We start from the raw sequence: 142,246 nt of genomic DNA on the forward strand, positions 1-142,246 counted from the left end.
TTTTAAAAATAAAAATAGGAATGAGTGAATGAGCAGAAGAAGGGATGAAGGAAAGAAAGAAGGAGGAAAAGAGGGAAGGGGGAAGGGAAGGAAAAGAAGGAAAGAAGGGAGGGAAGAAAACAGGAGGAAAAAAGAAATGAAAGGGGAAACAGGCAGGCGGGGAGGATGGGTTTCGGCTCACGTCCTGCGGGGACCCCTTCTTCCCCACCCCGCAGTGCTGACACGTCTCCCCAACCCGCTCCTGCCTGTGTGGCATCAGCAGAGATCTTCAGTCGCCTCTGGCTCCCACAAAATATTCACTGTTCTCTTGCCTGCTCTGCTCCATCTCTCCCTGCCTCGTAGGTGCCAAAAAGCAGTGGAATTATCAGAGGTAAAACACGTCTGTCACCAGGCATGGTGGGTGGGGTGTTGCTCCCGGCTGGTTCATCGGAAGATGCTTATCTGCCCCGGGCCGGGGTGTAGAGGCGGACTCAGGCCCGACTGCGTCTTCCCCAGAGGCCCCGGAGAAAGGGGCAAAGGCTATGAGAAGAGTCTCTAGGGCTGGAGAATTTCTTTAGAGCAGCTTGATCAGAGAATCCTAGGCCAGGCGGCAGACCCCAGCCCACCAGGCTGGAGAGGGCTGGGGAGTGGTCCGGCCGGCAGCAGGGGGCTGGGGGAGTGTCGGACTCAGCTGGGCATCCTGGGGAAACCCTTAGAGCAGCTCTTTGAGCAGGATCTGGGGTGGCTGGCATATTGGAATGGGCTTGAGCCGGGGGGCAGGGGACAGACTCTCCAAATGGGGCAGAGATGGAGCCAGGAGAGCATGAGTGAATCCAGACCGCAGCCTGAGCGGCAGAGGCCGAGACTCAGAAAGGCCGCGAGGCCTCCGCCAGCCTGGGTCTGAGGGACGGCCACACAGCCTGCAGCCAGTTTCCTGTGCACCCACTACGTGTCCAGTCCCGCGCTAGGTGCCCTAGGGGGTGCTGTCTCATCCCAGCTTCACGTTGGGTGTCATCCCCGTGCATAGCGGTCAAGGAAGTCACAGCTGGAGGGTGTCGGAGTTGGGGTGTGAGCCAAGAGCTGTCAAACCCTGTTGTCTCTCTGTCAAGGCCCATTTAAAAATGACTTATGAATCGTTCTAGAACATACTAATGCATGCTAGCTGTAGAGATTTGGAAAGTAGAGTTCAAGAAATAAAATTTACCCTAAACCAATTTTTTTTTCTATGCCCTTAAAAAAAAATCATACAGCACACTCCACTGGCATCTTAGTTTTTCTGCTTAACATTAGAGAGAAAGCAATTTCCTGTGAGTGAAGACTCGCAGTGAGGGTAATTGCTAATGATGGTCACAATATTCCGGCTGGGGACATGTACCCTAATTTTCTTCACCATCCCCTTGCGCTGTTGTGCGCTAGCTGCTCAGTCATGTCTGACTCTTTGCAACCCCGTGGACTGTAGCCTGCCAGGCTCCTCTGTCCACTGAATTCTCCAGGCAAGAATACGGGAGTAGGTTGCCATGCCCTCCTCCAGGGGATCTTCCCGACTCAGAGACTGAACCCATGTCTCCTGCATTGCAGGCAGATTCTCTACCATCTAAGCCTCCAGGGAAGCCATTCTCTTACATTTGGACATTTGAATAGACTCTGAGTTTTCTCTGTAGCAAGCATCAGAGTGATGCATTTATTTGTGTTCAAGCTTTTCTCCTGTACTTTAAGTGATTTTCTGAGCATAGATTTCTGGAACAGGGGTTACTGACTCAAAGGAAGGACTGCTTTTAGGGCTGGGTTGATGGGAAGAGGACCAAAGCTTCCTAGCAACAGGAGGGAGGTAGCTGTTTTCTAAGAGAGACCAACTCGTGAGGGACGTTGCCTTCCTTTGGACTAATACTATCCCGATCTCCGGTTGAGGGAATTCGAATAGAAACAGAGCTTTAAAATTATTATTATTTTTTGGCCACACTTTGGGGCAGTTGGGACCATAGTTCACCCACCACGGATGAAAGCTGTGGCCCCTGCATTGAAAAGCAGAATATTAACCTCTGGGTCACCTGGGGATCCCCAAATCAGAGCTTTTGAGAATATACTTTGGACTGTTTTTTCACCCTCTCCTGGGAACTGGCCGTGCAGTCACCTAGCTATAGAAGGCAGCCACCAATTTTATCCAGCTTGGGGACCATCTCACACAACCCTCCCCACATTCACACAGACAGGCATCTGACAGGTGGGGCATCCGAGTCCCAGCCAGGACAGGGAACTTGTCAGAGCCACTTTGCTTGATGCTGACTTTGCTCCTGCTGGAAGTGGCTTCCTGACTCCCAGTGCGTGGCTTTTCCGCAATGTCAGCTGCTTCCCATCTGAAACCCCAGGTCATATAATCCTATCAGCTGAGCATCATGGGTTACCACGGCAACATTGGCCCTGAATTTCCTCCCCGAGGCGCCCCGGGCTGTGAGAGGCCTAAGACTGGGGTGGGGGTTGACCTGGATGGGGCTGGAGTCCACCCGTGTCTCAGGCCATGGAGATGACACCACCCGCATGCCCTCAAGGAGGCTCCAGGGCTGGGCCCTGAGCAGGGACTGTCACCAATAATGCTCCAATTTGGTGCTGATGCTCCGGGTAAGAAGAGAAACAGGATCCGTGTTTTTTTTTTTTTTTTTTTTTTTTTAAAGATCGGAAAATGAGCAGCACAGCTGAGTCCTGGAGCCAGCTGAGCCACCTCAGCAAGGAAGAGCTGCCGGAGAGGAAGGGTGTTGGGCCCTTTTGAATTTCCAGGGAGACAGCAAGGGAGCTGCGGTTCCTGGTGGTGGCGGGTGACAGGCAGGATGGTTTGCTCTGGGGAAACTGTGCAGAAAGTGCCTGGAGAGAGGACTGGGCCCAGAATGGGGCTGTGGGAGTGTGGGGGTTCCCAAGACACAGTGTTGAGGTCCACAGGCTGGGCTAGCCCCAGATCCTGCTTCCCAGGTGTCCTCAGAGCACCGCTTGGAAAGGGGGGGTCACCTGGGCTGTGGAGAAGGGAGGTGCTCCCACGGTGAGCATAGGGGAGAGTGACGGCCTTGGAGGGGGTGGTGGGGGGACCCCAGCACTGCAGCCGAGGGGAGGGGGTCTTTTCCCGCTCCCCTCTTTCGCCCTTCCGTCTGCCTCTAGTCCTCCCCCTCGGCCTGCTTTCTTTTCTTCCTTCTCGCTCACCCCCATCCTGTCTCTTCTGCCCCCTCTTTCCTTCTCCTTCACCTCCTCTCTTTCTTTTCCCTCCAGCCACTCTGCCCGTCTCTCCTTTCCCCTGCCACTGTTTGCTCAGGCAATCAAAACGTCAGCCCAAAGCCAGCAAAACTGAAAAGGAAACTCTATGGCTAAAACTTTCCAAAGCTAACAGACATGTGTTTCCCAAACTGTGGCCTGTGAACTCCGGGTCCTCAAGATGGGCGATGCCGTTGAGAGATGTGGTTAAAGCACCGGCACTGGGGCCTGTCTGCCTCGGTGCCAACCCCTGCTCGGCAGCACACGAGCCATGACCTTGGATAAGTATCTGATCCCTTTGTGCCTGGGTTTGCCTTTCTGGAAAATGGTAACAACAATAACGCCTGCTCAATAAGTTGTTGTGAAGAATAAATGCCTTAGAATGGAAAGATCTTAGAGCAGTGCTTAGCACGTAGTAAGTGCTGAATGACTCTTAGCTATTCCTATAGGCGTTCCATGAGAGAAAGTCTGAGAAACACTGAGCTCTTCTGTAATAACCCATCATCTTGGAAGTCATCAACGCACAATGGCACAGGAGAGGCTCCAGGAGCCCTACAGCGAAAAGGTCTGTAGGCCTTTGCTTACCTTTGGACTTCTCAGAGCACTCCCTCTTCCTTTTTGTAAGCACAGAACACCTGTCTCTTAGAACACACCCACTTTTGAAGGTCATAGTCTGAGACTTACTAATTGGAGATTAGTCACTGTTTTGAGACCATGGTGACTGAGGTAGAGGGAGAAAGCACTCTCTGAGTCATCTGAGAGATCCGAAGTCACCCCCAGCTTTACCCTACCAGCCACAGGGCTCAATAAATGTCACAATGAGGCTCAGAGAGGACAAGTGGGCTGCCCAAGGCCGTACAGTTGGCTGGAGGGAGACCCGAGGCTCATACGAAGGGCTCCCAGCCCAGGACTCCTCCACTTCTGCCCTCCCTTCTTTCCCACTGTCAAGGAGAAGCGTGAGATCCTCTCTAGGGGGAAGAGTGAGTGTCCCTCATCTCTGAGACTGATGTGGTCCCCTCTGCCCCACTTCCATTCGCTTTGCATGCTCTGCAAGTGGCTATAAAGAATAATGCTTTCCTCCCCCCGCCAAGAGAGAGGGAGGAGGTGAGAAATTCCCACTCTTCTCTCTGCTACCAAAGAAGGCAAAAGAGCTAAACTTACCCCCACCCCGCCCACCCCCAACAGGCAGAGTGACCAGGAACTTCTGAGAGAGCCGACGCGTGTGTCACTGTCCCTGGTGCTGAAATACAGCTGGGACCTGGGCGGGGGTCCTCAACTCCAGACCTGGCTGGAGAATGGCTGCTGCAAAATCTCCCGGGGAGAATCCATCATTATTGTGGTTCCCAGGCCTTGCCTCTCGCTCACTGAATCAGAATCTCCCAGGGTCAGTGCTCAGCTTCTGCACATTTGAGAATCTTCCATGAGAGTGGTTTCATACCGCACTTCTTTGGGGAATGTTTGCATATCCCAACCCTAGCCCACCTCTCCCGTGGATCATTGCTTTTCAGTTATATTATTTTCTGATTTTTCTTAATAAATTTGTAATTTTAGTGCTCTCAGAGAAAAGCAAATCGTTTTTATATGTTTCATATTAATAGAGCAGATTTTATGGGTGGTTGGCCGTTCAATTACTTTTATAGCAGTGGCAACCATTTTTCTACTCTGGGAGTTTGAGGGTGCACACTGCTTCCAGATCCAATACTTGCGGTCCTCTGAACTCCACTCCACTCTTTCCCTCTGCCTCCAGGCCTGGAGATTCAGGGAGCTGGAGTGGTTTTAATTATGTTCATGTGCTCTCCATCCCCACACTGAACTGCTCCAGGCAGAGATGAGATGCCTTTATTGTGGTATTTACTCTTCTAGATACTTCTCTTTCCCTATGAGACCCCAAAGAGAAAATTGTCAGTGGAAGAATAGTCACAACGGACATTCTACCAAAACAGATGCCAGCAGGATGGGGCCAGAGAGCTTCACTAGCCTCTGACAGCCCCCTTGGGGAGGAGGGTGAGTTGGACCCTTGTAAGTTGCATTACCCTCTTATTTGATTTCCAGATTCCAGAGCGGCTGGCTTTGAGGTTGTCAGGAGGTACAGAATAGTGATCGCAAGCACAAGCTTTGGTGTCATGTCCGGATTCAAAGATTGGTTCTGCTTTTTGCTAGCTGTGCCATCTTGGACAAACTGCTCCTACTTCCTGACCCTCAGTTGCCTGGTGTGTGAAATATGGACAGCACTATCCATGCCTCGACAGGGCTGATGGAGAGATCGCATGAGAAAATGGACATCAAAGTGTCATCCTGTAAGTCACCATTGGAAAGTCAGAGTTTCAGTCACTCAGTCATGTCCAGCTTTTTGCGACCCTATGGACTATAGCCCGCCAGGCTCCTCTTTCCATGAATTTCTCCAGGCAAGAATAGTGGAGTGAGTTGCCATTCCCTTCTTCAGGGGGTCTTCCTGACCCAAGAATCGAACCTGTATCTCCTGCATTGCAGGCAGATTCTTTACCATCTGAGCCCCCAAGGGAAGCCCCTCCCATAAGTTATTATAATCATATGGAGGAATCTGAACCCAGATGATGGCTGCAAACTTAAGGGGGGCATTTATTTGCATTTTATTATGATATTCTTCATGTCTTGCTAGCTTCCATTTCTCTCCCTTTTCTCTGGAGACCAAAGTCTAAAAATGAAGTTGAAGGTAGATGTTTGGGGTAATGGAAGGGCACGGTTGTGTGTCCAGAGCTGTGTTGGCCATTGTCCCTTCTCAGGCATCTTCTTGAGGTGCCTCCACAGGGTAATTCAACCCAGAGGAAGAAAGGGAACCGTCCCAGGTGTTGGAAGAAGTCGCTGAGTCTTCCCAGGCCCCTGGTGTGGAAGCCTGGTGCCAGTGGGGGCCTGGAGCTGCTCAGGTCTTAGGGCTAACCTGGAGGAGAAGAATCAAATCAGCAGTGGGGGGCCCCTCCCCACTTTGTGCAGGTGGCAAAATGACCTGACCCATACGCCAGCTGACCTGTCCCAAGCCTCGCTTAGCTGGCAGCAGAACCAATGGAAAGGATCAAGTTTCCTCTCATTGTGCTACACGGCCTCCTGGGCACAGTGCCATGAGCCCAGCCGCTGCTTCAGTGCAGAGTGAAAAAAGGAAAGACTTGAAGGGCTGTGGGTTAGCTTCTGGGAAGATGGGTTGGTTCTGTGTTTTTCCCAGGGGAAGCAGTAAAACTTAGGTGTTAGGAACATAGATTTTGGCATCAGACAGGCTGAAATATGAGTTCTGACTCTGCTATTCACCGTTGCTAAGAGCTTGGCCTCCAAGAGGCTGGATTTCTTCACCTGTGCAGTGGGGCTAATAGGGAATGTTGCCTCAGTGATGTCGTGAGTCAATAAGATAGCTAGGAGCAATATGGACTTCTCTCCTTTTACAATTAATTTTTCTGTTCTTTGTCTCTGCACATGCTAAGATGTGAATGAGAAAGTGAAGAGACAGGAATAGCCAAAACTATGCAAAATGGAAGGTGCAGGCATCCAGTGATGAAACTGCCTGTGTGATAGTGAGCTCCCCATCACCAGAGGGGAGCAAGCTCCTGGGGTGGGTGCCCCCAGGAGGGTTCAGGCATCTGCTGGAGAAATGGACCAGTGCCTCTGTGGTTCCACGATGCCCGCTCTCCCCCTTCTCACGTCTCTGGCTCCAGCTCACCGGGGGCCTCTGTTTTCCAAAGCAGCAAGCAGGCTGCATGGTAATTACTTTTGGACTTATTAAGCGTAATTATCCCCTAATCGCATACAACCAGTAATTACTGTGGCTGTTACCAGGGGCCTACCCATGCAGTACCGCCCGAAACCCTGGGGTCCAACACCCAGCTGGGGCCTGAGGTGAGGCTGGTGCTCCCTGCCAGGGGGCTGGGGGCTCAGCAGAGATGGGGCCGCCGCATCCCCCACTGGTGCTTCTCCAGCCGAGGATCAGGCTGGTGAGGAAGCCACTCAGACATAGCAGCCCCAGGGCTTTCCGTCCAAGTGTTTCCCCAGGCTGCTGTGCCTGCCCAGGCCACCCTGCCTTCACCAGCACTGCTCCCTCCTCCCGGGACTGTCTCTCCTCTTTTATTCCCCTTCCTTCCCTCCCACCAGCTCCACACCGTTCTTGCTTTCCTTCAAATATTTTTGAGTCTCTTTTTGCCAAGGTACCTGGCCCTTTGCAAGATACTGGAGGCACAGCCACGGGGGAGGGGAAAGGACCGAATCCATGCTTTCGTGGAGCTGGGAGAGAGTGAGGCCAAGAACAAGATAGTTCAATTACATAGCACATTAGAAGGGGCTGAGTGCTCTGGAGGGATCCAGCAAAGTGTTGAGGACGGGGGAGCTGTTCTTTGTGGTGGGGGAGAGAGAAATTCACAGTTTTAATGGAACAGTTGGCCTCATGGAGAATGGGAGATTTGAACAAAGACTTGAAGGCTAAAGCCTTGAAGACTGGCAGGTGATGGCTAACCTCTGATGGTGTGTGGGGAAAGAATTTTCCAGGAGGAGGGAAGAGGTAGTGCACAGATCCTAAGGTAGGAACAAGTTTGGCGTTTCCCAGACACAGAGAGGAGGCTGGGCTGGCTGGCACAGAGGGAGTGAGTGGGGAGAAATCAGGGAGGAGGTCAGGGCCAGGATGGGGAGTTGGAAGGTTCTAGATGCTTAGGGCCTGTTATGCCATTTTAGGGATGTTGACTTTTCTTCCGAAAGAAACATTCCAGCAGAGGAGTGGCTTAATTTGACACACACACTCATATACATATTTTTAAATTTTTATTTATTTTTTGATAGCAGCCCTTCTGACTGGCGTGAGATGGTACCTCATTGTGGTTTTGATTTGCATTTCTCTGATAATGAGTGATGTTGAGCATCTTTTCATGTGTTTGTTAGCCATCTGTATGTCTTCTTTGGAGAAATGTCTATTTAGTTCTTTGGAGGGTGAGATGATTTGAGAGAATAGCATTGAAACATGTATATTACCATATGTGAAACAGATCACCAGTCCAAGTTCGATGCATGAAACAGGGCACTCAAAGCCGGTCCCTTGGGATGACCCTGAGGGGTGGGATGGGAAGGGAGGTGGGAGGGGGGTTCAGGATGGGGGGCACATGTACACCCATGGCTGATTTATGTCAATGTATGGCAAAAACCACCACAATATTATAAAGTAGTTAGCCTCCAATTAAAATAAGTTAATAAAAAATTTATTGATTTGCCTGTGCTGGGTCTTCGCTGTGGCACGTGAGATCTTTAATTGTGGCGTGTGAACTCTCAGTTGCAGCTTGTGGAATCTAGCTCCCTGACCAGAGATCCAACCTGGACCCCTGCACCGGGAACACGGAATCTTAGCCATCGGACCACTAAGTAAATCCTGTATGTTTATTTTAAAATCTCCATTCTGTCTGCAGAGAGGCTGTTGGGGTTGAGGGAGCCCCTAAGGAGAGGCCGTTGCAACAACTGGGTGAGAAACAATGGGAGTTTGTGCTCACAGGGCACCGGGAGCTGGGGGAAGCGGAAAGACTTCAGAACCCTTTTCAAGGCAGAGAGGACAGGATTCCCTGACGGGCTAGATCAGATGGAGGTGGTAGGCAGAGGCAGCCAGAATGACTGCAAGGTTTTTGCCTCAACAACATGGAAAGAAGGAGCTGCCCCCAACCCACCTGGGGAGAATTTGAGGGCAAAGGGGAGGGAGGGCGGTTTGCGGTCTGGCCATGTGAAGGTCTGGACATCCAAGAGGCAGGTGAGCCAGCAGCTCGGAGGAGACAGGTCTGACCCTCGATGGCAGTTAGAGCCCCCAGATCAGATGTGCTCAACTAGTGAGCAAGTGAGGAAGGGTAAGAGGCCCTGGGCTTGAGCGCTGGGGGACCCCAAGGTTGAGCCATCTGAGGCCAGCAGAGGACTGAGGAGGAGCCATCAGAGGGAGCCGAAGAATCCAAAGGGAGAAGGCGCTCACCTCTCTCCCGGGGCGCTCGATCCTGGCTGTGACTTCTGTCCTCACTGCCCTTTGCCTGGTTTATGTCCTTTCCCTCTCCGCGCCCTGCTCAGCCCCTGGGGCGCGGGGGTCCCCGCAGCCGCCAGCACGTGCCAATCTGCCCGCGTCTCGTCTGGGAACCGCTCGTGGGCCCCTGCGCCGCGCCTCCTGCCCGCGTAATGCGCTCTAATATTTATTTACATGCCTTTCAGACTATTATTTATTAAGGTATCGCTGCCAACTGTGCGCGGGCTAATTGCTCTTAATGTGCCCCCTCCCGGTTCCCACGGCGACGCCTTTGTGGCGGCGGCGGAGTCAGCGCCGCAGGCGGGGAAACCGAGGACCCGCGCGCGGAGGGGGCGGCGGGTGGGGGTGCCCGCGCGGGCGAGGCGCCGAGGTGCTTAGGGTGCGCGTTTGAAGGGCTGGGGACCTGGGAAGCGCAGGGTGGGGGTCCCTGAGCCAGAGCGTGCGAGGCCTGCCTGAGCGCAGTTTGGAGTCTTGGGAGTGGGGTGGGGGGTGCGGGGGCCCAGCTGGGGGTTCTCGGAGCAGGTGGCGGATCATGGGATGGAGGCGCGGTGCAGAGGGCCCCAGCTGGGGGGTCTTGGAGCAGGTGGGTACTCTGAGCACGAGGCTGGATGGGACTAAGGTTCGGACGGGCTGCGCTTGGACCTTGGAGGTTCACCTGGCTGTGGGCGGACTGACAGACCGCGGGGGCCGCGGGGGCGGACATCGCCTCTCCGCACCCCACCCGCGTAGGCGGCCGCCTCGCCTCGCCTGGTTCTCCCGACGTCAGCAGCAGCCGCCGAAGCCGGAGGGAGCGGTTTAATTGGCAGGATTTTGGGTTAAGGACAGGTGTGGCTTCGCTGGGTCTGGAGGCTGGGCGCGCGGGGGCGGGGGCGGGCGCTGGTCGGAGTGGGGAAGGGGAGCGGGCATAACGGACCGGGAGAGACCCCGGCTGGGCGCCCCTGGAGAGAGGAGATAAGACAAGGGAAGGCGACGACTGGGAGACAGAGGCAGAGGAAGGGGACAGGAGATACAGCTGGGCCCAAACTGGCGAGTTGGAGGCTGCAGAGGCGGCCAGGAGGGGGGACTGCCAGGCCGGCTTCTGCCCGGGACCACCCCCTCCCTGATCAGCCCAGCCCCATCCCAGGCAGCAGACTTAATGCGGAGGCCAGCTACTTTGAGGACCTTTATTCATTTAATTTTATTACCGGTACTGTGGGTACTGTGCTTAATCGGGCTTCCCTGGTAGCTCAGCTGGTAAAGAATCTACCTGCAATCTGGAGACCTGGGTTCGATCTCTGGGTTGGGAAGATCCCCTGAAGGAGGGATAGGCTACCCACTCCAGTATTCATGGGCTTCCCTGGTGGCTCAGACGGTGAAGAATCCAGTCGCAGTGCCAGAGACCTGGGTTCCATCTCTGGGTTGGGAAGATCCCCTGAAGGAGGGCATGGCAACCCATTCCAGTATGCGTTCCTGGAGAACTCCATGGACAGAGGAGGCTGGCAGGCTCAGTCCAAGGGGGTCGCAAGATGGTGTTTGCCAACTCTCAGGCCTGGTTGGTGTCACCCTGAAACTGTGTCTGCTGGAAGGGAGCTGCAGTTTAGTAAAGCCCGGGGTAATGTGCCCCACCCCCCCCCCCCCCCCCCCCCACCCCACCCCACCCCAAAGACGAATTTAAAGGGGCGGTGCAGGGATCTCAGGTCCCTCTTCTGAGCTGCAGTGAGCCAAGTTCATTTCCCTCTGTGAACACTGCCCAGATGGGCGTGATGGTTTTCCAGAAAAACACACAGCGTCTCTGAGGGGTGATGTGACTCCTACAACTAGTGACAGGCAGAGGCTGGATGGAGTGGCCAGCCCAGAAGCTCACGTTTTTTTCCACTACCCAGGGCCAAACCTCTGATTGATGGTGGCTGTAATTTCATCAGGCTTCTGGCCCTGAGGGATGTTGGGGTGGCCGCAGAGCCTTCTGGATCTGAAGCTGGTCGATCTGCCTGGTTGGTGGTTGCGGGAGGCTCCGGGCGTGCTGTGTACACTGGACATCCCCCGGGTCCCCAGAGCGCGTTTCTCCATGCCTGGTCCGGACGCGGCCATGCCCGGTGCTGGCGCCTGAATGCTGGGGGCCTTGTGGTCCATGGGGAGGAATCCTCATGCCCAGGAGAGCTGACCCTGAGAGTCCAGGGCAGGGGGCGGGGGGAATATCCCTACCACCCTTTCATCCTGGAAAGTTCTGGAGTCTGGGATCAGGACGTTGAACTCACAGGCCTCAGAGGTGAAGGGAACCTGGGAGCGTATCCAGTCCTCTGGCACTGCTGTCCTGAGTGATTGCTGGGAGGTGCAGATGGCCCTGGGGCTTCCCCGGTGACTCAGCGGTTAAAGAATCCGCCTGCAGTGCAGGAGACCTAAGAGATGGGGGTTCGGTCCCTGGGTTGGGAAGATCCCCTGGAGGAGGGCGTGGCAAACTACTCTGGTATTCTTGCCTGTGGAGCCTGGTGGGCTATAGTCCATGGGGTCACAGAGAGTCGGACAAGACTGAGCTCACACGTGGATGGCCCCTCCCCCATCTTATTTCAGCCTCGGGGATCTGGGTTTTACTACAGAGTGGGGCGGGCCGCAAGATTTCTTTCCTGTGTTTCCCAGTCTCCTTTCCAGCCCTTTCTCCTCTTCACCCAGTCCTCTCGGTGGCCTAGGACCCATCTTCACTGGCCTAGCCTTCTAGCTTGCGTGTATTGCCCCTCTGAAATCACCTGTCTCTAGCTCTGACCTACACATACATGTTTTCCCACACCCAACAGGGGCAGATTTTGCAGGACCTGAGTGATTTTGGTCCAGGCTCTGTCCTTCTCTGGGCCTCAGTGTGTCTATCTGTAAAGTGGGGGTGCTGTGGACATTTGGAGGTCCGTAGGCACCCTTTGCAGCTCTTCCTTCTCAGGACTGACTGTGGGAGGAGCAGCTGGGATCTGGGTCCCAGGCCCGGGCCCACCTGCTGCTTCCCGTCCTGGGGTGTAAACAGTGGAGAAAAGACAAGGGCCTCTGAGCCCCAGGAAGCAGCGTGAAGAGCAGGGAGCTGTTACCCATTCTGCTCCTGTGTCTTGAGCTTCCTGGCTCCTGGCTGCCTCCTGGTAACAGACAGCAAGAGCTGGGCTATGGTGGCCTTCTAGGGATGGTGTGGGCAAGAGAGGACTCAGTGGGCAAAGGGGTAGTGAGCCTGTAATCTTGGGACCTGAACTCGGAAGGGTAGTTCTTCATCTAATGCGGAAGAAGTGAAGCGCTCTCAAACAAATACTTCCCTCTCCTACTTTGCCGGGTTAGCCTAGCCTTGGGGTACCCAGCACTCAGTAGACATGGCAGAGTGAATGAAGATGAATGTCTTAGAGAGACCTCGCCCTAGAGTTGGGCACACTTGGGTTTGGGTCCTGCCCCACCAGTTTCCTGTGGGTGACCTTGAGCAGATTCCTTCGTGTCTCTGAGCCTCGGTTTCCTCATCTATAACATGGAAATGGTACTTCCTAGGGTTGTGAGGTGGAGAAGGCAATGGCAACCCACTCCAGTAGTCTTGCCTGGAAGGCCCCATGGACGGAGGAGCCTGGTAGGCTGCAGTCCATGGGGTTGCGAAGAGTCGGACACGACTGAGCGACTTCACTTTCACTTTTCACTTTCATGCATTGGAGAAGGAAATGGCAACCCACTCCAGTGTTCTTGCCTGGAGAATCCCAGGGGTGCGGGAGTTTGGTGGGCTACACAGAGTCAGACACGACTGAAGTGACTTAGCAGCAGCAGCAGCAGCAGCAGGGTTGTGAGGAGCGAACAAGATGAATCAATGGGAAGGTCTTAGAATCAGGTCTCAGAATCCTTCTGACATTTAGGATTCCCCAAATCAGAGCTTCTATTTATTTTCACTAAAGAAAAGACTGGGTCACCCTCTAACCTTGCACTTCAATTTGCAGTTACTGAGCCTGTATGATGTTCCAGGCACTGCAGAGGATCTAGGTGTGGCTGAGGCCCGGTGTTTGCTCTCAGATTGCTTATAGTCTCAGAAGGGAGACATCTGAACACACAGTCTTGAAATATCCCCTGAGAAGTGCAGATAAACAGCTGTTACCTGGAGCCCAGAGGGCTGTGCAGGAGGCTGAGTCTGCTCTGGGGTAGGGGAGTACAGGTCAGGGAAGGCTTCCTGGAGGAGGTGTGCTCTGCACTGAGCTCAGAAGGACTTTGCTTTTGGCAAACTCCATCATAGGCAGAGAAAACGTGGCAAACATGAATGGCTTGCTTGGGGAACACTCAGAATCCAGTCTTCACTCTAATGTCACTTTCCCAGGAAGTCTTCCCTAATTTCGCTTGAATACACAGCATCCTCCCTTCCCTGTTATTCCCTTCCCCTGTATGCTTCATTTTTCTGCCTTACCTTTTGCTCCAGTCTAAATTCATTTGATTTTGTGTTTCTCGTGTCTCTTGGCGCTAGGACATCAACCCCATGAGCACAGTGCTATGGATTTAATTGAGTCTCCTCCCACCAAAAACATTTTCGGATGTTGAATTCCTAACCCCCACTACCTAAAAATGTGACCATATTTGGAGATGGGCTCTTTACAGAGGTAATCAAATTAACATGAGGTCATCATGGTGGGCCCTGATCCGGTACGATGGGTGTCCTTATTCAGAGGGGAAATTTGGAGGCAGGCACGTACAGAGGGAGGATGCCGTTTGAGGATGAGGGTCATTCTGCCCCAAGCCGAGGAACTGCCAGACGCTGGGAGAGGGGCCTGGAACAGATCCTTCCCTCGGCCCTGAGAAGGAGTCAGCACTGCAGACACCTTGATGTTGGGCTTAGAGCCTGCGGAGCTGTGGGACAACACTTTTCTGTTATTGAAGCTCCTGCCCTGTGCTGCTTCCCCGACTGTACCCCCAGTCTGGAGCGCTGCTGTTCAGGCGCTCAGTCGTGTCCGACTCTGCGACCCCATGGACCGCAGCACGCCAGGCCTCCCTGTTCATCACCATCTCCCGAGTTCACCCAAACCCATGTCCATTGAGTCTTTGATGCCATCCAGCCATCTCATGCTCGGTCATCCCCTTCTCCTCCTGCCCCCAGTCCCTCCCAGCATCAGGGTCTTTTCCAAGGAGTCAGCGCTTCACACTGGGGGCTTCCCTAGTGGCTCAGATGGTAGAGAGTCTGCCTGAAGTGTGGGAGACCTGGGTTCAATCCCTGGGTTGGAAAGATCCCCTGGAGAAGGAAATGGCAACTCATTCCAGTATTCTTGCCTGGAAAATCCTGTGGATGGTAGAGCCTGGCTGCCTACAGTCCATGGGGTTGCAGAGTCTGACGCTACTGAGCGACTTCACTTTCTTCACATCAGGTGGCCAAAGTATTGGTTCTTCAGCTTCAGCCTCAGTCCTTTCAGTGAAATTGGGATTGATTTCCTTTAGGATGGACTGTTTGGATCTCCTTGCAGTCCAAGTGACTCTCAAGAGTCTTCTCCAGCACCACAGTTCAGAAGCATCAATTCTAGTCTAGAATGGGCTCAGCATTTAGTGACGCATATTTGCTCATGGTTCTCAAATGAATGAACCTTGCTTGTGACAGGCAGTGAGGAAGACCAGGTCCCGGATGACCATGTAGCTGGAGGAGAGGACCTGCGGGACAGGACAGAGGTGCAGGGCAGACCAAGGGCTGGCAGCTCCATCCCTTACAAAGCCCGTCTGCCTGCCTTCTGTTCTGCTTTCCAAAGAGGCGAGCTCTTACTGATCAGATTCCATCTGTCTCTTGCCCAGTGTGCCAGGCTCATGGGACTTGGGGGCAGCTCAGATGCCCCCACCTTGGGGGTGTGGGGGAAGAGAACTGGCCCCGGTCTGCTCACCGTCTGTGAACAGAGTCCCGAAACAGGGGCCATGGGCTACACAGGAGTTGCCTCAGAGAGTGCAGCATCCGAGGGTGGAGACAGAGCCCTGTTTGGGAAACGCCCTGGTCTGATGGAGGAGATGAGATCTGTGCCCTTGGAGAGCCTCACAGCCCCTGCCCCGGAGGAAGAGATTCTCAAGGACGATGGGGGAGACGTGCATGCATAATAAGCATGCACTAATAGGAAGCTGCTCCCGAGGCCTGGGAGGGCGTCCTGAAGGAAACGGGTTTGCACAGAGTTGGGATGGGCAGGAGGGGGTTCTCCGTGGTGGGGAGGGGGAGGCGTGGGCAGGGCAGGGAGGGACCTGGTTGTCGCCTCTCCTTTGCAGTCCCAGGTGAGCTGGTCTGGTGTCTGGACACATGGGTGAATACACGGCCGGCACAGCCTTTCAGTGGGCTTCTTGGCCATCACGAATCACCCATTTTTAGGAGAGAAAAAAAGACTGTTGGCAGGGGACAGGAATAGCTTCTAAAGCCTCCCTTCATCCCTGCTGCTCCTCTTTTCCCAGATGTCTCCACAGGCCCGGGATCTGGAAGGCAGTGCATGCCCACAGCACCCTCTGCTGGACAGCCAGCCCCCTGGTTTCTGGCTCTGGGGGAGAAATTCTGAAGTCAGGTAGGAAGGACAGACAAGCCCTGGGTCCACGTCTGGGAGGATCTTGGGGCCTTGAGAGTAGTGAAAGGAGAGGCTAGTTTGGCTTGGGATGGCTGCGGGAGCCATCGGGGTACCTTGTCCCCCAGATCTCAGGGCAGGGGTTCAGGAGCTGGGGTGGCCACCACCCTGGGTATCCACGACTCCTTCTCCACCCCAGATCACAAGAGAGGATCCCCTCCCAGCAGATCCCCTATGTCTCATTACATCCTGGGGGACGTGTGTCCCTTTCTTCCTCCAACCTGGCATCTGGGGTGGCTGGACTTTGGGTGGGTGGTTGGGATGCTCCCAGGAGGGACTGACGGTAGGGAGACTCAGATGGGAATGACAGCAAGTGTGCTGGTTGGAAGAACAAGAGAGCTTGGCAGAGCCAGGCTGGAACTCGGTGTTTTCACTCCGTTTCAGGAGAACGGAGCCTAAAGGAGCTCAGGTGGCATCTTGCGGTTTCCCAGGTGGCACTAGTGGTAAAGACCCCTCCTGCCGATGCAGGAGACATCAGAGACATGGATTCGGTGCTGGGGGTGGGAAGGTCCCCTGGAGGAGGGCATGGCAACCCACTGCCGCATTCTTGCCTGGAGAATCCCATGGACAGCAGAGGCTGGCGTGCTACGGTCCATGGGGGCGCAGAGTCGGACATGACTGAAGTGACTTAGCACACAGCACAAGGGAGCTCGGTGCCTTGGAGTGGGACAGAGGACTTCAGAGGCTCAGAGACCACAGGGTTCACTTCATTCTCTCCTTCAGAGCTCCTGGGGAGACCCTGAGTCCCTGCTTCCCTGTGCATGTTTTTCCCTGTACGAGGGACCAGGAGACCCATACAGCCATCCCAGCAGGATGCGCGTGTTCACACACACACCTGGCTTTTGCAGGATGAAGAGGACCCAGCAGGCAACTGCAAGTTTCCTACAAAGGTGGCTGGTGCCTGGCTCATGTTAAGGCAGTGAGGTCTGAAAGGACTCTGTCCTCCAGCAGCGTGGAGCTGTGGTGGTGATCAGAGAAGAGGGCTGGCCTGTCTTAGTGAAAACCATTAACCTCGTTGAGAAATCACCCATGGGGGCTGCCCGTGAACAGTGTTTCGGCTGACCATTTAATCTCAGCCTCTTGGCTCCTGGAATTGTTTCCACGAGGGGCTGTTGGCATGCTGCTTCTGGCCCATTGGGAGTTCCTGTTTTAATCAACTGTTCTCCCCGGACTCTGCCAAGTGATGACTGATTTTGAAGAAACGAGGCCAGCTGCTAGAGGACTTCCGAAGGAGCCTTAGTGTCCTGACTTGGGGGTCAGTGTGGGTGGCTTCCCAGGCAGCACGGTGGCTCTCTAAGGGACATATTTTGTGGGATCACTGGTGGCCACTGCGAAAAAGCAGAGATGAAAGCAACGCTGCAGAGAGGCCTCAGCAAGTGCTGCCAGCGCCTCTCAGGGTCAGCTCCCTCCCAGCTCCGTTCAGCTCGGCGCACCGCGGCTGAAGACCTGCCAGCACCTGCCCTTTGCCAGGTGGCTTTCTCCAGCTGCAGAAGTCAGCTCGGCCAGTGCACCTGTGGCTGGCCACGGATGCCAAGGGGTGAAGGCCCCTAAGAGGGACCCTCAAGCAGTGGCTGAGTGGAGCTGGTGCGCCGGCCCCCATTCCTTCCCTGTGAGCGCTGAGATGGGCATCCTCTCTCCTTCCTAGAGAGTTTGAAACTCAAAGTCCCACATCCTGGGAGGACCCCCAACCCACACCCAAGTTCCAGGCAACCTGGGGGACAGTTGGTCATCCTAGAGAGAACCCAGGTCAAGACAAATATAATCATCCTAAGTGAGGCAGAAAGGTCACTGAACCTAGTTTGAAAGCCAAGCATGAGCTCTGAGAACAAAAGAGGGTCCACACCCCGAGTCATAAGCTGGTTGGTAACGATCCCTCTATGGGTGTCCTCTCCGCTATTCTTTTAATTCTTCACATGCCTAGGGTGTTTCCTGGAAGCACACGGATACACTATCTGCACTGAATCCTCATCTCAGGCTCTGCATCTGGGGGAACTACAGTGACAAACTTGTCCTGATTTTCCTGGGATTGTCCCAGTTTTGAAACTCAAAGTCCCACATCCTGGGAGCTCCTCCACCAACTCTTAAGTTGCAGGCAACCTGAGGGGACAGTTGGTCACCCAAGAGAGAACCCACATCAAGAGTGAAGCAACCGCACTAAGTGAGGCAGAAAGATCGCTTGAACCCAGTTTGAAAGCCAAGCGTGAGCTTCGAGAACAAAAGAGCAGACTCGAGTATAATTTTTGTCACATCGTCAACAGTTTTTATGAGCTAAAAGCCTTTAAGAGAACAGTAGCCACCGTGTAATATACCAGGAAGCCATTCTGCTGGGAACAGGGACAGGCGTACAGCTCCAGGGTGGGATGCACAGGGTTGGTGGATGCTAGACGCTGGTGTCCAGGATTCCACAATGTCTACAGAACTGGCTGCCGGGCAGAAAGGTGAGACGCGGTCCGAGAACGAGAAGTGTGGGGATGTTACAGATGAGCAGGCAGCGGGTGGGGTGGCGCGTTGTAGGCACTTGAGGCTCTGGGGTGGGGGGACAAGCCCCGGCCATGCCACTTGAGCTGAAGCCGTCTGGGCGATGAGTGAGACTGTACTGCAGGTGCGCCCGCGTTCGGCCACAGTGAGACGAGGCGCTTTGCCTTGGGAAGCGGCTGTAGGCTCAAGACAGCTGGCTCCTAGCCAAGGAGATGTGCAGCATGAACAGGAGAAATCCCGCTTTGTCCAGTCACCTGGAAGGCAGTGCTGTGGAGAGGCTGGGGGCTGGGTGAACACGTGGGTCAGGGAGCTCCATCGTGGGGGCTGGAGGCCCGGCCGGGAGATGCTGCCAAGTTCCTGACCTTGGGATGGATCTCTGTGGATCAGACTATCCAGCTGCAAAGTGCCGCACCCGCCCCTGCCCTGGTTATTTTTACACTGGCTCCGCAGAGCGTGCCACAGCTGAGCCATGTGCCCATTTTCGTTGTTTTCTCTAGTCCCTGCTAGATTGGTGGGGGGTGGGGGGTGGGGGTAAAAAAAGATCTTCCAAATGCCATGGCAGTGAACACACAACCTACTTCTGGGGTAGCAGCTCCCTTCTCTTTCCCTCCCCAGGGCACCTTAAGGATGCAGAATGCTTTTGTGTCTGGGGACCACCTACATTCCAATATGCAAACAGCTTGAGGCAGTATTTGGACCCCACAGTGGAAGTTGCCAGAGTGTCACAAAGGTTCTAGCTAGGCAAATGAGCTGGGTGGCAGGTCCCCTGGGGTAGGCTGCACTCAGATCTCAGGAGACCCCTCCAAATAAGGGTAGGGACAAAACCCGGGGCAAGTCGGGATTTAGAGGAAACTTCTAGAGGCCTTTCCGAAAGCAGGAAGAGAGGAGGAGGAACCTGGCTTTCTCAAACATCTGAGAAGCGGAAGAAAACCCACCAGCAGCTAGTTTGGGAATCAACTACTCTTTCCATCAGTCACAGCAGTGGAGGACAGTCGGTGACACTGGTTTGGTTCACAGGCAAGGGACAGGTTGGGAAACCATGAGTGCTGGCTGGAAACGGATGCTACTTACTTCCAAGCCCAGTGTAAGTCTGCCTACATGAGGGGCCCAGTCTTCCTGGGATCTGGAGTTGGTCTCCTCTGATGAGGGGCTCTCAGAGAGAGGGCTCTGCCTCTGTGTGTAGCAGCAGGTTGGGCCTTTGAGGCAGGGACAAGGAGGCCCCCAGCTGTTACAGTCAGCTTTACTCACACACACACCAATGAGAAAGCAAGCTTAGGGCCTGAGGCCACACCCACAGGTGGCAGGACCACAGGGAGGGGGCGTGGCCTGTCAAAACACACCCACCTGGATTGCCAGGAAGTGAGGAAATGTTCACAGAGGAGACAGGCTTCAAGGGCTTCTCCCCAACCTCCAAAAAGAACAGGAACACCACACTGCCCCAGTGTGTCTGGCAAACAGTAGGCTCTCAATAAAGGCTTTTTATGGCGACTGCGGCCATGAAATTAAAAGATGCTTGCTCCGTGGAAAAAAAGTTATGACCAACTTAGACAGAATATTAAAAAGCAGAGACATTACTTTGCCAACAAAGGTCCATCTAGTCAAAGCTATGGTTTTTCCAGTAGTCATGTATGGATGTGAGAGTTGGACTATAAAGAAAGCTGAGCGCTGAAGAATTGAGGCTTTTGAACTGTGGTGTTGGGGAAGACTCTCGAGAGTCCCGTGGACTGCAAGGAGATCCAACCAGTCCATCCTAAAGGAAATCAGTCCTGAATATTCATTGGAAGGACTGATGCTGAAGCTGAAACTCCAATGCTCTGGCCACCTGATGCGAAGAACTGACTTATTTGAAAAGACCCTGATGCTGGGAAAAATTGGAGGCTGGAGAAGGGGACGACAGAGGGTGAGATGGTTGGATGGCATCACCGACTTGATGGACATGAGTTTCAGTAAGCTCTGGGAGTTGGTGGTGGACAGGGAGGCCTGGCGTGCTGCAGTCCATGGGGTCACAAAGAGTCAGACAAGACTGAGCGACTGAACTGAACTGAAAGGCTTTTTGAATGTCAATGCCTGAAGAACCTGAAGGGAGATCTAGCAGCATGTTCCCAACTGAATAACGGGGGGAGAGAGACCCGAATCACCTCCTGGAGACTGACAATGCATATTTATATATTCATGGGACTGAGTTGTCCTGACTTCAAGAAATCTGTTTCCTTAGTGTTTCCCTAACATATTTGCCTGCTGGACAGTTTCTCATGAACGGCTAACTCACCTGTCCACCAAGAAATAGTGCTGGAAATGCTGAGCTAGCGTCACCTCCTCCTCCTGCAAAAGATGAAATGGGGCCCAGAGGAGGTGGGCGCCTTGCCAGAAGTCACACAGCACGCTACCGGCAGAGTTTAGAACGGCACTTAAATTCCCCAGCTTTCAGCTCTGCATTCTTTTGAGTGGTGCCATTAAGCATTTGTATCCTCCTGATTCTTGAGGCAGGCAGGACATAAACGACCTTCTGCATGACCTAGAAAGCAGAAGCCAGGTTAACAAAGAATCCAGATTAATCCACATCAATCCTGATTAGGGGGCAATGGTTCGTCTACACAAGAACTTTTGTACTATTTACCTAAGGTCCTCTCCTCTTCCTTAGAACCAGTCCCTTTGGTCCTTTGCTTCGCAATCCTGGGGGCAGATTTCTGAGACCTGTGTCCTGTCAATACCACTGGAGTTCTTTAAACAAAGTCTCTTATCCAGATGTCCCCCAAAGCCCTTGGGTTATCTGAAGTCAAGGAGGATCTGTTCCTCTGCACCTTTGGGTGCTGGGTAGGGGAAGTGGGAAGTGCAGAGGTCGGCGAGTTGCTCGTGGATCAGAGCTGTCCAGGGCTCCAGCAGCTGCTACTGGGGCAGGGTCTGTGGTGGCTCCCTGGAGAAGGGGGTGGGTGTGCCCACCATCCTGCTGGGCTTCTCAGTTCCTCCTTCTAGGGGTCTTACAGCACTGGTTTTATACTGGGCAGGCACTGGACCACCTGAGCCCAGGTCATTGTCCGCACTGAGCTTAGAGACCCAGAAGCGGGTGAACACAGGAAATTGGACAGCCCAGTCCCAAGCTGGTCATGGTAGAGGGGGAAAGAGGCCCAGAAACCACGTGGGACTTGTTCAGGCTCGCACTGACAAGCCCGCCACGGTCACCATCTCAGAGGTGGAGAACCTGGGGCTGTCGGAGCAGGAAAAAGCCCCCGCTTCCTGGCTCCGGGGCACCCGGAGAGGGGAAGCCACTTGCCCAAACTAGTGCCAGGCGTTTCAGCTCTCAGCCTGACAGTAGTTCCATTTGCGGGGGATGGCACACCCCGTCCTCCTTCGCCTGAAGCTGGGGCTGCTGGCTGCACTGGGGACGAGGTCCAGAGCTAGCTCCCAGCCCTCATCCCTCTTCGGGTGGGTGACTGCCTGGCTGGCTTCCTCCCCCGCTGGTGGGTCTGAAGCACAATGGCCAGCTAAGCAGCAGATGGACCTGATATGAAACCTCCAGCCCCTTCCCTGCCCTGGGACATGCGTCACCAGGTTACTAGGGGAGAGCCTCGAGGGGCGGGTGAGGTGAGAGTCCTCGAGGGAGGTGTGGCAGCTCCACAGGAGGACAGGGCGGGCTCTGCAATGGGATGGGGGCAGGCGGGGTGGGGAGCCACGTCCTGAGGGGACTGCCTTTTCTCCATGTGTGATGGGCGTCCTGCTAACCCCGCCTTCTCTCTCACCCCTTGAAGACCGGGCACTGAGTCTTCTTGGGGCTTCATGAAGGTGTTTGATCCATGGGGTCCCCCTGAAGGGGACATCTGGCAGGGGCAAGGCTTCACGCCAGGGACCTGGGCCAGAAGGGACCACTTGGTAAGGAGAGATTAAGACTTTGGAGAGGAGGGTGGGCAAAGGTGTGGACTCAGCCTGGGATCCCAAGCTGGTGGGCTTCCCAGGTGAGGTTCAGACCCACCCCCAAGGGAGTCTGCAGGGCAGAGGTGACCAGGCACTGGCTCTGAGGGAATCCTAGGCTGGGACACACCTGTCCCCCACACGGCGGGCCTGAGAGAGGGAGGTCCCCAGGGGCTCTCTGCTTTAAAGCTTCAAGAGTCTTTCACTTCATTGACTAAATCACAGGCCCAGCTGAAGCCACCATCCCCAAATGCACTGCAGCCAAGCATGGGCTCTGTTGCAAAGAAGGCCCCTCCCTCTCTTTCACCGCGTGCTATGGCAAGAGAAGGCCTCCACTATCCCAGAGTGCAGCTGACACCAGGAGCCTCTCTAGCCCCTCAAGACGAGTGGATAGAGCTTGCATTACGTAATTCCGGAAAGTGTGTATCAATTACTTAAGGAGGCCTCTGGTTTCTCCACTATATATAGTGGTGACTTCTGTGACCACGGCTCTTCTTTTGGGACTGGTTTTGCACAGAACGTGGCTTTATGCTAAACCTCACCTTGCAGGGAAACTCCCCTTGTCCTCTGTTTGAATAGGAAATCACAATCTGCAAACCAGCACTGAAATATAGGAAGGGCTTCCAAGCCAAAATAAAAGTTCCCCACGTGACTGTCGTAAAGTGCTGGGGAGGATGGTTCTCCAGATAGTTTGTCGGTGGGATTTAGGGTCCTGGACTGTCACTGTGGAGTCAAGGGCCTGTCCCAGAATGCAACTGGTGGAGGTGGTCTCCCCCTGCCTACATGCAAGCTTGCAGGTCTGGTTACTTTCAGGTTTGGGGTCTGTTCATCCACCCTTTATCTGGGTCAGGGGTGGGGGGTGGTCTGCCCATGTGCTCCTCCTCCAGAGAGAACTGAGACTTAACCTGTATATAGTCTTTCTCCAACCGCCAGTGGCAGTCAATTCTGTGGCTCCTCAGAAGTCCAGGCAGAAAGGAATCTGGACATTCTCGAGACCTAGTCCAACGCCCTCACCTCGCCCATTTCTTTTATGGGTGGGGACACTGAGGTCCAGAAAGGAGGCAGGGGCTGGCCTAAAGTCACACAGGTAGGTGGTAGCAAAGTTGGTGTTGAATTCAGGCCTCCCGATTGCCAGTCTAGGACTCTTTCTAGCAACAGTATATTGGCTATAGTTTTCAAGAGTGCCGCTTACCAGGCCCACGGGGTTCCCCTCACTCTCCCGCGCCTCCCCAGCCTCCCCACCGCCCCCTACACATAATTCGGGTTATAGCAGAGCATATTGAATTCTAGGCTCTCGTCCCAGTGCCGCAGGAGTACGAACAGCTGGCGGGCGGCAGCCTTGAGTGTGCCCTGCGTGCGGCCCTCGGGCACTTCCTGCTGTTCCAGCCACGAGCTGGCCTTGGCGGCCACTAGCTCCCACTCAACGAAGTAGGAGGCGGAGCTGTGCTCCAGCCACGCCAGCGCCACCACGGTGGCCCACAGCTTCCCCATGTGCTCCACCATGGCCCTGGGCTCCTGGCCCGGCCTGCCCTCGGCCAGGGGCTCCTGGGAGAGGCCGTCACGGGAGGGGTGCAGGGGCGCGGGGCTGGCGCACGGCTGGGGACTCGGGGGCTGGCGGGCGGTGAGTGACACCCGGTGGCAGGTGAAGGGCGAGGTCCACTTGAGCTTCTCCATGGGGACGCGGATGGCCTCGCAGAAGGCTTGGTTGAGCAGGAAGGCCCCGGAAGCCAGCTGCAGAGACACCTGTGTGTGTGGGGGGAAGCCCCTCAGTGGGCCTCACACTTTTCAGCCCATGGAGCCCCAGGCCACGGCCGAGCCTGGGCGCACAGAGCGCAACCATTCGCCTCCCCCCAGCCAGCTTGCCCTGCCCACCCGTGGGATTTGCAGGACCCCCAGATCAGCTGAGCATCCCCGCACCTTATCCCACTGGTGCTCACACTGATGGTTCCTCCAAGCGCAGCTCAACTTCTTCACTCCAAACCTGCCTCTTGTCCTGGGCAGCTGAGCCCACCTCAGGCCCTGGGACCATCCACTGTGGTCCGGGCAGCTCACCAGCTGCTTCCTCCCTCCGCCGTCTACCACTTCACGTTATCCCTAACTCTCCTTACCTTCCCTGTCCCCCCACCCTCACCCCATCCTTTCCGTGTCCTGAGGGGTCTCTGCAAGGCATAGGGCACATCACTCTTTGGAGGCCATCCACTCAGTAGTTTCAATTTTCTTCTGGGATAAATCCAAGCTATAATCCCAGAGCTCTGGTTTGTGTTTGACTCTTTTCCCTCCCTGCTGTTCTCCAGCCCTCAGGCATCCTCTCTCCTCTGTAAACTGTCAGCCACAGCCCCTCGCCCTTCAGGTCTTGGCTTAACCATTTGCATCCTTCCAGAAGTCATGCCTCCTGTCTCCCCATCCTCAAGCCTGGAGTCGGTGTCTCCTCCTTCCCTCATTCTCCCCCACCAAACCCAGTGTCTCCTATCACAGCAGCCAGCAATCAGAGCTGCCAGGTTCCTTTGAGGTGTCCCCACTAGACACTGAGAGGCTGGAGCTCAGGGACAACACTCACCTGCTTCAAGGTTATCTCCCAGGGTCTAGCGTGGTGCTTGGCTCAACAGATCCTCATGACTACACGCCTCCCGCTCTGTTGTCTGGGATGTTTGGAGACTCCAAGTGACCATAAGCACTTGGGTGTGCAGGGGCTGGGACAGGGCAGGGAAACTCCCGCCCTGTCCATCCTTCCAGCACCTTCTTTCCCCAACTTTGCTGAGCCCCAGATGTGGCAAAACCAGGCCCCCTTGCTCCTCAGTTCAGAGACACTCACTCCTGGCTGGGGCTCCTCACCCTGCCCCGCAGGCTGGTGTGTCTGCAGAGCCACTTGCTAAACACAGTACACGTCCCCAGGGTGTTCTTTTTCAAGGCTTTTTTTTTTTTTTTAAAAACGTATTGGAAAACAGACACACACAGATGGTGGAGTAGGACGCAAGATCCCTGGGAATTTTTAAAGCCAAGATAGCAGACTGCAGAGAGTGGTTGTGGTGCTAACACTGGTTTTTAGCAACCCTCCTTGACCCCCGGCGGGGGACCCGGGCACATCCTCCGCTCTGCTGCTACATGGACAGGAAGGTCTACATCTTCCTCCCTTTGCAGAGGCAGAGGCCCCTCTGCTGCGTGTGGGGCTGAGGTCTGGGGTCTAGGGCACTCACCAGCGGGATGTAGTCAGAGCTCTGGTTCCCCTGGGCTGAGTCGGGAGTCTTGCTCAGCGGTTTGCCCAGGAAGCCCTTGGCCGCTCGTGTCAACAGCCTAGACTTGTTGAGACTCAGCCTGTGTGGGCAGAACCAAGGAGGAGTGACCGCCGCCATCCCGGGGGTGTCCCTGGTCCTCCACTCCCTTCCCAGAGGCCCCTCAACAGCCTCTGAAAGTCCCAGCCAGAAGGGGTCTGACAGATGATCTCCTCCTTTGACAGTGGGGGAAACTGAGGCTCAGGGAGTGTGTCTCCCCAAGGCACTCACTCGAGCAGCAGTGAGGGGTGAGGTGGTACTCTTTTTAGGACCCTCTTTATTTTTTTAAAAAAGTTTTTAATTGGAGGATAATTGCTCTACAAAGCTGTGCTGGTTTCTGCCACCCGTCAACATGAATTAGCCACAGGTATCCATCTGTCCCCTCCCACTCGAGGGCTTCCCAGGTAGCACAAGTGGTAGAGAACCCGCCTGCCAATGCAGGATCGTAAAACGTGGGTTCGATCCCCGGGTGGGGAAGATTCTTTACTGGAGGAAATGGCAACCCCCTCCAGTGTTCCTGCCTGGAGAATCCATAGACAGGGGAGCCTGGTGGGCTTCAGCCCGTGCACAAAAACACCTCTCTCTCAACTCTCCATCCCATCCCGGGACCCTCTTTTGACAGCATGTTCTTGGTCAGCCCAGTGGTCAGACAGTCACATGTCAGCCCTCCTGGGGGGACCTGCATTTGCAAAGAGACCATGGAGGTGTGGGAATGGGGCCTGGGGTGGGAGGGAGATTCCAGCAGTGTGACACCTGGAGACGGTGCTGTCTCTGGGCAAGGGTCCTTCCTGCCACCCTTCAAAGTGTTCACGTTTGTGCAGCTGTCAGGCTGGGCCTACCTCTGGCCCCCTAAACCAGGGGCAGTCCCCTAAAAATGGATGGCAGTAGAGGGATCCCCCAGTGGAAATCCCCACGTACCTGGATCCAAACAGAGTGTCTGAGGCCTTCAAGGAAGAAAGGGTGTTGGTGGCCAAACCTCGCAGGGGACCTGGAGAGCCACAGAATGCAAGTTAGGAGCTGAGAGATGACCTTGTCCCAGTGCTCACCGCCCTGCTGGGGAAACAGTCCCAGAGAGGGGCAGGGGGCTTGCCTGTATGCCTAGGGATTCAAGCTAATGATGAGGCTGTTTCTGACCCAGTGGGTGTGGGGAGGGGTGAAAGATGTGGGTTCTTGGGCAAAGAAGCAGCCCTCCAAGCCCCCTTGGCTGGCAGCCCTTGAATTTTCTGGAAGTTTACCTGTGGGGACAGTGACAGCTGCAGGCCAACCCCCACTCAGCCCCAAGCAGGGACACTGCCTTTCTTCTATGGGCACACTGCTAGAAGATTCTGGGCAAAGGGAGATGGGAGACTGGTCCTTCAGCTGGGAATTGGGACGCCTGATTCCTGGCCCAGCTCTGTCACCAACTTGCTGTGTGACCTTGGGCAAGTCATTTCACCTGCTCTGAGTCTCAGTCCCCTTCCTCTAAAGCTTTAATACTATCTAGCATGCATGGAGCTGTTCGGAGACTAAAAGAACCACCAAGGACTTTGTTGGGTTAAGACACTCTCTCGGCCCAAAGATCAAAGACTATTTTAACTCAAGGGAGAGCTGGCAGGGCCTTCTCTGGTGGTCCAGTGGCTAAGACTCTGCACTCCCAACGCGAGGGGCCCGGTTTCCATCCTTGGTCGGGGAACTAGATCCCATGGGCCACAACTAAGCGTTCACATGCCTCGACGGTTGAAGATTCCAGGTACTGCAGCTAAGACCTGGCACAGCCAAATAAGTAAATAAATATCAAAATGAAAAACAGGAGCGCTGGCAGACTGCGTGCTCACCTTCAGGAGTAGCGTACTTCTCTCGGGCCATGTTCTCACTGAAGGGCGTCAGGGCACTTTCCTCCACGTCTACAACAGAGGGAGCCAGTGAGGCCTGAGCTACCCGGCCCTCCCCTTGACACCTGCCAGACACCCCAGGAGGATGCTGGTACGATAGTGGGGCACTGGGAGAGCAGTGTCCAGGTTCCTGTCCCTGCTTGGATCGGTCTTCACCTCCCAGAGACACCTCCACGGCTCCACCACAAGAGTTGGACACGTCTGGGTTCAAATCCCAGCCGTCCCAGTGGATAGCTGTGTGACCCCAGGGAAACTTACTTCCTTTGTGAGCTTCAGTTGCAAACTGGGGCTAATAGTACTGCCTGGTGGTGTTGTAAGGATTAGATGAGATAATACACAGATAGTGCTCAGTGCCTGGCCTGTGGTATGTAATCTGCAAAGCTCCGAGCTATGGGCTCAGCAGCTTAGTGGGAACAGGTTAGAGGCCTGAACGTGGTGGTTGGAGGTGGCTGGGGGAGAGGTAGGTTCACGTCAGTTCTCCAGGAGGCACCAGAATGTGGCACTGACTTGTCAGAGGGCTCTGAGCCTCAGCTTCCCCATCTGTAAAATGGGGATGATAATTACACATATTGTTTATTCAAAATGTGTACTGGGGTGATGATTCTTATGATTATTATTTAACAGCTGGAGAGTGATGGGCAATGTACTATTCAGGAATGATCCAAAGTATGGGAAAAACTTCACACGCAGATATGTCCTGCTGAGCCTGTCTCCCCTCTGAGCCTGTTAGCAGCTCTTTGAGGGCAAGAAGCTCTGTCGACTGCTGGGTGCCTGTGCGGGGTGGGGCAAGGTGAGCACAAAAGTGAATCAGTGGCTGGATGACTGACGCAACCGGCAGGCAGAGAATATGGTGGTAAATCGGCCTCATGGACTCTGGAGCCGGACAGGGCTCGTCCGCATCTTGGCCCTACTGCACCTCTGCTGCGAGCCCCTGTGTAAGTCACGAGCCCTCATGTAAGTCACTTACCCACTCTGAGCCTCAGGTTCCTCAGCCCTTAATGTGGAAAATGAAAGAAGCTCTCTCAGATGGGGGTGAAGGGGCATGGGTGATGAGAGTAGTGCTGAGCACCTAGAAAACCCTCCATGAGTGTTAGGCATTCTCTCCTTGGGGAGGGAAAGGGAAGGAAGGGCGTGGGGAGACTAGGAGTTTCGCAATCGCGCACACCGGGTATGAATTAGGAGACAATTAGAAACGGAGGGACCTGTGATTTTGGTGGAAGTCATGGGCCACCGAGAGCTGAGCTACACAGGATGGAAAGGGCAGACCAGAAGTTTCTTCTAGACTCTGGGAGCCAGGCCTGACTCGGGGGCAGAGCAGGTTGCCCTTGGAGGCTCTGAGGGACCAAGGAGTGGGCAAAACTCCTCAATCCCTGAGGAAAGCCTCGGATTTTCACCCCCTCACACTATTCCTTTTTGAACCCATCAATGTCCGTGAGCACCTTCTAATCCCTCAGGTACGACAGGGCTATTGTCTGGGTGTTGGGGCTGGCGGCCAGGTGGGACCTCTGCTGCCCTTCCCATGTGCAGAGGAAGGCAGGAGATGCTCAGGGTACACGTGAGGGCACGGAGGAAGGGGTCGGGATGGGTGTGGCGGTCAGGCTGTCTGTAGTGGGACAAAAAGACACACAGGCCTCCAGGACACAGGCTATCCTGTGGATGTGTGCAGGGTCGCCAAATGAGCAAACCATGGATCTTCAGGGACCCAAGCTTCGGGCACAGTGAAATTTGGTGACGGTCGAAAGGAAGCTTTGGGGAATCCTAGAGTAAGCGGACGGTGGGACCCGAACAGATGGAGCTGCCCTTTCCCTTGACTTTTAGGTTTCCTGGCTTTCAGTGCCTGGGAGGACTCAGAGATTGGAAGCAGGGAACAGCCACTGGGGGCGCTGGGCCTTGAAAGGGGAGAGCTGGGGTGTGGTGTGGGCATGTGGGCGGGGAGGCCAGTCTGCTCTCTGGTTCTGGCGGCATACCTGGGCCATGCTCAGCCCCTCTGCCCGTCTCTGGCCTCAGAGAATTCAGGAAGCCTGGCCTCGCTCTGGCCCCGTAAGGCCCGGAGTGGAGACTCAGAGAGAGTCCGTCACGGCTTCGGACACAAGGCTGCAGGGACCTGGAGGCCCAGACTTCAGAACACATCGAGGCAGTTCTTACTTAGATTCTGATACTTGCTGTCCCCTGCAGCTGAGTCTTCGCCAAGCGTGGTCTGGGACCGCCTGAATCCAGAAGTGCCCTTCCACTGTCGAGTCAGGACCCGAGAGCTGACCATCCGCAACGCAGCACCTTTGCGAGGACGAGGAGAAGGTGGTCAGGTGGGCACAACTGTGCTAGGCTTTTGCCTTGTCCCCAGGGCCTCCCTGGTGGACCAGATGGTAAAGCATCTGCCTGCAATGTGGGAGACCCAGGCTTGGTCCCAGGGTCGGGAAGATCCCCTGGAGGAGGAAATGGCAACCCTTTCCAGTATTCTTGCCTGGAAAATCCCATGGACAGAGGAGCCTGGCGGGCTACAGTCCATGGGGGGTCACAAAAAGTCAGACATACTGAGTGACTGACATCTTCAAGGCTGGCAAGAATGGTTCTAGCTTCAGCCTGTCAATTATCTAAAAGGAGGAAGGCATTGCAGAAGGCAAGACCATGAGCTTTGGAGCCAGAATGACCTCGGTTTGAACCCCAGCCCCAATTCTCTTACTAGCTGGATGGAGTGCTGACCACTCTGAGCCTCAGTGTCTCTACCTGGAAAATGGGGCTAATAATATTCACCTTGCCAGGTAAGTACTATTGCTGAGATAATGTTCAGAAAGCAGCAGTGTTCGTTAGAAAAGGTTGGTTTTCTCAGAAGCATCTGGTTTCCCTCTCTCCCAGTTTGCCAACTGAGGTCCCAGTTTCCCCCTCCCCAGAGCATCACCATCAGGGATGAAGCTGCAACACCCAACAGTGAGTTTTAGGGAACTCCATCCTTGGAGAACACGAATTTGTAAGCTGCTCCTAAAAGTGAAGGGTTCTACTGAAGAATACATTTTGAAGACGTCTCATACTGTTAGTTGCTCAGTCGTGTCTGACTCTTTGCGACCCCATGGACTGCGGCCCGCCACGCTCCTCTGTCCATAGGATTCTCCAGGCAAGAGTACCGGAGTGGGTTGCCATTCCCTTCTCCAGGGGATCTTCCCAACCCAGGGATCAAACTCAGGTCTCCCACATTGGAGGCAGACTCTTCTCTGTCAGAGCCACTAGGGAAGCTTTATTGACTATGTCAAAGCCTTTGACTGCGTGGATCACAACAAGCTGTGGAAAATTCTTAATGAGATGGGAATACCAGAACACCTGACCTGCCTCCTGAGAAATCTGTATGCAGGTCAAGAAGCAACAGAGTATTGGACATGGAACAATGGACTGGTTCCAAATTGGGAAAGGAGTACGACAAGGCTGCATATTATTACTCTGCTTATTTAACTTCTATGCAGAATACATCATGCAAAATGCCAGGCTGGATGAAGCACAAGCTGGAATCAAGACTGAGGGGAGAAATATCAATAACCTCAGATATGCAGATGACACCACCCTTATGGCAGAAAGCGAAAAGGAATGAAAGAGCCTTTTGATGAAAGTGAAAGAGGAGTGAAAAAGCTGGCTTAAAGCTCAACATTCAAAAAATAAAGATCATAACATCCAGTCCCATCACCTCATGGCAAATAGAAGGGGAAACAATGGAAACAGTGAGAGACTTAATTTTCTTGGGCTCCAAAATCATTGCAGATGGGGATTGCAGCCATGAAATTAAAGGACACTTGCTCCTTGGAAGAAAAGCTATGACCAACCTAGACAGCATATTAAAAAGCAGAGACATTACTTTGCCAATAAAGGTCCATCTAGTCAAAGTTATGGTTTTTCCAGTAGTCATGTATGGATGTGAGAGTTGGATTGTAAAAAAAGCTGGATGCCAAAGAATTGATGCTTTTAAAGTGTGGTGTTAGAGAAGACTCTTGAGAGTCCCTTGGACTGCAAGGAGATCCAATTAGTTTATCCTAAAGGAAACCAGTCCTGAATATTCATTGGAAGGACTGATGCTGAAGCTGAAGCTCCAATCCTTTGGCCACCTGATGTGAAGAACTGATTCCTTAGAAAAGACCCTGATGCTGGGAAAGATTGAAGGCAGGAGGAGAAAGGGATGCGAGAGGATGGGATGGTTGGATGGCATCACTGACTCAATGGAGATGAGTTTGAGCAAGCTCTGGGAGTTGGTGATGGACAGGGAGGCCTGGCGTGCTGCAGTCCATGGGAGAGAGTTGGACACGACTGAGTGACTGAACTGAACTCATCCTGTAGTCCATTCTCTGGGCCTCTTGATGTATACTAACTAGCACCCTAAAGGCTCTGAGAAGTCCTGCAGTAAAGAAAACTTTTGAGATTTAATCCAGTGGTTGGGAAATATTTTCCACCAGTCTGGTATTTCCTTTTTTTTTTGTGCTGAATGGCCATTAACAAGACATGAAACTGGGGTTCCAGTCTCCTGGAACACACTTTGGGAAGTGCTGATCCAGACCTCAGGGGGTTGTGAGACTTGGGTTAAGACACAGGAAAGTGAAAGTGAAGTCGCTCAGTCATGTCTGACTCTTTGCGACCCCAGGGGCGGTAGCCTACCAGGCTCTGCCGTCCATGGGATTTTCCAGGCAAGAATACTAGAGTGGGCTGCCATTTCCTTCTCCAGCGGACCTTCCCAACCCAGGGATCGAACCTGGGTCTCCTGCACTGCAGACAGATGCTTTACCGTCTGAGCCACTAAGACACAGGCCTGGTCCCTAAAACTCCCAGACTGTTTTTTTTTTAGCTACAGAGGCTAAAAAATGGCCAGAGATGAGTGAGAGGGGGTGAACATCATTCAGGGTGACAATGCCCAGTGGGTGAGAAGGCCAGTGGATTGACAGCTTGGGTGGCTGGTCAAAATCTGAAATCAGAGGAAGTGAGGCAGAGAGAGAGGGAGGGAGGGAATGGAATATGGAATATTTTGGTGCCATAGATTTTTAAAAAGCAGGGAAGAGGGGCAAGAGGAATTAGAAAAGGCGTATTTTATTTCTAAATACAATTCTGTCAAGAGGTCTGCTTTGAAAGAAAAAGCTGCTGCAAAGGACAGAAAATGAAATTTAGGAAAGAAAAAGTACATAGAGTTTATAAACCTATGAAAAGTTTTCAACAAAGAAGCTAAAGAAATTCCCCAAAGATACTTTTTTCCCCTCTCAGATTGTAGGTTTAGAAAGATAAACAATTTTCAGTGTTGGTGAGAGTGGATAACACAGGATAATCTCTGAAGGCAGGGCTAGCTTGATAGCTTATGTTACAGTAATTTAAGGTGGGTCAGGACTTCCCTGGTGGTTCAGTGGTTAAGAATCCATGCTTCCACTGTAGGGGGCATGGGTTTGATCCCTGATTAGGGAACTAAGATCCCACAGGCCCATGCAGAGCTGTCAAAAGATTTTTTTTTTTTTTTAAAGGGCCAATCCTTTGATATGCAATCTTAGTTCTGAATGTCAGTTAACCCTGAGGAGATAACCAGACCATGCACAAAGAGGTCCTTTGCAGCATAATTTACAATAATCAAAAGGGGGAACAAACAGAAGGTTTAAAAATAATAGGGTTAGTCGCTCAGTCATGTCTGACTCTTTGTGACCCCATGGACGGTAGCCCGCCAGCCTCCTCTGTCCAGGGAATTCTCCAGGCCAGAATACTGGAGTGGGTTGCCATTCCCTTCTCCAGGGGATCTTCCTGACCCAGGGATCAAACCTGGGACTGGTTAAATAGGTTGAGATAAACCTGAAGAGGCAGTGGAGCGGGATAGCCGAGGGCGCAGACTCTGAAGCCGGGTCACTGTGAATTAAACCTGCCCTCTGCGCTGTGTAACTGTGGAAGTGACTCACCCCCTTTGCCTCTGCTTCCGCATCTGTAAAATGAGGGTAATGGTATCTTCTCTGCAGAGCTGTTTGAGGATTAAATGATTTAATATATATAAAGTGCTTTGGAACACTGTCTAATTGGCTGTTATGATGATTGCTCCCTGCCATGTGCTTAGTCATGTCTGACTCTTTGTGACCCTGGACTGTAGCCCACTAGGCTCCTCTGTCCATGGAATTTTCCAGGCAAGAATACTGGAGTTGGTGGATCTTCCTGACCCAGGGATTGAACGCACGTCTCTCGCATCTCCTGCATTAGCCAACAGCTTCTTTACCACTGGAATTGTTACTATTAAAATGAAAAGTGGAAACATATTTCCCATACCCAGAGTTTGTAAGATATAGCACATATTGGTATGATTCAGTTCACGCAAAATGATCTATCTTTTGATTGCTCTACATATGGATACTCACAGAAGCCTGGAAGGATGATCACACGAAGGGGGTAATTAGTACTCATTTCGGGATGACTGTCAGTTCCAGTCACTTTCATGTGCTTAATGTCTTTCTATATTTTATTTTTATTTATTTTCCATTGAAGTGTAGTTGATTTACAATGTTGTGCTAGTTTCGGATACACAGCAAAGTGGTTCAGCTACACCTATTCTACCTACTGCATGTAGGCTATTATGCAATATTGAGTATAGGTCCCTAGGGCTTCCCTGGTTGCTCAGAGGTTAAAGCGTCTGCCTGCAGTGCAGGAGACCCAGGTTCGATCCCTGGGTCGGGAAGATCCCCTGGAGAAGGAAATGGCACCCCACTCCAGTACTCTTGCCAGGAGGATCCCATGGAGGGAGGAGCCTGGTAGGCTACAGTCCATGGGGTCGCAAAGAGTTGGACACGACTGAGCGACTTCACTTTCCCGATGCTATACAGTAGGTCCTTGCTGCTCACCTATTTTATATACAGTAGTGTGTATCTGTTAATCCCCAACTCCTAATTTATCCTTCTCCCACTTCCCCCTTTGATAACCATAAGGTTGTTTTCTCTGTCTGTAGGTCTGTTTCTGTTTTGAAAAAAAGTTCATATGTATCATTTTTTGTAGATTCTACATATAAGTGATAGCGTATGATATTTGCCTTTCTCTGTCTGGCTTACTTCACTTAGTACGATCACCTCGAGGTCCATCCACATCTTTCAATATTTTAGAATTTTCTACAGTGACATACCAAATGGAAAAAGGACAATAGAGTCAAATTCATTTAGTAGGGAAAAAGAGAGCAGGATAGTCTCACAGCCCTCTGCAGAGCAGTAGCCTGAGGGCTCATGAGCCCCCTACACGTTGGTGGCCAGACCCTCTCTGCCTGGGGCTTTTTCACTTCTAGGCCTTTCCCTGCACCCCTTCCCACTGGTCTAGGCTCCTGTGCACCCCAGCCCCCGCCTCCGGCCCACTGGGAGGACCCTGCATCTGCCTTACCGGAGTTGGGGTATCCCACCACAGTGGGCAGGTAACGGCTCTTGTTTATGTCCACGGGCACAAAGGCTGTGTACTTGCTGATGACGTTGCAGGCCTTGCTGGTGTGCACGGCATTCACCTGGTAGCGGCGGCTGGACCCTGCAGAGGGAGGGGCTGAGGTCACTGTGCGGACTCGGAAAGTCCTACCTCACAGGGGGCTAAAAGGAGGGCTAGGTCGGTGGTCCCATCTTTGGAATTCAATCAGGCCTTACAATTAAGGGGTTACCAACTTGCCATTAAGGACATTTAAAAAATAAACTCTCAAAATTATTGAAACCTCCACCATCATTTCATAAAATACAGCTATTTTAATGTAAAAGAGGTAAGGTAGCTAATAAAAATGACAGTTACTTTCCTTAAATAACTTTAGTGTTATTTAAAAAACCCAAATCTCTGTGTTGGCAGTATTTTCTATTTTCATTTTGCAGCTGTGTGCTGAGAATCTTTCCGCAGGTCCCCTGGCTGCATGAGGACCATAGATCCGCCTCACAGAGACAAACCAGAAAGGGGCAGTGGGGCATACAGGGTCACACAGCAACTTAGGAATGGACCTGAGATCAGGACACAGGATGGCCTGACCCAAAGTCCAGACTCTTCCTACTGAATAGGTGAGGAGTCTTCTTGGCATGAATGATGGACAAATGTCCTGTAAACTATAAGGAAAAGTGCTCATGGGAAGAAAACAAATAACGTATACAAAACTACAAATAATATAAAACAAAACCATGTAGTATTATTATATAAATAAGGCATAAATGATAACAAACAATAGAAATATTCTCTATGTATATCCATATCTGTTCTCCAAATAGGCTTCATCAAGAGCTCAGCAATCACTTTCTTGAAAGTTTGCTCCAGTTCCTGGAGTAAATGAGCCTCCCCACCATCCTTGTTATACAATTGCTTGGATTCCTGTTTCTTCTTAATAGCATTAGGACAAATGCACTCAATTAATGGTGTGCATAATTATTTGATTCATGTCTGCTGGCCTCCCAGCTCGTCTGTGTCAAGCACTCATAAGTAAGGACGGGGATGACGGTGGTCACTATGCTGTCCAGCCTGACCCCCAGCTGATCCACACTCAATAAATGGCCTCGAAGGGTGATGGGCGGACGGATTAGGCCTAGAGGGTTCTGTGGGAGGAGAGGTGTGGTCCCAGAGGAGCTAGGGAGGTGGAATAGGGTGGTCCTCATGGTAGTGTCTCCAGAGTCCTACTGTCCAGTTCAGTTCAGTCACTCAGTCGTGTCCAACTCTTTGCGACCCCATGGACTGCAGCACGCCAGGCCTCCCTGTCCATCACCAACTCCTGGAGTTCGCTCAAACTCATGTCCATAGAGTCAGTGGTGCCATTCAACCATCTCATCCTCTGTTGTCCCCTTCTCCTCCTGGCTTTAATCTTTCCCAGCATCAGGGTCTTTTCAAATGAGTCAGTTCTTCACATCAGGTGTCCAAAGGATTGGAGTTTCAGCTTTAGCATCAGTCCTTCCAATGAATATTCAGGACTGATTTCCCTTAGGATGGACTGGTTGGATCTCCTTGCAGTCCAAGGGACTCTCAAGAGTCTTCTCCAACACCACAGTTCAAAAGTATCCATTCTTCAGGCTCATTATCTTTATGGTCCAAGTCTCACATCCATACATGACTACTGGAAAAACCATAGCTTTGACTGCTGCTGCTGCTGCTGCTAAGTCGCTTCAGTCATGTCTGACTTGTGTGACCCCATAGACAGCAGCCTACCAGGCTCCTCCATCCCTGGGATTCTCCAGGCAAGAATACTGGAGTGAGTTGCCATTTCCTTCTCCATAGCTTTGACTAGACGGACCTTTGTTGGCAAAATAATGTCTCTGCTTTTTAATATGCTGTCTAGGTTGGTCATAACTTTTCTTTCAGGGAGCAAGCGTCTTTTTATTTCATGGCTGCAGTCACCATCTGCAGTGATTTTGGAGCCCAAGAAAATAAAGTCTGCTACTGTTTCCACTGTTTCCCCATCTATTTGCCATGAAGTGATGGGACCAGATGCCATGATCTTCGTTTTCTGAATGTTGAGTTTTAAGCCAACTTTTTCACTCTCCTCTTTCACGTTCATGAAGAGGCTCTTTAGTTCTTCACTTTCTGCCATAAGGGTGGTGTCATCTGCATATCTGAAGTTATTGAGGGACCCATAGCAGGGGGGCAGGAGGGAGGAGAGAACAGGTCACCGGGCAGATCAAGCAGGAGGTGGAGCCCCTCGGCTGTGTGTGTGTGTGTGTGTGTGTGTGTGTGTGTGTGTGTTGAGAGGGGGACAGTGGGGGTCAAGGGATGCACCTGGAGGCAGCGATGGGGAGAGGAGGTGGAGCGCTGGGGGGTGGCAGGGCTGAGGAGAGAAGTAAGGGGTGGAGCCAGGAAAGAGGGCGGCCTCGGGTGTAGAGGCAAAGGGCGGGGCTTCTAGGAGGGGCGGGGCCGCGAGGATGGGCGGGAGAGAGGCGAGGGGCAGGGCCGCTCTGTGATGAGGGGCGGAGCTGAGCGGAAGGGGCGGGGCCTCTGTGAGGGGAAGGGCCTCACCGGGGGCAGGGCTGTGGTGAGGGGGCGGGGCCGCGCGGAGGGGCGGGCCCGCGGCGCTCACCTTGCTCAATCTCACCCTCTCGCTCCGCCAGCTGCTCGAAATCCCGGATGATGGCGCGCGCCGCCAGGTGGTGGAAGGTCTCGCTCCACAGGTCGGGCTCTTGCGCGCCGCCCCTCTCGGGGCCGGGAGGCCCCAGCTCGAAGCTCACTTCCCACTGCAAATGCTGGCTGTCCCGCAGGCCCTTGACCACGGCCTTACCCAGCACGGGGCCTGGGGTGGCGGGCCTGCTGGGGCTGGCCCGCTCCTCAGACTCGGCCAGGGGCTCCCAGTCGGAGGACGTCTCCGTCGCGAAGGCAGAGGGGTGATGGGACGGCTCTGCGGGCGGAGGAACCAGCGGGCTGAGATCTGAGCTGCAGGACAGAGGGTCCACTCCCAGGGGACATTACATACCTCCCCGGATGCAGACACTAGGCAAGGACAGTCCCGCCTCGCTCCTCCCGCCCCAGGGAACCCACAACGCTCCTTAGGAGAACAGGGGTAGCACGGGCTTGTCCCCAAGAGTAGGGCGGACCCCCCTCCCAGGAAGTCAGTACCTGAGGGGGCCAGAGAGTGGGGAGTTCTCTGTAGGGAGGACGTCTGGGAGCCTCGCAGGTAGCCCAAAGACCAGGTTGATTGGGAAGGAGGGGTTGGTGAGGTCCCTGGCAGGGATGGGCCATAGCAGACACCGTCCCGCCTCCCCCAGGATGGGCTCCAGCCTAGGATTCCTCCTTGTCCCAGTCAGGTCTTGGACCCTGTGGACACTTACCCAGGTCCCCAGGGCTGCGGCTCTCTGAGGCAGGCTTCAAATTGGACCCAAGATCCAGCTCTTTCATGGGGCTCCAGGCCTGGGTCTCCTGGTTGGAGGGTAGGAAGGGCTGGCAGCCTTGGGGCAGCAGAGAGGGCCTGCGGGCCCCTGGACCCCGGAGTTTGGGACCCTGGCTCAGGTCTGGGCCACCGTTCAGCAAGGGCTAAGAATGTAAGAGGAAGAGGAGAAGGCTGAGCTCCTGGTGGTGGGCCCCTCCCCTCTGCCCCCAGCCACAGCTCTTTCCCTGGCACATCACAGCTCCTCCCTGGGGACTGCCCCCATAGCGCCCAAGGACACGTGACCTGCTCTCCACTACCCATGAGAAACATCGGCACAAATAATCCCAAATCGTGGATAAAGTCCAAACCACAGAAAACCATGGGAAAATCATGTACCATGGATAATATTCTAAACCCACTTTTTTTTTTGGTTTTGTTTTTGGCCATAAAGTTTAAAACTTTGTGTGTGTGGTTATAATCATCAACCTTTCCCCTTATGTCTTCCCATTTGTCATGCTAAAAAGTCTTTCTGAATAGGAAAAAAAAATTCTAGAATTTTTGTGATTCTGTTTTTGTTTAAATCTTTGATTCACACAAAAATTATTTTGGTGTAAGGAAATAGAAAACAGCCTTTTCTTTGATTTTCTGAATAGTACAAATGTCATCACCATTTACTGACGACAGTTCATTCATCGAGTCCCTGCAGTTTATCAGTTCCCGCCTCTATCCTGACAAAGCTGTCATGAACATTTGGTTTTATTTCTGGACTTCTGTTTTGTGGATTTAATCCGTCCAGTGCTAGTACAAAACACTTCAAAAGGCAAGAAGTCAACTGGGAAATATATTTGCAGCATGCATGACAAAGATCATTTTCAACAAAATGCTTTTATGAGAAAAGTATTATATAAGCCTGTGAAAACATGCTCAGTCTCAGGAGCATTGCTCTACATTGGAATAAGTTATGATTTTTCCATCTATGGATTAGCAAATATTTAAATGTTTGATGACACCCTTGTTGCCAAGGAGGAGACAGGAGTTCTCATGGACTGTTGATGGGCCACTGCGCTGAAGCACTCCTGTGGGGGAGCGATTTAGCAATGTGCCATCTGTCAGCACTGAAAATGCACAAGCTCCTCTGACCCAGCGATTCCACTTTTAGGAATTTAATTCTGTGGCAACACACGAGGATGAAAATATCCATGTGCATGTATTGTATATTTATTGTGGGACTGTTTGAGAAAGTGAGAATCTGGAAACTTTCTAAACGGCCGTTGATAGGGGATGGTGTATACATCATGGTCGTTGTGGTTTAGTCGCTAAGTTACGCTGGACTCTTTTTGTGACCCCGTGGACTGTAGCCCACCAGGCTCCTCTGTCCGTGAGATTTTCCAGGCAAGAATACTGGAGTGGGTTGCCATTTCCTCCTCCAGGAAATCTCTCCGACCCAGGGACTGAACCTGAGCCTCCTACATTGCAGGCAGATTCTTTACCGCTGAGTCATCTAGGAAGCCAAAATTCGTTTCGGTACATCTATGCAGTGGAGCGTCATACAACACTGAAATGAAAGTGGTGGATTTTTCCACACCTGTATCCAGACAGGAAGACATCCAAGATAAAGTGTATATTTAAAAAAATTTCAACTGGTCCATATTTTGATTGTGGAGAGAGTTACATGACTACATGTATTTGTCAAAACTCATAGAGATGTTCACAAAACAGAGTAATTTTTACTGCATATAAGAAGTGAATTAAAAAGACATTTAAAAAGTAAATTGGAGACCAGTTTGTATATGTGATTATTCAAAACATATATGTGTGTTACATATGTGTGTTTTTGAGTGTGTGCAGTATTTCTGGAAGGAAATGCCCCAAACCAAGTGGGCACAAGGCACAAGAGAGGGGTACTTAGACTTTATATTCAACCGAACTGTTTGAGGTTTTTTTAAAAATTATTGAGAACCCTAAGTATGTATTACTTTTGTAATTGAAGAATATTAAATTAGTTAAAAATAAAAGTTGTACCTCTGGGAACATGTACACCTGCCTGGAAGGAGGAGGGTGGAGGGGAACAAAGACACTTGGGTATAACAGAGACAAATACTGCCCCTTAGTTTTTAGACTAATGGTTAACCACAGAGTCTTTCTCATCTCTATCAAATATTTACTGGAAAGAGGACTGTGCTTTCCCAGTAGAGGGGGCTTCTTGGGGGCAGGGGTCAGAGATGGCCTTCCTGTTTCCTCTGGGCCTGAGGTCCTGGGGATGATACAAGGGTGTGGGAGGTGAAAGAGACTGGCCCCTCTTAGGATGGCCTCAGTGGGAACTGGTACCCAGACAAGGCTACTGAGTCCCAGGATGTCCTTAACCCCTTCATCCCCATCAGAGACTGGGATTCCCCTCACTCCTGCTCCACGGTCACCACCACACTGAGAAACAGACTGCTACAGGTTCCACAGCAACAATAGTCTAAGACTCAGCGCCCTTCAGCCATCCATAGGCTGCAGGGAGGGTGTGCGTGTGTGTGCATACATACGCATTCACGTAAGTATACTGAGGATTATCACGTTGTGGAAGAAATCAAGAAGGGGATAGGGAGCAATAAACAAAGATGGGTCAGAAGTGAGCAGGAGAGAAGCTGAACTGTCCATAGCTCTCACCAAGCAGAACTGTGCGTAAAGGATACCATTTCACCCAATGATCCCACTACGGGGCATATACCCTGAGAAAACCACAACTTAAAAAGACACATGTACCCCAACCTTCACTGCAACACTATTTACAATAGCTAGGACATGGGAGCAGCCTAGATGTCCATTGACAGATGAATGGATAAAGAACTGTGTTACATATACACGATGGAATATTACTCAGCTGTAAAAAGGAATACATTTGAGTCAGTTCTAATGAGGTGGATGAACCTAGAGCCTATTACACAGAGTGAAGTAAGTCAGAAAGAGAAAAACAAATGTTACACATTAACAGGTGTATATCTATGGAATCTAGAAAGATGGTACTGATGAACTTATTTGCAGGGCAGCAATGGAAACGCAGATGTAGAGAACAGACTTGTTGACCCAGGCAGGGAAGGAGAGGGAGGGACGAATGGAGAGAGCAGCCTGGAAACGTACTCACTACCGCATGTAAAATAGACAGCTAGGGGGAATTTGCTGTGTGAGTCAGGGAGCTCAAACAAGTGCTCTATGACAAACTGGAGGGGTGGGCTGGGCTGAGAAGTGGGAGAGAGGTTCAGCAGGGAGGGGACATATGTTTGCTTATGGCTGATTCATGTTGATGCACAGGAGAAACAATATTGCAAAGAATTACCCTTCAGTTAAAAATAAATGCATTAAAAAGAGAAACTAAAAAAAAAAAAAAATGACACCTACTGTGTGCCAGGTGCTGCACTAGCTACTTTATCTCTTATCAGCAGATGCTGCGAGAGTCTTCCACCTACGGTTGGCTCCCAGTAAACATCTGTTGATGACTCTTGGTCCAATCGTCTGACAAGCTAGTCTCTCCTTTGCAGAGATGAAAAGTTGGGGCTCAGAGAGGTTAAGCAACGTGCTTAAGGAGCAGAGTCTGTCTGACTCCAAAGTCAGTGTCTTTTAACCGCATCGAATGGTTTCTGGCTAAGCACAGAGAAGCACCTTCAGGGACAAGGTGGCAGTGTTTCCATCGCTGGGGAGAGCAGAGGGCTTATGTATATGTGGAGATGGGGAGGGATGGGGTTATTGGGGGGAATGGGAGGATGAAAGGCTACATTTATGGAACCACAGACTCACAATGACAATGCTATGCAAAGCCCATTTGTAAGAAAATGGGCCAAGGCATACAGATCATAGCAAACATCCATTCGGGTTACCACGGTGTTTCTCAAACCTGGTGATTTTGCTGCCCTGCCCTGGGGACAGTTGGCACTGTCTGCAGACATGTTTGGTTGTCCCGACTGGGGATGGTAGTGTTACTGGCAACCAGTGGATAGAGGCCAAGGAAGCTGCCTGACATTGTGCAGTACATAGGACAGCCCCACAACCGAGAGTTACCGCTTCAGTAGTGTGGGGGCTGAGAAACCCTAGTCGAGCTGGACACTGGATAACTGGTCCTGCTGTGCCTCTAACTCTGAGATGATCTCCGCCCTGGATGAATGCACAATCCTTGAGGTTTTCAGAAGGTGCAGAAAGGGATGAAGAGGGGAAAGCAAGGGCTTTGCAGGCAAAAGGTCCTGGGTTGCAATCCCCTGACTGGCTGAGTGACCCTGGGTGAGTCACTTTACTTTGCGACCCTCATTTTCCACACCTGCACAGAGTGGGGGTGCTAGCTCCTACACTCCCTCCTTTCCCAGGGGCACTGTAAAATCAAATGAGGGTGCAAATGCAGTGCTGTTTGACAGCTGGGAAGTTCCATGAGAAGAGAATATGCAATGTCATTGACCGGTGGGTATTATTATTAGGAAGGTGTCAGTTGGAGGTCAGGTAGGCAAAGATTTGGAAACAGGAGGAACTGACTCATGTCAGTGTAAACTGCAGTCAAGCTCCATCCTTCCGACTGAAGCAGGAGACAGCTCCTCCCATCTATGGCGACCCCTAACTCCAAAATTCCCTGCTAGGGTACCTGCAAATCAATCTGCCACCACGGAGCATCCAGGCTGGTCTGGTTGGTGAGGTCCTGCAGCTTGGTTTTCCGCAGTGGGTATCTCCTGGTAGCCGTTGTGGGGTCACTGGCTATGAGGGTCCTTGGGGTGGGCTTATGGTTGGTGATCTGGTTGGTGCTATATGCCCGCCGTCGCTGGGAGAGGTCTAGACCTGGGCAGGAGTGGTGACAGAGAAGCAAACCATCAGGGTGGAGAAAGAGAGAGGGGCTAATAGACCCCTTGCCTGCTTGGGTACTTCTTGAGGTTTCCACTGCTTACCTTTTGGGTTGGCAAGATCCCCTGGAGAAGGGAAAGGCTACCCCTCCAGTATTCTGGCCTAGAGAATTCTATGGACTGTATAGTCAATGGGGTCGCAAAGAGTGGGACACGTCTGAGTGACTTTCACTTTCACTTACCTACTGAAACATGTGCGGGGTCTCGCCTCATCTGGCATCCGAAGCCTTGCCCAACCTAGCTCTAATCTATCTGCCCAGCCACTCTCTCTACTTCTTTTCCAGGCATCTGTGCCCCAAACATACCAGCTGTGTGTGTGGTCTCTAGGTACGACACCTCGACATCTTAGCTCAGGCAGTGCCTGCTGCCTGGAATCTCCCCTCCCCACTTCTAAGAACTGGTGCCCTTCTCATGTCTTTGCTAATATCCTCTGCCGGATGGTCCTTTCCCTGGGATTCCTACAGTTTGTTAAATTTTCCTGTGGTCCTTGTCACTCTGCTTTCTAACAGAATCAAGGACAATTGTGTCTTTCTCAAAGTCGGAAGGCTTCTGAGGGACAGGAGCCACGTTTGAGCCATCTTTGCTTCCCATTCTGTGCTCAGGATCTAGCCTTAGTAGGTGATCAGTAAATACCCTACGAATGGAAACTAATGCCATAAAGAAGTTTTGGAGGAAGATGGATATAGACTATCCGTACTCTACCTCTTTCGAGTTCCGTAAGCTTAGTTAGCTGAGTTGCTAAGATTCTCCAAGTCTCAGTTTCCTCATTTGTAAAGCTGATGTAATAGTAACCCGCCTCTGCAGCTGCTAACCATTCACTGAGATTGTTAGTAAGTACTTAGCACATAGTAGGTACTCAGTAAAAATGTAGCAATCATGGCTTCCCTGGAGAAGGGCGTGAAGTACAAACAGCAGCCAACTAACCGGGATTGGGGGTGGCGTCCCCGCTGGACGGCTGGGTGTCTTTGGCCTGTCTCGGGCTGAACGGTGCCCCCACGCTCCTGACACAGTCCCCGCTGTCTGGGTTGGGCCCCTCATCCTGTGAGTGGTAGAAGACAGAGCTGCCGGACTCCTGAGAGTGCAGCATGCTGTATCGTCTTCTCTTGTCCTGGAGGGAGGAAGAGGAAAGAGGACTTAGAGTGAGGCTAGGTGTCAAGAAGGACGTCCAAAGGGCAGCAAGGGGTGTGAGAGGAGATGGTGGAGGCTCCACCTTTGAAGAACCAGAATAATAGGCAACGGTTTTGCTTGCTCGGGGAATTTAGGCAGACTGCTGTTTAAGGGATGATGAACGGAAATGGCTTTCCATATCACTTATGCTGTTTATATTTATAATTATATTCTTTGTTAAATTAAAAATGTAATTCTAAACGCTATTGCTGTCTTCAAATAGATAAACAAAAACAATAGTGTGAACCATCTTGCCCTCATTCCATTCCCCGTGATATAAACTATAAAAATATAAATGTTTTTGTGGCCATATTACTTCCATTTTGTCAGTACCTTGAATTTCACGCTTAAAACATTTTGGAAATCTTTCATATCAACTACTCTCTTAAACATTTGACTGTATGATACTCTACCACCCCTTATTATGAAGCATTTGCTTTGTGGCCATTTATTTTTTTGCCACCATAAAAAATACTGCAATAAATTCTTGGCCATAAATCTATTATATCACTTTTGTTTCTATGTATTTGACTCTTAGGAGGTTTTGCTGGGTTGAATAGTTATATATGTCCAATTTTATTAGTTATTTCTAGATTGCCTTTCATGAGGGTAAGCCATGATCACACTCTTTACCCAACAACTCTTCTAGTAGGAGGAGAAAGCATTGCTAGTCTCATGCATAAGCAGAAGAGAATGGATTTGATATCCCTGCTAGCAGTGGTAGTCGTCTACTACCTCCCAGACCTCCAAGAAGGGCCTAGTCTGTGCAAAGTCTTCACCAGTGTTTGGTTTAGTGTGTTTTCTCTGCAGTTGAAGAACCCACGCTCCAGAATACACTTACCGTTACTGACCATGGTTCTTAAGAGATTCCATATCTTTATAACATCTGAAAATTTCAAATAAAATCCTAACTTTGCTTGAAAGATTAGAAATACATTTAACACAAGGCCTACATTCTTCCATGGCAACCCTTTATTAGACCTGAGTAGGGGCTGACAATTTAGACAGGATGTGTGAATTGATGCTTTTGAGCTGTGGTGCTGGAGAAGACTTCGAGAGTCCCTTGGACTGCAAGGAGATCCAACCAGTCCATCCTGAAGGAGATCAGTTCTGGGTGTTCATTGGTAAGACTGATTTTGAAGCTGCAACTCCAATACTTTGTCCACCTAATGTGAAGAGCTGACTCATTTGAAAAGGCCCTGATGCTGGGAAAGATTGAGGGCAGGAGGAGAAGGGGACGACGGAGGATGAGATGGTTGGATGGCATCACCGACTTGATGGACATGGGTTTGGGTGGACTCCAGGAGTTGGTGATGGACAGGGAGGCCTGGCATGCTGCAGTCCATGGGGTCACAAAGAGTCGGACACGACTGAGCGACTGAACTGAGCTGAGCTGTGTGATCCAGTTTGCTATATTCCTCCCCACCACTCATGTCCTCTCTGCCAGGAATGTCTGCCATCCCTCATGATATTTTCCCCTTCCATTTTTCTAACAAGTTCATTTCATTCATTTTATACCTGCCCAGTCCCTCTGGGCATTTAGTTTGTGACTCTGGTTTAAAAAGGAAATAAGATGACAGATCCTTTAAAGGGGAGTTGAGAGACTTACTAAAGAGTAAAGAAGGAAGCTAAGTGAGAAAATAGCTTCTCGGGCAATCTTCTACATTTTAGCATTTAGGATTTCACCTCCCTTTGAGAAGCTCCTCACTTTTATCCCACTTCTGCCACCACATACAACAGAATTACCCATGTTAAGAAGTAAAACACAAATTCTTCTAAGGACATATGGCTGGATTCGAGTGTTTAGGGGGAGGAAACATGAGTGCTGTTCTGAATTGAATTGTTCATCAAATATACCCATAGCCTACTTTGGGTCAGTTATGTAAAATGCATGTTCTTGGGCCTTAGCTGCTAAGTGTTATTCAGTAGACCTGGGTTGGAGCAAGGGCTCTGCATTTTAAACATGTTCCCCAAGCTCTTCAGCTGCAGGGGACCTAGAGAACCGCAGACTGAGACAGTAGCATTTATCCAAGCAGTGTCACCACTTGACTGAATGCCTATGGCCTAACAACTATACCCCACAGCAGTCTGCCCTCCCGGCTGCCACAAATAAAGTCTTTCCAGCCAAGGATGGCCTCGTGGGCAGGGTTCTGGACCCCCACCGACTCCTGGAATTTCTAAAATACTTACAGTTCTAGGATTGGAGATGTATAAAGAGGCATCACAGACAATGCCATACCCCACCAGCCGTTCTCCGGGGAAGAGGGAGCTGGTGCTGACAGGTGAGATCAGGACCTCGGTGGTCTCAGGGAAGACCCACTCCACAGTCACATCACTCAGGACCGGGGCCATAGCCTTCTTCAGGGATTTGACCATCTGTTGGGCAAGGTCAGAACACAGGTTGGGGAGGGGGCGATGTGTGAGTGGGGATATGCACACGTGAGGAGCATGAAGACCATGTGAGCGTGACCAGGAGGAGGAGGAGCAGAGAGGAAGTGACAAGACACCTTGGGGTGGCCTGTTCAGTGGTGAACAGGCATCTGAGCTTCTTAGGCTCCTAGGATGTCAGAGCTGGAGCAGATCTTTGCTGTCACCTCTAAGCTTAGCATTTATAAGTGAGAAAAACCCAAGACTCAAAGTAGGATGATGATGAGCCAGGGGCATACAGCAAGTTGTGTCAAAACACAGACCGAACAGTGATTTTGAGCAAGTCAATTTGTCTTCCTGGGCCACAGACCTTCCTGGGTCCCTTTCTGTTAGAGGGAGCTGGTAATTCTCCCCTCTCAGTGTAGTTGAGAGGACTACCTGGGATACTGCATTTCAAGTATCTGCCACAAGACAGGTGTTCAACAAATGACAGCTAGTTTAGCACTTAGTGGCTTAGCATCCCCTAGAGTGATTTCCTCAAGTGTACTACAAAGGTGGAGAAAAAAATGATCTGGGGAGTATGGCAGCCGTAGAGATGCACTTTCAATTTTCCCTTTGAGACAGACTGTGCTCTTTTGCTGCAAGGAATGCAGTTAGATGGCAGTCTCCACGTGCAATGCCTCAGCTTTCAAACCAAGACTACACCACTCCCTGGAAGCCACCAGGCAGCAAATGAGCAGTGCCTGGCCTTTCCACCCAACACAGATGATCTAATGGGCAACTCTTGCTCCAGAGATCCCTGGTGGATTGGTTAAGACCTTGCCAGACCTGCACTGACATCTGAGGCTCTCCCTGCTCAATTCTGTTTCCCTCCTTCCCTTTCACAAGTGCCTCATCTGCATGGACTAAAGAGTTTTCCTCCCTGTTTCCTCTTCCCTTCCACAGATTTTAATCCCTCAAGAAACCTCTTGCTCTTCAGCTTTCTTGTTTCTTGTCCCTGGAGGATATGGACCAACACAGAGACTCTCTTAGGGCTGGATTACTTGTGCCAATTATACAGGACATGGAGAGAAGACTAATTGCCTTGATGTCTTCTGGGCCCTTTAGATTCTTCTGAGCCATCATTTATCATCATCAGGAACATGTCCAGAAAGGACCCCAGACACAACTCATATCCAAGAGGCAGTGATTCCTTTGGCAGCCCCAATCCTACCCACCCAGAATGAATGGAACATATGACCCAGAGGATGGAGACAAGGGCATCCAGTGTCCTGCACTAACTCCAGAAATTGCCCACTCTGTGCCTCCACCTGTGATTCTCCCTGAGGTGCAATGTGGCCTAGTGGAGAGCTCAGATTTGGGGTGAAATCCCAGTTCCACCACTGAGTTGCTGTGTGGCCAGTCTGGGCTTCTGAGGTTCCAGCACCAGAAAAGACTGAGGTCCTTCTGCCTACCTTGGGTTGCAGCCGCTCCCCCTCCTCCAGGAACTCAGCACTGCCCTTGGACACAGTTGCCAACCCTTTCACCAGTCTGTGGCAGACGTTGGGTCCAATTCCAAAGCTATAGCACCTGGGAGAGGGGGAGAAAAGAGACTGGTACTTCCCGCCTTCTCTGCCATTTTGTCCCCTGATAGGAAAGGGGCAGATCATGAGCTATCTCTGAGCTGGCCCTGGCTTCAGGGAGAGGGTGAGGGAGAAGGAAGAAGGGCATCCATGGACACTCATTCACACATGGACAGCCCATCACCTCCCACCCCAGTGCAGAGCCAAAGCAGGAAGGCCTTCCTCTGCTGAGGCTGCTCTTTGCGGCCTGGATGCAAGGTCATGAGCATCTTATCCTTCCTGAACTGTTGTGGGGAAAAGGCAAACTTTGAAGTTAGCCACACCACCAACAAAGGTCCGTCTAGTCAAGGCTGAGGTTTTTCCATTGGTCATGTATGGATGTGAGAGCTGGACCATAAAGAAAGCTGAGCGCTGAAGAATTTATGTTTTTGAACTGTAGTGTTGCAGAAGACTCTTGAGAGTCCCTTGGACTGCAAGGAGATCCAACCAGTCCATTCTAAATGAAATCAGTCCTGAATAGTCCTTGGAAGGACTGATGTTGAAGCTGAAATTCCAGTACTTTGGTCACCTGATGTGAATAGCTGATTCATTTGAAAAGACCCTGATGCTGGGAAAGTTTGAAGGTGGGAGGAGAAGGGGATGACACAGGATGAGATGGTTGGATGGCGTCACAGACTCAGTGAACATGAGTTTGAATAAAGTCTGGGAGATGGTGATGGACAGGGAGGCCCGGCCTGCTGCAGTCCGTTGGGTCACAAAGAGTTGGACACGACTGAGCGACTGAACTGAACTGGACTGGACACCACCCTGGAAGCAAAGCACTGGAGGAATTGTGGGTCCTTGCCTTTCCTTCTGGCATTTTCCACATTACCCCAGGTCTGGCATCCCCAGCCCAGGGCAGCTCAGAAAACCCGAGCCCTAGACCTTCAGCCTGTGCCCACCTGGTGGAGAAGGCGTGGTTTCGCACCAGCTCTAGCACCTTCCCGGTGTTGTTGACGGCGCCGTCTGTGATCAGGAAGAGAAGCCTCGGGCAGCCTCGGAGCACTGGCTGCCGGATGACCCACTTGAGCGGGGAGAGGATGTTGGTGCCACCCATGTCAGCTCGCATTTTCTGGATGCTATCACAGGCCATGGCCAAGTTCTCCTACAGAGAAAGGTCAAGGGCAGGGAGGTCGTCCCCAGGGCCGTCATATGGCATGGAGACGCCCAGCACCTGGAGGATGAGTCATTTGTTGCCCTGAATTTTAGTTCATCCTCACTGGAGTTGACTCCTCTTCCTGGTTTCATCTCTGCCCCACGTGCAGGAAGAACAGGTGGTCATTTTCTGGTGTGAGCTGCCTAATAACACCATCTACCAATGTCCCAGATGCCACCACTCACAATGTATTAACTCGCTGTTGCCCTTTCTTTTTTCCTCTTTAAAAATGTAAACATCCCTGGAAAAGGTAGCACGTCAGATCCTGATTGCTCAGCACAGAGGAGGTTTCCTTTTCTGATGAGTGAGGCAAGAGGTGTGGCGGAAAGACCAGTGGTCTAGAAATCTTAAGACTCGAGTCCTGGCTTGACTGGTGGCACTAAATTCCTAGGATCCTTTGAGGAAGCCATTTCTGTCATCTGGGTTTCAGATTTCCGCCCTTGTGGACCAGTACTGTGAGACCCAGTTGGCCAAGGGTTCCTGGCATTGGATGGATGCCACGGAGCAAGGACAAATTCCTGCTGGATGTCACACGCCCTCCTGATCCTCACTCAGGAAGAAGCCCTTCCAACAGGCACACTTGGAGCGATGGAATATATCAAAGTCCTCAAATGTATATGTACCCTTTGAACCAGCAAGGCTAGAAATTTATTCCAAGGGAATCATTAAGGATGGATGCAAGGCCTTTGCTGCAAAGATAACTACATAGAAAAAAATGGGGACAATTTAAATGCTCAGCTGCAGGGGTTTAGTTTAATAAGTCAGTCTATCTGTGCAGTGAGATACTAGGCAACTACTGAAATTATGTTGCAGATTAATACTTACTGGCCTGGACATATGCTCAGGATAGGCTGTTCTGTTAGAAAAATAGGTTATACAGACAGTGTGGGAGGGCTAATCCTATCTTTATTGAAAATGTGTGCAAATGCTTAGAACAAGAAGGGATTTATACTAAGCTCTTAATGTTTTTTTTTTCTCTTTTTTTCTGACTACTGATGGGAGGTTTAAAATTCTTTCTTTTCAGCTATCTAGATTTAAAAATCATGGGACAATCAATATATATTATTTCTGTATTGAAGAAACCCATAAAGAAGTTATTTTTAATTGAAAAGGGGTTGCTATGTCCCTCTTTTCTCGTTTCCTGCACCTTCTCCCCCTCTTTCTCTTTCCCTCCCTCCCTTCATTTCTTCCCTCCTTTTTCCCTTCTTCCATCCATCCCTCCACCCTTCCGTTCCCTCTTCCCTGTGTCTAGACCTGTACAGGGACGCACCCCCCTCCTCCTTCTTTTTGGCCTTGCTGCACAGCTTGTGGGATCTCAGTTCTCCAACCAGGGATGGGACCTGGGCCACAGCACTGAAAACCCAGAATCCGAACCACTAGGCCACGAGGGAATCCCCTAGGATGTTCCCATTCTGAACATCCTGCTGGGGCCAAGGTCTGCTTGTTCTAAACTGTACCTCGTGGTTTGGAAATCTTGAGAAATCGTAAGATTTCTAGACTAGGTCTTTCCGCCACACCTCCTGCCTCACTCATCAGAAAAGGAAACCTCCTCTGTGCTGAGCAGTCAGGATCTGATGTGCTACCTTTTCCAGGGATGTTTACATTTTTAAAGAGGAACAAAGAAAGGGCAACTGTAAGTTGGCACGTCATGAGTGGTGGCTGTGTGGAGCTGTTGTGGAGCACCATTCTCAGCCCCCTTGCCCGCCTATTCCGTCCTCTGCCCCTTGCCATTGACGCCTTCACTCAACCTTGCATGAGTCCATCATTCTTATGAGAGGGAGGCTTGCGGGTGGGAGGCCTAAGGCACCCTCTTCCCTGTGCTCCCTCCCTGAGCACACCCATACTTTGCCCCACATGTTCCCTATTTTTGGGAGGGGGAGGTCAGCGATGGCCTGCAAGGGGAGAGCCTCCCCTATGGTTCTCTGCTCCTGGCCTCACCAGCTAGGTTCTACATGGGGTTAGGGTCCTCTGAGTGCAGGCCTTAAGGTTACCTCCTCTTTCCTTTCCCTCCCTTGCCTCCGCTCCTCACCACCCAACCCCTCTTGGTCCCAACCATGCCCCCTCCTTACCTCACTGTAGGTCTGACTGGAAGGGAAGAGGGTTTTAAATGTGGATCCAAACCCAATGATGTTGAAGAGGCAGCTTGGCATGAGGCTCTTAAGAGCCACCAGCATGGCATCCTAATAGGGAAGGAAGGAACTTTTAGGGTTCCAGAAGGGGTTCTTCCCTTGGCCATCACAGAGCAAAGTTCTCATACCAGCACAGAGGCAGCCTCCAAGGTAACCTTTCACCCTCTGCCTGCACCTGATATCGCTTCCTCCCCCAGAGCAAGAAATTCACTGATGCTGACCAGAGGCTGGGCCAAAGCCATCATCATAAAACTCCTCATCCGTGTAGCAAGTCTCAAAGCCATTCTGTTAGAGCTTGCCAGTTCCATTTCACCTCCTATGACCCTGAGCGGTAAGGAAAGCCGGAAGTACGCATTCCCTTCCGCCAAAACAAAATTGACATCTAAGGGAGATACAGGGCCTGGTCTCGCTGGCCACGGAGCAGGCTTCTGTCTGGCTCTCATCCAGGGCCTTTTGGATCAGAACCGCTCCCCCACCACTATCATGAACAAGGGATACATTCTTAGGAAGAGTCTCTTTAGCTCATCTGTTGACCGCCCAGAATGTACTTTACGTGCATTATCTCACATAACCTTCACAATAACTCTTTGAGGCAGGCACCGTATCACCCTCATTTTATTCAAGAGAAAACTGAGGCACAGAGAGGGGGAGTGGCTTGTTTGTGAGCATCTGGATTGTAAATCAGTGGAGCCGGGACTCAAATGTGTCGCTCTGACTCCAAGCCTGTGAACATTAAAGGGTCTGAACCTATTTGACCAGGCAACACCAGGAGACCTTCAGCAAGGTGTATTCTAAAAATAATGATGCAGAGAGAAGGTGGAGGTGACACGTGGGAAGATGACGCTATCGATGACGCCGACGATACGACGCAATGATCAATGTCAAGCAGTCACTATGTGCTAAGCACTGTGTATCATCTCTTTTCCTCTCTATAATATATATTATAGCATAGTGGTTGAGAAGATACACTGAAGTTAAACATATCTGGGTTTCCATCTCACCTTTACTAACTTGACCTTGGGTTAGTTATGTTATTTTTCTGAACTTCAGCATGGCACACAGTAAAACATTCAGTAAGCGGTTATTATTACCTACCCTGTCAAATACATATTAATAAAAATACCTCCGTTTTACAGATGAGGAAACTGAGGAATTGCACTGGATCATAAAACCTAAGAACAGGGCTGAGGCTTTCAAAGCACAGCACTGACTGAGATATTCAGTCATGTTGTCTCTGCCTTGGCACAGAGCTCGGGAATGAGGGGCTTTCCCCCACCCTCACGGAGTTTATTGATGGCATCCCAGGGATCTCGGCATAGCTTCACAGAAACAAACTGTTATACTCCAAAATGTAGACGGAAACAGTTGCAAGTAGATACTGGCAACGTTCACACCATATGGTCTTTCAGGCTCCATAGCCCTGCAGCCCCTCTCCCACTCTGCTTTGTAAATATTAACATCAATGTTCTGTCCATCTCCTTTTATTACTTGTGTCAATACATTTTGTTTTTCTGCAAAAGAAGTCAATATCTGTTTATTTTTTCATTAGCTGCTAATGTGTATTGCTGCTAGCAGGAGACTCTGCTGATCCCTACAGACTGTCTCTGCTCCCACCTATTACAATTTTTAAAGCCATGTTTTTGGCAGCAATTGGTAGCTGAAGAAGGAGACCAGCTGCAGGAAATTAAATTGACTGAACTTTGCCTTTTGGCGTGACTGTTTAGATTTCTATTCTCTCTTATATCCCAAAGCCTAGCTTTTCCAGAAACTTCAACCTAATGGGCCACCGAAAGACTTAAGCAATCCCCAAATGGCCTCATTGTCAATGGGGAAAGGGACAGTGGCTTGAGTAATTTCTGTGACTTTTTCTAACAGGGGCACGTTTAGCAGAATGGGCTGTCCCAACACAAAGCCATTTGTGAAAGGATGACTGTGAGCTCCCCGAGCTGACCTGGAAAAAGAAAGCATGAGAGACTCCAAGAGGACAGGGACTGACGCTCGAGTCAGAGCTAGAGAAAGCTATTGTCAGGGAATTCTAACAGTAGGTCTTTAATTCAGGAACTGGATTTCCACTCATTAACAAACTCCATTGAACTGGTAGTAACTGCCTGGAACACCAAGCCGAGAAGGATATACAGATTGAGACCAGGCTCAGCATTGAAAAAAAAATGTCATGGTCAATTATATTTTTATATGAAACAGAGATGAGTATTTTTTAATGATAAAAGGTACAATTCACAAAGAAGATGGACATCATAAACCATTGGAGATCATGGTCAATTACTGATGTCTGTCTGGGCTTGGGAGAGGGGGAATGGAATGGGGTGTGACATACGCTTGCCCTCCCTGAATGAATCCTCCCTTCTCATCAAGAATAAATGAAGCCCAGAGTTGAGAATCAACTTGTCCAAAGCCACATAGCAAGTCTGTGGCAGAAGTGACCCTGCAACCCAGGCATTGCTTTTCCCACAGAGCTATGAAGCAAGAATAACAGTCAGAGAAGAGAGCTTTTCTTAGTGGAAGAGTCTGCATAATCCCCTGCCAGCAATGTAAGGAAAATGAGCACCAAGTCAAGACACAGAAGGCTCAGGTTCTTGCACCAGCTCTGTGATGTTGGCAGAACACTTAGCCTTCTGTGAACTCAGTTTCTTTACTTGGAAAATGGTGGGGAAAGAGGATTAAATGCTCTCTAAGAGATGTTTTAGGTGTATGATCCCATGATACTCTAAGGTAACTGAGGAGATGTCTTACAAATTGGTACAGTTGTGCAATGGAATACACATGGCCCCACAGGCCTGATGCGTGCTTCAGCACTCTAGCACTGTGGACAGCTCCCCATCTTGCTGCTGCCTTTGATGGTGGGCGGCTGCTGCTGCTGCTAAGTTGCTTCAGTCATGTCCAACTCTTTGCATCCCCAGAGATGGCAACCCACCAGGCTCCCCTGTCCCTGGGATTCTCCAGGCAAGAAGACTGGAGGTGGGCAGGGATGGGGAAAAGGTACCAGTCCTGCACCTGAGTGTCAAGAGGCCTCAAACAGGAGCTTGGATCTGACATATGACTGCTCTGTCATACTTCAAGAGCAAACCCAGTCATGGCAAGGCTGAGGAGACCTCATGGATCCCACGTAACCCCCCCCCCCCAATTCCCTGCTGATCCTGTTGCCTGGAAACAAGAGGCTGCTCCAAGGACAAGCTAGGGGGAGGGATAAAATTTCAGGTGACAGCAGAGCCCTCTCCTTGGTCCCTCACTCCTTGTTCTCTTGAACTGTAATCCTTTACCTAGTTCAGTAAACAGCGACCAAGGGCTCTTGATGCAAGAACACAGAGCTAGACCCCATGGGGAGAGAGAGACGAGGGAGATCTGCTCTTTCCCCTCAATAAGGGAATAATTCCAGAGAAGGAGGCAGACATCTGTGCAACTGGAAATACGAGGAAGAGGTGGATAATGCCATAATTGAGGTGAATGATCTTCTGAAGGAGACGGGCTGCTTCTGAATGTGTGTGTGTGGGGGGTTATTCTTCTTTCACCTGCACTCCTTCAGAACTCTCCAAAGCATCAAGACCACACTCCCGGGAGCGCTTGGTTAGCAGCGCTATGAGCCTCACTGAACTGTGAGCTTCTGGTTTTTCTGTTTGGTTTGGCTATGCCAAATGGTGTGTAGGGGCTTTGTGCTCCAACCAGGGATTGAAACCCATATGAAAGCGTGGAGTCCTGACCACTGGACCACCAGGGAGTTCCCCACTGTGAGCTCCTTGAGGGCAGAACTGTATTTACAACCTGCCCTCCCTGGTAGCTCAGACAGGAGAGCGTCTGCCTACAATGTGGGAGACCCAGGTTCTATCCCTGGGTTGGGAAGATCCCCTGGAGAAGGAAATGGCAACCCACTCCAGTACTCTTGCCTGGAAAATCCCATGGACTGAGGAGCCTGGTGGGCTACAGTCCACAGGGTCGCAAAGAGTTGGACACGACTGAGCGACTTCATTTCACTTCACTCTTTCCAGACAGTAAAGAATCTGCCTGCAGTGCAGGAGACCTGGGTTCCATCCCTGGGTCAGGAAGATCCCCTGGAGAAGGGAATGGCTACCCACTCTGGCATTCTTGCCTGGAGAATTCCATGGACAGAGGAGCCTGGTGGGCTACAGTCTGTGAGGTTGCAAAGAGCTGGACATGACTGAGCAGTTAACACTTTCACTCTTTCCGGATTTCCAAGCATTGGGGCTTTGCACATATTAGACATTTGAAAAACAAAAAAAAAAGGAAAGATAAATCAAATCATTTCACTGGATTCGACACATTCCTTGATGGCGGGGGGCATATCTAATGAACCTCTGATGTCACATGGTAGAAACAGACAGATAGGGGTTTAATTTTAGACCATGACCTTGGGTACATTACTGAAACTCTCAGGATGGGCTTTCCCATTTGGAAAACGGTGACAACTGGACCAACCTCACAGGATTACTGTCTGGATTAAACACCAAGCTGTGCATTAAGTGGCTGCACAGAGCCTGACTCAGAGCAGGTCCTCAGCAAATGCTAATTTCCTTCCTCTCTTCTCTATATCCCTCTCCACTGAGTACTTAGTGAGGCATTTTAGCCAGAGCAGGCACTCAACAGAGCTGTGGAGAATTCCAAGGGGAGTTACTGATGACTTCATCCTTTGAAAATGGACAGCAGTTAACCTCTGCTCATATCACTGAGCAGAGAGATCTCTGTCTAAACTGATTAAAAAAAAAATTGCTCGTCATGTCTCTTAGCCAGAGATAGTCACTTAAGGAAGTGGCTCAGGTGTGGAAGGAGAAAGTGCTGAGAAGCTGGTTACCCTGGAACCCTAGATCCTGGGGGTGGGGTCCTTGTAAAGGTACCTTGACGCATTGGATGTTGGTCCCATTCATACTGCCACTCCTGTCAACAAGGAAGATAAACTCCCCGCGGGTCTTCCTCAGGTTCGGCTGGACCGATTGGAGGTCGGGGCAGAAATTGAGCATGATGACGGAATGGTGGGGGATGTCCTTGTGAAGGCGTTTCCGGATGATTTCTGTCTAGAGGAGAAAGGAGAACTCTCACTTGAGCATTCAAGGGGCCCAGAGCTACTCCTGGGGGCTCACCCTGGTGGCCCCCATCACTCTCCAAGTTTGATCAGAATCCCACTCATCCTCTGCGTATAAGACTTCCAGGTGGACCCTACCTGGCTCTTCTGCTAGATGCTCACAGGTTGCAATAGCGACAGGGACTTTGGAGGCAGGAAGACCCTGGGTTTGAATCTCAGCTATCACTGTCCAGCCGTGTGATGCTGGGTCAGCCCCTCCTCAGGGTCTGTTGCTTCTTTGGAAAATGGGACAAATAAGGCCCATTTCTCAGGGTGGTTCTGAGGGTGAACTGGGCTGGCCTGCAGATGGGAAGGCCCTGACACACGTGCAGGCCCTCAGCTGAACAGCGGTTCCTTCCCCTTCACATCCAGGGATAAGCCCCTCTCGGGCCCACCTTGGCTTCTCTGGTTTACCGACTCTCTCCACGGATAGACTTCCCACTCGCGCTTCAAGCCTCACCTCTTTGGAAATCCTGCCCCCATCTTCAGTTCAGTCGCTCAGTCGTGTCCGACTCTTTGCGACCCCATGAATCGCAGCACGCCAGGCCTCCCTGTCCATCACCAACTCCCGGAGTTCACTCAGACTCACGTGCAACCATCGAGTCCATGATGCCATCCAGCCCCCATCTTACATGGACTTAATCACCTAGTTTCCTTGCCCATGAAATGAGGACAAGAGTACAAACCTCACTGAGTTGCATGGACTAAATGCGACACTTCTAGGGCACCGCTCAGCAGAGTAACTGTTGCCAGACAGCAACCATTGCCACTCTTGCTATTTGCCGTGGGGACCCAGGCATTTCTCACACTGTGAGTTTTTTGCTCATCTCTCTGTCTCCCCTCTAACTTGGGGGCTACTTGAAGGCAGACCATGCTTGAGTCTCTTGCGTCTCCAGGGCTCCATGTAGAGCTTGGTATAAAGATGGGCTCAGGAAACGTTAAAGGAAGGATACCACCACGATTCTGTATCTTTTCATGGATTCTCTTAGCTGGCCTTGTCCTGCCGCTACTGAACTGTCTTTGACTGTTGCAGTCATCTCTGCACCAAATCCCGTTTTCTCCATCCTCACTGCCACCCTCTCTCACCCGCCATCTTTCTCCGTCTCTGACTGTCTCTGTGTGTACATGTCTCTCTGTCTATTTCTCAGTCTGTCTGGGCCCCTTCCTCAGTTCAATAGATGACATCATCACCTGCCCAGTGGTTTAAAGCAAAGACCCAGGAGTCATCCTTGACCCCGCCCTCTTCCTCATTCTGTGTATCTACTCCCTCAATAGACGACCGCCAGTTCTGTAGCTCAAACACCTTCTGAACGCGCCCTCTTCCCTGTCCCCACTGTAAACACCCAACTTGGGCTTCCCTGGTGGCTCAGATGGTAAAGAATCCGTCTGCAATGCAGGAGACTTGGGTCTGATTCCTGAGGCGGGAAGATCCCCTGGAGAAGGGAATGGTAACCCACTCCAGTATTCTTGCCTGGAAAATCCCATGGACAGTGGAACCTGGTGGCTACAGTCCACGAGGCTGCATAGAGTCAGACATGACTGAGTGACTAAACTTTCACGTCACTCTCTTTTTTCAGGACCTTTGCCTGGATCTGTGCAAGAGCCCCTTCCTGGCCTCCTTCCTCTCCTTTTTTCCCCTGTGATCTGTTCCATGCAGAGCAGGCAGTGTGATCATTGTTACTCTCTTGCTTAAGCAACAGTGTCCTCTCATTCCCGTACCAGGGCTCATGAAGCCCCTTATGGATTGACCCCTGCCTGCCTGTCCACCTCGTGTTTGCCCCACACTTCAGGCCACAGGGGGCACATTTCTGTCTTTCAAGCACATCACCATTATTCCGCCTCCAGTTCTTTGTACATTCTCCCAGGGTTTCACAATCCAGCAGGTCTCATTTTGAGATAAGCTTCCTCTAAACACTTGGCGGAACAGCGCCCAGGACTCATCACTCATTATCCTACCAGCCTGTTCTAGGTCTTTCACAGTCCCTGGTCCTTGCTTAACTGATCTTGCTCATTTGTTTGCTTCTTGTCTGTTTCCCTGGGCTAGAGTGTAAGCACCAGGAGGAAAGGATGAGACATTCCCGGTCTTCCCAGGGCCTAGAACAGAGCCTGATGCCTAACAGGGCACTTACTGTCTGTTGAGTGAATAAATGAGCAGATGAATCTCTGGGCTCTTCTGTCCGCTACTGACCTGTGTATCATTTTTTTTATTTTTCAGCCTGTCTCTCTTTTGACTCTGCTTCTCTCTGCATCTCCATCTGTGTCTCCCTCTGTGTCATTTGCCCCCACTTTGTTAAATCACAGTTTTTGACAGCTCAGCCCACCCAGCTCTCCCTGATTGATGCTTCTGGGTGCTCACCTCCCTCCCTGGTGAGGGATCAGGTCCTCCCCTCCCACAGGGAGGTCCTTAGCCAAAAGCTACTGCCCAACAGGGCTCTCTAGATGACAGAGCCCGAGGCAGCAACGGCCACATCAGTGACAGGAGCCTGATTTTTGCCTCTCGGAGGGTCGGGGGTGGGGGCCTCGGGCTGAGGATTCTCTGATGTCTCCTTGAGCTGCCATTATCCAATTACAATAAACTCATCACTTCTTAGCAGCTGCGGGTTGATGCCTGTCATCCCTGAAGCTCATGAGAATACAGGATATTTGCATAACCAACCCAAGGTGGCAAATTAATTCTCATTTGCTCCGGCGGTCCCAGAGCTAATTGATTTAAGGCTTGGCAGGCAGGCAGGCAGGCAGGCAGGCAGGCAGGGAGGCTCACTGCTGACTCCCCCTGCTGCACGCTGCAGTTCTCGGAGCTCAGTGGCACCCCAGCATTGCCACCCCTACTCTGAGAACCCGGCTCCAGCCTCTTCTCCCAACTGACTCATCTGGGGGCACCTCTGGGAGGGCAGATGTTTCCAGCAGGGTCTCCAAGGTGGGGGTGGGCACTGAGCCATCTGTACCTTCCCTGTGCCATCCCCCATCTCCCTCCAAGCCGGGGCCTTCGGGTGGGATCTCTACCAAAGGGAAGGATGTCAGCTGTCGGTTTTCTCTGCATTCCTGTCTGTTCCTCTCCACCGCCCTCTGCCCGTCAGACCAGCAGGGGCCGGAGGGGCCCTTACACTCAGCACAGCCACCCCACATGAGCGGGGCAGTGTCCTTAGCCTCAGTGTCGCGAAAGCCAACTCCCTTTTCCCAGCTCACCAGTTATTGTGGGTGCTAAGCCGCAGTTTTCTCCCCTAAAAAGGGAGATGATAAAAAGCAGTGTGCCCTGATTCTTGAGCCTACCTTGGCACTCAGGACCCAGGGCGGTGTGCGGTGACACCAGCAGGAGGGAGACTGCGGGGGTAGCTTATGGCTGAGGCTCGGCATCTACTTACCCCCCTTCCCCACCCCCCTTCCCCACCCCCAGCCCCTGCTGAGGACCCCCTTATCCTTTAACTTCATGGGGGAGGGGCGGGCTGAGGGAGAGGGTTTCTCTGGCTTCCCTGACTCTGCCTTTATTCTTTACCTAATAGCAAGCAATGATCCCAGAGAAAGGCAAATCAAGAGACCCATTCAGCAGGTGGGTAAAGGGAGGCCCAGAAGTAGAGATGGAGCCATGAGGGCACCCAGCATAGGGCCTTGGTGCCTTTCGGGGGCAGACTATCCTGAAGAAGACCAAGGTCGTTTCTGCCACCAGCCTAAAATTTTCCTAGCTTAGGCACCTTGATGGGCTTCCCTGATGGCTCATTGGTAAAGAATCCGCCTGCAGTGCAGGAGACCCCGGTTCAATTCCTGGGTTGGGAAGATCCCCTGGAGAAGGGAAAGGCTACCCACTCCCGTATTCTGGCCTGGAGAATCCCATGGACGTACAGTCCAAGGGGTCGCAAAGGGTTGGAGAAGCCTGAGTGACTTCCACTTTCATGCTTTCAGGCACCTGGATGGCCCCAGGAGCAGGTGGCCTGGCAGGAGGTGGGATCGTCAGCTCGCTGTGCGACCTTGGCAAGTCACCCCACCCCACCCTGGGCCCAGGCTTCTCACTGGCCCAGCGCAGGCCCGGGGCCCAGCGCCACCCCGGTTCTGCCACCGCTGACGCTGCTCAGCCGCTCTCACCTTTCGCTCTGCGCTGCTGTCCTTCTTCATCCCTCTGATGAAATCTGCTCTTCCCTTCAGGTGCTGGTCAAACTCCCCCAGGGTCATGTCCCCTTTCTCCATCAGCACATGCGGCACATGGGGCTCTGCAGAGAGGAGACGGCACTGTCCAAGCGTGAGGGCAACGCGGGGGACCTTGGTTGACGGGGGGATCTTCACTGTGGGGAGGACTCCCAGTTGGAAGAGGGGGATGGGATCCCTGGCCGCTTGAGGCGTGTGAAAAGACTCCTTAGCTGGGAGTCAGGACAGTGCGTGACTCGACTTTACCCATCTGTAAAATGGGAGTGATCCTGGGCTCTAATCTTTCTGCCTCTTGACATTGAATTCTTAATGAGATAAAAGAGTTGCTCCCTGGGGGTTCAGAACTGTTGGGGTCTCACCAAGCTTAGGTGTTCAGCTGGCCTGAGAGCAAAGTGCCCTGATGGGTGGATGAGACAGTGGGGCCTCAGGAGCTGAAATGGGGCAGGAGACACTCAACTCTGCCAACTAGAGCCGCGTTGACACAGAAGCAAGTAGTTGGTCTCCTCTCCTCTGCCACGTAGCCTACCCTCTCCCTGGCCATGGGGCGGAGGCGGGCAGCTGTCTGTGTGCCCTGGGATCAGCACCTCCTCCCTCCCACTGGCAGCCTTGGGGGCCCCCGCTGGGTGCACTGTACCGCTGGGGTGGATGAGGATCTCCACGGGCCGGTCGAAGGTGTGCCTGTTGGCCAGGGTGACGATGATGCTCTCAGCCGAGCTTGCGGAAGGGGCGGCGTCGGCTCGGATCTCGTGGGTGGGACTCTCTACCCCTGAGTGGCGCAGAAAAATGGGATAGGTTCAGGGGTCCCCAGAGAGAGAGGGGCTTGGTGGGGGGACCGGGAGACCCAGGCCGGAGGTGACTGCCACTCCAGCCCCATCAGGGGCTCCTGGCCTGCCGGTGTGCGAAACTGTGGACAGCCCTTCTCAGTCTCCCTGTCTGCAAATTGGGAGCTTAGCTAGGTCGGATAACCTCTCCCGCCCTGACCCCGGGACCCAGTGTGGGTTAAAGGGGTGGCTTCCTCTCAGGCCACAGAAACAAAAGGAGCTTCACGCTCCATCAGGGGGTACTCCATAAACGCCTCTCGTGTTGGGATGTCGGCTTGCTCTGGGAGAACACTCATGGACTGAAACCACCTTCTTTTAAAACCTTGACTGGGAGCGGGAGGGGAACCATCAGAACAGGGGTGCCTGACTCTGGCTCCCAGTTAGAATCACCTGGGAGCTTTTCAATGTTTCCGGTGCCCAAGGCTCTCACCCCAGACCAGCGTCATCATCAGAAGCTCTATGGTGGGATCTAGGTGGCTGGATTTGGAAAGTTACCCCACTGAGAGGACCCCCACCTCCACCCCAGGGGAGGACCCAAGAAGCATCTCTGTGGCTGTGGCCTCCTGGAAAGGATCTTGGACCTCTGACTTTGGACTTCGGACTGCTAGGCCCTTGTGGACATTTCCCCAGGGAAGCCATCGTGGGGGGTGGTGGGGCCAGTCTTGAAATCTGTCCTTGGGAAAGTGTCCTGTCGGGCGGTAGGTTGGCCGCAGGCTGTCATCCACCTGGGCCGGCCAGCTTTCCCTCCTTCCCTTCCTCTCCCCACCCCGGAACCTGGAATCTGCTTTCCAGCCCCATTGAGGTCTAGGCAGCTCTGCTCACCTGCGAGCAGGCAGGGCCCACGGATCTCCAGCTGGAAGTTGAACTCGTATTCCATGGGGTTGGACACGTCGGTGTCCAGGAGAGTCGTCAGGCATAGTCTGTTCCAGGAGTCCAGGGCCCGGCTGCCAAAGCAGTGCTTGTCTCTGCTGGGAAGGAGGCCGGGAGGAGGGGAGGGGGGAGGAGACTCAGCAAGATGGGAGCACTGGCCTCAGTTCCCACACTCGCACTTGGCAGAGCATACATCCTCACCCAGGTCTCTCGGACTCGGCCGTGGGACAGTTTTCATAGCGTCACATCACATCTGGAATCCCTGCTCTGTCTCTGGGAGCTGGGGACCCCTGCCTGAGCCACTCCTCCTCCGAGTCTTGGTTTGCTCGTTGAATAGGGATACGATGACGCAGCTGTCTCTCTTGAGTGCTTAGCAAAGTCATCTGGCCCTCTGTCTGTTGTCCCTCACCCGGGCTCTCATCCCGCTCTATTTCCCTCCACTCCACGGCCTTGCCCTCTGAGGTTTCTGTTCTGAATATGCACAGAGCATTGTAAGAGACACCATGACATTTGGTTGAAAAAATGGCATTGTGTTAGGAATCTCATTCAGCGGCTTCCCTTTTTTTTCCACCCAGTGCTGTGTTTTAAAGGTCTGAAAACCAAAGTCTTTGCTGCTGCTGTGATTCAGCTTGTTTTCCTGGTGGCTCATCCGTAAAGAATTTGACTGCCGATTCAGGAGACTCGGTTCGATCCCTGGGTGGGGAAGATCCCCTGGAGGAGGAAACGGCAACCTGCTCTAGTATTCTTGCCTGGGAAATCCTATGGACACAGGAGTCTGGCAGGCTACAGTCCACCGGGTCGCAAAAAGTCGGATGTGACTTAGTGACTAGACAACAACAATGGTACGACCTGAGGGCCTCTGTTATATTGCCCTGGTTTCTTCCTGCCTCCACCTCACTGTGTCCACAGGCCTCCCCCACGAAGATCCTCATCTGTGTGCCGTTTCTGGATGTATGGAAGGATTTCTCTGGGATCCCTGGGTCAAAGCACACACATCAAATACCACCAGATTACTTTGCAAGGTGGCTGGGCCCGTGTTCACTTCCGGCAGTGAATGAGAGTTTCCCTCCTCACCCTCACTAACATTTGGTATGGCCTATTTTTCTTACTTTTTCTCATATCACTCTATCTAAGCCACTGTTTCCTTGGAATTTGATGCAGGCAGGTGTCTGCAGCCCCCGCAGTCCCAAGGGTGCCTCTGTTACCTCTTTCCTGCTGGAGTGGGCAGGAATCAAAATTTACCAGGGCCACCTCAGGGGAGCTGTGCCCTCCCACGTATCTTGTTCCTTGACCCACTGAGGTCTGAATGTCCCCAGCTCTGCTAGGTCCTGCCTCTCAAATGTACCAGGCTTGCATTTACAAACGCACTATGGCAGCGTTTGCACAGCTGACCCACGAGCTGTGTCCCCTGGCCCGGCACTGGCTGGTGTCAGCAGCTTCTCTGTCGTGCCGGCGAGTGTCCTCACCCTAGACTTCGAGGCCCTCCATGATCTGACTCCGGCACTCCTCTCCCGTTTGCGATGTTCATACGCGCCTTCCTGCTGCTCTTCAAACACACCAGGCCTGGCGCTGCCTCAGGGCCTTTGCCCTTCCTGCCTGCTCTACTCCTGGCTCAGAGTGTTCTTCTCCAGATGATTTCCATGGCTTGCTCCCTTCATTCAGATCAGGCCTCAGATGTTGCTTCAGTTCAGCTCAGTTGCTCAGTTGTGTCCGATTCTTTGTGACCCCGTGGACTGCAGCACGCCAGACCTCCCTGTCCATCACTAACTCCTAGAGCTTACTCAAACTCATGTCTGTCAAGTCAGTGATGCCATCCAACCATGTCACCTTCGGTCACCCCCTTCTCCTCCTGCCCTCAGTCTTTACAGCATCAGTCTTTTCAATTAGCCAACTCTTCCCTTCAGGTGGCCAAAGTACTGGAGTTTCAGCTTCAGCATCAGTCCTTCCAGTGAACACCCAGGACTGATCTCCTTTAGGATGGACTGGTTGGATCTCCTTGCAGTCCAAGGGACTCTCAGGAGTCTCCAACACCACAGTTCAGAAGCATCAGTTCTTCGGCGCTCAGCTTTCTTTATGGTCCAGCTCTCAGATGGTGCCTAAGCCCTGACTCTTCTAACGAGCACCCGCCGCATCTGTCCGTCTCCAGCCTCAGTAGCGATTGTCTCCATAGAACTCATCACCTAACATATGACATATGTATGAGCTTATTTCTTTATTGTCTGTCTCCTCTATTAGCATGCTAGCTCCTTAAGGGCAGGGACCTTGCCTCTCTAGTTTACTGCTGTATTCCCAGCACCCGAAACAGTGCCTGGCCCATGTGTGTGCTCAGTCCTGTCCCACGGTGAGTGTTTAATTGCTATTTGTGGAATGACTGAGGCGCGCCCTCCAGGCTGGCCCCTTATGGGAGGCGGCAGTAACCTCTCCCCGCCAGCCTGGCCTTCAGTTCAGTTCAGTTGCTCTGTCGTGTCCGAATCTTTGCAATCCCATGGACTCCAGTGCGCCAGGCCTCCCTGTCCATCACCAACTCCTGGAGTTTACCCAAACTCATGTCCATTGAGTTGGTGATGCCATCTAGCCATCTCATCCTCTGTCATCCCCTTCTCCTCCTCCCTTTCCCAGCCTAGCCATGGATCATCCCTTTAACCTGTGGTGTCTAGCAGTCTGTTGACATTGTCCTCTGTGACCCAGTGGGCACGTGCTCCCAGCTGTCCCCAGAGCCCTGCAGAGTATGTGTATGAAACTCCTGGATATGTACAGTGTTTATATCTTCCCAGATTTCAACTTGACTCAAAGATTCAGGACAAGAGTAGGCGAGGGGGAGTTAAGGAGTTTGTTGTTTAGTCACTAAATCATGTCTGACTCTTTGCTACCCCATGGACTGTAACCCGCCGGGTTCCCCTGTCCATGGGATTTCCCAGGCAAGAATGCTGGAGTGGGTTGCCATTTCCTCCTCCAGGGGATCTTCCTGACCCAGGGATTGAACCCACGTCTCCTGCATTGGCAGGCGGGTTCTTTACCGCTGCGCCACCAGGGGAGACCAAATGATAAGCTGCCTCAAAAGATATCTCCTGTACGCAGCAGGCCTCTTAAACTGGGCTTCCTCTCTCCCTGTGGAGGAGGTGCTGGTCCCCCGGGTCCACAGGTGGGGAACTAGGAAGATCCCTGATCTCAGCTGCAGGTGCCTCAGGCTGTAACCCCCTTTGCCCTCCTCCCCACCGCCGGGGAGAGTGCAGAGAAACTGCTGCGATGTCCTACCCGACCCTGTTGAGAACCGTTGTTAGTGGCTCCTTATTGCTCTGCGGAGCAATGCAGAGCTGGCCAGGGCCGCAGGGTGTCCTGTATCTCTGCAGCCTCATCTCGTATCACCTGTGCCTCAGTTCCTCTCTCGGGCCCCGTCCCTGCTGCCTCAGGGTCTCTGCCCCTGCCGCTCCACCTCTAGGAACGTTTCTCCCTGTGCCTCATCTGTCTGCCTCCCGGCTCAGCCCTCAGCTGACATTCCACTCCTCCGAGAAAACTGACCTGGCCCCTGGACCGCCAGGGGTTGGGTCCCTCGTTTACATTCTTAGCCAATGAACGTCTCTTCCATTGCACTTTCGCATAATTGATTACGCGCGCAAGTTCACAAACAGTTCACATTAGTTGTGTTATCGGCTGGATAATGATCTCTCCCACCAAGTTCCGAAAAGGTCAGGAACCGTGTGCGTTTGTGCCCTCTGTGCTCCTAACAGCCCCCAGTGTCTAGCACGTCGCGCGTGCTGAGCCGTGTCAGTCGTGTCTGGCGCTTTGGGACCCCATGGACTGCAGCCTGCCAGTCTCCTCTGTCCCTGGGACTCTCCAAGCGAGAATACTGGAATGGGTTGCCATTTCCTTCTCCACTAGCACATAGTAGGTGCTCCAAAAATGCCTCTTGAGTGCATTAAAGTATAAAGCCTGGATATTCTGATCCCAATTCCAACACTTCTGATCAGTACCAACATCAGGCATTTCAGGGAGATTCTTTGACAGTCTTCGAGAGGTGGCTGCTACAGAGCTTAGCATCTCCGCATATCCTCTATCTTCCCCCACACCTTGACCCCCCACTCCACGAGCCTGGCCTTATCTGGCAGGGCTCCTCACCCGTGGACCTGCTGGCTGGGGGAGCCGGTGCTCTCCGTGCAGAACTGGGGCACGGTCGGGGCACAGACAGCAGGCAGCTGGACCCGCACAGCCCCGCTGGGCAGCGTCGGGAGCTCCGAGGAGGTGCTGACGAACACGGTGACATTCTCCATCGGGGCGATGGTCCCCAGGTTGACCACAAAGAGGATCCGCTCCAAATCCTCATCCAGAGCCACCTTTCCTGGTTGGCAGGAAGGAGGGATAATGGAACGTTTGCAGAGTGGTTCCTACGTGCCAGGCCTGGAGTCAGGGGCCATGAGCCCCTCCTCTCTCATCCCCTCTAAGCTTGCTGCGTGTTGGGTTAGAGGAGCTTGTGCGCTGATGGGAAAACTGAGGCTCAGCGTGGGGGTGTAATGAGTTCAAGTTATTCAACAAAGAACTAATTCTTGAACCAGGATCTGCACCTACGTGGGTCTGGCGCCCAGCCTGTGTGCTCTGCTCTGTGCGCTGCCGGGCGTGGGAGGCTGGGACCCACTCACCCCGATGGAGGGTCGCATCTCCATCTTCAGACTATGTGCCCCTAGGATTTACTCTGGAACGTCTCGCCTCCCTCAGAATCCGTGCTGTTTCTTTTCATCTGAAAGGCCCATCCCTCATTATTTCTTAGCCCATCTTATCCACCCACCCAACCCCTCCACGAAAACCTCCCTGGTCCCAGTGTGGCCCCTTCCTTTCCTCCTCTGACATGACCTGGACCGTTTTGGGCATGGCCACGTTCAACTTCCTCTCGCAGTCACTCCCTGGCATGCCCTGGCGATTCTCCCAGGCTGCGGTAAGTCCTAAACTCTTGGGGGGCAACTTTACATCTTACACAGCATGGGTGTTCAAAGGTTCTTGAACATCGATGATCAGGTGGAGAAACTTCATTTCCATCACAGACCCAATAGTGAGAATCTTTTATATCTTAGGATCCTTGGTCTGGACGCAAGCCTTGGCTCTGCCACTAGCATGCTCTGTGACCTTGGGCTGGGCACTCCCCCTCTGAGCCTCAGTATCCTCCACAGCAGGAACCCACGGCCGTTGTGTGAGTACCGACTCTGCATCAGTGACAGTGATGAGCGTTCTGCGCGCTCTTTGTCGAGATTTCAATGGACTATTAGTTACATTTTACAAAACAAGTCTTCATTTCTTATCTAAGCTTGCAAGCAACAGGACTGGCAGTCAAATCCCGGTATGCCTCATTCTACAGCCTCTGAGCTTAAATGATAATATGCCTTTCTGGTTGTTAGAGATGTCTTAAATACCCTTCGCTTGCCTCTTTGACCCTTACCACTCTTCCCAAGTGAGAGGAGAGACAATTGCCCGTTTTACAGACAGTAAGGTGAAGTTCAGAGAGGTTAATTACTGGGCCACGGTCACACAGGATTCCCGACTCCTAGCACAGTGCTCTCTCTACGCGATCCCACTGCTCCCCTTTCGGTCTGGCGAGACTCCAGCCACGCCCAGGCCCTGCCACAGCCCCTCCAGCCCTCTTACCTGCGACGGTCGCAGCTCGAATGCCGGTAGCCTCAAAGTGGCCGCCCTCTATTTTGGCTTTGTCCTTGATCTGTACCGTCACAACACGGTCCCCAATGACCGCCTCAAAGCCGATCACCGTGGTGTACTCGTCCAGGGGGTACACGAAGAGGCCTGGCAGAGCAGGGCCCAGGGTCATGGGGTGACCCAGTGCCGCTCGGCATGCCCGCACCCCTGGCATGGAACCAGAGCCCCTGGCCTGCCGTGTGAGGGCACCGTGGCATTCATGCCACTTAGAGGGCTCCCGAGGGGCCTCGGGCTGGGCGCCCCCCGGCTCTAGGGCTGGACAGGACGCGTAGAGTGGCAGGCTCCACATCAGTGGCGGGGTAGTACAGGGGCGCTGCTCCCCCGTCCCAGCCACCTCTCACTCTGCACCGAGCTGCAAGCTCACCACGCCACCCAGTACTCTGCCCACCTGCCCCACCCTCGCGGCCCCAGGGAGTAGAAAAGAGAATGAAGAGACCGAACCTCTAAAACAGGCAGCCTCATCCACCCGCTTCAGGAGCTGCACTCACCGCGGGGCGGGCGCCAAGATCCGCCCCCGGTGGCCCTGGCCTGGGGCTGGTCTCTGCTGCGTCTTTGGGAGAAGGGGGCGCTCATGCGGATGCCTATGTGGACCCTGGGCCTCTGAGAAATGTCCTGACTACCTCCTCCCCAGAGCATCCGCCTCCACCTTCACCCCAGGTTTTAGATTCCGCCATCCTTCTGGCTCCGCTGGTGTGGCCAGGGTTTCTGATTTCTCAAGAGAGAGCGGCAATCTGGATTTCTATGTGACCTGTTGTGTGGGCCTAACAAGACACTTCTGTGTGGTGGATTATCACCCGTGGTGCCCAGGAGCTGGTCTTCGGAGGAAGAGGACTAGGGTTCTAATCTGAGCCCTGCCCGCTGCCCCAGTCTGGTGACATTCAGCATCTCGAAACCTCGGAGCCCCGTCTGAAAATGGGGATGATAGAGTCAAACTCAGGGTCCTTATGAAACTGGGAGGAATGCCCACCGTTTACTAAGCTCCATCCCCCACGGTGTGCGTCCTACGTTTTCATGCCTCAGTGCAGCGCTTCTTACACTTTGAGAAAACAGGAGTCACCTGGGGGAGGGGGCGGGTCTGGTTAAAACACAGATTCTGATTTAGTAGCTCTGGGGCAGGGCCCAAGATTCTGCGTTTCCAACCAGCTCTGGGTGATGCCGATGGCTGGGGGAGCACGCTCGGAGGACTGAGGTCTTATCTCATTTAATCAGCCCGCTAACCCGGGGGCAGCACAGTGCCAGGACCATGGCGAGCTCTCCATAAATCCCAGTTTCCCATCCCTCTGAGCCTCAGTCTCCTCATCTGTAAAATGGGGGCACTGGTTTTCCCACACTTGGAAAGCTGAAGGACTGTCTTACAGCTGTTCAAGTAATATAGTCTCTTAGGTTCCCCATCAGCCTCACATTAAGCTATCCTCTGTAGGTTTCCTGAAACAGAGGGACTGGATCTTTGTTCTGCCTGGAAGATTTCTTTGGGGAGGAAAGTTTCCCTTGTAGGTTTCTTTTGGGAACTCAAAGGATTTCAGACACTCAGGTCAGGTTGGAGGGTTGGTGCCCCAAGAGGTGAAGTTTGGGAGTCAGGAGGCCCCCATCACTGTGGATGAGAAGGGATGTGAAGTGTAACTATCATTTATACAGGACCTTCCTGGCTAGGCTTCCGGTAACTCCCTTACTTACATGCAAAGACAAGAGCACAATTTACAAACAGCTCTCGCAGGGGAACGTCGGTACACACTCCTGACTGCCGAACACTGATGACTCACATTCGCAGACTGTTTTCCATTCCACGCTGCCCTTCCTCACGCATTACCTCATCTGCTTCTCCCTCAAACCCTGGCATCCAGACAAACACGGGAGCATCCTGATGTCGAGAAGGACTGCAGCTTCCCCAAGGTCACGGGGACAAGAGCCACGCTTAGCACTGGGAGCTCCTGGCTTCCAGTGAGTCCGGATACCTCTCCTCCTGTGAGACTCCCTGGGAGATGTGGAGAACTGACTATCTGACTGGTGGGCGTGATTTGTGGACATCAGTAGGGCTGGGACAGGGCTGGGGTGGAGCCCAAACCTGGGTTCAAATCCTGACATGACTTGCCCCCAGCTTTAAGACCTGTTGGGCAGAAATGGTATTCCTACTTTGCAGGCGGGTAAACCGAGGCTCAGAAAGGTGACGTGACTTGTCTGATGTCAGTTGGCTGATGAGTGTCAGGATGGGGGATTCAGCATACCTGTGGCCCTGGGGAAGTGCCTGCAGGGACCCTTACCCTGGAAAGGCTGGGCTTCCAGGTTGCCATAGGTGAGGGAAGCGGTGAGCCCCAGAGCATAACCGCTGACGAAGGAGGTGACGTCGGACGAGGTGAGGGGCAGGGCCGCCCCTGTGATCTGGTTCAGCAGACCCGGCATCTCACGGGCTACTAGGCCTTCAGGACCTGCAAGAGGTGGCAAGGCAAGAAGTGGGGAGAGGCACCCCCCCCCGATGGCGCTCGGCTCAGTTCTCCCCTTTCAGCCTCCACGGACAAGCAGAGCATCATTCTCTCCATTTCCCCCCAACCACTTCCCGCAATGACGCTCGACCACCCTCAGAAGAGAAGGCGTGATTATGCCCTCTGTTTTCACCTCACAGTAGAGGAACTGAGGCCTGCAGACATGAGGCCTGGCTGGATGCACATTGTGGGTCCCCCAGCTCCCACCTCATCCCTCAGATGTGACCTGTGTGCTCTCAAACCTCTGTCCTTGCCACACTCTACCTGCAAGGCTCAGCCCGTGAGCCAAAATAAACGAGCCACCGCCCACTGCCCTTAGGTGTCAACTCAGGGCCCCCTTTGCAGGGAAGCCAGTCCACCCGAGCCTTCTCACAGAGCCTAGCTTCTCTCCTTCCATCTGTCGGGATCCATCCTGTCTCCATGAGATTACGTTATCCACGTCTATCATCCCCTTTAGGAGAAGGAAATGGCAAGCCACTCCAGGATTCTTGCCTGGAGAATCCCGTGGACAGAGGAGCCTGGCGGGCCACAGTCCACAGGGCCGCAAAGAGTCGGCCTCGACTGAGGGACTGAGCAGTAGAGGCATCACCCCCTTGGAGAGCACGCTCCTGGTTTACTGCTGCTTTGCACGGCATCCTAAGTGCTGACTGAATAAGTAAAAGCATGGTTGGGAACTTCCCTGGCGGTCCAGCGGTTAAGAATCTGCCTGCCAATACCGGGGACACAGGTTCCATCTCTGGGCCAGGAAGATCCCACGTGCTGGGGAACAACCAAGCCCATGGGCCACAACTACTGATGCTCCCCTGCTCTACGGCTCCTGCTCCACCACTAGAGAAGCCGCCGCAGTGAGAAGCCTGCAAACTGCACCAAAGAGGAAGCCCGCCCTCGCTGCAGCTAGAGAAAGCCCGTGTGCAGCAAAGAAGACCCAGCACAGCCAGGAACAGCAAAAAGATGCCTGTCATCACGCCAGCACCAGCGACTTCAGAGCGCATTTCAGGGTAGGGTGCCGATTCTCTATGAGGTTCCTGAGACCCTCCCAAGCAATCACCTGCCTTCGAGAGGTGGGGGCAGGAGCAGGAAGAGAAGCTGACCAAAGGGTGTGGAATACGAACTTGAGGTCCTTTTTGGGTCTTCTTCTGGGTGATGGATGCGCCAGGCGGAGCCGCAGTGGGCTGGTAGCCTGTTGCCGTTTATTTGCAGGGCTGTTCTGTGACTGCTGATGACCCTGTCTTTTCTCTGAGAATGGAACTCTGTGCCTTTACATCCTCCATGAGTTCCCAAGCAAGGATCCTCAGGTGCTCCCACCCTCTCTGCCAGCCCAGGAGTATCGTTTTAATTATGTTCTCTCTGTGGCTCCAGCCCAGACAGCTCTCAGCCCCCCGGCATATCTGCAGCAGGCTGACTGACAGCAGGAGGCAGATAAGGAGCCAGGAGAGAGGGCTGGATTCCCAGCCACCTTCTCCCAGGAGTTCCTGTCTCAAAGCCCAGGGCGAAGCCGGGGGCAGAACCAGATGGTGGGGCTCCTTTCCTGAGAGAGTCACGTCCCTGGCCCTCCACACTCCTTCCCCCCACCTCCTCTTCCTGGTTCCCTCCTGTCCAGAAGGCTGATGGCGAGCCAACCCCCAGATGGGTGGGGAACTTGGACTTCAGCTTGGGTTCATCCTGTGGTGGGGGCAGTGCTTCCCCGATTGCTCCGTGAGTAAAGAATCAGCCGGCAGTGCAGGAGACACAGGAGACCTGGGTTCAGTCCCTGGGTCAGGAAGGTCCCCTGGAGGAGGAAAAGGCAACCCACTCCAGGATTCTTGCCTGGAGAATCCACAGACAGAGGAGCTGGCGGCCTATAGTCCATGGGCTCACAAAGCGCTGGACGTGACTGGGCGACGAAGCATGCATGCGTGGGGTGGAGTTTTGCCAAGAGCGCCTCAACCAGCCCAGTCATGCCCCGCTGCCCTGTGCCCACCCAGTTCCTGGGGCCACTCTCCCCAGGGAGTGGGGCTTCAGTGACGGACGTCACTAACACAGGCAGACTCACTGAGCACTGACTCTCCCGTGCGCCCTCTTGGAAGAGTGCACTCGAAATTCCGCAGCCTAGCTCATGCATCATCTTTATCAGTTCCTTCAGCACGGATAGGAATCTACTGTATTCTGGGTCCTGAATTAGCCACTGGGGATGCAGAGATAAGACACGGTCCCATCCTTAAGGAACTTACAGTCCTCAGGTAGAGGGCACGAGGAGTGAGGGAAGTAATAGCAACAGCGGCTGGAATTTGTTGAAAATTCAAACTGCGCCAGGCACATCTACTATCTCATCTAACTCTCACAACCTTATAAAGTGCATTGCTTTGCAAGTGAGGACATCAAGGTCTCAAAGAGGTGTGTTTGTTTTTTGCACAAGAGTTTGGGGTCCCCCAAGGACATATGGGTGCCAGGGGTGCGTGGGTGGAACTTTCTCCTGGAGGACCCCAGGGGTATCCCTGCAAGAGATGGGGACCAGCGCCAGGAAGGCTGAGCATCATCCCTCCAACCATCCCAGCCTGGGGCTCCGGTGGGCATCACCCAGGAGACACCTCTTGGGGAGGAAGCCATCCATGTCCCCTGGACAGTGTGAAAAGCCAGGCTCGACTTCGGGAACAGAGAGGTGTGAATTGGTCCAGAGAGTGACAGGGGCTGATCTCAGTGGGTCAGTATGTAGCCAGGCCTTTACCCTCCTCGTCTTCTTCCTGATGGGCCAGAGCACCTTTCCCCAAACTGCTGGGATGCAGGATCTGGAAAATGGGCTGGTGAGGTGAGAGGGAAGGGCAAAGGGAATGAGTGGACTGGCAGAGGCATGGGAAGGGCCCCTTGACCTTAGAGGAGGCATGAGGAGAGCAGCGGGTGGAGAGAGGGTATCAAAGAGGATTTCTAAGAGAGGGAGCCGCTTTAATCTCTGGTTATTCATTCCCTCCTTTATAAAGCCAGGTGAAGGGGTGGTGCACCGGGATGACCCAGAGGGATGGTATGGGGAGGGAGGTGGGGGGCGTTCAGGATGGGGAACATGTGTACACCTGTGGCGGATTCATGTTGATGTACGGCAAAACCAATACAATATTGTAAAGAAATTAGCCTCCAATTAAAATAAATAAATTTATATTAAAAAAAAACACACCAGGTGAGGACTTCCCTGGTGATCCTGTGGTTAAGACTCTGTGTTTCCAATGCGGGGGGCATGGGTTCGATTCCTGGTTGGGGAAGTTCCCTATGCTGCGCAGCACAGCCAAAAAAAAAGAAAAAAAAAAGAAAAAGGAAAAACAACAACAACAAAACCCCCCAAAATCCCAGGTGAGTGGAAGGGCCAGTAGGTCCTATTTCCCTGGCACTGAAGATTAAACTGAGTCAGCATGAAGTGCCCAGCACAGTGCCCGGCACGCAGCAGGTGCTCAATAAATGTTTGCAAGGTGAAATGAATGAATGAATGCGGGCAGTCTCCCAGGGACACTAACCTACGCGCTAGGCAGATGGTGGAGGACAAGGCGGATGAGGGGTACGAACTAACAGAGGCCACAGATCCCAACACAGCTGCAAGCCAACAGATCCAAAACCCGACTCCTTGTCTCTGCCGCAGCTGCCTCCCGCTTGTCCCGCAGTGGCGTCCACTCCCAGTAAGGCAGCCAGAGCGGTCTTCAGAAGTCACGGATCCAGTCATGCGGTCCCAGAGTTGGCCGCCCCGCCAGCTCCCCACGCCCCTGGAGACCCCGCGCCGGTTTCCTCTCTGGTTTCCCCACTGGGGCCTCTACTTGGCTGTTCTCCCACTGGAGAGCCTTCCAGCTGGGTGTCTCCACTTCTAGGGATGCTTTTCCCCTAGCCCCCTCTCTCCTTCAAGTCTTTGCTCAAAGCACGCCTTCTTCTTAATCCTGGGTTTAAACTTGTAACCTGTTCCCCCAGCTTCACTTCCAAACCCTCATCCTGCTGTTTTATTTTCCCCAAAGCACATATTACTGACATACCCCCTATGAAACATTTATTGTGTTTATTGCGTATCGTCCGTCTCCCCTGCACGAGGGCAAACATTTGGGGCCCGTGTCTCTCACTGATGTGTCCCGAGTGCCTTGAGGAGTGCTTGCGCTGTTAGTAGGTGGTAAATAAATGTTGTTGGATGAATCAATCGATACGTGGAATCACAGGGCAAAGCTGGCCAGTTCCGAGTTTCCCATATTTCCCAGGGGAGGGAGAGATGTCCCCTGACCACCAGGTCCAGGGCAGCTCCTCAGGGAAGATGTTGGAATTAAATCCATTGTTTAGGCTTCCCTCCCAGAGCTTATCAGTCAAGGGCCCAGACACACCCTCGCAGCCAGGACGGTGGTCCCGCCCATCTTTGAACGGACCATCTGCCCGTCCACAGAGGGTGCTCTGTGGTCCTGCCCTTGAACCAACCCCTGGCCAGCTTCTCCCTCTGCTAACTGCCCCCCGACTTGGCAGCCAGCAGGCTCCTTGAGAGGCTGTCTGTGTCCTTGTCCCTGCTTCCCTCCCTCCAGCAGGAGGTGCTTATTTCTTGCACCCCCCAGTTTGGGAGGCTGACATCTCTCGGCTACATCCCACCCGCTCTGTGTTGCTTGCCATTTCAAGGCTCCAACCATGCCCCCCTTTTAGCAAACACTTGGCCCCAGGCTCCTGGCTTCCCTGCTCCCCAAGCCCTGCCATCACCCAGGGGGCCTTCAGCGTCTGTGGGAACCATGCATGCAGCGTCTCGGGCTTTTATCCTCCAAACCCCACATCTCAGGGGCCTCTGCTGCTGCTCCAGCTCAGCCTCCCATTGCCACGCAGTCCTTGGACTTGAGGCACAGCCCGTGGTCACTCCATCTCCAGAACCTGAGTCACTCGGCACTTTTAAGAGCAGCTTCTCAGCACTTCCCAGCTCTCTCTCTTCTTATTTGTTTTTTTCCTTTGCAGTCATCACCCTCGGATAGACTGTATCTTCCGCTTCTGTATTTGTTTAATGCGTCTCCCAACTCTCTAGATGCCGTATAACCTCCAGTGAGGGCAAGAATTTTCAGCTTGTTTCTTGGCTCCATCTGCCACCCAAAGAATATTACGGGGTAGAGTAGATGTTCAATAAATGTTTGTCAAGTAGCTGAAACATTTTTGTGAGCGCTTCACATATACTGCTTGGCAGAAAAATTCATTCGAGTTTTTCTGTATGAAAAACTCGAATGAACTTTCTGGTCAACCCAATACAATGCGGGCAGCACCCCACAGAGAGATGGGCCTGGCGGGCTATGGTCCTTGGGGGTTGCCAAGAGCTGGTTGGACATGACTGGGAGGCTGAAACACCACCACCAGCTCAGAAGCAGGTACTCTCACCATCCATGTGCTACAGATTGAAAACACCAAAGCTCGGAGAGGTGAGGTAACTTCCTTAAGCCCACCCAGCCTTGGGCTGGGAGTTAACCAAAGCAGAAGGACCACAGAGCCCAGGTCCTTAACCGTGAGGCTACCCTGCCTCCTGCGGGAAGTGTCTCCCTGATTCTTGCCACTTCTGCCCACACCCTCCTGACATCCTCTGCTCTCCACCCCCATGGGGGCAGCTTCAGTGCTCTCTCTTGGGCCATCTCTACCAGCTCCTACCTGCTCCTTCAGCCTCCAGGCTGATTTCCTCCTAGTCCCCTCTGTCATCTCATAGGTGCACACGCAAGTGTGAAAACACACACAGGCACACACGTGCCTTCCCTTTCCCCTGAGCTTCGTGGCTCCCCGTTGTGTCTGTCCTGCAGGTTAAACTCCTGAGCAGCACTCAAGGCTCCTCACCACCAGCTCCCCGTTGCCACCCCGAGTCAGCTCCTATTATGTCCTGCATGTTCCCTTTACTCCAAACACACTGACCTTCTCACCGTGCCCTTCCCACACTGGAGCCTTTTCCGGCAATGATTGTAACGTTCTTCTCTGCCTTTCAAAGTCCTCTTCACCACTCAAGACCACTTCTGTTGTCACCTCCTCCCCGAAGCCTTCCCCGACACACCAGCCCATCAGACATGCCCTGCTCGGGGTCTGCACAGTCGCTGGGCATTGTCTGCCACCTTGCGCATCTTGAAGCTCTGTAACTACCCTTCTGCGATGGCTTGTCTCCCCCTGAGGGTCGTGGGCACAGGAAGAACAGGGGTGCCCCTCCCCTTTCCTGCGCCCCAGCCCCTGCAGAGGAGGGGTCTGAAATGGAGTCGTCTCCTAGGGTCACCAAGTGCTTTGCAATCATCACTAGTGCGCACACACACCCTCATGTTACAGGTAGGGAAGCTGAGGGTCAGGGATCTGGAAGCCAGGACCACATGGCTGGTGAGGGGTCAGGATGGCTGAGGTAGGAAGCAGCCTTCCTCGAAAGCCTGTACTTCAGGATTTCCCTGCGGGTCCAGTGGCTAAAACACCGTGCTCCCAATGCAGGGGGCCCGGGTGTGACCCTCGGTCAGGGAACTAGACTCCACATGCCTCAACTAAGAGTTCAAAAGCCAAAGTCAGTATGTTAGTTGCTCAGCTGTGTCCAAATCGTTGGGACCCTGTGGACTGTGGCCCTCCTCTGTCCATGCGATTCTCCCCGCAAGAACACTACGGTGGGTAGCCATTCGCTTCTCCAGGGGGTCTTCCTGATCCAGGGATCAAACCCGGGGCTCCTGCCTTGCAGGCAGATTCTTTAATCTGAGCCACCTGGGAAGCCCTGAGTTCGCATACTGCAACAAAAGGTCCTGAATGCCGCAACGAAGATTAAAAATCCTGCCTGCCACAAGTAAGACCCATCACAGCTAAATAATTCAATAAATATTAAAAAAAAATACACCTGTGCTTTCCCTTCCCCAGCTGCTTCACAGTCCATGCTGAGCACAGGGAAGCGGAAAGGAAGGAGGGAGGGAGGGGGAGGAGGAGTGATGTCCAGGACTCCGGTCAGCTAGGGTTGTGAGTGCCGGGGACCCTGGGCTTCCTCTGCTCTGATGCCTCTCAAGATGCGGCCAGGACCCCAGTTGGACCGTGAGCCCCACCAGCGGCCCCATCACCACCCTCCAGGTTGTCCTGGAACAGCCTGGGGGTGCAGGGTTCCAGGCGGAGCGCAGAGGCTGGCTGACAGATGACAGCAGCAGTGTGACGATTCAGATGTGATGTGGGAAGGCTGCGTGGGGAAGGAGCCAGGGAAAGAGTGCTGGGCCCTGCTTGGCCTCAATCGTGACGACGGCCTGCACTGGGGTCCTGGGTCAAGAAGTGTGGCTGCATGCCTTCCCTGCCAGGGGACATTTACTTTTTCAGTTTCAGAAAGAAATTGGAAAGCAAGACACTCGTGGGGCCGCAGCAAGTTCCCAGGAGCTAGCCTACTGCCTGGGGATAGAGTCCCGGGACAGCTCCTTCTGGGCGACCTTGGGCCAGTTACTTTGTGCCCTGCCAAGTGCCTCCTGTGCAACCTCAAGCAAGTGACTTAACAGTTTTGTGCCTTAGTCTCTACATCTGTAAAATGGGACCATGCCGGTTCCCCCGCCCCACTCCCAGGAAACTGGGACCATAAAGGAGAGAACGCCTGTCAAGTGAGTGGGTGGGAGCAGGCAGGTCCTGGTGGGGCTGGGGGCTTCTCCTGTCTCCCCTTCTCCATCATCCCTCCCCGAGGGGCCACTTCTTGACCCCTGGGCAGAATGCTCCCCTGGAAATGTCCTTGGGTCTCTGCCCGAGTGCTCATCTCAGTAACTCCTCTGATTCTGTCCTTGGAGCTGTTCAGTTCAGTTCAGTTCAGTCACTCAGTCATGTCCGACTCTTTGCGACCCCAAGGACTGCAGCACTCCAGGCCTCCCTGTCCGTCACCAACTCCTGGAGTTGCTCAAACTCATGTCCATTGAGTCGGGGATGCCATCCAACCATCTCAACCTCTGTCATCCCCTTCTCCTCCCACCTTCAATCTTTCTCAGGATCAGGGTCTTTTCAAATGAGTCAGTTCTTCCCATCAGGTGGCCAAAGTATCGGAGCTTCAGCTTCAGCATCAGTCCTTCCAACGAAGCTGACATTTCCCCATCTCCTTTCATCCCGGGTCATTAAAGGGAGGCCTCCTCCCTCCACCTGGAAAGTCATTCTGGAGGCCTCTCATCCCTCACCCCTGTCAGATTGCCCCCAGATTGTGTCCACAGAGTCAGAGGCCCTCAGCCGAGGGGGCTCAGCCAGACCTGGGAGAGGTGCAGACAGCGAGCTGGCCCACTCACCTCGGGCTCGGGGGTCCGCCTTGACTGCCCTGCGGTCGACGCCTCTCGGAAGTCCATGCCGTAATGCCTTCACTCAGGGTCTGTCCCCAAGGACCACCCCACCCAGTGACCAACACTGACACTCCCATCAAAGTGGGGGCAGAATTGATGGGTTCCTAGGATCCGATCTGATTGTTCTAAGCTTCTAGAATTCGGGGGCTCTCAAATTCTGGTCCACTTCATCTAAACCTCCCACCTTGGGTTCATAGCACCCCGATGTAGGTAAACAAATTGGTGCTTCTGGTGTCCCCTCTCCCCACCTTATTCACCCCATGCTCCAACCAGTTAAGACCCCTTGAATTCCTCCAAAAGAGCCTGACTTTTCCAGCTTCCATATCTCTTCTGAGGCTGCCAGTTTCTGCCAGGAATGCCATCCCCACGCCAACCCCCTCCTCCAGAGGAGATCTGACTCATCCGTGAAGACCCAGCTCAAATACCACCACCTCCATGAAGCCTTCTCGGGGGTCCTGTGCTGAACAGAACTACCCCGCTCCCACCCCCAGCGCAGCCAGCCCTTGCCGCATTAGCCATCTCATTATTGGTGTGTTGCGTGTCCTTTCAGCCAATGCGTGTGGGACACGGTGTGGGCCTGGGCAGGCAAGGACTGCACCCCCAGGCAGAGACACCACCCTCCCGAGCAGAGAGGCGGTCAGCTCCTAGAACTCAGGGCAGGCACTCCCTCTCCCCAGCGTGCTTCTGGCACATAGACTGCTCAACAACAAACTCAGGGAAGCGAACAGCAAGCGCTCCGTTTGTGGACTCTGAGTGAGTGGGTGAGTGAATGGCTAGGGGGCAGGAAGGAGGGGTGGGAAGAGGCCTTGGTGATGGCAGGAATTCGTCTATCTCAGCCCAGTGCCAGGAGGATTCCATCCCAGACAGAGCTGCAGTCCCACTGTGGGCGGCGCTTGGTGTGCCTGTGCGGCCCAAGGGACCTGGAGTGCTGCCAGGACGGGCATCCAGGGCGGCCGGCCCTGCTTGTGGCCGAGGCCCAAGCCACCCACACCTTGGGAGACTTCCAGCTAAGCGGCTGCGTCCAGACCTGCTGAAGCAGGGAGAAAGGGGCACATTCCGATTTGAAGCCTCCACGTTCGTGAGCGCTGGTGGGTAGAGTTACTGATGAGAATCTTTGCTGTGTGACATTCAGGAGAAGCGAAAGTGGAAGTATGAGTCACTCGGTCCTGTCTGACACTCTGTGACCCCGTGGACTGCAGCCCGCCAGGCTCCTCTGTCCATGGGATTTTGCAGACAAGGATACCTGAGTGGGTTGCCATTTCCTTCTCCAGGGGATCTTCCCGACCCAGGAATTGAACCCAGGTCTCCCGCACTGCAGGCAGAGGCTTTACCCTCTGAGCCACCGGGGAAGCCCACAAGGATCCCCGAGGTCGCTATTTTCCCCTCCATGGGATCATCCTGACCTGGGGATGAAACCCGCGTCTCCTGTGTCTCCTGCATTGGCAAGTGGGTTCTTTACCACTGAGCCGCCAGCCAGGGACGCCCACTGTGAGGGTCACAAGCAAGTTCGCGCACACACAGTGTGCGCCCCAGTGTCTCGTTCTCCGTCAGTGCTGATGGCCGCTTTCATGCCCTTTTTCCACTAGGGTTTCCTCCTAGTCTTACTTTCCCCCTAACTCAGACTGCATCTGGGCACCTATGGTTTTTGGCATTTCCCATGTAAAGGAGTACGTCAAGGCTGTATATTGTCACCCTGCTTATTGAACTTCTATGCAGAGTACATCATGAGAAACGCTGGGCTGGAGGAAGCACAAGCTGGAATCAAGATTGCCGGGAGAAATATCAATCACCTCAGATATGCAGATGACACCACCCTTATGGAAGAAAGTGAAGAGGAACTAAAGAGCCTCTTGATGAAAGTGAAAGAGGAGAGTGAAAAAGCTGGCTTAAAGCTCAACATTCAGAAAACAAAGATCATGGCATCTGGTCCCATCAATTCATGGCAAATAGATGGGGAAACAGTGGAAACAGTGGCTGACTTTATTTTTCTGGGCTCCAAAATCACTGCAGATGGTGATTGCAACCATGAAATTAAAAGATGCTGACTCCTTGGAAGGAAAGTTATGACCAACCTAGACAGCAAATTGAAAAACAGAGACATTACTTTGTCAACAAAGGTGCGTCTAGTCAAGGCTATGGTTTGTCCAGTGGTCATGTATGGATGTGAGAGTTGGATTGTGAAGAAGGCTGAGCGCCGAAGAATTGATGCTTTTGAACTGTGGTGTTGGAGAAGACTCCGAGAGTCCCTTGGACTGCAAGGAGATCCAACCAGTCCATTCTGAAGGAAATCAGCCCTGGGTGTTCATCGGTAGGACTGATGCTGAAGCTGAAACTCCAACCCTTTGGCCACCTGATGTGAAGAGCTGACTCATTTGAAAAGACCCTGATGCTGGGAAAGATTGAGGGCAGGAGAAGGGGACGACAGAGGATGAGATGTTTGGACGGCATCACCGACTCAATGGACATGGGTTTGTGTGGACTCCGGGAGTTGGTGATAGACAGGGAGGCCTGGCGAGCTGTGGTTCATGGGGTTTCAGAGAGTCCTGAACAGCTGTGGCCATCCCTGGCCCCCATCCCTGCCACTCAGCCACCACGAGGACCCCCTTCCCAAGGCACCCAGTCAAGGTGTGGACTGAAGAATATGTTCATTGCCTCAGTTTCCCTTTGAGGTCCAAGGCCGCTTGATGCCACACTGTGAGGGTGAAACCTTACACATGAGAGAGGCTGTGTAGACTGAGGCCACTGGACAGGTCGAGGCCCCCAGGCCTGAGTGCCAGCTCTGCCAACCACTCCATGTGGGCCCTGGATTGGGACCCTGCTGTCCCACATACAGCCTGTGCCCACGTCTCAGCTCTGGCACCACGAGTGGCTGCTGGCTTAGTGTCTGTCTTTGTCCAGCACCCCTGAGGGTGGATGCCCTGAGGGTAAGGACAAAAGCTGTCTGGTTCCTTGTTCTATCTCCTAGCATGCACAGCAGTGGCTGCAATAGTTATTCAAAAAAGAATAAAGATACTAAAGATACGGAGCAATGAAGACCTACCAGGCATCGTTCTAAATACTTCTCATGAATTAGCTTAGGTAACCCTCCAGACAACCCTGTGCAGTAAGGCATGGATATTATCCCCATTTTGCAGATGAGAAAACTGAGGCCCAGAGCAGTTACAGCCCTTGTCCAAAGTGATATATTCATAAGTGGAGCTGGAATTGGGACTCTAGCTTCAGAGATCAATGTCTTAACTATAAGGCTGCATCACTCCTTCAATATTTTGCAGAAGTAAATAAGAAGTCACTTCTCAACTCCACCCAAGTCTTAGCATCTTTATTTAACAGCACAAAGAGATGGGCCTGGAGAATGAATCCCGTACCCCTTTCCCAAATTGACAGTCCATAGTTCTCTCTAGAAAGAAGAGAGTTCTCTGCTCTTTTAAGGCAGCTGAAGCCTGGGCATTGGTCCCTCACTTGAAGATTCCTTTTTTAAGGGGGCCGCACATCTGACTTCCCTGGTGGCTCAGACGGTAAAGCACCTGCCTACGATATAGGAGACCCAGGTTCAATCCCTGGGTCAGGAAGATCTCCCGGAGAAGGAAATGGCAACCCACTCCAGTATTCTTGCCTGGAAAATCCCGTGGATGGAGGAGCCTGATGGACTACAGTCCATGGGGTCGCAGAGTCGGACACAAGTGACCGCCTTCACTTTGACTTCTATGTCTGACTGTTGAGTCCCTGCCCAGAGGCAGTCCTGAGTGTTTCTGCTCAACCTGGGGGCATATCTCATTTAATCCCCATAAAGACCCTATGGGGACTTCCCAGTGGCCCAGTGGTTAAGAATTGGCCTTCCAGTGCAGGGGACACAGAGTCGATCCCTTGTCAGGAAACTGAGATCCCACGTGCGGCAGAGCTACTAAGCCCGGGCACTGCAAATAGAGAAAGCCTGCACACCACCGCAACAAGCACCCAGCTCAGCCAAAGCAACAATAATAAAAAAAGACCCTGTGCAGCAGATCAGCTTCACTTTACAGCAGAGGAAACCAAAACTCAGAGAGGTGGGGTAGCTCTCAAGGTCACACCGCAAGTCACAGTAGTCAGGGTTTGAATCCAAGCAGTCTGGTCCCAAAACCTGGGTTGTGCATGACGTCTCCCTGCGGCCTGCTGGTCAGGTCCACGTGCCAAGGCCCAGTCAGTGCCCCCCGGGGACCCTGCTTGCTCTGACTCGGTGGCTGCGATCCTTTGGCTCAGACTGGGGCAAAACCCGTAGGTTCCATGACCAACTGGCTCCTGCCCCTCTGACGTTCCTTCCAGGAGTAGGGGGCAGGGATGGGAGCGGGGATGGGCGCATCCTTCCCCGTGCTTCAGGCACAGATGCTGGATCCGCCCGCAGCTCTCTTCCTGCCGCATCAGCACCATTGAGGCGACTCCCACAGGAAGCCATCTGAACCAAGAGGTAAATGGACCATAGAGGATGCAGGCAGCGGCCTCGAAATGGATCTCAAGGGGCAGCTTACTTGCAGGAGAGCCTCAGAAGAGGTCTGCGGTGTCTCTTTTCGTGTTAGGACTCCATGTGGTAAAGTGCCAGCTGACAGTTGGCAGGGTGTGGGGAGCCAGGTGGACGTTCCTGACCCTTGTAACAAGCTGTCCCTGGGTCAAGCACTATGCTAAGTAATTCATGTCGATTACCACACTGATTCCTCCTAACCCTATATTATTATTATTGTTTTCTTAACAGATGATCTGAGTGAAGCTGAAACTCCAACACTTTGGCCACCTGATGGGAAGAACTGACTCATTTGAAAAGACTCTGATGCTGAAAAAGATTGAAGGCAGGAGGAGAAGGGGACGGCAGAGGATGAGATGGTTGGATGGCATCACCGAGTCAATGGACATGAGTTTGAGTAGACTCCAGGAGTTGGTGATGGACAGGGAGGCCTAGCATGCCGCAGTCCATGGGGTAACAAAGAGTCGGACACGACTGAGCGGCTGAACTGAACTGAACTGAACTGAACTGAACTGAGTGAACCTAAGAGAGGTTAAGAAACTTGCCCAAAGTCACAGAGCTGGTAAGTGACACGCCTGGGACTTGAACTGGCAGTCTCATTCCAGTGCCTCTGCACTCACTACGCTGCTGCTGGAGCTAAATCCACAGAAGCAAGAGAAAAGCCTTTCTGATGCGGCTTGGGGCTGTTAGCAACAGAGATGAAACCAACCCGAGGCAAGCGAGTAGGAGTCCCCGAGCCTGAGGGTCAAGAGCTCAGGCTCTGCAGTCCCAACAGAGTTGGGTTGGAAGCCTGCTTCTGACTTGTATCTCTGAGTCACATGGACAAGTGACTTCACCTCTCTGAGCCTCAGGTTTCTGATCTGTAAAATGGGTACATTGAAGGCCTACCTCCTGGCATCATCATGACAAAATTAAGTGATGTGTCAAGCACAGTACCTGGCCTGGAGTAAGCGGTCCTCAAGTCTGGACAGTGTGTCTGATTTAGCAACAGGGTGTCAGGGGCCAAGCTAAAGCTGTATGAATAAAACAGGGCAGAGTGTTAAAGGTGAGTGGGCAGCTTCGGCCTGTGTTGGGGAAGATGGGATGAGGAACAAAGTTGGTCAAGGCCAGACCTTCCAATAGGCTTGTGAGGAATCTCGTAGAAAGGGGATATATTAGGAAAGGCTTCAAGGTCCAAAGAACTGAAAGGACAGAAGTAAAAGTAGTGAGGGGTTCCGATCCCTGACCAGCTCATCCTCTCAACTCCACCACTGAGCCTTAGAATGATTAAGAGTATCCCCACCTCATAGGAAGCAATGTAGAATCAAAGTGTGTTCACATCCATAAATTAATTGGAGCTTTCTAAATAGGGGCAATATAAATTATTATCCCCATTTTCAGAATCAGGAGCCTGATGCTGGGAAAGATTGAGGGCAGGAGGAGGAGACGACAGAGGATGAGATGGTTGGATGGCATCACTGACTCGATGGACATAAGTTTGAGCAAGCTCCAGGAGTTGGTGGTGGACAGGGAGGCCTGGCGTGCTGCAGTCCATGGGGTTGCAAAGAGTCAGACAGGACTGAGTGACTGAGCTGAACTGAACTGAAGGATCAGGAGACTGAGGCTCAAAGGGAAAGTAACACAACAAAATTGGAGTTCCTGTAGCACAGCCTCCTCTGTGCTGTGGACTGAATGTATCCCCTTTAAGGTCATATTTTGAGGCCTTGATGCCCAGTGGGATGGTGTTTGAAGGTGGGGCCTCCCAGGGATACTTAGATTTCAATGAGGTCATGATTATAGAGCCCCCATGATGGGTTTATTCAAGAAGAGGAAGAAACCAGAGCTGTCTTTCTCCACCTTGCTAGCAAACAGCAAGAAGGCACACAGCTGTCTGTTAAGCAATAAGTATTTCTCCCCCAAGAACCTGACCTTGCTGGCCCCCTGATCTCAGACTTCTAGCCTCCAAAACTACGTGAAGTAAATGGTTTAAGCCACTCAGTTGACAGTATTTTTGTTACAGCGGCACAGGCTGACTAAGGCACTGTTAAAACCAGCCTACTGCTTTGCTCAGCTGGGGCTTGAGAGTTGCAGAAGCCAGCTCCACTGGCCACAGGTATTCAGATCTGCTGATCAGAGTTAGTGACCAGGGCTGGGGGCGAAGATGCTCAAAGGGATCCAGCTCAAGATCACCTTTTCTCTTCCCCCAATTTGCTGTTAACATCCTCCCAAAGGCTCTGCTGCCCCTCTCTTGGGGAAACCAGAGTGTGGCCTTTGTGTTGTTGGGTAGATCTTTCTCAGCCCCCTCCTCTGGACACTAGGCACATCACACTTCTCTGCCCCTCTGAAGGTGTGGTTGTGTGTCTTGTTTGGCCAATGAACAGAGTGGAAGTGAAGTGGGTCACTTCCAGGTGGAAGCTGTAATAGCCAGTGTGCAATTGGCCATATTTTTATTCCCTGCTATGGTGATCACAGAGACACGTGTCTGCGAGGAGCCTCTGTTTTCCTGGACCTAAAAGTGAGAGCGTGCATGACCCCCAGATGTGTGGCTCAAGCCAGAATGGAAACATTGCTGCTCATTACTGCCTCATCACCTCATCTACTAGCGAGTCAGTCCGCGGATGGGTCTCTGAGTAATTATGGTCCCAAGAAGCCACACTCCTGAGAAGAGAGTAAGAGGCGGGGAAAGGGGAGATTGGCCAGTGAGTCCACTAGAATACAAGCTCCATGAAGGCAGAGTCTTGCATATTTTGTAGACAGTTGTATGCCCAGTGCCTGGCAATCAACAGATACTCATTAAGTGTTGAATAAATGAAAGCATGCCCTAAGGTGAGGCAGGCAATGCAGAAGCGAAAGACTTGAAGAGCAAAGTGCACGGCCCTTGCAAGGATAGTCATTCACTCATTCATTCGTAAACGTTACAAATACTAAACACTGACCACAGAAGATCTCTAAATCTCCCCAATAATTTGACCAGAAAGAGGCCAAGAGAATCAACTTAAGACAGGGTAGAAAATGTCATAGGAAATGGTGGGAAAAAGTTTTCAACATGGATTTCATTTTAAGAAATGAAACTAAAAATAGAAAAATAAAATCTTGCATTATCAAAATAAGATTGCAGATGTAACCACATGCTAAATTTTTCAATGATCATGGGAGTTTCCTGGTGGTCCAGTTCTTAAGACTCTGCCCTTACACTGCAGGGACACAAGTTTGATCCCTGGTCAGGGAACTAAGATTTCACATACCATGTGCCGCCCCCCCAAAAAAAAATTTACAAAGAATAAAACAAGTGTGGTTGGGGCAGTAACATTTTTGAATGTTATATGCTAGAATGATGTGACGTTTTTCATTTCATATTTCACTGTCTCAGCAGAGTTGAAGTTTCCTATCATAAACTCGGTGTGACCAATTTTCTCTTGTGTTATTAACTGGCCTACCTCTGCCAACTTCTCATTTGTCTATGAATTTGGGTGGGGTTAAAAGAGTCCTACAAGGGACTTCCCTTGTAGCTCAGTAGGTAAAGAATCTGCCTGCAGTGCAGGAGACCTGGGTTCAGTCTTGGGGTCAGGAAGATCCCCTGGAGAAGGAAATGGCAACCCACTCCAGTACTCATGGACGGAGGAGCCCATGGGGTCACAAAGAGTTGGGCACGACTGAGCGACTAACACTTACTTACTTAAGAGTCCTCCATCTTCCCCTTTGATTGGTGTCATTAAAACCCACAACTTTCACAGGATGGCAGTTTTACCATGCAGTCTGTGGCATCGTATGGTCAGCTGCTGACCCCACCCAGCAACCAAAGAGGGCCTGGTAGACACAGAGGTTACGTGATGGGCAGGGACGATGCTGGCGAGGAGAGACGGTCGTGCAGGGACTATAGTTCAAGTGGCTGTTTCATTACCGTTCTTCTGTTATAACTCTTTGGGTAACTTACAGCCTCACATTTGTGGGGTCTCAGATGTGACCACTCAGATCCCTGCAAAGAGTCTGCACACATGGGTCAGGAAGACGCCTCCTCCAGGCTCCTTTTGTGTCTGTGCGGGAGAATCCCCCGCACCTGCCATCCTGACTGCATCTCTCTGTCTCCAGAGGGGCACCCAGGGAAGGAACTGCTTGGCCGATGCCCTGCGTCCTGCAGTTTGACCCCTAGTGTGGTTAGAGGAGGAGAGAGAAGAATCCAGGGAAGGGTTTTAAAACTGGGGACTGGAATCCCCCTCCCCTCCCCACCCAGATCCTGGTGAGGATTAGAGCTGTGAAATTTCAACTCCTCAGAGCACAGTCGGAGGCGACTGAGCAACTGAGCCTGAACGCACTCCCCGGGGTCCAGACCTGATCACCGCGCTCTCTGCTCCTCGACTGTCAAGTCTGAACTGCATGTCAGATCCAGCCTCCTTGATGGTCACCCCCAAGCTGCCTCTGAAGCCTGGTCTGGTGTCGTTCCTCCCGGCTTGCCCTCTGTCCCTGAGAAGATAGAATATTTGCCCCCCCACAACCTCATGTACTCGCCATGTTCTTCCCTCAACCCAGAGCACGCTTGAGCCGTCTACATGTTTCTGAACCTGCTGATCCTTCTGACCCTTTCGAGTCCCACCTCCTCCCTGAAGCCTCTCTTGATGCTGTATCTGGGGGTGATTGCTCCCCGCTCTGAGCCCCCTGGGATGCAGGCTGGCTCAGCCACATCCTGCTGCGATCATCGCCGTCGGCAGAGTGGTCCTAACATCTCTTCTGAAGAGGGCCTGCGCCTGTCACTTCCTCTCCGGGCACCCAGCACCTACTCAGGAACTGTCTGCAGGATCTGCCCACCTCCTCACTTCATTCCTGCTGAAATGTCTCTGCCATTTGCTATGTGACCTCCAACCAAGCTCTTGGACCTCTCCAAGGCTCCGTTTCATCATCTGTAAAATGAGGATGAAATAAAACCCCATGGGGAAGATACCCAGTAAGGAGACATCACACAGCGGGGAGGGCACTCCGTACTGGCCCCCTTCCTCCAGCTGTTGCTTCTCTGTTTCTTTGGGAGGCTCATCGCTCAGGGCCAGGACTAAAGTGAGGCAAGGGACTGGTCAGTGGAGGCAAAAATTCCTCAGGGTCCAGCCTCTGGCCTTCTCCTCTCTTCTCTCCCAAAGTGGCTGACTCCTGCCCTGCTCCAAGCTGTGAGCAGATGGCTCCCACCGGCCTGTCTCCACTCGGCCTTAAGCTCTGGGCTTCAGATTCTTACAAGCCTCCTCGGAGTCTCCTTGTGGCTAGCTCAAAGAGAGCTCAGATTGAAGAATTCATGGGCACTGCTTTGTCTCATCCCGGATAACTGGTGTATCTTGCTCTCCACAATTGAGACTGCAGTGCCTAGCAAAGAGCCTGGTGAAAGCGGGCCCCCAGTGATGAAGGGTTTCATTCCTTTCCCTCTTTCCACCCTAGGTGGTTCTCTTCATGCCGACTGATTTACTTAAAACAAGCCCTACCAAGACTCCTGCTCCTCCCAGCTCTGCCTGTCCTCATACCTCCCGCCATGTGTGAATGCTCCCCTGCCTCTCTCCATTCACCCATGTATCCACATCCCCCCACCACTTCCTTCAGGTCCCCACCCGAATGTCACCTCCTCCAGGAAGCCTTCTCAGCTCCACAGGGAACACCCCGAGTCCCAGCCCCCTCTCTTAGAGGGTTTCATGGACCAGCCATTCTGCTGGCTAAGTAACCCCAGAGAACACAGGTTAGGGAAAGGTTCCAGCTGGATTTCCATCAGGCAGTGCCCCATGGACACATGCTTTTCAAGGAGTTTGAAAGTGAAAGTGAGAGTCACTCAGTCATGTCCGACTCTTTGAGACCCCACGGACTGTCCATGGAATTCTCCAGGCCAGAATACGGGAGTGGGTAGCCTTTCCCTTCTCCGGGGGATCTTCCCGACCCAGGGATCGACCTGGGTCTCCTGCCTTGCAGGCAGACGGTTTACCAGCTGAGCTATCAGGGAAGCCTTTGAGGAGTTTAACACGGGGTGAAAAGATTTGCGCATCTCTGGTGACTTGGAGCCACATTTTGTCCACTGATCCCACTGGACTGTTCCCCAGGCCCTGAGGGAAGCCTGTGGACTTCTCATGTCTGGTGACCCTCTGCTTGGCCTAGCCCAAGCCACCTTCCCAGTGTGGCTGAACTGGGAATGTCCAGGAGACCACAAGCAACCCAAGTCAGCTTGGCCATGGGTTACTCAGGTCATGTAGTTAGAGGGGTTTGGCCAGGGGGTGCTAAGAGAGACCTGCTCACCCAGGAGAGAGGACAATTTGAACCTGAGCAGGAACCCGAGGCCAGGATCCTGGAGGGGCAGGGTGCCTCTTCCGCTGTCCCCATTCCCTTAGAGGTGCCCTTTCCCCCAGAACAGCATCAGCATCTATCAGGTGAGGGGAGGCCAGCGAGCAAGTGAGCCCCGCTCAGTGAGGGAAACGCTGTTCTTGTCTCTAGTGTCGGGACCACCAGCAGCACCCATCCACCAGGCAACAAACCCATGGCCAATGGCTGGAGTTCCTTAGGCGGTTATCTGGCTGGGATTTGGGGCTGGTTTCCTAGACCTGGAGTTACCTAAGGCTGGGGAGGGAGCATCCTTGTCCCCCTAAGCCCAGGACCCTTGGCCTGTCTCACATCAGAAGAGCAGTGGGGTATGCAGGCCAGCCATCAGGGCACAGTGCCCACCTCCCTGGTGCCCTGGATCACCACCTGTGTGGGGCAGTGGGGAGGGTTTGGTTGGAATCAGCAGAAGCTCTGTCCCTGGCGAGGGATGCTGACGGAGGCTGGGTGACAAGTACTGCCTGCAGCCAACCTGTCAGGTCTTGGGAATGCTGGAAGACAACCTCTGGGTCAAGTTCAGTCCACAGCTGCCTGCACGTGTGCATGTGCGGGCGAAGCACACACACACACACACACACAGATACACCCCACACTACCTCTGCACACCAGCAGACACAGGGATCCCACACACGTGCCCTTAAACACATCAGCACGTTTATCCACGCACCATGCCCCTCCTTACCAACCCCTGAGGCTCCCTCCCTACCTTCACACCTTCTAGCAACGGAAGCACAGCGGCCCCGCCCCCCTGCAGGTCTCTAGAGCAGATATCCTGCGGGCACCACGCCCCCCCACGCCCTGAGCTCAGGTCCCCTCCCCTCCAGCCAGGCTCCCTCCCCCAATTCCAGCTAAGCGAGGGAGCCTCGGGTGCCCTCTGCCCTCCACCCTCGGGCAGGGCAGGACGTCAGGATTCATCCAGCGCCCCTGAGCCTCTGCCCAGATCCCAGGGGCCTGGGAATCCAGGGAGGAGGAGAGGAAGGGCGCTTAGCCTGCTCTTAAATCTTCAAAAAAAAAAAAGGAAAACACAGGAAGGAAGGGGAGCAGGGAGAGAGACAGGAAGGTGCCAGCGGCTCTGGGAGGAGAGGTGGGGGAGGGTCTAGCATCCCCCCTCTCCCGCCCCCGCTCCGGTGCCCACCGAGCCTGGGTCTGCGCCGCGGGGCGGGCGGGGCGGAGGGAGCCACCGGCTCCGGCTGTTGGCGACGCCGCGGGAGATGTTATGACGGGACTTCCAGCCCCGGCTTGACGTGTTGGCAGACGCCACTTCTGCGCGAGGGTGCCAGGCTCCCTCCCCTCCCCCAGCCTGCCGCGGACCCCTGCTCCCTCCCAGAGCCCCACTTACCTGGCAGGAACCCGGGGGTTCGGGGCGCTGAGAAGGGCTTGCGGATCAGCTAGCGGCTGGCTTTGGGGACAGTCACACGCCCAGCCCTCCGGGCACCGGGCACGGAGCCCAGCAGACAGGGGAGGACAGCCCGCAGAGCTCCTGATGGCCCCAGGGCCCTGGAGACTGGCAGCGGGGCAGGAGACGGAACAGGTGTCAGGGCGGGTGGGGGGGGGCGGGGAAGAGGGCGCAGAAACACCTAGGGGGCAGGAGATGGTGAGATTCATCCACAGGATAAGAAAAAGAGAACTAGACACACACACATCCCGAGTGCTCCAGAGAGAGGGGGGGAGTGGAGAGAGGGGGAGGAAAGGGGAGGGGACCCGGCAGCAACATGTGGTCCTGTGAGCTCTCACTTCTATCGCTGGAGCGTCCTGAGCCCTGTGTCCAGTGGGTCCATCCCACTAGTGCCAGAGCACAATGTACACGCTCTGATGTGTGCACACACACACACACAGACACACACACACTGGGGACAGCCCAGCGGCCCCGTCCTCATCCTCACACAAACTGGGCCAGCCCTTACCTCACCCCCGAAGCAACAGGTGTCTGGGTAAATGCTCCCTGTTGTCCACAGCCCCAGCTGCTGCCTCTCGGAGCCCAGAGCTGCTGGAGGGGGCACCCAGGGCAGGGCTCCGGTGCCAAGCCCAGCGCCCGTGGCTGGCAGCCGGCTTGATCCAAGCCCACATTGCAGTGGCTGTTTAGGTGGCCTGCAGGAAGCGAGCCATTTGTTTTGTCAGAGCGTAACCATGACAATCACCCCATGCGCACACCGCTGGTGCGGCTCCCCCTCGCCCTTTCCCTCCCCCCTTCTCCGGAGCACAGGAGAAGGCCGAGGCCACTTAGCAGCCTCTGCTAATTCCTGCTGGGACTGATGGAAAGGGCCTGGCCAGCAGTCACGGGCCTGCAGGCAGCCCCTCCCTGGGGAATAGGGCTGCCTCAGGTCAGCACTTGATGGGGCCTGTCTGGGCCCTGGGGGCGCCCTCTGCCCGAGATCAGAGCCAGGCTGGCCTCATCTGTATCTCCTTGACCCCCAGCAAGTGTCCCCCAGCATTCCAGGACCGAGTGATGGACCCTGACCGTCTGTTTCCCCCTCTGCCCCTGCCCTGCTGTGGTCATGATCAGCCAAGCAGATGGCTCTGGTCATCCTGCTGATCACAGGCATGTTATCGCCGAGACCTTTGGCCGTGCCCATCCAACCTTAGAGTCCTGAGATGTTACCTCCAACTCTGGTCGTGCCAAAGCCACAAAGGAGGTATCTAGGCTTTTAGGTGAATTCTAGGAGGCATCAGACTGGAGACCTGAGCTCTGAGTATAAAGTTGGACAGCCCAGTGAGTCAGAGGCTTATGATCAAGGACAGCAGATCTGGAAACCAAGAGGTCTGCTGGCTGGGACTGTGAAACCTAGCCTTGGAGTCTGGAGTTAAGCACAGGACGAAGCTAAACAATCAAAACCCGTGTTGGTGTTGTTCGGTCGCTCAGTCGTGTCTGCCTGTTTGTGACCCCATGGACTGCAGCACCCCAGGCTTCTCTGTCCTTCACCATCTCCTGGAGTTGGCTCAAACTCATGGCCATTGAGTCGATGATGCCATCCCACCATCTCATCCTCTGTCGTCCCCTTCTCCTTCTGTTCTCACACCCACGAACAGAGGCATTACCCCAGCTTTATAGAGAAACAGCGGATCAGAGAGGTCTGGAGTGATTTAACCCAAGGCTGCACAGCTAGGAGGTGACGGAGTAGGAATTCAAATTTCTGCCTGTCAGATTCCAACGCCTGGGAGCTCCCCATCACACCCCAGCGGGCTTTTATAGCTCTCACTGTGTGCCAGGGCCTGGCAAGCAAGGCCTGGAAGAGGTGCGTGCTGCTGTTCTACACGAAACCCTGGGAGAAAGACGCTGTGATCCTCATTTCAGATTGATTGACATAATCACATTACTATATTTAAAACAGACAACCAACAAGAGCCTACTATATAGTCACAGAACTCTGCTCAATATCGTGTAATCGTGTACATGGAAAAAGAATTTTTTAAAAGAATAGATGTATGTATGTGTATAACAGTCACTTTTCTGTACATCTGAAACTAACACAACATTGTATATATCAACCACAGTCCAATATAAAACAAAGATTTTTAAAAATGAGCTTGGAGAGGTGAAGCAATTTGCCCAAGGCCACAGAACAAGTAGAAGAGATGAAATTCAAGGCCAGGTCTGTCTGATTCCATCTTTCCACCCTGTCTCCTTCACTACATCCAGGGCAGAGGATCTATCGTTTTCTGAACTCTCTGCCTAAACAGAGAGACATCTGAGGATGGGATGGGGCCTGTGGGTGGGCACAGTGGGGGAGAAAAGTCTGAAGGGAGCAGAGACATGGAGTTGGATGCAGAAGCTCCCTGCCAGTGTGACAGATGACACGTGATCTCAGGCAGGAGTCTGATAGTCAGCGATTCGATAGTCAAACACTAAGAAGTCATGTCTTAGGATCCTCGAGTGCTCTGAGTCCCGTCAGACATTCACTGAACGTCTGCCTGAAACCCTGGCAGACATCAGTGTAGGTGTCAGCCAGCTGAGAGCGCAGCCCCAGCAAGAGAATTCTCGAGAAGAGTTTGGAGGGAGTGATTCTCTGTGTGTGGTGTGTTGGGGGGCAGGTATTGCTGGGCACAGGGCATGGAGAAGGGGCAGAGAGGACAGGAAGCTAGCTTGTAGGCAAACAAACTTCTCCAAGTTGGTTGTTTTGCCTGGGTCATCTCTGAATGCCTGCTGGGGTGTAAGATCGGTCCTGAGAAGAAAATGATGGTTTTGGGAATGGAATGCTGCCTTTGTCAAAATGGAGACTCACCATGATTCACTTCAGTTTGAAACTGAAATTTGAAACCCATGATGAGCTAGGCTTTGGGTTCAGGGCTTAAAGAACAGAATGATGAGCAAGATTCAGATTCCAGCAACTTGGTCAGGTGGGAAGAGGCCCAAGCGTTCCCAACTAGCTTTTGTTCCACTCGACCATCCCCTAAAGCCTTTCCACACACACCATCTGTTTCATCCCGCCATCGCTGGTGCAGTAGGCAGGATCAGCCTTGCCCTAGACAGGCTGGGAGACTGAGGTGGAGACGTGACATCATTGGTACCTGCAGTGGCTTTGAGCCACTTTTCAGCTCGAAGAGTCCCAGTTTCCTGGAGGTTAGAGACTGGGCTTACAGAGCATCAGTTCAGTTCAGTCACTCAGTCGTGTCCGACTCTTTGTGACCCCATGGACTGCAGCATGCAAGGCCTCCCTGTTCATCACCAACTCCCGGAGCTCACTCAAACTCAGGTCCGTTGACTCGGTGATGCCATCCAACCATCTCATCCTCTGTCATCCCCTTCTCCTCCTGCCTTCAGTCTTTCCCAACATCAGGGCCTTTTCCAATGAGTCAATTCTTCGCATCAGGTGGCCAAAGGATTGGAGTTACAGCTTCAGCATCAGTCCTTCCAATGAATATTCAGGACTCATTTCCTTTAGGATGGACTGGTTGGATCTCCTTGCAGTCCAAGGGACTCTCAAGAGTCTTGTCCTACACCACAGTTCAAAAGCATCAATTCTTCGGCACTCAGCTTTCCTTATAGTCCAACTCTCACATCCATACATGACCACTGGAAAAAGAATTCCAAGCCTCCCTGCTCCCGAGGTTCCCAAAGTCCAGTTCTCAGCCCCCACATAGTTCAAAGTCTCTGTTCTCCTACCATTCAGGTTGCATATTCTCTGGCCATCCTTTCCAATCAGCCTTGCCCAGCCTAGAGTTTGCATTTTGGGATTAAAGTTCTCCGGGAATCAAGGTCAGCCAGGTTGAGTGACTCCACAAGAGGCGGTAGGAGACAGAGGATCTTGGATGTGCCCTGGGAGGTAGAGGAGGAAGCCAGCTTGGAGTTACTCTCTGGAGCTGCCTCTGCTTGAAACCTTCAAGACTTTACCCATTGTGTTGGTTTCCCAGCGCTTGCTGACCCAGGGATTGAACCTGCATCTCTTGGGTTGACGCGTGGATTATTTACCACTGCACCACCTGGCTGAGTGATATGTGGTTAAATGTGGACTCTGGGGTTGGATTGCCTGGTTGAAGCCCTGACTCTGCCATCCCCTGGCTCTCTGCCCCTCAGTTTACCACTGTAAAATAGAGATGACTTGAAGTGTCGTTATGATAATTAAATGAGCAAATATTTGCAAAGCACTTAAGATACTGGGACACTTAGTAAGCATTGTATGAGTGTCTGTTAAACATTAAATGTCTGGTAAACCAATGTTACTTTTTCATAGGTGTGAAAACTAAGATCCTTGGGCTTCCCTGACAGTTCAGCGGTAAAGAACCCGCCTGCTAATGCAGGAGACACAGGTTCGATCCCTGGGCTGGGAAGGTCCCCTGGAGAAGGAAATGGCAATGCAGTCCAGTACTCTTGCCTGGGAAATCTCGTGGACAGAGGAACCTGCAGGCGGGCTGTCGTTCACGGGGGTGCAGAGAGTCAGACATGACTTAGCAACTGCACTACAGCCACAAACTAAGATCCAGGAGAGGGGAACGACACCCCTCAGGGCCCCCAGGGTACAGGGAACTTCTTCTTTCCTTTCAGGCTACTCTCAGGGCAGAGTAACCCTTCCTCCCATTTGCTGCGCAATTGGAGGAAGCAGGCGGATGGCCTGGAGGGGCAGCCGGAGAGGAGGGCGAGTGCCAGGGGGAAGAGAGGACCCCAGTGAGACGGAGAGCAGCAATGGTAGATTTCTCCTGCCCCAGACACATACCTCTCTTCCTACCCACCCCTCTGTTTGCAGGATTGGAGCAGTTGTGCGACGGTTTCTGCCCACACGGAGGAAAACAAGGCTCCAGAATGTGTAATCAACACAGTCTGAGTGAGAAGGCATGCCAGTCCTCCAGGAGGTAAGCAGTGGGGTGGGGGTGGGGAGCTGCTCAGGGCAGGGCTGGCAGAAAGATCAGAGAAAGTCTGGATGGGTAATGGGGCTGAGGGTTGGGTTCTTCCCCTGGAACATTCTGTGCAGGGTGGGCAGGCTGCATAGACGTTGCATCTGAGACAATCCCTGTCTCACGGTTAATTTTTGATGCAGCTTTGAGGTCTAGAGGGCAACAAGTCCAAGCTTTGGAGACTGACATGGGTCCCATTCTTGGCAAAAGAACTTAGGAATGCTCTTCCTCTCCTCCCAGGCTTTGTAGTGGACCAGAAACAGCTTGAACCACCCAGTTCTTCACCCTTCCTTGAATCCTTGCTTTGTGCCATGTGACTTGGCAATTCGTCCTCCAAAAAGATGGAATATAGCTCCCACTCCTTCACCTTGGGCTCAGCTCCTTGACTTACCCAATGGGATGTTGGTGGATATAACATAACTAACGGCTTATAAAATTCCTGTCTGGTTAGGCTTGTTCTTTTGTGCCTTGACCTCACTGCCCATTGGTGCCAGGAGGGGGATGAGGGACCCACGCAGCAGGACCAAACTGCCCCAAGCAAGCCCAGCTGATATCATCCAACGGCCGACGTCCGCACAAGTCCGGTCAAGCCTGCTCAAGCCTGGGCAAGACCAGCCAGCTCTCAGTTGATCTGGGATCGATGTTTTTTCACGTCACTGAGTTGGAGTGGTTGGGTTTGCAGCATTTTCTGACAGGAGTTAACTGATAAGCCACCTCTCATAGATTTCCTCTGCTGATGTCTTTGGAACACACCCCTGCTCTCCATGCCACCTGCCTCAGTACCAGCCTCCTCACAGACTCGGGCTCCCTGTCTTGAGTGTCCTGTGCTCCCCTCCATCCCCCGGCTGCAGCCAGGTCTCTGTGATAGCTGATGGGAGCTGTCCCTACCTGTTATCCCCTTTCTCCACCCAGTGTGAGACCCTTCAGTGACTGCCACGGCTTCTTAGTAAAAAGTTCCCCTTCTTGCCTTAGCATTCAAGGCTGTTTATGATCTTTCCCTCTTTCTGGCCCTGCTCCTGCCCAGTCCCCCTTGTGAACCTTTCCTCCAGCCACGTAGAACTGCTGTGGTTCCCTGAATCTCAAGTTGCTTCATACCTCTGGGGTTTTAACCAGTGTCGATCCCTCCATCTGGAAGATGAGTTTTCCCTTCACCTAGCTATCTTCCACTTTTTCTGAAAAGGAGAGCTGAAGCACCCTTGGAAGGCACCTCCTTGAGAAAGTCTAACCATCCCAGTTAGATAATCTGCCTGAGGGGCCTCAGTTCCCATGCTGGGCACAGTTGGTGCTGAATTAATATCACATTGGATGAATGCGTGAATGGGGAAATGAATGAATAAGCCTTTCTCAAGGACAGTATCACGTCTAACAGATACCTGTATTTCCAGCATCTAATGCTCATCCTGACACATAGCAGGGTTCATGAATATTTATTGAATCGGTGAGTAAACGAGCATATGACCCTACATGTGAGTGTCCCAAAGAGTCACATACACTTCTCCCCACCTCCCCAGAGAAGGGGCCAGTGAGCGAGGGGGCCTTGGCACCCGTCACTGTGGGGGCGAGTGTGGCAGGACTCATCTCCTCTGAGTCCGGCCAAGAAGGGTTACATTGTGTGCAGAGAGTTTAAAAGCAATAAAGTTAAAATCAGTTTGCATTTAATTATCACTATGCATTGGAAAGTTCAATGTCGTGATCAAAAGGTCCTCCCCCACTGAGCAGACGCTGCCATCTGCCTCCACCTTGATGTCCTGCCATGGGGAAGATACGCTCCCTTTTCCCCTGGTGCTCTCATCCCCACGGAAGTCTGCCCCATTGGAGGATGTCCTTGGAGAGACAGGGCAGTTGTGTCTCTGGGAAGCCCAGACTGGGTTTTCACGAAGGCTCACAGTCTTGGTGCAATGCTGTCTAGCTCTGGTCAGATGCCAGGAGGCCATTGGCAGCATCGGGGGCGCATAGGTGGCAGGTGGCAGAAACAGTATTGGTACCCAGGTCTGTGTGCCCCCAGAGCCCGCCATCGTCACCTGCCCAGGTCCTGTCTCCAGCTGGCCCTCAGGCTTGCTCTCTTCCTGCCGCTGTGGCTGACACCCCTGGGTTTGGCTGAGGACCCAGCATCTGCCAAGGGTGGGACTGGCTCAGCCCGGACGCTGCCCTCCTTACCTTTGGCAGCAAGAACTTTGAGGCAGAGGCCAGCCCGGGCCATGGGGACCAGTCTTTACTTAGTCGCTTGGCACTCACCTAATCATGTTAGCTGATACTGGTCTCCTGGAAGACTGGCTGTGAGCGTGGTCCCATCACTTGCTATTTTGGGGGACCATTTCCCCTTTCTGAGGCTTGATTCTCTGATCTCTAAAGTGGAGATGGTAATTTTTTTTTTCCCCCAGTGAATGGCAGCCCTATCCATCCTCACCTACCCCCACCCCTTCCCACTCCACTGCTCCCCCCAATGCCATGCAACCAGCTACCTGGACCTTTTTCCCAACTCTGCTGCCACCATCATTACTAAACCACCCTCATCTTCCTCCAGGTTGCCTTCAACAGACTTCAGGCTCTTGCTTTCCCTCAGCATCCCCCCACACCAGTCTATTCTCCACTCAGCAGCCAGAATGAACCTTGGAAGCATTGAACTTGATCTCAGCACAGCCTGATGAAACCAGCAAATGTTTCCCATTGCTCTCAGAATGGAGACACAATTCCTTTTTACCTCTGACAACAAGGACCACCAAGTCTGGTCCTTGCTGATTTTCCTGCTTCATTTCCACTCTGTACCTCCAGAAAGATCAGATTCCTTGCAAGCCCTCACAACCTCTGAGCTACTCCTGACCCGTGTTTTGTCCAAGCCGTTCCCTTTTCCCAGGGCATTCTTCCCTCCTTGCTTAGTTAGCATCTCTACTTCTTCTGAGGTCAGTTCAAGCATCACTTCCTCAGGGGACCCTCAAGGTCAAATTTTCCAGTTACAGGCTCTCGTTGCCCCAAGTACCTGTCCACTGTAGACTTTTTAGAACCTGTCACAGCTGTAACTTAGCATTTAATTATGGGAGAACTGAGTGCATGTCTTTCTTCCCTGCAATACAAGCCCAGTGAAGGCCAATACCATATCTCTTTGGGCAACTGTATTTTCCATGCCTAGTGTAGATCCTGGCACAGAGTAGGCACCTAGTAAATAAGTTTCACTGAACAAGTGAAATAAAAACATTAGAAGGAAAGATTTTTATAAAAAATGTAAATCCTAGGTACCAATTTGGGATTATTCCACTACCCACTGTACAGATAAGGAAACTGACAGAAAAGAGAAGGGACTTACTCCTGTCTCCTGGCTTAGCAGTAGACCCAGGGATGGAACCCAGACACAGCTCCCAACACAGGGAGGGGTTTGATTCCTGCCTGCTGAGCTCAGGTGGGTTCTGCCTCCATCTCTGGTGCTTCCTGCCGGACCTTGCTGCCTCTCCAGGAGCTGGGCTGCCTGGAGTTTGCAGATGCTGCTGGGTGGGGGACAGTTAGTGCTGGCAGGAGATGTCTGCTCTGCCATCAGGGTCCTATTTCTTATTCATGACCCGTTACTGTACAAGGAGCTTTGCTGCAAAAAAGAGGCAGACACAGCTCCTTGCTTCAAAACCATCCTGGGGGCAGGAACAGAGCCTGGTCTGGCCAGGGTCCCCAGGGTGTAGTTGAGTGGGCCAGGAAGAGGCGCAGGCTGGGCTCGATGTGGATGGCATGGAACAAGTGGGTACTTGAAAGCCAGTGGAAGGCAGCGAGGGAGGGCCGCATCTCTGGAGCGATCGTCTTGCAGTGCCCTTCCAGCTCTTTAAATACAGACACACTGCAAAGAAGGGGAAGAGACAAACAAAGAAAATAAATTCTTTCAAGTGTAGTCAGAAGCACTTTTTTATGTTTCTTGCCCTCTCATCTCTCATGCTTTCTTCCCCCTGGGAGATGAGGATAATGCATTTCTGGTGCCTGAAATCCACAGGCCAGCCTGGGACCCTGACTGAGCCTGCAGGGAACCCGGCCCTGTGGCAGGGGCTTTCAGCTTCACGTAATCCTCAGAACAGCCCTGGGAAGCTTTTTGTTGCTGCTCTGTTTGGATTCAACAAACATTTGAGCATCTCTTTGGGGCCCCGGGGCCTCCATAGTGAATCCTTTATGTCATGAATCCCACAGTCTACGTCCCTGAAACCATGAGAGAGTTGATGCTATAAAGGGAAATTCTGAGTGACGGGACACTGAGTCACTAGGGTAGCGAGTGGTGTGTTGGATTGGGAAGTCAGGGGAGGCTTCTCGGAGGAGTTGATATCTGAGCTGAAGCCTGAAGGATGAGGAGGAATCCAGCTGTTGAAAGAATGGGGTTGCAGAGGAGCAGTCAGTGATAGAGGAGCAGCAGGTGCAAAGGATGGGAAGGGGTATCAAGGACCCAAGGAAGAGAGGAGATGAGACAGGCTGGAGCAAAGTGAGAGGGACCCATGCAAAGGAGAGGGAAGCCGAGAGGTGACGAGGACCAGTGCAGGTCACTGTGGGGTTGGAATTTTACACTGAAAGCAACGGACCATCCCTGCAAGGCTACAAGAAGATACGCTTCTGTCTACATTTTATGAGACTGACCTAGGCACTGTATAATGAATGGATTCAAAGCTGAGAGAAGGTGAGGGGGACGCTACGGTGGTAACAGAAGTCCAAAATGGCAGCAGCCAGTGGTAGTGACAGAGGCGATGGGAAGCAGGGGATGGCTGGGTGTGGGAGCCCAGGGAGAGGGAGGAGTCAAGCGTGCTTCCTAGGTTACGGGTTAGTGCAATCAGATGGTGACGGTGCCATTCACAGGGTGGGAAAGGTGCAGGGAGAACCAGGTGGGAGTTGGCATCAGATTTTGTCTTGAATATAAAGGTTTCAGGGCAAATCATGTAACCAGGCAGAGTTTATGGTTGGATGTATGAGTTTGGAGCTCAGATAACACTCGGTGGAAGATAAGATTTCGGAGGCACAAAGCTGTAGATGGTACAATCCAGCAGGCCCCTTCGTGGACTGAGAGTTGGCTGATGGCCAGTTGCAAGTTCCATGATGGCGGGGACCATGCCTGTCATTGTCTTTGCTCTCTGCTCCCTCCCCACTACAAACTAGCGTTACTGAAGACTGGAAGGTGAATATGCTGAAAAAGCAAAGCTGTGATCCCTTTCTTCAAGGAACTTGTATTACAAGAGACCATTCAGAAGCAAACACAGCTTCAAAAGCGCAGAACAAAAAAGCTGCAGGACCAGTTTGGCGTCCAGGACCGTTCAGATGAGCCAGGGTTAGCGTTTGCCTTAGCCTCACAGAGCCTGCCCTGCTGGGTGGTCCAAGTTAAGAGGCGAAGTGCACTTGTGAGGCAAGCATTTGAAGAACTTGAGAACAAGCCACTTCTAAGCCTTTTTTGCGCACCATTCATTTTTGGTTTCCTGAGCACGTCTGTGTCTTTGCTACTACACTTGTCTTATTGCACTGCGGGCCTTTACGCTGGAGACACCCTTACATCCTCTGACCCAACACCCTCTCTGTCCGCAAAAGCAAAAGCGTCCCAGGGGTAGAGGGCTTTATCTGATTGATTTCATAACCTCAGAGGCTGGCTGGGTGCTGGGCACGTGACAGACGACAGATAACCAATACTCACAATAGCTCAGTGGGGTTATTAAATAAATGAATTCTTAGCTATTTATTGAAGCAAATTCCTTACGCATCTCTCTTAGGTGATTCTTGCTAAAATTACAGTGTAGGATCCAATGGCAACAGAACTAGATTTGGGGTTTTAAAACAAATTATGTGGTAGCTGCGTGATCTGGAATAAGTCTCTGAGCCTCTCTGGGCTTTGGTTTCTTCTAAACAGCCTAGAAAGGGTCGGCAACATCTGTAGCATGGATGAGTTTATATGTGTTCATTAAAAAGCAGAGACATTACTTTGCCAACAAAGGTCCATCTAGGCAAGGGTATGGTTTTTCCAGTGGTCATGTATGGATGTGAGAGTTGGACTGTAAAGACAGCTGAGCACCGAAGAATTGAAGCTTTTGAACTGTGGTGTTGGAGAGTCTCTTGGACTGCAAGGAGATCCAACCAGTCCATCCTAAAGGAAGTTAGTCCTGAATATTCATTGGAAGGACTGATGTTGAAGCTGAAACTCCAATACTTTGGCTGCCTGATGTGAAAAACTGACTCATTTGAAAAGACCCTGATGCTGGGAAAGATTGAAGGCAGGAGGAGAAGGGGAGGACAGAGGATGACATCACTGATTCAATGGACATGAGTTTGAGCAAACTCTAGGAGTTGGTGATGGACAGGGAGGCCTGGCATGCTGCAGTCCGTGGGATCACAGAGTTGGGCACGACTGAGTGAATCGATTTGGGTGGCTGAGTGAAGGCTAAGGCAGGGCACTTAGGTAGCTGTAACCTCTGCTTGGGGAAGGCAGACTGAGCTTTGGGTCAATGCCCAAGGTTAGAAGTAGAAAGAGGTAGAAAGATTGGTAAAGTGCCTGGTGGAGAAAAATGCTGAGACAAAGACTATATGTTATTTTTACAGTAAAAAATAATCAAGGGACTTCCCTGGTGGTCCAATGGTTATAAATCCTCCTTCCGAGGCAGGGGACGTGGATTTGGTCCTCTGTTGCGGAACTAAAGCTCCACATGCTGCAGGGCAACTAAGTCAGCTTGCAACTACTGAGCCCCTGCTCTCCAGAGCCCACACGTGCTGCACAGCCAAAATTAAAAAGAAAAATCAAGATATCCATGGACATCAGCAAGCATAGCTGATTCTCCCTCCAAAATATCTGTCAAGTCCACCCACCTCTCCACCTCCCCCTCTGACCCCCCAGCCCCTCGTCCTCCCCAGCCCCTCCCCTGGCCATTCCCACAGACTCTGCGGCAGTCTCCTCACTGCTGTCTGCCTCCTTCCTTGCTTTGCGCAACAGGATGACATTTTAAAAATATAAATTAACTCACATCCCCGCCTTGCTCAAAACCCTCTGGGGATTGCATCACGCTCAAAATAAAATCCAAACACCTCACTTTGGTCTTGAATGGCCTGCCCCAGCCTCCATCTCTAATCTCACCCCCACCTCTCTCTCTTCAACCGGAGTCCCACCCATTTCTCCTCTTCTCAATTCCTCAGGCTCAGCCCTCAGGCCTCACCCCACCTCATTCCCTCCGCCTGGAATGCTCCATCCCTCACTTTGGGAAGGATGGCTCTCAGGTCTCAGCATAAATGTCACCTCCTCAGAGAGGTCCTCTGTGATTACTGATCCCAAAGTACAACCTCCAATGAGTTTGTATCATTGAATGGCATCCTGTTGACTTCTTTAGTAGCTCTCCTTGCAATTTTTTGTCTGTTCATGTGTTTATCATCAGCTGCTAGACCATGAACTCCACAAAGAACAAATACCACGCCGCATTTATTCCCCAGTGAATCTTCTGGCACATAGCAGATGCTCAGTAAATGGTCCTTACATGAATAAATCCTCCCCACTTGGAACGAATCCCAGCATGGCTCCCACACAGTAAAGACAGGAAGGAGGAAGGCTATTTGGGTATCTTGAGGTTTCAGTGTGGGGCCCACAGGACCACAGTGCTCTCGAGGACAGCATTTCAAGCACCCACAGAAACTGCATCCAGCCCTCAGGCGACCACAAATGGTCTCACATGGAGCATGCTGGACTACTCCTTCCCTGAGACTTCCAGAAACATTTAAGGGAAGGGACTCTGCGGGGTTCTAAGGTCCCACCCAGCTGGTGGCGCCCCACGCTTGTGGGTTTTGTATATTTCTGTTAATGACACTTGTTGGTTGCTCACCTTCTTGATGGCCCTTGGCTCTCCGTGGTAAATTCAGTGCCATCTGGATTTATTAATTGCATCTGTATTCCAACCCGAGGTGCATCCTGTAACAGGGAGTCAAGCTGAGCACGCCCTTTGAAAGCTGGCTCTTCCAGAGGCCAAGGGCCTTCACGAAACAAAATGACTTATTTCTGGGAAAAGGCATAAGCAGAATCGTCTCTCACAACCTGTCCATCCTTCCTGTCTTCTGCAGGTGTTAACTGGCCAGTGTAACATAAGCAAAAAGCATGAATTTAAACTGGCTTCTGCGGGAAGTTTCTGGCCTATGCTGAACCTGCTATTTCAAGGTGAAAAAGGAGGGCGTGATGCTTAAGAACCAAGGGATACCCATTCACCTACTTAACTCCTGGATTCCCCAGACATCCCCAAGGTGAGTGCCTGTCTGCTTCAGTTCCCGAATCCCTGCTATGGAATCAGACGGAATAGTCCACGTCGGCAAAGGTACCCAGGGACCAGGTCCAGCTAGGAGCGTGGTCCAGATAAAACAATTTCTAGTCTTCCTCCTATGAAGAAGCATTTCTTTTTTTTTTTTTAGTTTATTTTATTGAAGTATAGTTGATTTACAATGTTGTGTTATTCTCCTGTATGGCAAAGTGATTCAGATATATATACCAGATATATAAATTCTTTTTCATACTCTTTTCCATTATGGTTTATTACAAGATGTGTGTGTGTGTGTGTGTGTGTGTGAATTACTCAGTCGCATCCAGCTCTTTGCAACCCCGTGGACTGTAGCCCACCAGGCTCCTCTGTCCATGGGATTCTCCAGGCAAGAACACTGGAGTGGGTTGCCAGTTCCTCCTCCAGGGGATCTTCCCGATCCAGGGATTGAACCCGGGTCTCCCACACTGCACGCAGCTTCTTTACCATCTGAGCCACCAGGGTCGCCCTATATTGAACGTATTTCTAGTCCCCTGTGCTATACAGCAGGACCTTGTTGTTTAGCCACTTTATGTACAATAGCTTGTATCTGCCAGTCGCAGACTCCCGCCCGTTCTTCTCCGCTGCCGCTCCGGGGCGAGCACAGGTCTGTTCTCTGTGCGTAGGGTCATAGGTAAGTTCCTTTGTGACATATTTCAGAGTCCACATACAAGTAACATGCTGTCTCTCTCTTCCTGGCTTACTTCACTTGGTATGGGAGTCTCCAGGTCCATCCATGTTGCTGAAACTGGCATGACTTTGTTCTTCTCTTGGCTGAGTAATATTCCCGTGTGTGTGTGTGTGTGTGCGTGTGTGTGTGTATGACACCTTCTTTGCCCTTCCATCCGCTGATGGGCATTCAGGCTGCGTCCACGTCTTGGCTACAGTGAGTGGTGCTGCTATGAACATATGGAGTGCATGTATCTTTCTGAATGGTGCTTTTGTCTGGATATATGCCCGGGAGTGGGATTGCTGGATGACATGGCAACTCTATTTTTAGTGTTTTGAAGAATCTCCATACTGTTCTTCACAGTGGCTGCACCGACTTGCATCCCCACCAACAGTGTCGGAGCTCTCCCTTTTCTCAAGGAGCACTTCTGTTTGGGGTGGGAAGGGGTTGGAGGAAGAGGCCCAGAGGCGCCCCCAGTGGTCTTCTGTGTCCCGCGGGGCTAGCGGCTGCTACTGTTCCTTCTCAGCTTCATTTGTGATAATCCACAAACTCATTCCATGATGGGACTTGGGCAAATCACGTAGTTCTCTGGACATGAAAATCCCTGTCTGGAAGTAGGAGCAGTGATCCCTGCCCCTGGTGGCGGTGAAGACAGGTGAGATCAGGTAGACCAAGGACTCCGCGGTCAAGGACTGCCCCCTCCTTGGTCTCAGCCCCTGTATCAGAATCAGGACCTTGGCAGGTCACTCTCGACAGGCTGCCAGCCCGGTTCTGGCACGTCACTGAGAACACATCACTGTTTACAGTGTCCACGGTGACACTAACGAAGACAGCTGTGATTTAGCGTGTGCTCTCTGTGTCCCAGGGAGCTTCCGTCTCTCAGCAGACCTGGTCCTCACAATAGCCCTGCAAGGTAAGTCTTTATTACGATCCCTGCTTTGTAAGTGAGGACACAGGGACTCAGAGAAGTGGAGGCATTTAGGAGGCAGAGCCAAGACTTGAAGCCAGGATGCTCACCTGTTTCCTCGGCGCCATGCCGGCTCTCCCTGCCCTGCACGGGAACTTTTCATGACCTTCTCCCGCATCCTGCCCCAGTCTTGTTTATTTTTAATTGAAGGGAAATTGTTTCACAATACTGTGTTGGCCTCTGCCATGCTTCAACATGAAGCAATCCCAGTTTACACGTGTCCCCTCTGTCTTAAGCCCCCCTCCTGCCCGCTCCTCCTTCCCATCCCTCGAGGTTGTGGCAGAGCCCTGGTTTGAGCTCCCCGGGGCATACAGCAGGTCGTCACTGGCTATCCATTGCACACTTGGTAGTCCATACGCTTCCGTGTTTCTCTCTCCGTTCGCCCCGCCCTCCCCTTCCTCCATCACCCGCTTTACTGGTGACTCCTCCCCACCGAGGAGCCTTGTCCTCATGATGACAGTCACCCCACAGACATGTGGTCAGGCCTCTAGCTGGGACTAATTGGTCCACGGCTCCCCTGAACTCTGAGACCCCTGATCGCAGTGACGCATCCCTGGCCAGCTTGATCGTGGTTTTTCCTCCCTCAAAGACTTTGTCTCTTTCAGGCTGGACCCTGGGCTCAGTCCCCAGAGAACAGAGAAGCCTGATTTGGCATCCCCAAAGAGCAGCCCAGGGTCCCCTGGGAGCTGGGTTGCCATGGTATCTGCCTTAGCTTCTCTGAGGCTGGGCTCAGCCGGCGGGGTCCGGCTAAAGCATCTCATCGTGCCAGGCCAGTGGCTACGTTGCCAAGGGAATGTCTGCCTCCGAGCAGCTCTGGGGCTGTGGGCCCTGGGGAGGAGGAGCAGGGAGCAGGCACAGGATTCAGGAGGACAGCTCCCTCCTCGGGGCTGGCGCTCTGCTCCTGAACGGTCCCTGCCTATGAACGTCTCCCTAAGGGCCCGGCATGGTGCTGGTGGACAGCGCACGCTCTTTCCTTTGCTCCTTGGTTCAACCCATGTTTACTGAGCACGCTCTGCGCCAACTACTGGGGGTGCACGGACGGAGTGAACACACACAGGGCTGACCCTCGTGGAGCTTATATTTTAGTGGAAGAGGGAGCTACTCATGATTGTGAAAGAACAGTTGCAACAAAGGCCACTGAGAGAGTGACGTGGTGCTTGCTTGACAGAATTTAACCGCACCCTGGAGGTCAGGAAGTCTACTTGAGTTGAGACCTGAATAGATGTTAACCCGGAGGAGGAGGAAGACGGGGAGCAGAGGCAGAGAACAGAGAGGACCTGCAGACGGGGCTGAAGAGTCTGGCTTTAACCTCAAGGGCAGTTAGAAGCCCTCAAGAAGCCTTAAAGCAGGGGGTGATGCGATCTGATCCACTATGAAATGATCACAGAGCTGCCGAGGAAGATTTGCAAGGATGGCTCCACGCAGACATGGTGAGATCAGAGGTCATGAAAAAAGTGCTCAAGAAATATTCTGAACCTGTTTCCAAACCTGTTCCCTGTCTCCCTTCCCCACTACCACCACCTGGGTTCAGGCATCTTAATCGTGTTCATGCAGCTCTAACCAACCCCACCCTTCCCTCCGCTGTCTCCCACCTGTTACTCACCTTGCTGCGGTGAGTAATGGCAAAATTCCCATTCAGATTTCTAAGTCCAGCTGTGCCCTTTAGAGATTCTATAGTGGCTCTCTGTGTCTTCCTTCCTTCAGCCTGATACATGTGGGGGGTGTCTTTCATTGTAGCAATATTCCCTACCCTCCCAAAGCTTCCCTCAGCTTCTGAAACATCGTTGTTGTTCAGTAGCTAAGTCGTGTCCAACTCTTTGCAGCCCCATGGACTGCAGCACACCCAGCTTCCCTGGTCTTCACTATCTCCTGGAGTGTCCTCAAATTCATATCCATTGCATCTGGAACACAGGGTGACTTTTAGCCCCAGGCAGACTCTCTGCCTGGAAGTTCGTTTCCTTCTTCTGGTCTGTAGTGTCTCTGCCTCATCCTTCAAGAGAGCCCAAGAGGCCCCAGCCCAACGTCTTTCCTGCACCTTGGTCCAGATTCTGATTTCTTTCCATGCTGCTTCTTTAGGTAAAGGGAAGAACAGATGTCTTTTGGAGCATCACCTAGATCAGGCTTTCAAAAGTATACACATTTAATCTTGGAAACAATTGTTATGTAAAGAAACTATTGTTATTTACATTTTTAAAGATGCGAAAACCAAGCCTCAAAGAAGGGAAAGAAATCACCCAAGGATATACAGCAAATAAGGAGAAGAGTTGGGGGTCTCTGCAGTCTGGGGTGAAGGTGGGGGAGGCATCATTTGGCCTTCTGGTCTTAACTGCAATGGGGAAGGGAGGAATTGGGAAATGATGAAACTAAATGAAGATAAACCTTGTCTCCCTCTGTGTCTGCTCCCTGCTTGAGGTCCCTCTGTCTCAGACGTTATTAATACTGGTGTCTTGCCTTATAAACATTTGCCTTGGAAACAAACAGAGATCATTCTGTCGTTTTTGAGATTGCTTCCAAGTACTGCATTTCAGACTCTTTTGTTGACTATGATGGCTATTCCATTTCTTCTAAAGGATTCTGGCCCACAGTAGTAGATATAATAGTCATCTGCATATTAAAAAGCAGAGACATCACTTTGCCAACAAAGGTCCGTCTAGTCAAGGCTATGGTTTTTCCAGTAGTCATGTATGGATGTGAGAGTTGGACTAGAAAGAAAGCTGAGAGCTGAAGAATTGATGCTTTTGAACTATGGTGTTGGAGAAGACTCTTGAGAGTCCCTTGGACAGCAAGGAGATCCAACCAGTCCATTCTAAAGGAGATCAGTCCTGGGTGTTCATTGGAGGGACTGATATTGAAGCTGAAACTCCAATATTTTGGCCACCTGATGAGAAGGGCTGACTGATTTGAAAGGACCATGATTCTGGGAAAGATTGAGGGCAGGAGGAGAAGGGGACGACAGAGGATGAGATGGTTGGATGGCGTCACCGACTCAATGGACATGAGTTTGGGTAAACTCTAGGAGCTGGTGATGGACAGGGAGGCCTGGCGTGCTGCAGTTCATGGGGTCACAAAGAGTTGGACACGACTGAGCGACTGAACTGAACTGAGTTAAATTCACCCATTCCAGTCGATTTTAGTTCAATGATTCCTAAAATGTTGATCTTCACTCTTACCATCTCCTATTTGACCACTTCCAATTTTCCTTGATTCATGGAGCCTAATATTCCAGGTACCTATGCAATATTGGTCTTTACAACACTGGATTTTACTTCCATCACCAGTCACATCCACAGCTGGGTGTTGTTTTCACTTTGGCTCCATCCCTTCATTCTTTCTGGAGTTATTTCTCCACTGATCTCCAGTAGCATATTGGGCACCTACTGACCTGGGGAGTTCCTCTTTCAGTGTCCTATCATTTTGCCTTTTCATACTGTTCATGGGGTTCTCAAGGCAAGAATGCTGAAGTGGTTTGCCATTCCCTTCTCCAGTGGACCACGTTTTGTCAGAACTCTCCACTATGACCGGTCTGTCTTGGGTGGCCCTACATGGCATGGCTCATAGTTTCACTGAGTTAGACAAGGCTGTGGTCCATGTGATCAGATTGGTTAGTTTTCTGTGACTGTGGTTTTCAGTCTGTCTGCCCTCTGATGGAGAAGGATAAGAGGCTTATGGAAGCTTCCTGATGGGAGAGACTGGCTGAGGGAGGAACTGGGTCTTGTTCTCATGGGCATAAAAACATGCAGACACACACAAAATAACAGGAAGAAGTGTATTGCACACGTATATGTGTCAGCTTCTATGCAGACTACTTGGTTAGCGTTATCTCAATGAAAACTTTCCAAGAACCGGAAGAGGAGGTGCCATGATTATGCCCTCCCTTGGAGGGGAAACTGAGGCCCATGCCCTCATCCACAGGAAGAGAGTCTGAACTGGGCTGGCCCCCAAGCCCACAGGCCCTCCCTCTATGAAATATGCTTTGCACAACTACAAGGAATGATTTACCCTGGGTCTCAAGGTCATTAGGAGCTTAACCACTCTTGTGGTCCTCCTAGCTTTTCCCAGAGCCTGAACCCCACTGTTTTCTCAGCCTCAGATCTTCCTGAGCTTCTGGAATTCTCCAGCCAGAAGGACGCAATCTTTATTTCAGTCGACAGCACTCCATATACGCCTCCGCGCATCTATCCAGCCAATTTCATTAGCGCCTGCCATTACCGTGCCCTCCTGCGTGCGGGAACTCTGCAGATTGAAGAGCCTGGCCCTGAAGGAACTCATGGGCCAGTGCTGCTCCCCGCGCACCAAAGCTATCAGTGACATTGCAGGGGCCAATTGGAAAATCTAATTTCTGAAAGGACCCGGTGATTATCGAAGGTTGGCAGCCTGAAGGCTTGCCCATAAAGTCCTTACTTTTCCCACCGCCACTGAATTCTGGGGCAGATGCTGCAAATCAGTGGGAAAGGAATGAGCTCAGCTGCGGCTTCTCCCTCAGGAGCATCGGCGATGAGGAAGCATCTTGCGGAGTCTGGGCAACATTGTCATGGTTGGACTTCCCCTTCCTGGGCCGCTTGCTGAGGGTTTTCTTCAGGCAGATTGTCACGGCTTCTCCATCCGCGCCAGCTCAGGAGGCATCTCTCAACATCTTGCTCTCTCTGTTGACGTTTCTGCCGGTGGGGTGGCTGTAGGGCAAGCTCTGCCCCCCTGCAGAAGCTGCTGTAACAGCTGGGATTTTTTTCTGTGTGTTCTATATGCCAGACTCTTTGTAGGTGTTGCTATACCTACATGTGTACATCCGCCATGATCCTGTGACGTAGCAGGTGTTGTCCCCATTTTACTGATGAAAACACTGAGGCTCACTGAGGGAGGGCACTTGGGTCAAGATCAGCCAGCCAGGCAGTGGAGGGCTGAGCCGGGAGCCCTTGTCCCTCGGATGCATGCCTATGTTGACTGTATTGGCTCATGGCCAGGTAGCCCTGCCTGCAGGGTAAGCACTGGACAAAGCTGTGAGGTGTTCTAAAGTTTTGACCCCTTTGCTTTGGGGGATTAAGGAGGTCTGAGTATCTCAGAGAAGCCCAGGGAGGAGAAATGAGTGTCCACTAGATAGCCTCCATGAAGACAGTATCTAAAAGCTGGGCACCTGGAATCCATTTGTGCAGGTAAGATGAAGGATTTCCAGACTGAATCACAAAATCCCATTTGACCCTCAACTATTTGGAGGATTACTGGTCGTACTTCAGCTTCACCCAGGTGACACTTAGCCAACACTGTTACTGCAAGAAGGCACATCCCAAGATCTCACTCATGATACCAGCAATGTGTTTCAATGTCCACCCCCAAGGGACAGCCTCAGAACTCCACCAAAAGGCCGAGTGTGCGTGCTAAGTCACTTAGGTCATGTCCAGCTCTGCGACTGTGTGGCTATAGCCTGCCAGGCTCCTCTGTCCGTGGGATTCTCCAGGCAAGAATACTGGAGTGGGTTGCCGTTTCCTTCTCCAGGGGATCTTCCCGACCCAGGGAGGGAACCTATGTCTCTTATGTCTCCTGCATTGGCAGGCAGGTTCTTTACCACGAGCGCCACTGAAAAAAGATGGGGCTTAATTCCTTTATCTATAAAGGAAAGACCCCTCTGGACACTGGTGAACATGCCACATCTGTTTAAGATACGGACTAACACACAGCAGGTTCTTAGTACAAGCTGACCGAAAAAAGAAAAAAAAAAAAGGCAGAAAGTGGGGCAGGGGGGTAAGGTGGGCGGGAGGGGCTGTAAGAAATCAGGAAGGGAAAGAGCAATGGGCAGACGGGAAAGCAGTTGCTCTGGTCTTTGTGCAGGTGTTTTGGGGATGAAGGGCAGATGCTGCAGGTAAGTCAGCCAGACGCGCCTGAGCTAAACTTGGCCTCCACCTACACAATGTTACTTCTGGCTGGCTGGCCTGTCTCAAAGAGAGCTCTTCAGTGGCAGGGAAGATGGTCCTGGCTGCCCTCCGTAGGGACACCTGCCCTTAGACACAGCTCCCGCAGGTCCTGGCTTCCAGTGCAGGGCTCTGAGGCTGACGTTCGTACCTCGCAAATGACTCCTTCCCATCCTGGTGCCCATTTGCCCTTTCCTGACGAAAGAGACTTTGTCTGGCAGACAAGCATCGCTGGGTGTTGCCATGGTGATGACTATGATGTCACTCGGGAGGAAATCAGATTGCAAGTCTCACAGTGGAGCCGCTCTACATAGGGAGGGTTGTAAGGAATGAGGAAGGGGTTGACGTGTCAAGGGGTCTGCACTAGAAACGGGATTGCTGGATCGCACGGCGGCTCCACGTTTAGTTTTATAGGGAACTTCCAGACTGTTCTCCATAGTGGCTCTCCAGTTTACATTCCCAGCGGCGGTTCAGAAGGGCTCCCTCTCCCCCTTCGGAGAGCCTCCCAACTCTCGCCCTGCTCTGTCACCTGAGATGAGGCTCGTCGGTTCGTTCATTCATGCAAATCATTTCTTGAGCACCTGCGCTGTAACAAGCACCAGGCTAGCTTCTGCGGATGGAACTGCAGATAAGAGAACGTGGTCCCTGCATGGCTGCACAGTTACAGTCTAGTGGGAAGCGCAGGCACATAAGAAATTATATCATAACGTTTAGAGAAGGCAACCCTTCTGAACCGTCGGTGGGAATGTAACTTGGTACAGCTGCTATGGAGAACAGTATGAAAGCTCCTTATAAAACTAAAAAGAGAGTTGCCATATGATCTAGCAATCCCATTTCTAGGCATATATCCAGACAAAACTATAATTCAAAAAGGTGCACACATCCTTATGTTCATAGCAGCACTATTCACAATAGCCGAGACATGGAGACAGCCTGACGTCCGCTGGCAGATGAATGGGTAAAGAGGATGAGGTACACATACACGACGGAACATTACTCAACCGTGAAAGTGAAATAATGCCTGTTGTGGCCACACGGATGCAGGTGGTGCTAGTGGTAAAGGCTTTGCCTGTCAATGCAGGAGATGCAGAGACACAGGTCTGCTCCCTGGGTGGGGGAGACGCCTTGGAGTAGGAAGTAGCAACCCCTCCGGTATTCTTGCCTGGAAAATCCCATGGACAGATGAACCTGGTGGGCTACAGTCCATGTTGCACAGAGTAGGACACAGCTGAGCACACACACACACGCACACACACGCACACACACACATACACGCACGCACACATACTTCCCAGCCACATGGATAGAACTCAGGAGAACTTACTAACAGAAGCAAGTGAGAAGGAGAAAGAGATACCATATGATATCCCTTATATGTGGAATCTAAAGTATGGCACAAACGAACCTATCTACAAAATCAGAAACAGACTCACAGGCATAGAGAGCAGATTTGTGATTGCCAAAAAGGAGGATGGTGGGTATGGGAAGATTGGATTGGAAGTTTGGGACTAGCAGATGAAAACTACTATATATCAAATGGATAAATAGCAAGGTCCTACTGTATAGCACAGGGACCTATATTCAATATCCTGTAATGAACCCTAATGGGAAAGAAAAAGAAATCACACCATAACATATCGCTGCCATTGTGATTCATGCTATGAAGGGACATACCGGGAATGTATTCGCTTGCTTAGGATCCCATAACAAAGTATGGCACATACCAGCCATACCATCACAGGTTGGGTGGCTTAAACAACAGAAATTTATTTTTTCAATTCTGGAGGCTAGAAGCCCAAGATCAAGGTACTGGACAGGGGTTGGTTTTGTCTTTGGTCTCTCCTTGGCTTGGAGTTGGCTGTATTCTCTCTGTGTCTTAAATAACTTTCCTTCTATATTTTTCTTATAAGGACACCAATCATGCTGGATTAGGGCCCGCCCTTCCCATCTCCTATGAGCAATAGGAAGCCACCAGTGGGCTGTAAACAGACAAGCACGTTAATCAGCAAGTCCTTGTGAAAGGCGGTTCTTGGGATTGGGAAGGATGCCCATCACAGAGGCTATAAGAGTAGCTTAGGTGTGGTAGACTGTCATTTGCCTCCAAATCTGTCTCCCTTCCTGGCCCTTGCCATGGTTTCCTCTCTATGGGAGGAAGATACATTTCTCCCCTATCGTCTTGGGCCTTAACTATATAATTTGCTTTATCTAATAGAGTGTTAGCAGGTATAATGCAAACAAGGGCTTTTCAAGCAGCTGTACTGTTTGGCTTCTACTCTTATGCATCACCTGTCTTGAGAAGAAAATGCCCTGGGTAGCTACTGGTCCATGAAGAATAAGGAAACCTAGAGAGAAAACCAGAACTGACCTGTAGCCTAAAGAAGTGGTCTCCCAAACGACCTGTACACCTATCCTCAAGAAATGTTGTGGCAAGTCACTGAGATCTGGAGGGGGTTGTTTGTGATGTGGCGTTATCATACCAACATCTAACAAATACACTCAGCAGGAGACGGGGTTGACTTGAATTAAGGTGACGGCAACAGGTCTGGCAGAAGTGGGCAGGTTCTAGATGTATTTTGTAGTTGACAGCATATCGGTGGCATTTACAACCTGGGCTGGACAATGGGAGTTAGGGTTTCAACATGTGAATTTTGAGGGGATGCTATTCAATCCATAAGAGGTACCAGGTACTGGGAACAAAAAGTTGTGCAGCCTCTTAAGATTTAGGTGGAGAAATCATAGAGCCTCACACCCACTGCATTTGACTTATTAGTGGCATCAAGTCATATGGCCAGCTCAGATTCAAGGGGACGGGAGAAGTAGATTCCACATCTTGGTGGGAGGAGTTGCAAAGCCACATCTGCAAAAGGGCAGGCAGATAGGGGGGAACATGTGTCTACTGTTGGAAGCAGGCACCCCAGAGGCTTTCAGGATGAGTGAGTAGGAAACTTTAGAATTCTTCCTGGTCCCCACCAAACAACTTGGCAGTTATCTGGGGGACAGAGACATTTGAAAACCAACATATTCCCAGGAAAGTCTCTTCTCACTCCCCTTCTCAGTCTAGCTAGTTATTTGAGGACATCCATTCTGGAACGATCTCATTTTACAGCCTGATAGTGACAGAATTGCTTTGAGTGTGAAAATGATGAAGCCCTCAACATCCAGAGGCAACGGGCTGATGGCACGGGAAGCTTGTGTTTTGCTCGTCAGTCCCATCCCTTCCCATCCTTCCTTCTTATGATAAGTAAACGCTGGTGCTCCTTTGGTGAGTCCCACCTCCTCCACCAGAGGCAGGAGTGTTTGGACTGTCAATCAAGGTGTCCTGCCCATCCCCTTGCCGAGAGGTGGACCCGGGACCCAGGGCTGCTCCCAGAATTTGCGTCTAAAGAGAAGTCATGTGACGACAGGGTGAATATGATTCACCCACGGGCCTGGCAGGGATTATGGTTTGGTTTCCTGCTTGCTGGATTTTTGGTTTCTTGTTCTTCCTGAGACTTGGTTTGTGTGTTTATTCCAATTTTCCCTTTGATTTGTAAGCTTTCGCACATCTTCCCAAAGCACTTCATTGCTTAAGCGAGCCAGTGGATTTCTTCTTTTTAAATTAATTTTTACGGGAGTATAGCTGCTTTGACAAACCTAGACAGCTTCTTAAAAAGCAGAGCTATCACTTTACCAACAAAAGTCCATTTAGTCAAAGCTATGGCTTTTCAAGTAGTCGTATACGGTTGTGAGTTGGACCATAAAGAGGACAAACGCAGAATTGATGCTTCTGAATTGTGTTACTGGAGAAGACTCTTGAAAGTCCCTTGGACTATAAGGAGATCAAAACAGTCAGTCCTAAAGAAAATCAACCATGAATATTCATTGGAAGGACTGATGCTGAAGCTGAAACTCCAATACTCTGGCCACCTGATGTGACGAGCCGACTCTTTGGAAAAGACCCTGATGCTGGGAAAGATTGAAGGCAGGAAGAGAAGGGGACGACAGAGGATGAGATGGTTGGATGGCATCACCAACGTGATGGACATGAGTTTGAGCAAGCTCCAGGAGATAGTGAAGGACAGGGAAGCCTGGTGTGCTGGAGTCCATGGGGTTGCAAAGAGTCAGACACGATTGAGTGATTGAACAGTAACAAATACAAATGGCAAATTTTATTTTTAGTTGTTGTGTGCTTATTTCTATGGACACCAATACGAATACTGAGCGCCCCGTGGCTGAAATGTTGTGGCTATTATTTTTCATGGGCTTGAATGCTCAGTCGTGTCCGACTCTTTGTGACCCCCATGGACTGAAACCCTCCAGGCTCCTCTGCCTGTGGAATCTTCCAGGCAAGAATACTTGAGTGGGTGCCATTTCCTACTCCAGGGGATCTTTCCAACTGAAAGATGGGACCTGTCTCCTACACTGGGTGGCAGACTTTTTACCACTGAGCCGCCAGGGGAGTCCTGGACAGATAGTACAGGACGTGGCAATCATCAGATCATCAGACAAGCACAGCTCTAGACACAGGGCTTACCAAGGAGGCATCAGAAAGAGGGTCGTGGACAGCGAGGGCGGCAGGGCAAAGGGAAGCAAGGCCGGGTACGCTGGACCCGGGCCCAGGAGGGTCAGAGATCCCTGCAGAACGTTCCCCCCGGGCAGTGGTGAGGCAGCATCTGCAGCTCCCTCCGAGCAGGGCTCTGTGGCCAGGATCCCTGTCTGCCTCGCGTGTCCTAAGCCTGGTGCCTGCTCTGCTTTGGGAAGATGAACTCAAGCCCTACCTCTGGGGATGAGCTGTGCCGTGACCACAGAGGCAGGGGAGGGCAGCCCCCGTCTCTTCTCCCCCTGCCTTGGAGTCGATCCCTTGCTAAATTCCCTCAAGTCGGGAAGTGGCAGAAGCCATAGGTCTTGGGGATTGCACAGGGCTGAACTTAAACCCTGGCCCTGAGGAGTCACTAGCTTTGAGACCTTAGGTTAGTCCCCTCCTACTCGGAGCCTCAGTTCCTCATCTGTAAAATGGGAGTGATAACATTTTGGGGAAAATGTGTTCCTCATCTAATTCCCCCGAAGATTTGGAATGGCAGCAGACAGGGATAATAATGGCCCAGTGACTCACGCAGCTGCAGACAGAACAGATGCGTGCTCTGCACGGGCACCCAGCGCAGGGCTCTGTGAATACATGCTGCTTTACTCGCTCATATGAAACCCAGCCCCAGCCTCTTGTGGGAGGGAGGGAGGAAATGGCCAGGGGAGGGCTGGCCCTCTCCAAGATTCTCCCTGACTCAAACACACCTGCTTCTGGGCACCAGGCTTTGTTCTGGGAGGCAGGATGAGTTTTTGCCTGTCTTCCCATTTCGCTTTCTCTCCCATATGTCTCAGTGGGTTTAAAATCAGAGAGACCCATCCTAGGAATCTCAGCTCTATCACTAACCAGCCTGGTGACTTTCATCTCTATGGGCCTTTGTTTCCTCAAATATAAAATGGGAATGAAAATAATGACTTCTTATGGATTCTTATAAGGAATAAACAGGATGGAGGATGTGAAAGGGTCTGGAGGGTTCCCAGGACATAGCAGGCAGCCCTGACACCCTGTTGCTCCCCTTTCTGGCAGGAACTCAGTGTCTCGTGTTCCCAAAACCCATCCCACAACCTCAGTCCCTCTCGGGGATGAGTCCAGGTCCATCCCCCCGCTCTCTCTGTGTCTCTCTGCTACGGCTCCTGTACAAGGTGCAGGATGGGAAGCTGCTGTGTCTGTGTGTCCAGGGCTCCTGGCTGGGAGCAGAACTGGGGCACGGGGCAGCTGGCTGAGAGACACCAGCCTGGGTAGAGGGCCTTTGTGTTGGCGAGTGCACACAATTAGGACTGACAAGGCTCAGGGTTCCCTCTCCAAATGGGCCTATTAGCTCAGTCACTGCATTCCTCTTAATAAACACTGATGAGCTCGTTTAAGCAGGGCGCTGGCCCAAGGTGAGTGAGTGGGAAGGTAGGGGTGGGCCATAAAGACTAGCGGCAATAGCAATGGCAATAGCCGTCCCTTACTGAGTGCTGAGCGTGATTATTCTTTTTATTTCTATTTTATTTTTTTTATTGAAGTATAGTTGATTTACAGTGTTGCAAAATTACATCAAAGTGATTCAGTTGTACATAAATATACGTTCTTTCCACTCCAGTATCTTGCCTGCAGAATCCCCATGGAGAGAGAAGCCTGGTGGGCTACGGTCCATGGTGTCCCAGAGAGCTGGACATGACTGAGCAGCTGAGCACAGACCTTCCTTTTTATCTTCTTTCCATTGTGGTTTGTTACTGGATACTGAATGTGACTCTCTGTGCTATACAGTAGGATCTTGTTGTTTCTCCATTCTGTATATAATAGCTTGCATCTGGTAACCCCAGCCTCCCAGTCCATCCCTCCCCAGCCCCTTGGATACCACAAATCTGTTCTCCATGTCTGTGTTTTTCTGTTTCATAGATAAGTTCTTTCGTGCCATATTTTAGATTCTATGTATATAATATGAATTAGATTCTATGTGATATAATATGATATTTGTCTTTCTCTTCTGACTTCTCTTAGTATTACAATCTCTAGGTCCATTCATGTGGCTGCAAGAACATTATTTTGTTCTTTTCATGGCTGAGTAATATTCCATTTTATATACGCACTGCATCTTCAGCTATGCATGCATTGATGGACACTTAGGTCGTCTCCGTGTCTTGGCTCCAGTGAACAGCACTGCTGTGAACACAGGGATGCCTGCGTCTTTTTGAATTACGGTTTTGTCTGGATATGTGCCTAGAGGTGGACTTGCTGGATCATACAGCATGGTTATTCCAAGAGCTTTATTATGCCCCTTTATTTAATCTTGATCTGTGCTCTTTAAGAGTTTATTCAGTTCAGTTCAGTCGCTCAGTCGTGTCCGACTCTTTGTGACCCCATGAATTGCAGCACACCAGGCCTCCCTGTCCATCACCATCTCCCTGAGTTCACTCAAACTCAACGTCCATTGAATCAGTGATGCCATCCAGCCTTCTCATCCTCTGTCATTCCCTTCTCCTCCTGCCCCCAATCCCTCCCAGCATCAGAGTCTTTTCCAATGAGTCAGCTCTTTGCATGAGGTGGCCAAAGTATTGGAGTTTCAGCTTTAGCATCATTCCTTCCAAAGAACACCCAGGGCTGATCTCTCTTTAGAATGGACTGGTTGTATCTCCTTGCAGTCCAAGGGACTCTCAAGAGTCTTCTCCAACACCACAGTTCAAAAGCATCAATTCTTCAGTGCTCAGCTTTCTTCACAGTCCAACTCTCACATCCATACATGACCACTGGAAAAACCATAGCCTTGACTAGACGGAACTTTGTTGGCAAAGTAATGTGTCTGCTTTTGAATATGCTATCTAGGTTGGTCATAACTTTCCTTCCAAGGAGTAATCGTCTTTTAATCTCATGGCTGCAATCACCATCTGCAGTGATTTTGGAGCCCAAAAAGATAAAGTCTGACACTGTTTCCTCTGTTTCCCCATCTATTTCCCATGAAGTGATGGGACCAGATGCCATGATCTTCATTTTCTGAATGTTGAACTTTAAGCCAACTTTTTCACTCTCCTCTTTCACTTTCATCAAGAGGCTTTTTAGCTCCTCTTCACTTTCTGCCATAAGGGTGGTGTTATCTGCATATCTGAGGTTATTGATATTTCTTCCGGCAATCTTGATTCCAGCTTGTGTTTCTTCCAGTCCAGCATTTCTCATGATGTACTCTGCATAGAAGTTAAATAAGCAGGGTGACAACATACAGCCTTGACGTACTCCTTTTCCTATTTGGAACCAGTCTGTTGTTCCATGTCCAGTTCTAACTGTTGCTTCCTGGCCTGCATATAGGTTTCTCAAGAGGCAGGTCAGGTGGTCTGGTATTCCCATCTCTTTCAGAATTTTCCACGTTTATTGTGATCCACACAGTAAAGGGCTTTGGCATAGTCAATAAAGCAGAAATAGATGTTTTTCTGGAACTCTCTTGCTTTTTCCATGATCCAGCGGATGTTGGTAATTTGATCTCTGGTTCCTCTGCCTTTTCTAAAACCAGTTTGAACATCTGGAAGTTCATGGTTCACGTGTTGCTGAAGCCTGGCTTGGAGAATTTTGAGCATTACTTTACTAGGGTGTGAGATGAGTGCAATTGTGCGGTAATTTGAGCATTCTTTGGCATTGCCTTTCTTTGGGATTGGAATGAAAACTGACCTTTTCTAGTCCTGTGGCCACTGCTGAGTTTTCCAAATTTGCTGGCATATTGAGCGCAGCACTTTCACAGCATCATCTTTCAGGATTTGAAATAGATCAACTGGAATTCTATCTCGTCCACTAGCTTTGTTCGTAGTGATGCTTCCTAAGGCCCACTTGACTTCACATTCCAGGATGTCTGGCTCTAGGTGAGTTATCATTCCATCGTGATTATTTGGGTCATGAAGATCTTTTTTGTACGGTTCTGTGTACTCTTGCCACCTCTTCTTAATATCTTCTGCTTCTGTTAGGTCCAGACCATTTCTGTGCTTTATCGAGCCCATCTTTGCATGAGATGTTCCCTTGGTATCTCTAATTTTCTTGAAGAGATCTCTAGTCTTTCCCATTCTGTTCTTTTCCTCTATTTCTTTGCATTGATTGCTGAGGAAGGCTTTCTTATCTCTTCTTGCTATTCTTTGGAACTCTGCATTCAGATGCTTATATCTTTCCTTTTCTCCTTTGCTTTTCACCTCTCTTCTTTTCACAGCTATTAGTAAGGCCTCCCCAGACGGCCATTTTGCTTTTTTGCATTTCTTTTCTGTGGGTATGGTCTTGATCCCTGTCTCCTGTACAATGGCACGAACCTCCGTCCATAGTTCATCAGGCACTCTATCTATCAGATCTAGGCCCTTAAATCTATTTCTCACTTCCACTGTATAGTCATAAGGGATTTGATTTAGGTCATACCTGAATAGTCTAGTGGTTTTCCCCTCTTTCTTCAATTTCAGTCTGAATTTGGCAATAAGGAGCTCATGATCTGAGCCACAGTCAGCTCCTGGTCTTGTTTTTGCTGACTTATAGCGCTTCTCCATCTTTGGCTACAAATCAATCTGATTTTGGTGTTGACCGTATGGTGATGTCCATGTGTAGAGTCTTTTCTTGTGTTGTTGGAAAAGGATGTTTGCTATGACCAGTGCATTTTCTTGGCAAAACTCTATTAGCCTTTGCCCTGCTTCATTCCATATTCCAAGGTCAAATTTGCCTGTTACTCCAGGTGTTTCTTGACTTCCTACTTTTGCATTCCAGTCCCCTATACTGAAAAGGACATCTTTTTTGGGTGTTAGTTCTAAAAGGTCTTGTAGGTCTTCATAGAACCATTCAACTTCAGCTTCTTCAGCGTTGCTGGTTGGGGCATAGACTTGGCTTACTGTGATATTGAATGGTTTGCCTTGGAAACGAACAGAGATCATTCTGTCATTTTTGCGATTGCATCCAAGTACTGCATTTTGGACTCTTGCTGACCATGATGGCTACTCCATTTCTTCTAAGGGATTCCTGCCCACAGTAGTAGATATAATGGTCATCTGAGTTAAATTCACCCATTCCAGTCCATTTTAGTTCGCTGATTCCTAGAATGTCGACGTTCACTCTTGCCATCTCCTGTTTGACCTCTTCCAATTTGCCTTGATTCATGGACCTAACATTCCAGGTTCCTATGCAACATTGCTCTTTATAGTATCAAACCTTCCTTCCATCACCAGTCCCATCCACAACCAGGTGTTATTTTTGCTTTGCCTCCATCCCTTCATTCTTTCTGGAGTTACTTCTTCACTGATCTCCACCAACCTGGGGAGTTCGTCTTTCAGTGTCTTATCATTTTGCCTTTTCATACTGTTCATGGCGTTCTCAAGGCAGGAATACTGAAGTGGTTTGCCATTCCCTTCTCCAGTGGACCACATTCTGTCAGACCTCTCCACCATGACCCGCCTGTCTTGGGGGGCCCCACATGGCATGGCTTAGTTTCATTGAGTTAGACAAGGCTGTGGTCCATGTGATTAGCTTGACTGGTTTTCTGTGATTATGGTTTCAGTGTGTCTGCCCTCTGATGCCCTCTTGCAACACCTACCGTCTTACTTGGGTTTCTCTTACCTTGGATGTGGGGTATCTCTTCACGGCTGCTCCAGCAAAGCGCAGCCACTGCTCCTTACCTTGGATGAGGGGTATCTCCTCACTGCTGCCCTTCCTGACCTTGAACGTGGAGAGCTCCTCTAGGCCCTCCTGTGCCCGTGTAGCCACCTCTCCTTAGACGTGGGGTTGCTCCTCCCTGCCGCTGCCCCCTGACCTCATTTGTGGGGTAGCTCCTCTTGGCTGCCACAACCCTATGGACTATACAGTCCATGAAATTCTCCAGGTCAGAGTACTGAAGCGGGTAGCCTTTCCCTTCTCCAGGGGATTTTCCCAACCCAGGGATCCTACCCAGGTCTCTTGCATTGCAGGCAGATTCTTTACCATCTGAGCCACAAGGGAAGTCCAATAATGATTACAACCATCATTATTTAGTACTTACTCTGCTCCAGGCTTCCTTGATAGCTCAGTTGGTAAAGAATCCATCTGCATTTGAGGAGACCCAGGTTCGATTCCTAGGTTGGGAAGATCCCCTGGAGAAGGGAAAAGGCTACCCACTCCAGTATTCTTGGGCTTCCCTTGTGGATCAGATGGTAAAGAATCCGCCTGCAATGTGGGAGACCTGGGTTGGATCCCTGGGTTGGGAAAATCCCCTGGAGAAGGGAAAGGCTACCCACTCCAGTATTCTGGCCTGGAAACTCCATGGACTGTGTAGTCCATGGGGTCACAAAGAGTTAGACACGACTGAGTGACCTTCACTTTCACTGCTCCAGGAGCTTCCCTGGCAGCTCAACTGGTTAAGGATTCACCTGTAATGCAGGATACCCTGGTTGGATCCCTGGGTTGGGAAAATCTGCTGGAGAAGGAATAGGCTGCCCACTGCAGTATTCTTGGGTCTCCCTGGTGGCTCAGCTGCTAAGGAATCTGCCTGCAATGGGGGTGACCTGGGTTAAATACCTGGGATCAAACCAGTCAATTGTAAAGGAAATCAGCCCTGAATGTTCATTGGAAGAACTGATGCTGAAGCGGAAGCTCCAGTATTTTGGCCACCTGATGTGAAGAACTGACTCATTGGAAAGGACTCTGATGTTGGGATAGAGTGAAGGCAGGATGAGAAGGGGGCGACAGAGGATGAGATGGCTGGATGGCATCACTGACTTGATGGACATGAGTTTGAGCAAGCTCTGGGAGTTGGTGATGAACAGGGAAGGCTGGCGTGCTGCAGTCCATGGGGTCGCAGAGAGTCGGACACGACTGAGCGCCTGAACTGAACCGAACCGAACCTGCTCCAGGCACTGGGTTAAGCTTTGTCCACACATATTCTCAGTTATACCCCTGCTGCCCTATAAGCCAGGTAACTTTACTCTGCCCATTTCACAGATGAGGGAACTGAGACTGCAGTAAATTCCTGGGCTAGATTAGAGTTCCTCATGTGTTAGTACGTGTGTAAAACAGCTGATGATCCTATTCAATCCAAGAAGGTCTGGGTTGGGGCCTGAGATTCTGCATTTCTAACAAGGCCCTGGTGATGTTGGTGCTACTCTTCCGGGGACCATGCTGGAGGTGGGAGGTCCTGGATCGCCCAGCTGAAGGAAGACCCTTTAGGAACTGAAGATGCCCATCACACAGTTAAATCAAGTGTGGGGCCAACTTTGAAAAATGCTGTAATGAGAGTAAAAAGAGATTGAAAGAAGGCTGCCTGGAGGAGGTGATCTGAGTAGGGCCACAGAGATGGAAGGGAAGGGACATCTCAGGTTCAGGGAACCGTGAGTAAGACCACGGAGAAGGAAAAGGGTGGGATGTGTTTGGGGGATACGATTGCTGAAGCATAGGGTATGTAATGGAGTGAATTATATCCCCCCAAATTTGTATATTGAAGCCCTAACCCCTAGTATTTCAGAATGTGACTTTGTGTTCAAATAGGGTCGATGCAGATGCTAACAGGTCGTATTGGAGTAGAGTGGACCTGTAATCCCAGAGGACCAGAGTCCTTGCAAAAAGGGGAGATGTGGGCACAGAGATGTGGTCGCCAAGGAGCTGCCAGACGTTTGAGAGGTGCCTGGAACAGACCCTCCCCTAGCTCATTCCGAGGGAATGCGACCCTGCCAACACTTGATCTTGGTCTTCTCGCCTCCAGAACTGTGAGACAATACATTTCTGCTGTTTAAACTGCTCAGGCTGTGGCATTTTGTTGCGGCGGTCCTAACAGGGTGTCTTTTGGGTGCCTGGCATGTGTATGTTGGCAGATGTCCTTGAGGGAGAAAAACCCTCTTTGGTGCCTGGAAACAGCATGTTTAGCCCCAAGAAGGTACCTTGCTAGAGGGTAAATCTGTAAAAGAATGGCTAACTCATTCGAGAGGAGCCCCGTTCCCTGCCTGGGACCTGCGTGAAAGCAGATGTAAATGAGACTTCTTTCTGCTTCTAGAGAAAAATAAACACAGCGCTAAGGCAGACATCAAAGATTTCTAAGAACTGATTCAAGTTTCTTTCCTTATGTGAGAAGGTCATAGAGGAGAAGATGGGACAAGAACTACCAGATATTGAGCCCTGTTGGGGTCAAAGACTGTCCTGGACACTCCCCATGCTTTAATTTCATCCCACCGCACTCTTAGAAGAAAGGTCTTGTTATCTTCATTTCACAGAAGATGAGGCTGAGGGTCAGAGTGGCTAGGTCACTTGCTTGAGGACCCGCAGATAAGAAATAGCACGACAGACATTGCAATCCAGTGGTCTAATCTCTCCCATCCTTTCCACCGTAGAACACATCATGATGGGAAAAGCAACACAGAGGCAGGCCACCATTCATGGACGGGAATGAATCCAAGACCAGGAGGCTGGCAAGAGATCTGCCTGCAGAATTCTTCCCACGTGAGAGAACAGCCCCCTTATTGTTCGAGCTACTTTTAGTCGGGCCGTCTGTTTGCCACCGAAAGCATCCGAACAGAATCGGCTGTGTAACATGGGCCAGGTCTTGAGATACATCACCAGGGACGCATGCCAAGAGGAGCTAATAAACAGTGCCCCTGCGTCCGCACCCACATTCTGATCCAACTGAGAAAGAAGAACAAGAGAAAGGCAGATGGAGCCCCCCAGCGTCACCTTTACTAAAGATAAAGCCACGATTGGAGAGCGCGGCTCTCTCTGCGGGGAAATAGGCTGCCTTCTGGTGCAGCCAGAATAGGCAGGCTCACCCACCCGGCTGTAGGCAGCTTGGGGCCACGGCCGGAACTGCAAGAACGCAGCAGAACCTGGCTGCTCGTGGGCAGCTCACTCCCGAGGGAGAGCGGTGAGGAACGTGCTGGGCTCCTCTTTCCAGTTCCTTCCCCCAGACTCACCTATGAGCTAGGTCACTCAGTGGGGAGGGCATGTGACGGGGAAGGACCATCAGAGAATCTCGAGGGTGTTGCTTCGAGAGGATTCATCAAGAATGAGAAAGAGATTTTTTTTTTTCCTGGAAAGATAAAATTAAAGGAAAGGAAAAGTAAGAGACAAACAGTAATCATTGTGTATTAGTAGCACGTAATAATCTATTATGAGATCATTTTTGGTTACAAAAATGGGGGAAGTCTTACACTTGTGCAATCTGCCCTTGAGCACGGACAGGCATGGAAGTGTATACAGCCAGGTTTCCCTGAGCGCTGAGGGTCGAGGAAGCAGGGAAGGGTGGTGAAGGGTGTTTGAAGGGGTGGAGGCACTGAGGCTCATGGTTCTTGCCCACTAGGAGCTGCCGGTCCTGTGGGGAAGCTCAGATGACCTTCTGGATCCCATCCAGAGCAGGAGATGGTGTTGTGGGTTCAAGCTGGCATCGAACTGTGCAGACTGGTCACGGGAGATGGAAGCAGTCAGGGGAGGGCTCACAGAGGAGATGAACTCTGATTGGGAGGCCACGTGCAGGCCAGAGGTTCTCAGAGAGTGGCCCCCAGGCCAGCAGCATCCGCACCAGCCTGTGACAAGTACCCGCTCGTCTGGCTACAGCGGGCCTCCTAGTGGCTGCTCCTCTCTGTGGCCATAGCTCCCCCGTGGAGCGTTCTCTTCTGTGTCCCCAGTTCTGGCCCTTTCCCCCTGTCCTTCCAGGTCTGGCATGGGAGTAGCTTTTTTCTTTTTAATGTGCAGGGTCTTAGCTGCGGCACTCAGGAGCCTCCATCTTTGTTACAGCATGTGGGGTCTAGTCTCCCAGCTAGGGATGGACCCTGGGCCCCTGCACTGGGAGCTCTGAGTCTTAGCCCCTGGACCCCCAGGGAAGTCCCCTGGAATAGTAGTAGCTTACTGCTTTTGTGGCCCCTTACCATCCTTCATGGTTTTCCTTAACCCTGCCCACACCTCATAAATATAGTCACTTCATTACAGTGTCTTCCTGGTATGAATGAATGAATTCTTGAGTGAGATCCTTGCTGATACAGACACCAGCATCAATAATGGTTAGCATATTTGGGGTGCTTTCCTATGGGGTGCTTTCCTAAGGAAAGCCTTTTATTCCAACAGTGTTACATGCTTTAACTCATTTAACCCTCCATGTATGGTAGGTGCTGTTTGGCCTTATTCTTGAATGAATGCTTGTTACCTTTGGCCTATGAACTTTGGTGGTTTTAGTGGTAAAGAACCCACCTGCCAGGGCAGGAGACATGAGATGCAGGCTCGATGCCTGGGTCGGGAAGATCCCGTGGAGGAGGGCATGGCAACCTACTCCAGTATTCTTGCCTGGACCATCTCATGGACAGGGCAGCCTGGCGGGCTACCGTCCATGGGGTCACACAGAGTCAGACACGACTGAAGCGACTTAGCGTGCAGGCATGCATGAACTTCAGTCTCGGCTTCTGATGAAAGAAACAGAGCCAGACTTCAAACGGAAGCTCCTGGGATGGGATCTGACTTTCCTGGCCATGCTGATGGAAACTGACGTTGCAGAGGCCTGGTGACAGTCAGTGACAGCCTCGTGGTGGGGGTTCTTTCCGCTCCCCACCCAAGCTCACCGAGTGCTGGAACTGTTTCCTAGGCTGCCGGGTCCTCCAAGCGTCCAGCGCAGGCTGAGAGGCTGGCAGCGGATGCTCCCTGAGCTCCTATAGACTGATTGATTGGCTGCTACTGTGTGGCTGAATGAGTAGATGCTTTCAGAGCAGCTGCTGCCGGGGGAAAATTCCAAGTGCAAAATATTATTATTAATTATCATGATTGCTCATTCGGCTGCAGGCACTGTGTCTGCTTAGAAGAAAGAGATAAGGCATCCCTGCCAAAGTAAAAGGACTGATTAAGGCTGGCGGATTTTGTCCTCTGAGAGGAGGCTGTAGACTGTTATGATTTTCTTTTCTATGGCTTCTAGACCAAATTAAAAAAGAACAAAACACCTGGATTTTGAGGCCTGGCTAGGCCCGAGGCTATGTGACCTTGGGTGGATTACTTAACCTCTCTGCCTCAGCGTCTTCATTGATTAAATTGAGAAGTTAGGAGTAGGTGCTAAGAGCTCTTCTAGGGACTTCCCTGGTCATCCAGCGGTTACAGACTCTGTGATTCCAATGCAGGGGGTACAGGTTCCGTCCCTGGTCAGGGAACTAAGATCTCACATGAGTGGCCAAAAACATTTAAAAAGATATATCAAGAAATCTTTTGAAAAATCTATTAAAAATTAAGCTTAACAAAATAAGATGCCTTCTAGCAGTCCTCCAAAAATGCTGGGCAGTGCAACATCAAGGCCCGCTGATCAACTCTGTGTTCATCCATTCTTTGTCCTCATGAAAGTGAAGCCGCTCAGTCGTGTCTGACTCTTTGCGACCCCATGCACTGTAGCCGGCCCGGCTCCTCCGTCCATGGGATTTTCTAGGCAAGAGTACTGGAGTGGGGTGCCATTGCCTTCTCCAGGGGATCTTCCCAGCCCAGGGAATGATTTTGCAGAGGCCTGGTGACAGTCAGTGACAGCCTTGAACCTGGGTCTCCCACACTGTGAGCAGACGCCTTACCATCTGAGCTGCCAGGGAAGTCTTGTCCTAATGGGGCAACCCCAAATGCTATGTCTCTTGTCTCCTGGGTCTCTTAGGATGTGAGAGTCGAATGTATTTTCCCTTTGTTGCTGACAACCACTAGCATAGTGGGGAAGGAAGCAGAAGGCAGAGTCCCGTCTTCCTCCTCCTCCCTCTTCCTCCTTCTCCTCCTCTGCCTCCATCATGATCACAATGGAATCAAGAACAAGAAGGGCAACCGCCACCCCCAGCTGGTGCTGCTGGAGGCTTGACATGGCGCCCAATCACTGTTATCAGTGCTCTAAAGAAATGAATCCTTTCAGTCCTCCTAACACCTCCAAGAGGGATGTGCGGTTATTACCCTTTATTGATGAGGAAATGGAAACACAAGTCTCAACCCACTTCTCTGAGGTCACACAGCTGGAAGTGAGAGCTGGAAGGATGCCATCTAGCCCCCTGCATCTCAACCTGACTCCACCTGAGAATCCCAGGGGAGCTTGAAAAATACTGGGTTCCATTCAAAGGTTCTGACAGTACCTTGGTTTGGGGTGCAGCTGCGTGTCTGAGTTTTTAATTTTCCCCTCGATGATTCTGACATGCGGCAGAATTTGAGACCCACTAATTTCGCCTTACTGCCTATTTCACAGGTGAGGGAACTGACCCTCAGAGTAGGGAGGTGGGTTTACCTGGGCTTCTCCAGCACGTGTGGCCCTGGCACACAGCCGTTAGGGATGAGTGCCAAGGAAGGGATGCAGAAGCTTGAGGAGGAGCTTCTCCTTTTCATGGCCCCCTCACAGCCCAGCATCTCTGAATCTCCCCCAGGTAGCACTGGGACTGGTCTTCACTATGCCCCTCATGCCTCTGCCCAGACGGGCATCAGTCAAGCCTTGAGGTACCCAGGGACCCCAAGGAGGGGGCTGACGAGAGGATATGGGGGATGGAGACCTTGCTGGGTCAGCCCAGGGGACTTGATTATCCTTCACCTTGGCCTGAGCTTATTTCTCATCCTCCCCCAGCACATGATTTCCTGAGCTGAGACCTCAGGTTTGAACTGGCGGAGATCAACAGTGTCTGTTCTATCGTGAGCGCTGACCCTGAGCACAGTGGCCCCAGGCAGAAACAGTCTGGGGGCTTGGACTGAAACAAACTTTTAACAGCAACTTCCTAAGAAGTGCTTCCTATGAGCCAGGCACTATGAGCATCATTTCTTTTGAGCCTAACAAATAAAAGTGGTAAATCCTATGAATCCTGTGTTTTCATTGTGGAAACAGCAGCCTAGAAGGAGTAAATGATTCACCCAGGATATGTCTACTAGTAAATGATAGGATTGAAATTTGAATCCAGGCGACCTGTGCTGTCAGCTAAAATGCCACCTCTTCCAGGAAGTCTTCCCTGAACATCAAGACAGGTTAGAACAGATCCTTGTATTATGTTTTGGCATTCACTAGTGCTACTTACCTCCCTTAATTATTAAGTATTCATCAGTGCTGTTATTCAACGAGGCTCTGTCTCTCCCACTAGACTGTATGTTCCTTGGGACAATGGCATGTTTTTGCTCAATCCCCACTCCCACCCCTGATATTCTCCCCTCATTTCCCCAGTTCTCTGACAGTGGCAGACCAGTTGCTCAAAAAGTATTGAAAGAAAGAAAAAATAAATGGTCCAACTGATCCCAAAGTCAGTGTTTATACCCACCCAACAGTCTGACAGATTTCCCCCAACTTTACATCAACTAGTGGGCAGTGGTCTTCAAAATTAGCCTCTTCTAAGAAGGGCAGGTGCTCCAGAGCAGAAAGGCCTGGGGTCCTTGTTGTGCTAGGATATTGGGAATTGCTGAGAATTTTGAACCCAAGAAGAAAAAGGATTCCATCACAGCTGTGCCCTCATGCAGCCAGCATGGTTGGTCCAGCGGGGGCCAAGGGGCCTGGGCTGGGCAGGGACAGATATGGCCATTTGGTTGCAGCATCAGAATTCACTAAACATGTGCCAGGATATAACCTGTAGAATTGCATTTAGTCGTATGTTGCAGAATCCTGGCTTCCCACCTACGAATGCAGGAGACATTAGAGATGTGGGTTTGATCCCTGGGTCGGGAAGATCCCCTGGAGGAGGGCATGGCAACCCGCTCCAGTATTCTCGCCTGGAGAGTCCCACGGATCCAGCAGCCTGGTGGGCTAGAGTTCATAGGATCACAAAGAGTCGGACACAACTGAAACGACTTAGCACAGCACGACAGGATCCAGATCAGCCAAACTGGGCTTTGATTCTTACATCTGACAGCCAGTCCTAAAGAGGAAAGTCCCAGGCTGTCGCAGCTGTGCAAGGAAGTCCTTGATGACTCAAGATCCTTCCAGATGCTTGCTAAGCTTTCCCCAGTGTGATTTTGTTTCTTCATCTTCTTTGTCACAAGATGGTTGCTCCACCTCATGGTATAGAGTCTGAAGTTCCAGGTGGGAAGAGAGGACAAGGGCAGTTGAAAGTGAAGGGCCATAGGCCAACAGCCAGCTGGGACCCTTTATCAGGGAAGCAATGACTCTTTCTAGAAAACCATCCCATAGAATTCGACTTGGATCTCATTCAGTTCAGTTCAGTTCAGTTGCTCAGTCATGTCCGACTCTTTGTGACCCCATGAATTGCAGCACACCAGGCCTCCCTGTCCATCACCATCTCCTGCAGTTCACTCAGACTCACGTCCAAGGAGTCCATAATGTCATCCAGCCATCTCATCCTGGGTCATCCCCTTCTCCTCCTGTCCCCAATCCCTCCCAGCATCAGAGTCTTTTCCAATGACTCTTTTTCAACTATTCACATGAGGTGGCCAAAGGACTGGAGTTTCAGCTATAGCATCATTCCTTCCAAAGAATACCCAGGACTGATTTCCTTCAGAATGGACTGGTTGGATCTCCTTGCAGTCCAAGGGACTCTCAAGAGTCTTCTCCAACACCACAGTTCAAAAGCATCAATTCTTCGGCGCTCAGCCTTCTTCACAGTCCAACTCTCACATCCATACATGACCACTGGAAAAACCATACCTTGACTAGATGGACCTTTGTTGGCAAAGCAATGTCTCTGCTTTCGAATATGTTGTCTAGGTTGGTCATAACTTTCCTTCCAAGGAGTAAGCATCTTTTAATTTCATGGCTGCAGTCACCATCTGCAGTGATTTTGGAGCCCACAAAAATAAAGTCTGACACTGTTTCCTGTTTCCCCATCTATTTCCCATGAAGTGATGGGACCAGATGCCATGATCTTCGTTTTCTGAATGTTGAGCTTTAAGCCAACTTTTTCACTTTCATCAAGAGGCTTTTAGCTCCTCTTCACTTTCTGCCATAAGGGTGGTGTTATCTGCATATCTGAGGTTATTGATATTTCTCCCAGCAATCTTGATTCCAGCTTGTGTTTCTTCCAGTCCAGCGTTTCTCATGATGTACTCTGCATAGAAGTTAAATAAGCAGGGTGACAATATACAGCCTTGATGTACTCCTTTTCCTATTTGGAACCAGTCTGTTGTTCCATGTCCAGTTCTAACTGTTGCTTCCTGGCCTGCATATAGGTTTCTCAAGAGGCAGGTCAGGTGGTCTGGTATTCCCATCTCTTTCAGAATTTTCCACAGTTTGTTGTGATCCACATTCAAAGGCTTTGGCATAGTCAATAAAGCAGAAATAGATGTTTTTCTGGAACTCTCTTGCTTTTTCCATGATCCAGCGGATGTTGGCAATTTGATCTCTGGTTCCTCTGCCTTTTCTAAAACCAGCTTGAACATCAGGAAGTTCACGGTTCATTGTTGAAGCCGGGCTTGGAGAATTTTGAGTATTACTTTACTAGCGTGTGAGATGAGTGCAATTGTTCGGTAGTTTGAGCATTCTTTGGCATTGCCTTTCTTTGGGATTGGAATGAAAACTGACCTTTTCCAGTCCAAGCCAAGTCACATGGCACCTGAGCTTCAAAGGAGCCTGGGGAAGTGAATGCTTTTCAAAAACTGGGATTCTGTTAGAAAGAAAGATGGGAAGAATGAGTAGGTCCCTGGTAATGCCTGCCATACAGGCTCTGTTAGGCATGCAGAATATGAAGATGAATGGCACAGCCCCCTCTTACCATGGGACATATTTCCTGCTAGAAGAGACAGACACAAAAATAACCTCTTGCCGTATGATGTATATATCATTAGAAGAGTGTGAGGCAGAGAAAAGAGGGAGTAGGTAGGTGACCTGGGAGAGCCGGAGTAGGTATCACGAAGATGACATTTTGCCGTTTGGGAGAGGTGACAGTGGGGTATAGCAAACCCTAGGAGATAGTGGAGGACAGAGGAGCCTGGTGTTCTGCAGTCCATGTGGTTGCAAAGAGCTGGACACGACTTAGCGACTGAAAAACAACAATAATTTGTCGCTTAAATAACATGAGCATCTGATCTTTCAAAAGCTGGTCACAAACTCCCTGTCAACTCCAGCTCTTGGGATGACTGCCTTCTGAGTGCTTCAGATTCACATATAACTGGCTCTGCTTTTCATTCTTTGGACTGGGTCTTGGAGGATGAGTATGAGTTTGGCAGATAAACAATGAGAGCCCGACCATTCAAAACCAGATTGCAATCGCTCTTTCAGCCTCAGCTCCTGGGTTTGTTGTATTCTGCAGGCTTCAGAGCCCCTCAGACCACTTGCCCTCCCCACTGATCCCCTCGTCCATTATGGCTCGTTGCTCTTTCTTCTGAACATGGGCTGTTTTTTCTTCCTGGAAAGCTCTTCCATCTTTATCCTCTGAGATACACTCTCCTCTGCCAGTGACTCATCTTTGGCCAGCTGTTTAGAGGGCAAGACAGGACTTCACGGGGGTGAGATGTACTCAGGGAGAAGGACAGCTGGCAGAGCTCGGCTTTGCTGGTCTTAGGAATGAGGAACAAGCGGAAATGAGCCCAAATCACATAAGGGAACCATCATTGAGTCCCTGAAACAGTCCTGTGTGGCAGATGATTTGATGCTCCTTTGACAGCCTGGGGCACTGAGACTCTTTGAGGTGAAGCGGTTTGTTCACTGTTGCAGTAAGCGGCACACCTGGATCTGAATCCTGCCCGTCCAGTGCCAAAGGCCATGCCCCTTCCACCAAACTGTAGCGTCTTTTGGTGGCTTTCCTCGTCCTGGGTTCTGCCGTGTTTCTGATGGTCAGCCCTCCCACTGAGAGGTTTTATTTCTGGGTGCTCCAGACAAAGAGTCTCTACCTCGAGTTTCCGCCTGACTCTTCACCCTCATTCTGAGATGGAATGATGGTTCTCAGCTGGGCGGTGTGTGATTTGACACTCCAGATGGCATCTGAAAAGCCTGGAGACATTTTTGATTGCCACAGCTGGGCAGGTGAGCTGCTCCTGGCATCTAGCATGGAGAGACCGGTACTGCTCAGCATCCTCCAGGCCCAGAACATTCCCTGACAACAAAAAAATTATCCCGCCCCGGAAGTCAGAAGTGCTGAGGACGAGCACATGAGCTAATCTTTCCCTGTTGTTGTGCAGTTGCTAAGTCGTGTCCGACCCTTTGCAAGCCCTTGGACTGCAACACACCAGGCTCCTCTGTCCTCCACTATCTCTTGCAGTTTGCTCAAACTTAAGGTGGTGATGCTATCTAGCCATCTCATCCTCTGTCATCCCCTTCTCCTCCTGCCCTCAATCTTTCCCAACATCAGGGTCTTTTTCAGTGAGTCAGCTCTTTGCATCAGGTGGCCAAAGTATTGGAGCTTCAGCTTCAGCATCAGTCCTTCCAATGAATATCTTTTAGTCTTCCTGAAACCTGAGATAACAGGTTCTTTCTTGAAGGTTCCCTGAGCAACTGTTGCTTCACTTTCGCTTCCCACTCTTACTCTATGCAAAGCAGCAGGATTACCCTGTGCAGGTTGCATTTTCTATGCACTGAGGGTCCTTCCTTTTCCAACCATTTCCTAAGTCTTTGTGCATCAAATTCCATTATTTGTAATTACAATTCTCATGCAGAGCTTGGCCTCTAGAGTTGGGCCTCCTGGGGTTTGGATGGTGAGCCACGACTCACCTGAGTCAGCTCCTCAAAAGTCCAATTTCAACATGGAGATAACAGCACATACCTTGTGAGGGTGATTTTGAGGATTTAATGGGATTAGTCATGTGAATTGGAGCACCAGGGCAGATGGGAAATAGTATGTGTCTGGCATTATTGTTATTTTGGGCTTTTTATCTCACCTCTTTGCTCTTTTTGGAGCCATTTCATTCGATTGGAAAGCATCCGGTATAGTGGGAAGGACACAGAATATGGGGAGACCATTCCAGAGTTCTGATCCCAGCACTGCTGACTTGCTGGCTGTGTGACCTTGCACGAGTTACTCTTCTGAGTCTATTTCTTCATTTGTAAAGCAGGGATAAATAACACGACTTCATAATTCTTGCAAGTAAATTAGGGATAAATAACACGACTTCATAAGTCTTGCAAGGATTAAGCTAGTTAACTGTCTGACACCTAATAGGTGTTCAGTAAATATGCCACCCACTCTTTCTATTTCTGAGTCTTCCCAGGCATTGACAAATGAGTATTTTTGAAGCATCTTACACCAAACTTGCAGGAGAAGAAATCTCGCCTGAGAAAGATTTGGGAGGAAGATCTTCTCAGTGGGGAAACCAAGAAGCCTGTAGCATAAATATTTAGGGACTCAGCTCTGCATGATGCAGGGGCTAAGACTGTGCTGCCCTTTTTGAGGCTGAGTTCTCAAGTTCTCAAGAACGTGTGGGTAAAACTCAATATATAGACTTATTTGGGGATCATCCATGGAATTCAATATTGAAAACATTGTTCAGAAATGACATTCCTTGTATAACTGAATCATTTTGCTATACAGCAGAAATTAACAAATTGTAAGTCAACATTGTAATTCAACTGGTTCCAAATTGGAAAAAGAGTACATCAAGGCTGCATGTTGTCACCCTGCTTATTTAACTCATATGCAGAGTACCTCATGCAAAATGCTGGGCTGGATGAAGCACAATCTGGAATCAAGATTGTGGGGAGAAATGTCAATAACCTCAGATATGCAGATGACACCACCCTTATGGCAGAAAGTGAAGAAGAACTAAAGAGCCTCTTGATGAAAGTGAAAGAGGAGAGTGAAAAAGTTGGCTTAAAACTCAACATTCAGAAAACTAAGATTATGGCATCTGGTCCCATCACTTCATGGCAAATAGATGGGGAAACAGTGGAAACAATGGCAGACTTTATTTTCTTGGGCTCCAAAATCACTCTAGATGGTGACTGCAGACATTAAATTAAAGGACACTTACTCCTTGGAAGGAAAGTTATGACCAACCTAGACACCTTATTAAAAAGCAGAGACGTTACTTTGCCAACAAAGGTCCATATAGTCAAGGCTATGGTTTTCCAGTGGTCATATATGGATGTGAGAGTTGGACTATAAAGAAAGCTGAGTGCCAAAGAATTGATGCTTTTGAACTGTGGTGTTGGAGAAGACTCTTGAGAGTCCCTTGGATTGCAAGGAGATCCAACCAGTCCATCCTAAAGGAGATCAGTCCTGAGTGTTCATTGGAGGAACTGATGCTGAAGCTGAAACTCCAATACTTTGGTAACCTGATGAGAAGAATTGACTCATTTGAAATGACCCTGATGCTGGGAAAGATTGAGGGCAGGAGGAGAAGGGGATGACAGAGGATAAGATGGTTGGATGGCATCACTGACTCCATGGACATGAGTTTGAGTAAACTCTGGGAGTTGGTGATGGACAGGGAGGCCTGGCATGTTGCAGTCCATGGGGCTGCAAAGAGTCGGACATGACTGAGTGACTGAGCTCAGTGAACTGAACTGAAGTCAACTATAATTCAATAAATTAAATTTTTAAAAATGACATTCTTAGCCTGCAGGAGGTGAAGATAAAAGTGGCTTGCTTCATTTCTCTGCAGGGGTTAATGAGTAGAAGAGAAATGTTTCACCAGCAAGAGGGGAAAGAGGGTATGATGCTGGAATCTTCCGTTTGGCCCTCCAGACCTACTCTCCACATGGACTCCTCCATGAGTACTGCCATTTTTGTGCCTGAGCTGGCTAGCGAGGGGAGAAAGTAGAGACATCTGTTTCCCGCCCCCTCCAGGCAGTTTCACGCCAGCTGGCTGGTCTCCAAAGGTCATAGCTTTGATCCAGACAACTGTCTGCATGGACTGTTCTCTCTCTTTGGGCTCCTGCTAACTGTTCCCCGCCCTCTCCCTGGCAGCCTACGGGTTCTGGTCCCAGCATAAGTCTCCTTTATGCTACTTCCTACCCTGCCCATATCTTTACAAACAGTCCTTTAATTTTTTTAAAAAAAGTTTTATTATTTATTTGGCTTTGCTGGGTCTTAGTTGCAGTACGTGGGATCCTTTAGTTGTGATGTATAGCATCTAGATCCCCAACCAGGGATCGAACCCGGGGTCCCTACGTTGGGAGTGTGGCGTCTTAGCCATTAGACCACCAGGGAGGCCCCCAAATAGTCCTTTTCTTAAATTCACCTCCAATTATCCAATGGGAGTGTGCTGCATATTTCCTGCTGGCAACTTAACTGATCAAAAGCACCTTGTCGCAGACACTCCGCCAGCATTCTCTTGCAAGTTCCTGGTTCTCTTTGTGGTGATACACATTAGTGTCTTCCAGCTGCTGTAACAAAGGAGCACATGCCGGGTGACTGAACAATTGGAATTTTTCCCCCCTCACAGTTCTGAAGACTAGAAGATCAGGGTGAGCTCAGGGTATTGGCAGGGGCCTCGGGGGGCCAGGGAGGAAGGATATGTTTCCGGACTTTCTCCTTGGCTTGAGGGTGGCCGTCTTCTCCCTGTGTCTTCCCTCTGTGTGTGTCTGTGTCCCAATTTCCTCTTCTTATACGGATACTATTCATACCAGAATGGGGCCCATCCTAATGACCTCCTCTTAATTTAATCACATTGAGGCCCCCATCTCCGATGTGGATTGTCTTACAGACTGTTGTATAGAGTGAAGCAAGCCAGAAAGAGAGAAACAAATGTCACATATTAGTGCGTATATGTGGAATCTGTGAAGATGCTACAGATGATCTTACTGCAGAACAGATGTAGAGGCACAGATGTAGACGACAAATGCATGGACACCGAGGGGGACAGGGAGTGGTGAGACAGCCGGGAGACTGCGATGGACATATGCACACTATGGATACTGTGTATTAAGCAGATAGGGCTTCCCTGACAGCTCAGTGGGTAAAGAATCCGCCTGCAATGCAGGAGACCCCAGTTCAACTCCTGGGTTGGGAAGATCCCCTGGAGAAGGGAGAGGCTACCCACTGAAGTATTCTTGGACTTCCCTTGTGGCTCAGCTGGTAAAGAATCCGTCTGCAATGCGGGAGAGCTGGGTTGGATCCCTGGATTGGGACGATCCCCTGGAGAAGGGAAAGGCTACCCATTCCAGCATTCTGGTCTGGAGAATTCCATGGACACTATGGTCCATGGGGTCACAAAGAGTTGGACACGACTGAGGGGCTCTCACTTTCACTTGCATAAAAAAGGTAACTAATGAGAACCTGCTGTATAGCTCTAACTCTTCTCAGTGCTCGTTAGTGGGGACCTAATGGGAAGGAAATCCCCCAAAGAGGGGCCGCGTGTATATGCACAGCTGATTCACGCTGCTGCACAGCAGAAACCAACACGACATTGCCAAGCAACTACTCCAACCAGAATTAATTTAAACAACAGAACCAGAGCTTTTAGGAAAGAAGCTCTACCTCCAAGCGCTGTCATATTTAGAAGTACAGGGGTTAGGACTTAGACATATGAGTTTTTTGTGGGACACAGTTCATTCCACGACTTGGTGGTTGAGACAGGGGAATGTGATTAGTGGGCAGGAATAAGACTTGTTGAAGGTGTTAAGGACACAGCAGCATTCAAAAGGGACCAGGTCCCTGCTGTAAGGGGCTGACATTCCAGTAGGCGGTGGGGAGGGGAGAAGAAACAAGAGAGAGAGAGAAGCCACAGGTAAATCAATATTTATTGATTCCAACCGTGACAGTGTTAGATATGACAGAATGACTGTGTTAAGTTAGACCCGTCAAGGGTGGTCTCTCAGAGGAGAGCTGGAATCTAATACCTATCAGAGGCAGAGTAGTCACTACCTGAGCTCCCCACGTGGGCCGGAGCATTCATGGCAGAGCAAGCATGTGTGAAGCATAAGCAATGGGGCGTTTTCATCCAGAGAGCAGTTTTGCTGATGCAAAGAGAGAACTCTGGGGGTGGGGGGCATTTTTGTTTTCACTGGAGAGAAGTTTTGTTTTATTTAATTTTATTTTTTAAGACAGGTACTAAGGGTATTTAATAAAGTAAAATCAAATAACATTTATATCCAATGGAAATTGTTGTTGTTTAGTCGCTAAGTCGTGTCTGACTCTTTTGCAAACCCATGAACGGTATCCCGCCAGGCTCCTCTGTCCATGGGATTTCCCAGGTGAGAATACTGGAGTGGGTTGCCATTTCCTTCTCCAGGAGATCTTCCTGACCCAGGGATCGAACCTGTGTCTCCTGCATTGGCAGGTGGATTCTTTACCACTGAGCCACTAGGGAAGCCAGCGGGATATTACCGAGACATAAACAGTGGAAGTGACAAATAGATTCAAAGGATTAGATCTGATAGACAGAGGGCCTGAAGAACCATGGACAGAGGTCTGTGACATTGTACAGGAGACAGTGATCAAGACCATTCCCAAGAAAAAGAAAAGCAAAATGGCTGTCTGAAGAGTCCTTACAAATAGCCATGAAAAGAAGAGAGGCGAAAGGCAAAGGAGAAAATGAAAGATATACCCATCTGAATGCAGAGTTCCAAGGAATAGCAAGGAGAGATAAGAAAGCTTTCCTCAGCGATCAGTGCAAAGAAATAGAGGGAAACAATAGAATGGGAAAGACTAGAGATCTCATCAAAAAATTAGAGATACCAAGGGAACATTTCATGCAAAGATGGGCACAATAAAGGACAGAAATGGTCTGGACCTAACAGAAGCAGAAGATAAGAAGAAGTGGCAAGAATACACAGAACTGAACAAAAAAGATCTTCACGACCCAGATAACCATGATGGTGTGATCACTCACCTAGAACCAGACAACCTGGAATGTAAAGTCAAGTGGGCCTTAGAAAGCATCACTACGAACAAAGCTAGTGGAGGTGATGGCATTCCAGTGGAGCTGTTTCAAATCCTGAAAGATGATGCTGTGAAAGTGCTGCACTCAATATGCCAGCAAATTTGGAAAACTCAGCAGTGGCCACGGGACTGGAAAAGGTCAGTTTTCATTCTGATCCCAAAGAAAGGCAATGCCACAGAATGATTAAACTACTGCACAGTTGCACTCATCTCACATGCTAAGTAAGTAATACTCAAAATTCTCCAAGCCAGGCTTCAACAGTACATGAACTGTGAACTTCCAGATGTTCAAGTTGAATTTGGAAAAGGCAAAGGAACCAGAGATCAAATTGCCAACATCTGTTGGATCATTGAAAAAGCAAGAGAGTTCCAGGAAAACATCTATTTCTGCTTTATTGACTATACCAAAGCCTTTGACTGTGTGGATCACAAAAAACTGTGGAAAATTCTTCAAGAGATGGGAATACGAGGCCACCTTACCTGCCTGCTGAGAAATATGTATGCAGGTCAAGAAGCAACAGTTAGAACTGGACATGGAATAACAGACTGGTTCCAAATTGGGAAAGGAGTACATCAAGGCTGTATATTGTCACCCTGCTTATTGAACTTCTATGCAGAGTACATCATGAGAAACGCTGGACTGGAGGAAGCACAAGCTGGAATCAAGATTGCTGGGAGAAATATCAATAACCTCAGATATGCAGATAACACCACCCTTATGGCAGAAAGTGAAGAGGAACTAAAAAGCCTCTTGATGAAAGTAAAAGAGGAGAGTGAAAAAGCCGGCTTAAAAGTCAACATTCAGAAAACGAAGATCATGGCATCCGGTCCCATCACTTCATGGCAAATCGATGGGGAAACAGTAGAAACAGTGTCAGACTTTATATTCTTGGGCTCCAAAATCACTGCAGATGGTGACTGCAGACATGAAATTAAAAAACGGTTGCTCCTTGCAAGAAAAGTTATGACCAACCTAGACAGCTTATTAAAAAGCAGAGACATTACTTTGCCAACAAAGGTCCGTCTAGTCAAACTACGGTTTTTCCAGTAGTCATGTATGAATGTGAGAGTTGGACTGTAAAGAAAGCTGAGTGCCAAAGAACTGATGCTTTTGAACTGTGGTGTTGGAGAAGACGTGAGAGTCCCTTGGACAGCAAAGAGATCCAACCAGTCCATTCTAAAGGAGATTAGTCCTGAATATTGATTGGAGAGACTGATGCAGAAGCTGAAACTCCAATCATCTGGCCACCTGATGTGAAGAACTGACTCATTTGAAAAGACCCTGATGCTGGGAAAGATTGAAGGTGGGAGGAGAAGGGGATGACAGAGGATAAGATGGTTGGATGGTATCACCGACTCAATGGACATGAGTTTGAATACACTCCGGCATTTGGTGATGGACAGGGAGGCCTGGCGTGCTGCAGTCCATGGGGTTGCAAAGAGTCGGACATGACTGAGCGACTGAACTGAACTGAAAAAGAAGGGGGCTTCCCTGATGGTTCAGATGATAAAAACATCTGCCTGAATGCAGAATACCCGGGCTTGATCCCTGGGTCAGAATGATCCCCTGGAGAAAGAAATGGCTACCCACTCCAGTATTCTTGCCTGGAGTATTTCACGTACAGAGGAGCCTGGGGGATTGCAGTCCATGGGGTTGCAAAGAGTCGGACACCACTGGGGGCTACTAACACTTTCACTTTCGTAAAAAGGGAGAGATTTGAGTCAGTTGAACTGAGGTGGATGACTCTGGAGCCTGTTTTACAGAGTGAAGTAAGTCAGAAAGAGAAAAATATTGTATATTAACGCATATATATATATGGAATCTAGAAAAATGGTACTGATAACCCTGCAGCGCAGGAACAGAGACCCAGATGTAGAGAACGGGCTTGCGGGCACACTGGAAGGAGGAGAGGGTGGACTCGCTGAGAGGGTAGCATCGAAACATGCACATTACCACGCGCAAAAGAGACAGCTGGCTGCAGGCTCCTGAGCAACAGAGCTCAGCTCAGCGCTCTGTGTGACCTGAAGGGGTGGGTAGGGGAGAGGCTGGGATGGAGGTTCCAGAGCGGGGGGTATACGTCTACTCATGGCTGATTCACACAGCTGTGTGGCAGAAACCAGCGCAACACTGTAAAACAGTCATGCTCCATGAAAAAAATAACATTTAAACAAAAGCGCAAGAAAAATGCTTCATGTTGGAAAACTTTGAAGTTATTGCTTGATACGCAGAGCAAAAGAAATGAAGCTAGATATTTTTGGTACCCATTTAATGTGGCACTTTACAAAAGATTCATTAATCACTGGCCGAGGAGATAAAACTAGCAGCCACGAGGGCTTTTTGATTCACACAGATTACTGGAGAGAACATTTTAAAACTAGATGAAGCCCGCCCCCATAAGGGTGGGTCATTTTCCAGGACGTCCTGTCCCAGAGCAGCCATCTCTGTACTTGGACAGAATCCCCTCGTTTGCTGGCCTGCCCTGGAACCACGCCCATCCTGGCTGCAGCCTGTCTTAGCCACCATCAGGCAGGACATTGTGTTGCCTCTGTGTGCAGACATCACTGGGCCACCCCCCCTACCCACCCCGCACCGCCCCCCCCCCAAACCAATCCCAGTTTCCCCGCCATCTGCTCCCCAGCACAGAAGATTCATCTGCTGGAGTCAAGCTCATATTAAAATATTAGTCTACATTTAAAATGTTTCCATTGTGTCCATGGGGATCTTCATCCCATATGTTGGCAAGAGCTCTGGGGCCAGCCTGTGTTTGATTTTGAGAGTTTCAAAATGAAGGCTAAAGATAATTTGTAATAAAGTGGTGCAAATTGTAGCACCGTGGCTGAGACACCCCCTTAGTAAATATTGACGTCTAAAGCTTTTCTTCCCACCAACAGCCTCAGGGGCTGTTAGGCTGCAACAGACCCCAGAGACCATCTCCTTTAACTGGTTCAATCTAGAGTTTAACCTCTTCCCTTCCCTCCTCCCTCTCTGTCTCCCTTCTTCCCTTTCTCCCAAACATGCGCTAAGCTGACCACCCGTGACTGCTGTAACAAATGACCACAAATTTAGTGGGTTTTAAAAAAACCCCACAAATTTATTATCTTACAGTCCTGGAGGTCCAGGAGTCCAAATTAGGCCTCACTGGGCTAAAATCGAGGTACTGGTTGGACCGCATTCCTTCTGGAGACTCTAGGAGAGAACCCATTTCTTGGCCTTTTCCAGCTTCTAGAGGACACCCACGCTCCTTAACTCAGGCCCCTTCCTCCATCTTCAAAGCTAGCAACGGACAAGCCAGGCTTACTAATCCTGCATCACTCTGACCCCTGCCTCCCTTTTTCACCTATAAGAACCCTTGTGATTCCACGGGGTCCACCTGGATCATCCAGAACTATCTCTCCATCTCAAGATTCTTAACTTAATCACATCTCTAAAGCCCCCTTTGCCATGTAAGGTAGCACACTCACAGGCTCTG

At 51.3% G+C, this 142,246-nt stretch overlaps 1 protein-coding gene and 1 long non-coding RNA gene across 2 annotated transcripts; both read right to left on the reverse strand.

Moving 5' to 3' along the window:
- Positions 1-10,360: 10,360 nt before the first annotated feature.
- On the reverse strand, positions 10,361-11,480 carry LOC132659266 (uncharacterized). Its single transcript, XR_009599486.1, has 2 exons — positions 11,082-11,480; positions 10,361-10,769 (listed from the first exon to the last, which is right to left on the reverse strand). It is a non-coding gene; the product is annotated as an uncharacterized LOC132659266 (long non-coding RNA).
- A 6,510-nt stretch (positions 11,481-17,990) lies between these two features.
- Positions 17,991-90,895, reverse strand: VWA5B1 (von Willebrand factor A domain containing 5B1). Its single transcript, XM_042244675.2, has 22 exons — positions 90,814-90,895; positions 70,206-70,370; positions 67,882-68,034; positions 66,367-66,586; positions 62,203-62,348; positions 61,194-61,325; positions 60,500-60,624; positions 56,199-56,375; positions 51,274-51,384; positions 48,951-49,153; positions 47,902-48,016; positions 46,271-46,456; positions 43,838-44,021; positions 42,661-42,851; positions 38,014-38,215; positions 37,269-37,583; positions 34,628-34,765; positions 29,423-29,551; positions 27,221-27,289; positions 26,325-26,394; positions 25,332-25,449; positions 17,991-23,880 (listed from the first exon to the last, which is right to left on the reverse strand). Exons 2-22 carry the CDS (start codon positions 70,342-70,344, stop codon positions 23,386-23,388), a joined length of 3,618 nt encoding a protein of 1,205 aa, XP_042100609.1. The 5' UTR covers positions 70,345-70,370; positions 90,814-90,895; the 3' UTR covers positions 17,991-23,385.
- Between the last annotated feature and the right edge of the window lie 51,351 nt (positions 90,896-142,246).

The sequence above is a fragment of the Ovis aries genome, chromosome 2 (genome assembly GCF_016772045.2).
Source record: "Ovis aries strain OAR_USU_Benz2616 breed Rambouillet chromosome 2, ARS-UI_Ramb_v3.0, whole genome shotgun sequence".
NCBI lineage: Eukaryota > Metazoa > Chordata > Mammalia > Artiodactyla > Bovidae > Ovis > Ovis aries.

Excerpts from the sequence above, each read along its gene's own strand:
- VWA5B1 (XM_042244675.2), bottom strand. The coding sequence starts at position 70,344 with ATGCCGGGTCTGCTGAACCAGATCACAGGGGCGGCCCTGCCCCTCACC. Across the intron at positions 38,216-42,660 it reads GGTGGCAGATTGATTTGCAG|CCCTTGCTGAACGGTGGCCC; the intron begins GTACCCTAGCAG and ends TTACATTCTTAG. Across the intron at positions 25,450-26,324 it reads GACACTCTGTTTGGATCCAG|GCTGAGTCTCAACAAGTCTA; the intron begins GTACGTGGGGAT and ends CTGCCCACACAG.